Source organism: Diadema antillarum, unplaced genomic scaffold (genome assembly GCF_040938485.1).
Source record: "Diadema antillarum isolate AM-2024a unplaced genomic scaffold, OU_Dant_1.0 scf00000074, whole genome shotgun sequence".
Lineage (NCBI taxonomy): Eukaryota > Metazoa > Echinodermata > Echinoidea > Diadematoida > Diadematidae > Diadema > Diadema antillarum.
The window spans coordinates 2,853,758-2,982,500 of NW_027270963.1; the positions used below are offsets into that span (position 1 = coordinate 2,853,758).

General features: G+C 38.8%; 1 protein-coding gene across 1 annotated transcript; it reads left to right on the forward strand.

Moving 5' to 3' along the window:
• The first annotated feature begins 289 nt into the window (after positions 1-289).
• LOC139717313 (dynein axonemal heavy chain 12-like) lies at positions 290-64,062 on the forward strand. The gene is made up of 67 exons (XM_071628806.1): positions 290-374; positions 3,634-3,988; positions 4,517-4,543; positions 5,941-6,130; positions 7,201-7,276; positions 7,950-8,180; positions 8,683-8,806; positions 9,349-9,694; positions 10,229-10,320; positions 10,619-10,797; positions 11,583-11,844; positions 12,551-12,757; positions 13,586-13,707; positions 14,211-14,481; positions 15,088-15,273; positions 15,845-16,045; positions 16,606-16,800; positions 17,363-17,484; positions 18,169-18,331; positions 18,748-18,867; positions 19,300-19,576; positions 20,130-20,259; positions 20,673-21,108; positions 21,576-21,821; positions 22,538-22,767; positions 23,417-23,600; positions 24,106-24,330; positions 24,927-25,109; positions 25,414-25,530; positions 26,271-26,459; positions 27,023-27,171; positions 27,760-27,898; positions 28,668-28,834; positions 29,708-29,900; positions 30,624-30,904; positions 31,661-31,921; positions 32,645-32,837; positions 33,749-33,910; positions 34,720-34,914; positions 35,368-35,501; positions 35,830-36,073; positions 37,333-37,509; positions 38,402-38,623; positions 39,506-39,719; positions 40,491-40,659; positions 41,601-41,748; positions 42,132-42,277; positions 43,222-43,436; positions 44,285-44,477; positions 45,392-45,551; positions 47,360-47,565; positions 48,196-48,336; positions 49,354-49,368; positions 51,232-51,390; positions 52,211-52,355; positions 52,838-53,062; positions 53,693-53,872; positions 54,700-54,840; positions 55,485-55,622; positions 56,843-57,076; positions 57,679-57,867; positions 58,949-59,052; positions 60,719-60,830; positions 61,373-61,603; positions 62,263-62,354; positions 62,944-63,011; positions 63,733-64,062. The coding sequence occupies exons 2-67, from the start codon at positions 3,638-3,640 to the stop codon at positions 63,921-63,923; spliced, it is 12,015 nt and encodes a 4,004-aa protein (XP_071484907.1). The 5' UTR covers positions 290-374; positions 3,634-3,637; the 3' UTR covers positions 63,924-64,062.
• Positions 64,063-128,743: the final 64,681 nt, after the last annotated feature.

Sequence of the window (128,743 nt, forward strand, 5' to 3'; positions counted from 1 at the left end):
AAATAAATAATTTTATTTAATTGATTATATTATAAAATGTAAATAAATAGAATGAATTTAATTGATTAATAAAAATTATATTATTATTAAGGCAAAATATTGCCTAAATATTTTTATAAATTTTTCTATATAGTAAGTTTAATCAATCGAAGTTTTCTAACTCTTCGGTGTATACTCGGGTCTTTCCGGAAATTCACCCTAACAACCGACGCGAATCTAATGGAATCTTTCGTAAAAATTGTATGTGAGACGTAGTTGCCCGGCGAATATCTTACTCTCTGAAAATGATGTCTTCGATGACATTTGGTATTTCATAGCCTGAAAAGTATATGGAAATATTTCAGGTGTACACCGAATACGAAATATCTCACCAGGTAAGTTTTCAGAGGTTTTAGCCGATTTGGACATGTTGCGTAGTTGTGTTGACGTTCCAGCTCCCATGCAAAAACTACCTTGCCCTGCTGGCTGGCGCGACGGCCAGCGCAGCGAAGTGTTCGTGTGCCGCTGGTACTGGTGTCAGCTATACAAATTGTGCGTGGACCTGCAGCTACAATGTAGGAACCTAGGACGTAGGATACTGCCACTGGTTTACACCAACTCCACATTTAGCGAACGAATGGAAATGAAGATGCAACCGCACTGTTCTTGCTGATATTTCTGTATTTATGGAATGGCCTGATTACTAAATTACAAATGCAGAAAGTATTAACGCTAGATCTAGAATGAAGAAAAGTATCTGCCAGAGGCTTCGTGCCAGAGTAATGTACATGTACTGGTACGTCGTTAGACAGATGCCCGATGGCAGAATTCCAGCTGTCTAGCGTTAGGTTTAACTTAGTTTCTTTAACACGTTTAATAACTCTGCGAATCTAACCAACATACGGTCAATCATGGAGTTGGAATGTATCAAATCCCCAAGACCTTTCTTTAGGAAGTAATATTAAGATCTTCGAGAGAAAACTTGCAGTTTAAACAGACGAACGTTTGTGACAAGGGTCAAAGTCCAAAGACCGAACGAAAGAACATGAGGAGAAAAGACAATGGGAGCTGATTTAGGCCCTCATTTGGGGGAAATTACAGAATACCGGTTTTGCGTCATATAAATTAGCATATTGGTGCGTATAAGAGCCGCCGGAGGCGGGGCCGAAGGCCCCGCCTCCGGCGGCTCTCCCTTAGAGATGAATTTCAGCCCGAAGGGCTGAAATTCGTCTTTCCCGTCGTCTGGGGCCCCCAAAAAGCCCGGGAACGGAACGGCCGTCAAAAAGTAGCATGACCACACAATTTTTATGAAAATTGAGTGGTTTCGGAGGAAAACTGCTCTAAATCAAGATATCTCGAGTAAATCGTCGATAAAGAAAATTGAGCCGATTTTGACGGAACTATTTTAAACGTGATGACGTCATCACAGCTGACATCCTCCTTCCTTCATCTCTTTTCGACACAAGTCATTCACGATCAATCACACTACACACTAGTTTGGCAAGGCAGCGCGTATACGCGTATTGTCAAGAGACATGTGCGCACTCAACTGCTATACGTATTGTACACTGTGCTAGTAAACATGCGCGCGTTCTGCAGACTCAATACGCGCTACCACTGCACACGTACGCATCATAAGCTGTTGTGTGTAGGTACTGTTGTACGACTGCATAGAGTCAACATGGTGGGCTGTCAAGAGCACCCACACAGTGCGTAAGCTCTACTGTAAGCTAGCACCAGCAATTAGATAAGTGATTGTTTTCTAGTCTCACCTAAATTGCTATCGATTTCTAGGATACGGACTATCCTCAACTCCTAAAAACGTCAGGGGTGTATCCAGGATTTTTTCTGGGGGGGTCGTAATCACAATTTTTGGACCTTTTGCGAGGGAGCGAAGCGACCGAGCCCGAGGGAGCGGACCGACCGAGGGGGGGGGGGGGGTGTGGGAGGGGGGTGTCCCCCCTCCCACGGTAGGGAGTTTTTGAATTTTATATCTTAAAATGGGGCCATTTGGTGCATACAAAAGTGACTTTTTCGGCATACTTAGAAAAGAACCCATTTATGTTAAAACTGGTGATAAAACCTGAGTTGGTCCAGGGATGTAGCCAAGATTTTTTCTTGGGGGTCGTAATCACAATTTTTGAACCTTTACCTTTGCGAGGGAGCGGAGCGACCAAGCAGGGGAGGGTGTGGGAGGGGGGTGTCCCCCCTCCCACGGTGGGGAGTTTTGAATTTTATATCTTAAAATGGGGCCATTTGGTGCATACAAAAGTGACTTTTTCGGCATACTTAGAAAAACTCATTTATGTTAAAACTGGTGATAAAACCTGAGTTGGTCACTTACAAGTTTGTCAATCAGTAAGTTGAAAACTGCATTTAAAAAAAGTTGCTGACTAGCTACACCTTCCTATTAAATCCTAGAGTATATAGTAAAAAGTTTTGCGGACCTTTAATACAAGTATTCCAGAGTTGACAATACTCCCAGAGCTAGTCAATCCTGCCTAACTTTGCCTCCAAACGTAGTAAGGAAGTAGAATATGCACTTCAATCTCAATCCAAAAGGACAGGAGTTGAAAACATGAGTACAAAATGAATTATAACATTCTCCTTACAGGACAATATAGGTTAGGCCATAATTCAAACGGCCGCGGTTGTCATAGGGTAAGGCGCGAGTAATAGGGCCGGCTGTAAGTGTGTAGTCTAGGCAACTATAGTTCGATGAGTTGCTGATGGGAGACAGGAAAATAATAAACATGGCAGGGCGGCTTAAGCCTAAGAAATAAGTTATGGCAGATTAAAACTTAGTTACGAAATTTACGACGTTTTTGACAATTTGCTAGAACACCACCTGGTCACTTTTTTCCCCTGTTGTATACAGGGTAAAAAGCCCTCGAAAAACATAAATGTCTGTCACAAAAAGTGGACCTTTTGGAAATTTGGGGGGGTCGTACGACCCTCCCGACCCCCCCTTGCATACACCCATGAACGTGAGTATTCATCTTAAATTCGGGTAAATTTTAACGGCTAATCTAGACTAGCACCGTCAGGATCTAGAACTACATTATTCGGGGGACACCCCCAAAACCCCCGAGAACAACGTAAGATACCACACTTCTCATCGCACAGAGCAAAGAAAACACACGTAAACAAATGCAATCGTCGACAGCCGAATCACGGACCGTATCGCAGATCGGATTAATATTTCAGATGGTTGCTATCGGCAAGCGTAATTACGCTCTTTTCAGAGCGATTTGCGCTCTCCGTGATTGGCTGCCGGTATTCTGTAATTTACCCCTCATTTGAAAGCATTTTAAGAAAATATTGTACGTTAGTTATTGAAATGTAAGAAAAAATACGGGTTATTTTCATTGTAGTAAATTCACACAGTAGTCACTTGCGTGTGGCTGTATCAATCCAGCGACCTGTACCATGGCTATCTATAGAATGTACAACCATGTGTGTGGCTGTCTACACTGCCATCAACACAGTGCCTCACATTTCAGTTGGCCGTTTGAACTTGAAGCTTGCATTGATTGATAGCTGCCATGTAAAATATGCCTGTCACATTATTGCAGTATAGACTATGTGTACCATTGGTGTTACATAAATTACAAGTATCATTCTTTCTGTTTGCGCCCTGTTTTTATGGTGCAGAAAAATGTCCCGGGTCAACGGTCATAGTCCTGTGCACAATGGAACAGCAAATGGTGGGCCCACCCATGGGTCCAAGAGCCCAACCCATGGAGGGACCAAGACACAGAATGGAGGGTCACATCTGGTCAATGGTAAGCCACGTCTGCCGCCGATCAACACACCTGCCAGCGTGCTGTCCAGTCGAAACTCTCGAGACTACTCAAAGAGCAAGTTGATGAGACATCGGAGAGCCCATGAGACCCAGCAGCTACTGACGGAGAAAATCTATCAGAAGGCAGAAAAGATTAGGGAAGATGTGGAAGAGAAGAATAGGAAAAGACCACTCCTGTCAGAGGACCCAGACTATCCCATCACAGTAAGTTGGCTGCCACTGAAATTACAAAAAGATATATGTGATACTCTAAATGCCAATTACGATGAGCATACTCTACTTAGGTAATTAAGTTGTTGTGTGGTGACAACTCATTTTTCATAATTACCTAAATGAACATGGCTGTTTTAAAAACAGTTACGACTATTTTGACCAGTATAGTGCCAGACTCTGTATTATTATCATTGTCACTGTTGTATTAAAGAAGAGAAATGATTGTGCATGTGTGTGTTAAGAGCGTGTACAAATTGTATGTAATTATTATTATTTTCTTTTTTAGATTAAAAACTTCTGTCATACAGAGTCATGCAATTACATAAATACATATCAAATTATGCTTCATATAATATGTACTTATCTTCTAGGTTAAACATGTACAAAGGAATGTGTTAGCATACATTGTACCTTCTTGACAAAGAGATATTGAATATTGAGTGTAAAACTTGGATATCTTATATGGTACACGTACCTCTGTTAAAATACATATTTGACATTTTTGGAATGCCCCTCCAGATGATGAGTAAGGATCGGATGACAAGGGTGAGTTAGTGTGCTTGCTGTCAACACAATATGTAATCATTCCCAAAGCTATCGTGGCACAAATACTTGTATTGTGTTGACCTCCTGATATGTATAATATCCTATCTGTGTGTGTATGTCATCTGAATACTAATTTGTCACTTTCTCAATTCATTCACCACCCCACCACCCATTTGCTTCCAAAAACAATAACAAAGTAAACTTACATGTGAAATGTTGTTGTAGTTGTTTGTCTCACAGTCTCATATTGTGTACCGGTATTGAATGTCTCACAGTCTCATATTGTGTATTGAATGTCCCACAGTCTCATATTGTGTATTTAATGTCTCACAGGGTTGTAAACATCCACTTTCAATGAAATATGTCGATACTTTCTCTTTCTTGGTATGTGCATGATACATCACATTTCAACTCACGTTTTTTTTTTTAATGACTTGCAATTCTTTCTTTCTTTTTTCAAAGAGTGTAAATCTCCTTGAGCAATTATGTGTACATTTAAAAGTCCCAAACCATCCTCCTGCAATACTGTCACTTTCTCAGTGTTTCCTTTTTAATAGAAATACTGTCATACAATGTATATGCTTTCCAATGTGTGTGATAAATTGTGTGAATGCACCTTTTTTTCTCCAAACCACTGACTACTGTATTAACTTGTGTTTCATAGATTACTATTAACATCAGTGACATGATTGTAAGAGTTGGGGTTTTTTTTTAACACCAAATGCCACAGACTTGTAAAGACTTGTTCACTTCATAGGAAAACTCAAGTGAACAAGAATAAAGAAAGCACTAAATGGCAGCTGATTTCCTGTGGAGATTAAAACCCTAATGTGTTTAAAACTGCCCTTGATAATTTGCAATTTCTCTTTGATTTCATTTTGATTGATAAGGCTTCATACAGGACCTTTGTGAAATCTTAGTTCATTTAAACATCATGTTAAAGTAATGAATTAGTAATTAGATAACTACAGTAAATTACAAAAGAAACTTTTCCTCATAAAAGACCATGTGTTGTTCCATATACCAACATACACACTTGTAAGCTGCTTTTTGGGTTTGTGGCCTTCAGCAAATTTTTGTGGGTTTGTGTGTTGTGTACATGTGTGTAGTCTGTGAAAAAAAAAAGGTCCATGCAATATGGGTTTTGTAAAAGTTTGCATTATCTGGGGTATAGGATTTTTCAAATGATATCATTATTATTTAGAACTCATTTTTACTGTGTCCTTTCAGCAAATTTGTACTTTTTGTCAGATATTTCAAATTTTCTCTTTGTATTTTTTCTTTTTGCGGGAAGGGGATATGATACAGTAAAGGGAATAAAAGGGGGTTGGAATGTTTGGTGTAAGCCTGCCAAAAACTCACTTTTTCGTGCACATTTTGCTCTTGAAACCCACCAGCAAAACTACCAGTACATGAAGCAGTGCGTGGAAAGCGGACCCATCCCCGACATGGAGCAGGAGCGCTTCGACAAAATCTTGAAGCTGATCCCCAGCCACCTCCAGCAATCTGCCTCCATGCTGGAGACTATCCAAGAGCTCTTCGGCGAGGTCCAGGTGGACTTCCACGGCAGCATGAAGAAATCCATGAGTAAGTACGCCCTTTTGAGCTCTCGTAGTGCACCATTTTTTTTTTCGGCTGGAAGACAATTTTGATTTCAATATTCTGCTGCAGTTCCATGTTTTTTAACAACCTATATACCTCAGTTCGGGAAACCCACTCACAAGGGGGGCCCCTCCTTATAAGTAACCCGTCCCCCTTATAAGTAACCCCGTCCCCCTTATAAGTAACCCCCGGGGCACCCCTTATAAGGAGTCTCCACTCTTTTTTGCAATGCAACGCAAAAATGAAAGGACTGCGGCAATTCGCTTGATTATGTCCATAAAGCTTCACAAGTTTCCTAGTTACTCACGAAATTTGAGCAAAATCGGTTTGAGGCATCATATCTAAAATCATGGATTTAAATGCGATGTCAAACGACCCATGCGAATGCTGAAATGCGAGCGATTACTGGCGTGAGTGTCGCCAGGCGCGGCGGCGCGGCAATGCTTGAGTGCAGACGTGGCGACTGAGTACGGAGACTTTCGTACTCAGTACTCAGTACTCAGTACTCAGTACTCAGTCCAGGACGTCTTATTCGACGTCCTGGTACATGTGTATATCATTTGCATCAGGACAGAAGTGTTTTACATATAACTTTCATCCTGTTTCGGATATTCTGTTGAAAATAGTGCTGATATCATTTGGGGGAAAATGAGTATATGCAGAATATACAAGTTTACGTATTTGTACTGGTACTTTTTTGAAAAAGGCAAGAAAGGCAATGTTGAAGGAAGCAGTGTTCAGTGTCCAGTGAGAAAAATATTGGTTTTAATTTGTTAAATTTGTCCATATGTCATACCTGCCAACTGTTCCTGTTTTGTACTGATTATTTTCTGATGTGACCATCAGATAATAGAGTGAAGTATGGAAGATTGCCAAAAGTCACCATTTTTGCAAATTGTACTCCAACTTGTTCTTGCTTGTTGAGCTATAGGGTTAGCAGGTATGTTATGTGGACATGCTTATATTTGAGTGGATGTTGTTGTGTTTTAATGATTTGATGCATATGTTCATTAAGTGTTTAGTCCATGACAACTTCTACCTTTTGTCTCTCACAGCGCAACATGTCTTGGTCAAGCCAGATGTCAGAGGGTTGGACAATGATACCACTGGTGAACCTCCACAGGAACCAGTGTGAGTATTCAGTTACCCATTGATTCCATGTATTGTATTGGGAATATGTAAAGTGTGTAGGAGTGAAAGATTGTTTGAGGCATCAGGTTAACAATTCTGGTATATCATAAGATGGGTTGATGAATGACCAGGGAGGAGAGGTCAGAAAGGGAAAAACATTGGCTGAGATGCTACCGATATTTCTTTATTGCTCATTGCATACGTCAGAAATGTACCCTTGGTGTTGTTGGTTAAGTTCATATAGTTTTCTTTGTTAGAATATTTTGTGCATATGTACGTGCTGAAAGTTTGATTCATACGCTCGAGTCACCTTGTTTTGATGCTGTCACTGAATATGTATTAATGCTGGAAAGCTGTGAAGAAGCAGATTATTGCCATGTGGGATGGGTCTTTGAAATAGGAAATTTGTACCTAGCAGATACGATGTTTGTTGTGCAATATCTTGAATTGCTGATTGAAAGTTGGATTTTAAATTTTTCAAAATACACTTGTCATTCTTATTTTATGTGTATGTGCTGTAGTAGTATGGCTAATGCTTTTGAGGTGATATTGTGTCTTCAATCTGCGCTTAAATCTGTCAATACCATTATCCATACAATGTCAAATGCATTTCAAGATGGTGGTCCCTGTAGGATTTAATCAAAGCCCCTTCTCTTATCATTCCTATCCCCAGTGGCCTGGACTACTCCAGCCCATGGCACGAAGACTTCTTGAACACAGTGGAGGAGATGCGCATCAACTTGCACATCACGCACCCGAGCATGCAGATGGTGCTGGGCATGTGCCAGTCCAACCTGGGCAAACTCCTGCTGGTGGACCTCAGGGGTCAGAGGGCGCAGGGGCCCGTGGAGTGCGAGCACCTCAAGAACAACGTCATACTGGAGTGCGAGAAGATGGAGGAGAGGTGAGAAGAATGACCCATGGGGGGGGGGGGGGAGGTTCCCTCCCAAACAGAAAATTGTTTGGTACATATGTGAGCATTGAAGTAAAGGTGCAAAGTGTTAGTGTGAATTCAAGTCAAGCAGTCATGAAGAAGTTTTTTGTATTAAAAAACTAGATTAACGACAATTCACAGATAAGGAGTACCAAGTAATGATATTCGTAATCACATACCAGCTAACCAAAACTGCTATTTTATGGTGTCCATAGGAGGTTGTGGTAGGTGAAGAGATTAAAAATCAAGACACATGCAAGTTTTAGATCTCACAGCCAAGACCTTGAAAGTGCAGTTATATCATGTCAGACAGCCTCATTTGTTTGTAACGCTTTCACGTTGTTTCACATATCTGCTAGCAACAGTCACTTGATGCTGCTACAAGATGATATGTCTGTTTTCACCTTTTGGTGAAGTGTTTTATTTCAGTGAGTCAAGACGTGTAATGTTCTTCTTGCTTTTCCAATCACAGACTAATGCACAGTTGGTGGCCCGAGGTGCTCAACGTCTTTGTGGATCGCAAGAGGCTGTCAGATGTCCGGCAGGATAAACTAGAGAATTTCTATTGCAGCGTTTCCACCCTTATATCAAACCAGGTAGGGGAAGGAACCCACTGCTGGGATTATCTGAACAATGCAACAAACACTTTCTTGTGTCACCACAGTATATCATATCATTGAACTTTCCATCGTGGGTTTTTGTATACATTTTTATTCCTTGATCTCAGAAAATGTCTCTTCTCAATTTTGTGTTTGTTGACAAAAAGTTTAATGGTTTTAATTCAATAACTAAAATTATCATTGTATTTTTTTTCTTTAGATGTAGACAAGTAGGCTGTTGCACAAATTGAATATATGACTGAGTGCATGACTAAGAAGCCTATTCTCTGAAATAAGATACAAAATTGTTTTGTATTCCTATCAGAATATCTTTGTGGCAGACCTTTCAAACGTCAAACAAATTAAAAAAGAAAGGAAATCTTATGAATTTGTGAGAGATCTCTTGTGAATTTACATTTTTTTTTTCAAAAATGAAAATGCTTTTTAATATAGGAAAATGAAGGTATGATCAGTGTATTACAGCATGTTTTCTCCACCATGTTTACAAACTTGTGTGTCCTTCTCTTTGAAACCATCAGCTGAAGGACCTCATTGTCCGCTCCATCGAGGCCTGGGTGGAGCTGTTCGACCCGGAGGACACCCAGCAGCTGCCCATCTTCAAGATGGAGCTGACGTACGACAACGACAAGATGGAGTTCTACCCCTACTACTCAGACCTGGAGGAATGCCTGCTCTTCGTGGTGGTGCAGCTGACCCGCACCATGCAGAGCGTGCCCACTGTCCAGTCCTGGCTGTCCGGTACCAACGAGCTCAGCAGCATCGACGTCATGGTGGCCGAGCATGTGGTGTCGCTGGCGCGGCAGAAGCTCAAGGAGGCCTGCAAGCGCAACTTTGAGGGCCCCCAGGCACATCTGGACTCCTACCGTAAGTGAACAATATTTCAGAGGAGGGAAAATTTAGTTTGGAGGGGCATTGCTTGGCTACCATCAGCAATGCACTTGAAAACTTTTTCATCTCTCAAAAGTTGTTTAAAGGGAACATCAGTGGAAATATTTTTGTCAGTCTGTCTATATATGATGTCAGATAGCAAAACTAGTTAGATTTTTAAAAACAGTTGTCAGAATTTGTAGCTCGAACACTTTCACTATCGTACATCTCTACATAGTGATGTTATTAGTTAAAGCAACAACCTGTTTAGTCACTTTACAAGAATTGAAGTGTACAAAGTCTTTCATTTTCATTCCCACATTGTGTGATATCAAAGACTGTGCAAATCAGCTTTTCTAGATCGAATACTGTCATATGTTCAAAAAATATAATGTTCATATTAGATTTCAGTTCATACAATCATTGTTCTTTCATGAATATGGTACTGTACTAATAATCATACATTTTTTAGAACCACTTCATGTTGTGAGAAATTGAAAACACATTCTTATATTTCTTTTTACATTTCAGTTGAAAAGTATGAACATCTTTGCAATGGAGAAGCTTTGTCCAAAGTCAACAAATTCCTGGAGGATGAACACACATTTGAAGAGTACTGCAAGGTAAGGAATTGTCAACCATTCCATTGCCCAGCACAGAGTGTGCATTGAAAATGTGTTTCAAATTATTTTGCATGCAAACATTGTAAGATTAATATTTGTTATTCAGATGTACCAAGTATGTTTTCCTGGCAAAATTTAATTCATGTTTATGATATTTTGCATATTTCTCAAATAGATAGCTTGCTTAAAATTATCATATGTAATTTCTGGTATCTGCTGTAGGGGAGTAGTAGTGTACTTATACCGAGCCAGAATGAGACATTTGTATCTTCATGTCTGCAATGATTTTATATCTCAGTACATTCAAGAATTCCGCTCCCTGGCCAAGGAAATCATGGGCTTGGACAGCATCGTCCACTTCGACATGATCCGTCTCGACTGCGAGGACCTCAAGAGGGGCCTGGCAGAGAAATCTCGCAGCTACGCCAACATGCTCCTGGAGCGAGTCGCGTCCGACCACAGGACAGAGAACGAAAAGTGAGGAGTGCATCTTTACGATACCATTCTTGAGTCAATTGGCATTGTTACAGAGGGGTGTACAATTTTACATGTAAGCTGATGCTGCTCCTCTTTGATAAAAATCTTCGGGTCTGCAACAAATACTCCCATTTTTGTGGCATTTTACACTTCAGCTGTATGATTTCTGTAGTTTCACAGGACTTTATGGTTATAAGGGGAGTGGAGTTGTTTTCTGCATATTTGCTGTTTCTGTATATGTATATTTTTGAAAACGACCCACAATACTGAAGTAGGTATGTGATAGCATCAACACAGAAGTCGCATCTATTTTTTAAAAAAATCTTTGATTTGGTTTTTTATTTTCCAAATATTAAAAAAGAAAAAGCAGATGCAAGTCATATCGGGAAAAATGCACTACTTGACACAATCCAGGTAGTTGGTGTTCTCTGTTTCTCAACTGATATCTACATCTCTAAATAAGAAGCATAAACTTCTCATCCTCCACATCATAGTATTCAACATGAAACCAAATCAATGTCCATACTCTATCAAATAATTTCTTATAAAAGTGTTCTGTCCTCTATTTTTTTTTAACATCCAGTCTGTTGCTACTTTAGTTCAGCGATTTCAGGCAACATCAATGCTAAACTTTAATGAAATTGTGAAAGATAAGTTGGTTGATGACACTTCCACCTAATGCCGAAACATTGAAACCATACCTGATGTTAAGCTGTAGCATTAACCTCCCAGCCATCCCTTGAAGCACCATTGTCATCTTACTACATTTCTCTGTCTGTCTCTAGCATCTGCAAAGAGTTTGAGACGATACAGGAGCGGGCGCTGAAGCTGCCCGACAGCTCCGAGGAGATGATGGAGATGATCGCCTACATCGAGAACGCCCGCGTCGCTGGCATCAAGAGCCTGAAGGAGCGCATCGGGGAGAGCACGCGGAGGATGAGCTTCCTGCTCGACATCTACTTCTTCCAGCCAGAGCACATCGAGCTCAACAAGACGGTGCTTATGTGGCCCAGCAACATCCAGCCAGTCTTCGATGAGAACGACGAGGTAATTGGTTCAATCTCAATTCTATGGTGTCAGTGTTTTCACCAAAGAGCAAAACCAAGCATGCAACCAGATTCAAATTACCAACTGGAGCAGTTTCCCGATGTACTGCCTCAAGTGCTCACTGAAATACACACCTACACAGACTGATAGATAATAAATTATCCTTTTTTTCTTTCATTTAACGTTCACTTTTTCCTATCTTGTCCATGTTGGGGCTTCTATCAGAGTCAACCCCATCCTATGATGGTAGTTGTCTTTTATCTCTCCTATAAAGATAATATGTACAATGCGTTTCTTTGGCAGATGCTATTATGTGTATGAGATTTCCTGCTACATTGTGAAATTGACTCTTCCAATATAGATATGTGTATATTTTTTGATAGCATGTTTCCATATATTGCATTTCATCTTGTAATGCAATTGGAGAAAGATGCAGTTATAAGTCAAGTCAAAACAAACCAAACCAAACAAAACCAAACCAAACAAAACCAAACCAAACCAAACCAAACCAAACCAAACCACACCAAACCAAATCTAACCAAACCAAACCAAACCAAACCAAACCAAACCACACCAAACCAAACCAAACCAAACCAATCAAACCAAACCAAACCAAACCAAACCAAACCAAACCAAACCAAAGCAAAGCAAACCAAACCAAACCAAATCTAACGAACTCTCCATTGATTCCCCATCCTGCCCCTAGCTGGTGGAGTCCTCCAAGCGCAAGGGTGAGAGTGAGCTGCTGGAGAAACGGGAGAAGGTCATGCTGGAGCTGGAGAAGATCCGCAAGCGGGTGGCCGAGTTCACCGAGTACGGCGAGCTGGACATGATGGTGCAGTACGTCAACGACGTGCGCGCCGTGCAGAAGCGGCTGGCTGACGCACAGGAGAGCATCAATTTCATCAACAAGGTGAGCCGCAAATGCTTGGGCCACTGTTTCGGTCATAAGGTCAGATTTTGTTTGTAGTCTTCATTTGGCATGACCAAGCTGCCCTCTTTTTAGTTTTTTCTCTTTTTATTTAGGGGGAGGGGGGTCACTATTGTTGTTCTGTAGCTCACCTTTTATAGCCAAAGGCTCAAGTGAGCCATTGGTGTATGACATGAAGGTGTTTGAAAAAGAAAATGCTATAAAACACTACTAAAAAGATACATTGCTCAAACCTTAAAGGCACACAAATGGTTACAGTCATTTATGCAATGATTTGTATTTGTTTCCCTAAGTGAGAGATTTCTTGTATGCTTTTTCAAAGCAAGAAGTAGCTGAGCTTAAAATATAATCCTGCACAGTTTTATAGCAGAGGATGTAGCGACGCACACAACAAAAACAATTCTTCAAATTTATGACATTCTTCCGTCGAGATGTTTTCATTGCAACTGATTGACAAATTGCCCTTGCCCTATTTACATTGATGTACGGCAATTTGTTAATCAGTTGCAAAAAAAACAATTTTGTTACTTGAATCCTTGAATTCATAGCATCTTTGTAGGCAGAAGAGGCTGAAATTTTGATGTTATTATTTTTGACTGTCTCTGTACTGACATGACTGTGTGTAAATTCAGACAGAGAAATATTGACTTTATATCCCAGATCATAGTACACTTACACAACAAAGAACATACATACTTTACCATCTAGGCTACTGGACCATTGTGGTATCATCTGTCATCAAGCATTGTGATTGACAATTCAAAATGACTAACATGATCTTGCTTTGCTTCGTAAATGTTTGTTTGATAGGAGGAGAAGCTGTTCAAGTGGGATGGGACAGACTATCCAGAAATTGAGCAGATTACTGCGGCGATAGAACCCTACCAAAGACTCTTCAGCCTGGTCGTCAAGTGGCAGAGGGCAGAGAAGAAGTGAGTCTGCCTTTAAGACTAGTCATTGATATTATTGCATAGACAGTCGTGGCTTCATGATCGAATTTAATTCCTGTTGGTGTTTCATAAAAATTTGTAAGTGGGCTTGAAATGGAAGATTTTAAAACAATAACACATATGTAATCCAAGTATCCCCTAGAGGCATACTTGATTAATTTTCTCTGCTGATGAAACTGTTTGTTCTCAGAAAATAAAGTTGCACCCATAAGTCATCATTCAATATTGAGCACTCATGTTTTGCCCTGTGGTCCTCTATCATCACATCACATTTGTCATGCAAAGTGAAATATCTGTGTAGTTAAAGAGTTTAAGATGGTGTTTGTGTCATATGCATATACACTGTATTCATAAGCTTCTTTGGTAGAAGAGACCACAATGAAATAAAGCATTTTTACGTTAGAAATTATTTTTGAAGACAAAGTCAAGTTGTACTGCATAAGCATTGATGAAATTAATCTGTGATGTTGTTTTTTGAATTTCAGATGGATGGACGGCGCCTTCCTCGAGCTGAACTCGGAATCGATAGAGGGCGAGGCGGACGAGTACTGGAGGGACATCTACAAGATCACCAAGGGCTTCGTCTCCGCCAAGAAGAAAGAGGAGGCGGAGAAGGAGCGCAACGCCCCGCCCAAGAGGAAGAAGCGCATGGAGGATGCGGCGGAGGAGGAGGAGACCAAACCCGCAGAGGAGGAGACGGGATGGGCGGCCATCAAGGTGTGCAACACTGTGCAGGAGCAGATCAAGGAATTCAAGGTAAAGTGATTGACTGTTGACATTTATAGTGTCTAACCAATTTGTGTGTGTGTGTGTGTGTGTGTGTGTGTGTGTGTGTGGATGTTTGTTTGTTTGTCTGATTTGGCCTTCTATTGAATAGAAATAGAAATACACATATTTGATGAAGGATGGTAATCTGTAGCTAGTGTCACCTGCAAGATGCCATGCTGTGAAAAACAGAAAACAGAAAAAAAAGGTTAAAAGGAATCACTTGAGGTAACCATTTCATGAAACGGTTTACAGTTCATGTAAAAGAGGGTCAAAGTTCTGGTTAGATAATTGCTCTGTTGATTCTAAAAACAATATTCATGTCTTCTGCCATATCTGCTTTGTACCACCTTATACTGATTCTGAACTTCACAGCTGATGGTTTAGTTTGAGAAAGCATGTTCGCTGCATTTTTGCGGCGTACTGGCTGTTGATTAATGTATTGCAAAGTGTTTCTCAAACATGCTCTGGGCAGATAGGAGTCACATGCAGAGCAGATTCTAGTCCTTATTCTGTACTGTACCCTGAAAATATCTTTTGCATAGCAAGCCTTCGATTCATGTTTTTACATACATATGTTTGTCCCTTATTCAACAGGAGTACATCCCTACCATAGCCATCCTGTGCAACCCCGGCATCAGGCCCCGCCACTGGAGCAAGATGTCGGACATCGCCGGCTTCGACCTGACACCGGACTCGGGGAGCACTCTGCGCAAGGTGCTCAAGCTGAACCTTGGCACTTACATGGAAAAGTTTGAGTCCATCAGCGCTGCAGCTACAAAGGTCAGTTTCTTTGAGACATTCGTTATCAAAGAAAGCAATGTAATATCCTTCTCGGCTAAATTCTGTGCCGTCAGATGTTGTTGGTGGAATTATCATAGCATTGTTTAGAGCACATTCACTTGATGTAATGGAAAATTTCCTACAGTGTATCTGTGCTATATCATCTGCAAGCAGATATTCTCATCAGCATGCTTTACAAGGAAGCATATGGCCAACAATTTTTTAGACACTTCTCCTTCCTAACTGCTTATTTGATTATGATTTCTTGTTTTTCAGCTAGTATGGGTCATTTGAATACGTAGATGTTGTAAACAATATTGTGAATGCATTGTTTTATTGTAGCTGTTATACATTGACACATACTAAATCGAAAATTCCCCTTGTCTCTTGATTTATATGAAAATCTGTTACATTTATATTGTATTTAGATATCGTACATTAAAATTGTAGTGCAGTCATGTGTATGTAGCTTCTATGTAGACTGTATGTTTTTTGTTCTTTTAATACTTGTTTTGATTTTGAACTAGTAGCAATAAGAAAATTTAATTGTTTCATTCTTTAACTTGAACAGGAGTACTCCCTGGAGAAGGCTATGGCAAGGATGTTGGACGACTGGGAAACTGTCCAGTTCGGTCTGACCGCCTACCGCGACACTGGGGTCAAGATCTTGGCCTCGGTCGACGAGATCCAGACCATGCTCGATGACCAGATCGTGAAGACCCAGACGATGAGGGGATCCCCATTCATCAAGCCGTTTGAGAAAGAGATCAAGGTAAAGTAGGAGTGAGATGGTTTAGTGAGGACCCGTCATACTACAATAGCAGGTTTTCCTGAGTGACATACAACCCTAGAGAATTGTGTTGCTGGTTTACTCATTGCTACTTATACCAAGTTTGTTGTTTCTGCAGAATAATGATATGGCGTGAAAAAGAGACATACAGTCAAACATGCCTGAGCGGCCACCTGTCTATAGTGGCCACCTGCCGTGTACGGTCACTAAAAATTCCCCCGAGAGAGAAGCCATGTTAATGACCCTGTCTATAGCGGCCACCTGTCTATAATGACCCTGTCTATAGCGGCCACCTGTCTATAACAACCCTGTCTATAGCAGCCACCTGTCTATAATGACCACTTTTTTTCATCTCCCTTTGGTGGCCGCTATAGACAGATCTGACGATGTAAAGTATTTGCATTTTGAAAGTTCTGCGTTGCTTTGACATTGAAAATTAAGCACTTACTGGTTCAAATTCAGTGGTACTCAGACTAACCCTTTACCAAATTTGCATCGAATACTATTCAAACATAATGTCCTTGGCCATGGATAAATTCCAGGAATGGGAGGAGAGACTGCTGCACATTCAAGAGACGATTGACGAGTGGCTGAAGGTCCAGGCCCAGTGGCTGTACCTGGAACCCATCTTCAGCTCCGAGGACATCATGCAGCAGATGCCGGAGGAGGGGCGGCTCTTCCAGACGGTGGACCGCCACTGGAAGGACGTCATGAAGCACACCTCCAAGGACTCAAAGGTAACAGTCTAAAACCTCATACAAAGGTCAGATATTGGCACTAGTTGGCCATGCTGTAAAGAATCTGCTTAGGGTTTGATAGTTTCGTTTTGTTGTTGTTGTTTTTTTCAGAAGGTTTAGAGTCAAGAAAGTTTGATTGCAATGTACAATGTATGATAAAGTACTTTGCCAGTGTGGAGAGTCATGTTATGTATCAGACATGCATGAAAAGTAGAGTTCATTATTTAGCTGGTTCAATCATTGTGTGTAGAGCTTAAACAAAAGACAGAAAAGTTAAACCTCTTAAGGGGGATCATAGAGGTGATATGTACATAGCTGTTTTCCTCATACAACAATACTATCCAGCATTTCATGGAAAAATTATGTAGCTATGGCATACTTTTTTATACATATTTGATGAAGGATAAATTCCAGGTATGAAAGAGATTTGCCAAAATAGATTGAGGATATTCCAAGAAGCAGGAGTGCAGAAAATGAGAGTATATCAATATTTTTCTGGCCAGCATGTTCAGTTGTGAAAATCAATTGTGATTGTATTTTGCAATTTCCCCCTTGACTGCAGGTTTTAGCTGCCACCTCCCTGACCGGTATCCTGGAGAAGCTGCAGGATAGCAACAACCTCCTGGACCGCATCCTCAAGGGTCTCAATGCGTACCTGGAGAAGAAGAGGTTGTTCTTCCCTCGGTGAGTGACGCATTTCCAAACGCTCCAGTATCTTGTGTAGATGTGGTGGTGAGAATGCTTTGCAATGTACAGTGATACGGTCTAAATGCTGCATTTTAAGCCAGCATAATTCATTTATCAATTCCATGAGTGCAAACTTTCTTTATTGTATGTCGTCGGGTGCCCGTGCATTGGCCGCTAACGCAATACAAATTGTATTGAGTTAGCGGCCAATGCACGGGCACCCGACGATGTGGAACCTGAAGACAAAAGGGATGTTAGTGGATTCCATTCATTTCTGTGACTCCTCATTTCAAACCTTTTGGCATTGAAACAAGTAGAAAATAAAAACTATTCAGGGAGCCTTGCTTACAGTGTCCATGTTCTATCTATCAATCAGTGAAAAAGAAAAGGAGATAAGTTTTCACACCACTTGCTACCTGAACATAAGACTCGTCTCAGGTCTTCAGGCCTTCATCCCTTTTTGATTTTTGGGAATGGCATGGTTGTACTCTGTGAATCTTCAAGCCGCAATGACACCACGCCATCAAATTACTAATATATTGGCATTTTCACTTGATTTGATCGTAGGCAGTGCTTGAGAGGCAGAAAGGTGTAAATGATGTTCAGTGTCTATTGTATCAATGCCTTTCTTGGTTCTGAACTAATAACGATATGATGCTCTGCCTCTGTCAACCCCAACAGATTCTTCTTCCTGTCCAATGACGAGATGCTGGAGATTCTGTCGGAGACCAAGGACCCCTTGCGTGTCCAGCCCCACCTCAAGAAGTGCTTTGAGGGCATCTCCAAGCTTGACTTTGATGCAGCACTGGACATCCACGCCATGTTCAGCAGTGAAGGGGAGAAGGTAAGTTTTCTCGAAATCTTTGAAGGCTTCTATGGCGGTAGAATGTTGGGTGTTTAGAAGGCTTATCGGTGCACCATATATCTTTTCTTGGGTATGTACGGGCCTACCCACTGCCGACGTTTCGGCAAGCATGTTCTTCAATGTAAGTAAGTCTTCTCATCATTAGTTTTCTGTGACTTTTGTGTTTATACATATATTCATTTTCTCTGGATGGTTAAGATCATCTTTTGTCACCTTAGGGTTAGATTGTTGGTTTCTCCTGTAATTAGTATATTCTTCTTAGGTTTAACGAATGAAACACATACAATGTAACTAGGCAGTTTAAGGTGCTTTACAGCTTTGAGTACAGCTCATGAATTCCAGCTGGATGCTGATGCTGATGTATGAGAATGTGTATTTTGCTGATGATCTTCCAGGTTGCCCTTAGCGATGTGATCTCCACCTCCGAGGCCCGTGGGGCGGTGGAGAAGTGGCTGCTGCAGGTACAGGATGTCATGCTGAGGAGTGTCAGGGATGTGGTGGAGGCTGCCCATGGGGTAAGATAGTCACAAAACTTTTCACACTCACTCTTTCTCTCTCATTCTCTCTCTCTCTCTCTCTCTCTTTCTCTTTCTCCCTCTTTTTTTCTTGCTCTCTTTCTTTCTCTGTCTAGCTCTCTCAATACTTTTTAGTTTAGTCTTATTTCCTGTGATGTATCTGGATTAGTTCTACTTGTCTTTACAACCAGATTCTTTACTTGTATCTATCCTTCCATCCAATTGTCCCTTTTCATCCTTCTAGTAGTCATATATTCTGTATTATCGTTGTGTCAGTCATTCAAATTAGATTCACTCGGCAATTAGCAAAGATGATCAGACTTTTATGTTTTGTTTATAACTCGCAATGAGATGATTTTGCAAGTTGTGGCTTAATGCTGTTGTTCACTGGATCTCATTCTTTCATTTCCCATCCCTCCCTCCCATAATCAGGCATACGCAGTGGAGCCCAGGGCCAACTGGGTCCAGGAGTGGCCCGGCCAGGTTGTCATCTGTGTCTCCCAGATCTACTGGACGGAGGAGGTCCACGAGGCCATCCGCAGCGGCCCTGGGGGCCTGAGGGAGTACCACAGCAAGCTGGAGTCCCAGCTGCAAGACATCGTGGCCCTGGTGCGTGGCAAGCTGTCCAAGCAGACTCGTACCACCCTGGGAGCCCTGGTGACCATCGATGTACACGCTAGAGATGTCGTCATGGAGATGGCTGAGCAAGGTACTATTTGTTGCTAGGCAACAGACAAGTGAATAGCCATGCATCACTGGCGTACGCAAACTGCAGGCACAGTGAGGAATGATAGTTTGGAGAGAAATGGGTGCATCATGTATTCATAACTTTTTATTGACTTGAGATAAAAGTTTTTTTTTTCTATAGATTCTGAGCAGTGCAAAATAACAAGCAAACAAAACAAATGAAAATACAAATACTACAATGTCAAGACAGGTCACTTCCAGCTTGTCACTGATACTGTAAAAGTGGACATCTTTGGGACGTGGAAAGCTTTTTGCATTCTGCGTGACATGAACTAGCATGAAAATAAAAGTGAAAGATATTTTGCTTGTTGTACGTAACACTGTCATATATTTTGATCCCATGGAATTAAGAACAGGCAAAATTCATCTTACCCAGCCTAGCATGAAAAAATACTTGCGCGAAAAATTTCTACTTTTACTATAATCATGCATGAGAAGAATGAAAGGGACTGTCTGTAGACCATTCAAAACTTCGAGATGTGACCTCGGCAAATTGTTTTGTTCGTTCCTGTTAGGTGTCAGTGCTGAGAGTGACTTTAACTGGCTTGCCCAGCTGCGCTACTACTGGGAGGACAGCAACACTCTCGTCCGTATCACCAACGCCACTGTCAAATACGCCAACGAGTATCTTGGAAACTCGGGAAGGTAATGTACACCTGTTTTTGTAAACATCTGGAGGGCATCAAAACATAGCCCCCTTTTTTTAGCCTTCCCATGAAATCAAGGCTAATTCTTTTTTCACTTTTTTGCACTGTCATTGCGGCTAATTCATCCTTATTGTCTTCTTCTGGATGTTTGAAGGGTAAGGGTTTGTGAGGTCACTTTGATTAATACTGTGATTTAAAGATAAAACATTTATGATTCCTTTTTATCATTTTCATATTCGGTATCATTAAGTTGGAAATGGGGTTTGAAAGCATAACACCACACTAAGATCAAAAAAATTATTGACTTGTTAAACTTCGATTCCAACATAAAATTTGGCTTGTTTTCACTTCTTAATTTGGCTGCAATATGAGGGAAGATAATTGTTAATATTTTGTTATTATGTTTTGTAGGTTGGTGATCACACCTCTCACTGATCGATGCTACCGCACCTTGGTTGGGGCCTTCCACCTCAACCTCGGCGGTGCCCCTGAGGGCCCGGCAGGCACAGGAAAGACCGAGACCACCAAGGATCTGGCCAAGGCACTGGCCGTCCAGTGCGTGGTCTTCAACTGCTCCGACGGCCTCGACTACCTGGCCATGAGCAAGTTCTTCAAGGGGCTGGCCAGCTCCGGGGCCTGGGCGTGCTTTGACGAGTTCAACCGCATTGAGCTGGAGGTGCTGTCTGTGGTGGCCCAGCAGATCCTGTGTATCCAGCGGGCCGTGCAGGCCCACGTGGAGACCTTCCTCTTTGAGGGCACCGAGCTGGTGCTGCGCCCGTCCTGCTTCGTGGCCATCACCATGAACCCTGGCTATGCGGGTCGCTCAGAGCTGCCAGATAACTTGAAGGTAGAAATATGGCTGTGGATTGTATAGTGTTTATAGGACAAGCTCATTTATTGAGTGATTTTGATGTCTGGCTATACAATTGTAGGCCCACTGTGTAAGCACTGTGCTTGCTTGCTCTGTTTCATAAACTGAATTGACAAATGAAGTTATAGATGTGTATGTGTTTGCGTGTGTGTGTGTGTCTGTCTGTCTGTCTGTCGGAATAGAAAATAAAAAGGAAGGTGTATATGAACAAAGGAAGGCTAAAATCTCCTGTAGAACATGTAGAATCTACAGTTTAGTTGCATAAGGCAATAAAAATGTATTGAATGAAGTTATCATTTGATAAAAGTTATCTCTGGATAAAACCTGCATTCCCTGTATTATCTCATCCTATGTTTTTTGTGGTCAAATAATCTGCCGTATCGCAATGACATAACTATTACCGGTAATTAAGTAACATCACACATATATCCTCATACTTTCAGGTACTCTTCAGAACAGTGGCCATGATGGTTCCTGATTATGCCATGATTGGAGAGATCATGCTCTACTCCTATGGTTTCGTCGACGCCAGGAACCTGTCCGTCAAGATCGTGACCACGTACCGACTGTGCTCGGAGCAGCTGTCCTCCCAGTTCCACTACGACTACGGCATGCGGGCCGTGAAGGCTGTGCTCGCTGCTGCTGGCAACCTGAAGCTGAAGTTTCCCGAAGAGAATGAGGATATTCTGGTAAGTCTGGGAGAGATCTCTACCAAGTTTTCTTTTTCTTCATGGTAAAAGCATTAGCAAGAAATTAAGAGATAAAATCAGAGAGAAGATGCTGGGCCATTGTTCAGTGATGTGGGGAATGAGTTGAATGGAGTTGAAAAGAGGAAACTTTGGTGAGAAGGGAATTCAGATCTAGCTAATGAATGTCTCTGATTTACATTTCTTGCATCTCTCACTGCCTTTTTTTTCTTTAGATTGTGTTACAGGTCAAGTATAAGTGGGTCAAATATGATTGGTCCATTGATAGACCAAGGTGATACCATTTACCCTGTGCAGTCAATTTACAAGCATATCCTTGAATGGGGATTTTTAGAACATCTCATTACAGTGGACTCCCTTTATAACGAAGTCCTCAGGACCGGCAGTTTTCTTTCGTTATATCAAAATTTTGTTATAATCGAACAAGTAAACAATAGAAGTATAGAGAGTAGATAATGCTGCGGCCTAGATTTTTACCTCATTGTAATCAAGACTTTCGTCATAACCCTGTTTGTTATAACGGGAGTGCACTGTAACATCATGTGTCTTGGCCTCCTACACTGGTGATAATTGAAGACATGATTATGTTGCAATGTGCTACAGCGCTGTATTCTGTCCTGGATGATCTGGAATTTGCGGCAATGTATATCCTTAGCAGAGTAAATCATCCCTTTGTCTTGCTTCCCTCCGACTAACAGCTGCTCCGATCCATCATCGACGTCAACCTGCCGAAGTTTCTGTCCCACGACATCCCGCTCTTTGAGGGCATCATCTCCGACCTGTTTCCGGGCATCACCCTGCCCAAGGCGGACTACCAGGTCTTCATGGAGGCAGTGCTGGAGATCTGCGAGAAGAGGAACCTCCAGCCGGTGGACAGCTTCAAGGAGAAGCTGATCCAGACTTATGAGATGATGATCGTGCGACACGGGTGAGGTCATAGGTCATAGCGACATGTGTCCTGATGTAGGCGATACGTACAGAGTCCTGAATGTGCGATGGTACACTTTGAGAAATCATGCATGGGATTTTATCATGTACTGTTATGTTTATCGTGAGATAGTTTATAAAACTATTTTGATAGTAAGGAGCTTTGATCAGGTGTTGTCGCAAAACTTTCTTCCATTGTGTTCACTCTTTTTTTAAATCAGTACTTGCTGCAGTTTCACAAGCACAAGAAGCATAAAATTATAGTGAATGCATATTGAATGTGATGACAGAACTTCTGTTTGGCGTATCTGTGTGTGTCTAAATTTGTTTCCACAACATAACTTACAAACAGGAAATGCTGTTTTTGGGAAAGAAGTGAAGAGCAGATGACACGCCATGCTTGATATTGATTGAACTGTACAGCTGCTTTACATGTAAAAGCCTATAAAGCAGTTAATGGAATACCAGTGGGGCATACATGTAGTTCTATGAAAGGACAAATTTGAGGTAAAAGTCCATAAATTCTACAATCAGGGCTCAAGAAATTGTACCCAAAGAGCACAACTTTTGGCACAGCTGAACTGAATCTGACCCACCTAAATGAACTCTTTCCATACTCTCTCTCTGCCCCCCTCCCAATCTTTTGCCAGTTTCATGTTGGTTGGCGAGCCCTTTGCCGGTAAAACCCAGGTTCTCCACGTGCTGGCGGACGCACTGACCCTCCTCAATGAGAAGGGTCTGAACGAGGAAGAGAAGGTCATCCACCGGACGGTTAACCCCAAGGCTGTCACCATGGGTCAGCTGTTTGGCCAGTTTGACCCAGTGTCCCACGAGGTATGATCATTCAGTGTTTATCAGGCAATTTGCTTGCGTGATGACCCATGATGTCTATATGCCATCATAACTCTTGCATACTGTAAAACATGATATATTCGTGACATGATTTTTTTTTTTGCGAATTCAGTGCATGTAGTGTAGAAAAGAACTTTCATGTGCATTTTGATTTCGTGAATCTTGGCGATCGCGAAATTCGCAAAATTAAAATGCACGCAAACATTCCTTGTTTTACAGTATAAGCATAATAAAAGACTGATGATTTCATTTATTCTGTGTACATATTAAGCAGACTCGATTCATTCCTTTTCCTGCCCAGTGTAATGTTGCAACATATATTGATGCTAAAAACCTTTGCATTTTGGTCTGCAGTATTTCACTTGGGGGATGCCAGATTTCAGTTCAGAGAGTGAAAATGCGTAATTCAGTATCACCTTTATTTTGTAGTTATCATGATTTGAATGGAGCAAATATTCTAAATGTCATTTTCTTTTAATCCTTTCAGTGGACGGATGGAATTGTGGCCAACACCTTTCGCGAGTTTGCCTCCACGGACACGCCCGACCGCAAGTGGGTGCTGTTTGACGGTCCCATTGACACACTTTGGATTGAGAGTATGAACACCGTGTTGGACGACAACAAGAAGCTGTGTCTGATGAGCGGTGAGATCATCCAGATGTCACCTCCGATGAGTCTCATCTTTGAGACTATGGATCTCTCACAGGCCTCGGTAAGTGTCCTTTAATAGGAAGTAAGGACTCTAACCAATCAAAGTTAGGACTTAACCAATCCCTGTTTTGTTTTGGGTTTTTATTTTTTCAGAGTGTGTGCCTTTGTTTTTTTAAGGCTGCAGTTCAACTTTGAACTTTGTTGTTCGAGAAATATTGCCTTGTCGGTCTTTTTTCCCCCTCTTCACTTATAACTCCATCAACAGTATCATTCTTCATGAGAAACTTGTCATATTTTTCAGTTTCAAGTCCTTCAATTTTTTCATTCCTCACATGCTTCCTTTCCTTCTATGTTTATTAGGTATAGAGTAGCAAAGTGTGATGTCTTAGCCACTCATTGCCATAGAAACTGGTTTTAAACGACCTCACCAGGCCTGTGTGTTTGTGCATGCACCTGGGTTTCAACCTACACTATGACTAAACCTATGACATCATCACTTCGATACTCTATCAGGTTGTATTAGGTATCAAAACCAGGGTGTACTACAGTCAAGCCAGAAGTTACATCATATTATAGTCAGTAATAAGAACAGATAATAATTCAACATTATTTCTCTCCTCCACCCCCCCCCCCCCCCAAAAAAAAAAAAAAAATTAGCCTGCTACTGTGAGTCGTTGTGGCATGATTTACCTGGAGCCGTCTAGTCTCGGCTGGCGCCCAGTCTTCAAGTCCTGGTGCAATGAGCTGCCAGAGGAGCTACAGAAGGAGCTGCCGCTCATCAAGGCTCTCTTTGATTGGCTCGTTGAACCTTGCATCGACTACGTCCGCAGGAACTGCAAGGTTGGTTTGAAGACATTCCATGTATGCTTCTTAAGCTACTGTGACAGCTGCGACTGTGTCAGGTCATACTCGCCACTTGATAGATTCAGAGCCAAAGAATGATGACAGATTAGTGTCAAGTATAAGAAGTTAATTCTTGAATGGAATAGTAGTCATAGCAGCCAAAGTTAATTCTTGAGTAGATGTAAAGCTTACATGTGTCTTTAGATATTTTCATTTGTATCATTATAATAGTTCATATCTTTTATTAACTGTGACAATATATAAATGCAATTAACAAATTCACGGATGTGTTCTCTTCCAGGAATATGTGGCAACAAGCATAAACAACATGGCGCGCTCATTGATGTACTTCGTGAGGATGTTCATGGATGACAACTTGGCCAACTGTGACCCCAAAAACATGAAGCCGTGGCTCGTTGTAAGTATGGCATGGATTCATGAGACAAGTCCTATGCGGTGAGATGTACTGTTCAAAAGACGTAATTCAACCCAAAGCCGTTCTAGACATTTGAAGTTCAATGGTCCATATATGCCCTTACAAACAAGAATGACCCTCTAGAACGAACTTTAAATGTTCCGTCAGATGTCTGCGTGTTGTTGGTGAATTTGCCTATTTTTCCTTGCATCAATTGTTCATTGAGAATTATTTTAGACCAGTGCATGTGTGGATGGCCATGTTTCATCATCTTACATTGCATAGGTTTGTAGCTTTACCAAGTTTTTATTGGCTGGTTGAATTGAAACACTGGGGAGACCTCCATTCAATAAAAACTTGGTCAAAGACTTAACTTCTTTCATGAAATAGACTGATTGCTTGCCTCTGGCTCAGAATTCAAATACAGCCTGAAAATCAGCCAATGTCATCGTAAAAGATTGGGGATCAGAGATATTCAATATCAAACCATTCAGCTGTAGCTTTACCTGTATAGATTGTTCCAAAGTATTCTCGTGTTTAGATTTTGAGTGTGTGCGTACTGGTTCTCTTCTGCATCACTTTAGTTCCTGTAAAAAGTGAAAACACACATGAGATAACACAGTCAGAATTTATGCAATAATACTTGATATGAGTTTGTGTTGCTGAATTTTTTTCTCCCAGTACTGCATGTTTTGGGAAAGAATGTCATATAAGTTCTCAAATCCTCCTCATTGCAATCCCAGAACACCTTCCTCTTCTCCATCATCTGGTCGGTGGGCTGCACAACGGACAACGACGGCCGCAGCAAGTTCGACCTGTACATGCGAGACATGATCACGGGCAAGGCTGAGGAGCACCCCATCCCACCGGAGGTTGGCAAGCTGGATGTACCCCTCCCCCCGGAGGGGATGGTCTACGATTACCTCTTTGAGGTGAGTTTCTCTTCCTCGGCCCTTGCCCTCTCGAGTAGACCAGTTGCCAACCGGCCGTTTATTCGAAATTCAGTGATCCAAAATCATTGATGCATTGGAATGTGATGTGCAATCTATTTATTACCTTGACTTTAAAACCAACTGCAGCATCATCCATTACTGCAATAAGTCAGAGTGGTTGTTGCTTTATGCGATCAGATCATAGATGCAGCTGGACAAAATTGGTGATTTCAAAGGAATGACATATTAGCTCCTATTAGTTACAAGGGGTTGGCGAGATGATATCATCATTTTGAGGGATATGGAAGATTCTGAGTTTAGATATTGAGTTAAAATATTTTGGTTGGTGTTGAATTGTATGTGTAGTTATTGAACTTATGTGAGTAAGAAGACTCAATGGGCCATTGAGGATATCTTTTTCTTGTTCATCATGATTGTTATTGGATTTTTGAGAGAACAGAGGAATATATGAAAGAATAATGTAACAGACGCAATTCCACATGCAATGCATATGTTAATGTATCGCTTTGATACCCTCGTATACTTTTGATGGACTGAATCAGTACAAGGCCAGGGGCAAGTGGACACACTGGAATGACACAATCCGGAACATGGACATTGGTCAAGGCCGCAAAGTGCAGGAGATCATCGTGCCGACCATGGACACAGCTCGCTACACATACCTCATGGACATTGCCATTAGACGAGAAAGGTAAAACACAATAAAATTACTACTTACCCCACACATTTTCCCATCTCATCTCTACTGATGGTGGTTCATATGCAGTGAATATCAAAATCTGACCCAGTTTTATGGTATGATTCCAGTGATCAATAACAGATATGATCAATATGAAGCACATTTCTTTAGTTCCAGTCTGTTTGAATCTTTAGCTCGTGAAGTTATTCCACAATTTAAATAGTTTGTAAAGTGATAACTGATCTAATTGTGCTATTCTTGCTGCATTTAAGTAATGATTGTCTGCATTGCATCCTGATAATGTGGCTAAGCAAGAGGTCCACTTTTACTACTTTTCTTTTCAGAGCAAGATAATGATAGTGGATGAACTGTTTCTATCTATCTGCTTACTGGAACAAAATGTTGAAAATTGTATAACCATTTTCTTCAAGTACATTTCATTTCTTTGATCTGGTATCTTATGTATTTCTTATGAAATCATAAATGAGTTATAGTTCCGTTGTAATAATCATTAGAGTGTGATATTGTCCAATTGTCTTCAATCGTTATTGCTTTTTGGGTTGCGTCTCAATAACAATCGCCCTCATTCTCTACCACCAGGGCTATCCTGTTTGTTGGCCCCACCGGTACGGGCAAGAGTGTGTACGTCAAGGACAAGCTGATGAACAACCTGTCCAAGGATGACTACCTGCCTCTCTTCATTAACTTCTCAGCTCAGACCAGCGCCAACCAGACACAGGTTCGTAGATACCAGAACTTTATCAATCTACAGCGGCCATCCTTCACTAACCCCTGATACAGAGACCTGTACAATGTCACGTTCAGAAGAAACATATATGTATATTCAAGTTTCAAGTTGCTTTATCTCACCAAAGCAAGGAAAATATTAAAAAACAAACACTAACATCAACATTAGGATACAATAACAGTTAACATATCGGTTGAATATTGAAAAAAAATGGCAAAATAGAATGACAGTTATACAAACATAGACTTACAGGCATGCTATGTTTGATTTCGAGGAGGGAGTATCTTAACCCTACCCAAGCCAGAGACTAGACTACCAAATGTAGTTTGCAGCTGAATTTTGAAGGCACAGTCCTCAGAAAGTTAATCAAGACATAATGTGAAGATTTAATTTTTGTAGTGTCAATCCGGAGCCATTACAGTAGTTCTCATGTGACCACTTTGATGAAAATATGCTGTAAACCTACACTATGCAATGATTTTTCGGTTTGTCAAGAACACTGTTGGAGTTCTGTGTGTGTGTGTGTGTGTGTGTGCTTTATTCAAGTTTAGTTTATTTTTATGCAAATGTGATGAAGTTTGTTTGGCACATTCTACATAGAATCAGGGCAGTAAAATGAGGCATTAAGTACCAGGGAGTAAGTGGTGTTGTTAGCTAAAGTTCATTCTTATGGGTCATAATCTATCTTCTTCAACATTGATTTCCTGAGTTGTCCGAGTTTCACTATACTGAGGTGTCTAAATATGCTGTAAATCCGCAGGACATCATCATGTCCAAGCTGGACAAGAGACGGAAGGGCGTGTTTGGTCCACCCATGGGCAAGCGGTCAGTCATCTTTGTGGACGATCTCAACATGCCTGCCAGGGAGGTGTATGGAGCCCAGCCGCCCATCGAGCTCCTGCGACAGTACTTTGACCACAAGAACTGGTCAGTTTGTTTGCCGTCCATTCGACTCACCTTCACTTCAACTGTAGGCCCCAAAGTTGGAGACTTTCAGACACTGCGTTGATATTGTAGTTTCTGTTATGAGATTATGATGTGTGCATTATATTTTGAATGTGTAATGCTTCTTAGAGTGGTGGTTGAAAGTTGTAGGAAAAAATAGAATCAGAGTAGAAATGGATTACCAAAAAATAGCCTTCTGCAAGACAGGAAGTTGTTTTTATATGTTGCATCCCTTGTAGGCTGGCTTATGTTTATGTCTACAACTTCTTGAAAATTTAGGGATATTACAAGAGCATTAAGACAAGCTTGTATTTAATGCATTCACCACAATTTTTAGTGAAGACTAATTCTAAGATCATGCTGATTTGAAAAATTGTCGTTTCTAAGGGGGATTTTGTCTTACTCATAAGAGGGGAAAAATGCATTTTAATTCTTGGCAAAGGAGAAGTGTGTACACATACACCAAATAGTCTTCTTAGTCTGATGCTTCTTTTTCATATCTATTGAATTTGGTTTGAATCATCCATTTTATAAGTGGGAAGTATTGTATTCAGAGTTGATAGCACATGCCATCACTTCCATCAAATTTTGAAATAATACTGATTATTTTTTGAATAGATAAGTGATTTGAATATTGTATTTGATGCAATGATCTGATTTCATCAGACAATGAACACTTGTCTGAGATATCAAAATGGAGAGGTTGATGGAAATGAATTTAGTTTTGTTGAAATTGAATGAATGAAGTCTTAGAAGAAAATTATGAAAAGAAATTACAAAGAATTGTAATGGAATAAATTATATTTAATCACCCGTATAAATCATGATTCATGATTGTGTGTTTGCCTGACCCAGGTATGACAAGAAGGACACCAGTAAGATCAGTCTGATCGACATCCAGTACCTGTGTGCCATGGGCCCACCGGGAGGTGGCCGCAACCCCATCACGCCCCGGTTCCTGCGTCACTTCAACGTCATCGGCATCGTGCCCTTCAACGACGAGACCATGCAACGGATCTTCACCACCATCGTTAGCTATTACCTCAGGGTGAGTCGCTGTACGCTCCTCTTCTGTTCATTTTAGAATAACAATGACTGGAATCACAGAGGGAATACAAATCTAGACCGTAGATTTATGCAAATTTTTGTTGCATAAATGCATGTCTAAACACATTGGGTACCACAACAGACATCCAGAGGTTACACACAAATATGCAAGGTATGTTTGCTTTGCTTTTGTTGCAGTCTATGGACAAAATTCAAACAATGATTTTAAATTGCTTTTGTGAATTCCGGCCATATTCTGTTTTCAGCCATCTCTGTCAAAGGAATAAAGTGATGTTTTTATTTTCAATTTCCTCAATGAAGTTAGTGGTTCCGTGCAGTAGATCAAGATGTGAATATTAAGCTGTCTTGAATCTAGCTAACAATGCAGTAATAGAATTAAACAAATCAGTAAAATTGCTTGCATTATATGAATAGTAATCAAATGGAAGTGCTGGAAGTTTGAATAACTGTTTATCAGTTTATATTAAATCTCAAAATACTCGTCTTGTACGTCATGATGTTACTCATACTTGCTAGGTCTATTTTGGAAGAAATAGCTCCAAATGTGAGGATCTGTTACATAATTGAAGTTGTCAATCCTGATGATATTTATAGATTTTGGAAATCTAAAGTTTGCATTTGAAGTCTTTAGAAGTAAAGTGAAACAGTATTTCCATCAAGAGCTGAAATGTCTTACTCTGATCTTTGTCTTGTGAACCATCAGGCCAACGAGTTCCCTCCAGAAATCTTCACCTGCGGCAACATGGTGGTGACTGGCACCATGGAGGTGTACAAGCAGGCCATGGCCAACCTCCTGCCCACGCCGGCCAAATCCCACTACACCTTCAACCTGCGCGACTTTGCCCGCGTCGTCAACGGCGTGCTGCTCGTCAAGAAGCAGGCGGTGGAGAACAAGCGCACCTTCACGCGGCTCTGGGTGCACGAGGTCTTCCGCGTCTTCTACGACCGCCTCATCGACGACGCAGACAGGGAGTGGCTGTTCAAGTGAGTCTTGGCTTATTTGTCATCGTCATTTTGCTGCCCTCGTTATCACAAACACACACACCCTCAATACATTGCTCGCTTGTGTGATATTTTCACTGATGGTCCTTAAACAGTACTCAGTATAAGGTCATGGAATGGTTCTACCATCTTCTTGAAGTACACAACTGTTTGTAAGTAATCCCTCTGAGAGAGGAAAGGGGTCGTCACTATCTCAGTATAACTGGAGATAGTTCAACGTTTTGTTGGGACATTTGTTTTCTTTTTCATTTTGATTGGTCCAATTCTAATTTGTGTAGTATAAAGTGCCTTGTTGGCTACAGAATGAAAGTCAGTCTTGATTTATCCCATGTTAGCTTCACTAAGTCCATGGGACAGGTAACCAGCTAAAATCAGCTTGTAAGTAGGAAACAACCAAGGGGAAATATCACATCGTTTCGAGTACACATGTATTTTGAAAGCATCTATCTTCCTCTCTTTAGGATGTAGCATACCAGTTATATTAAATGTTTTGTTGTCTTTTTTTTTTGCAAAAAAATCTGTAACCCTTCAAATTAGGTAACCCGCAATGGCAATGCACAGGAAGGTGATATTATCTTGGTTGTAAGACGTCAAGACCTAACAGTTCTCATGATTTATGCTGACAGCCATCAATCTTCATGTGATCCCATTGAAGTAGCAGGATGCCTTGTTCTTGATTTTAAGTAATGCTCACCTTCTTTACCTTTGACCTCCGACCTCCCCCCCCCAATCTCATAGGCTGTGTCAGACCCTGGTGAAGGACGTCTTCAAGGACAGCTTCGAGGCAGTCTTCGAGCACCTGGACCCGGACAAGCGGGGTATCAAGCAGGACAACATGCGCTCGCTGATGTTCGGCGACTACATGAACCCCGAGGCGGAGAATGAGGACAAGGTGTACGAGGAGGTGCAGTCGGTAGAGGAGTTCAACAAGGTGGTGGAGTACCAGCTGGATGAGTACAACCAGATGCACAAGACAGGGATGAACCTTGTCATCTTCCGGTAAGCTTTTGTTTTGTGTCGCAGAGCCTGACTCCAAATTGTGTTCCTCCGTCAGCTATAAATCTCATATTATGGTTCCCCCACCCCCGGAAACTCCTCCGCCATGAACACTCCCAATATTTTAGGTACCCAGGTTGAAGGCAGTGTGGTAGTCGACCTTTGTTCCTCCATGGAGTCAGTTAATGTTTTGTCTGTTTGTTTGTTTGTTTGTTTGTTTGTTTGTTTGTTTGTTTGTTTGTTTGTTTTTTTGTTTGTTTGTTTGTTTGTTTGTTTGTTTGGGGGAAGGTAGTTCTTATAGATTAAAGTAATGAATTCAGATGTACAGTGCACCTCAGTGAAAATGTACTTTATTGATATTCTTCTGATACTGATGGTAGGATGATGGTTGTGATAGCACAAGAACAAGTTAAATATGAGCTGCTGATGGAATCATGCTGAAAATTAGGACCTCAGTGGTTTTGGAAGCAAAGCATGGCTTATGCTGACAATAAGCTGTTGTCACTTACCCCTTGGGGAAAATCTCCACTACTTTTATTTTTTTTTTTGGGGGGGGGGTGGGGTTTCATGTTAAAGGGCACCTCAACAAGTACAAGTATTACAAAGCAATCAAGTAAGGTTATGTGTCCATTCTTATTGTATGAGACAGAGAAACATCTGTGGTGGTATCGGTTTAAGCAAACAGTTATTAACTATTCATGTCTCCGTTGAAACATGATATTACAGATATGTTCTGGAGCACCTGTCCCGCATCAGTCGAGTGCTGAAGCAGCCAGGAGGAAACGCCATGTTGGTGGGTGTAGGAGGCAGCGGACGACAGTCCCTCACGCGACTGGCTGCCCACATGGCCGGCTTCAGCCTCTTCCAGCCGGAGATCTCCAAGAGCTACGGCAAGAACGAGTGGCGGGAGGACCTCAAGGTGAGTTGTTGAAGATGACACTGTCATTTTTCATCAACTGTAGTGGTATTTATTCATAGCCTCCATGCCTTACAGACTTTTATGATTTTATTGCACCTGAAATTATTGTAGAGCATTGTTTCAAAACTTCCCAAAAGAAATTTTGAATTGCCATAAACTGATGCTCGCCTTGTATATGTGTGTAGTATTAGGCATTGCATACTTGATTTCACCTTCTTGATAATGGAATAATGACAAATGTGATCTCACCTGATATTGATTATAGATGTATGTACACATTGAAATAGAATTTGAAACTGTCAAAGAGATAAAATGTGAACTGAGGAAAATTTGTGTCATCCCGATGTTAAAGGCATTATTTACCATTTGCAGATGAAACAAAAATCCAGCTTTGGTGCTTCAAAATAGTTCTAGAATGTGAGTTAGGGATAGAAACAACAAATGTAAATCAGTATAATCAATGTTAGGTATTGTTAAATATACAAAATGTGAACAATAGTTATAATAAAATTGTTTCCAGAATAAACCATCTACAGTTATGGTTTATTGAAAAAATTGTGATATCTCCTTATATTTTAGACTTTATTGCTAATTTATGTTTATATGGTAAGATGTTTTGTGATACAACTGACCTACACATATGCATCAAATGTGATAACTCAGACATTTTTTGAATCACTGTCCCCAATGGTATACAGCACCTTTAAGTTGCACTTCCTGGCGAAGAGCGCTTTCACATTCCTTCATCACAGCCTGCCTTCTATACCAAAGCTAAGCTATAGCAGCTTCTGTGAGATGCATGCAATACAGTGGTAATTAACATACACAATATAAATCTAAGGAAAGTGATAACCATCTACCTTGACTGCGGAACTAAACTTGTGCACCCTGCTCTCGCCTCCTATTGATAGTCCCTGCTGAAAAATGCCGGTGCCTTGGGTAAGCCCACAGCCTTCCTCATCACAGACACACAGATCAAGGAGGAGTCCTTCCTTGAGGACATTGACAACCTCCTCAATACAGGCGAGGTGCCAAACCTCTACGCCGTGGACGAGAAGCAAGAGCTTCTTGAGGTGAGCAGGCTTCATTCACATTGGTGATACCATGGCAACAGCTTAGCAATAGCCAATCAGACCTGTGCATAATAAGTTGTTGCTGTGGTGTCTCCAGTTTATATTATGTTGGATTACAAGAATTTCAAGAATTACTCAAGGCCTTACAAATGGGGCTCCTTTTTGCCTTTTTCCTGGTTCTTTGTTTTGCTTTCTAGTTAATTTCGTTTCATCTATCATCTTAACAGAGAGAAGGCAGTCATCTTTTTCAACATTATGTAACCTGTTACCATGGTACTGTTGTTGTTTTTTTATGCACTTCTTTAAAGTAAACTGTTTCTCAAGTAAATGAATTCTTCAACTTTTACAACATAACATCAGAATGAGTTCACATAAAGTTTATTAATATCTTTCTTTGATCAAATTGTGCTTTCCTTCCTGTTTAGGAACTCTGTACCTCCATGAAGAAAAATTTTACTATGAAGATAAAATAAAAAATTATGAAATATATACAAACATGCATGACAACATCTGTCACGTGTACATCTTATGGATCATTAAGTGAAAAGGACGAATGATTTAGCCAAAGTACATGCATTGAAGTCCGTATTGAAAATTTTCATCCTGCTTAACATTTTGTACAGTCTGTGGCATATATACTGCAACACTGTATAAACTTCTTTTTTTTAATTTATTGATAGTGGGGATATATTGCAATTGAGTGATCTCATTAAATGACTTCACTGAATGAGCTTTTCAATACATCTTCTGCTGGTATGTAATCACTGTCTTCCCCCCCCCCCCCCCCCCCCACTTCCGTCAAATCACAGGCTGTCAGGCCAGTTGCCCAGGCAGGTGACAAGAACGCTGACTTCAGTCCCCTCGCCCTCTTTGCCTTCTTCGTCAACCGCTGCAAGGAGAACCTTCACATCATCATCGCCTTCTCGCCGATCGGCAACACCTTCAGGAACCGCCTCCGCCAGTTCCCCTCCCTCATCAACTGCTGCACCATTGATTGGTTTCAGGTTGGTCCAAACTTAAGTCTGCAGGGAGATTCAATGAGTCAGATACAGTAGTCCTCATTAAGTTAAACTAGCTGTAAACTAATGTAGTTTCTTGTGGACTCAGTAGTTATTGAGGTTTTTTTTTTTAGTTACCCTTTCTTTTTGTCATTCTTGGTTTTGTGAGATGTATGAATTTGTTGAACGAGATTTTTTCCTTCAAGAGTTCCTAAACTGGGGTTTGGAAAGTTTTAACTCATGTGCAACATTGAGAAGTGTTACAACATCTGTGAAGAAACTTCAGTACAGTCTACATGCATATTGGTGTAAAAAGAACCAGGTTATCAAATTCAGTAAGCATGTACGATGCTGTCCATCAGTTGTGTATCATTTGTCATAAGCAATCCAAACTGCACAAGCTGCTCCCACATACTTATCTGCATTAATTTTGTTGCTGTCATTGTCCTCCGTTGCTAGGCGTGGCCTGAAGATGCCTTGGAGAGGGTGGCCAACAAGTTCCTGGAGACTGTGGAGATGGAGGAGGAGGAGCGTGGAAGCGTGGTCCACATCTGTAAAAGCTTCCACACGAGTGCCAGGAACCTGTCTGAAAAGTGAGTGGATCTTCCTTGGGAAATCACGTATCATGGACTGTCAACATTCTGCACCATGTTTGAAAAAGGATACCGGTCTACTCTATTTAAAGATAGGCTGCTTTGTTATTTCAAAAGTAATCACTGACCCTATAGACTGCAGTTATCCATGTGTTGTACCAACACAAACTGAAAGAAGATGTTCAGTGTGTCTGATAGATTATATACCAAAATAAAAAAGCTGAATCTATGAAGTAATACGAAAGGGGGTTGCATGATAAATAATCTGGAGACAAAGTTTAAGCCAGTATGGTCATATTTTGCCCTATTCCCTCTTCCTGTCTCTCAGGTTCTTTGAGGAGCTCGGCAGACACAACTACGTGACCCCGACCTCGTACCTGGAGCTGATCTCGGCCTTCAAGACGCTGCTGGGCAAGAAGCGGGACGAGATCGCCAAGGCCAAGCGCCGCTACGTGGTAGGTCTGGAGAAGCTGAAGTTTGCCGAGAACCAGGTGGGCGAGATGCAGGTGGAGCTGAAGGAACTCCAGCCCAAGCTGGTGGTCGCCGCCGAGGAGAACGAGAAGATGATGAAGGTGAGCTGAAAATGGAGGTTCCATGTTCGGGAGAGCAGGAGACGGAGCCAGTAGCCACGGCCTCACTGACAAAACATAGCGAAGTTTAACTTCGAGAAATCTTTGCAAAGTTTGCTCGTCCATCCACACTGGCGGCCAAACTTCTTGAAGTTTTCTTTCTCGGAGCTTGGGTCACTGGTGCGCATATGCAACATCAAAGAAAGTGTGCACATCTGACAGCTAATGATTATGATATGACAATGCACACACATACATCACAATGAAAGTGTGCTTTGGAGGCACCAGAATGGATTGATCTTGTGACAAACTTCATAAAGTTCAGTTGCATGTGTCCAAACTGCACAAACTTCGAAAAAAATTTGTTGGGGGGGGGGGGAATTTCCGTAGTTTAAGTGGGAAGTTTTGCAAGAAGTTTGTGTAATCACACTGGCAAATTTTGAGAACTTAAACTTCGCAAACTTAAACTTTATGATGTTTTGCCAGTGTGACCACAGCTAGAGAGTCCTAAAATGTGTGTAGGAGTTCCTACTTCACTTCTCCACAGAGAGCAGGATGCAAACTTGTAAAGTGAATCATTCCAGATTCACTCTTTTGAAAAATGGGTGAGTGATAGCAGCCCCTGGCAGTTTGACGCAGGTGGCCAGAAATAGTCAGCAAGTGGTATCAGGGAGGTGGACTGTACCATACAAAAAGTGAAGATGAAGGCAAGGATCAAACATGGTTAACATCAGCTGTTAATTACATGACAGCATAGCCTTGTGTCAACAGGGATGGTTTTTCATTACATTTATATCTAATATATAACCATGAAGTAATTCATTTGTTAGAATGATATGGAGCTTCAGCATGTTGATTATGTTTATGGTGTCTACAATTTGGAGTTTGGGATGGTCATATTTGCTTGGTAAAACATGTCATCTTGTGAAACATTTCCTGCAATTTATTTATTTTTTGTGGCTTTGAGGAACTTAATTTGACAAAACTACTTTCAACCGAGTAACAGCCAAGTAACTTTCATCATTATCTTTTTTATGGTGCCTCCAGTTTCTACTTTTCATACATTACATTGTTCATATAAGTTTACAGTCATGGAATTACACCTTACATACTTGTGCTTCTCTTCTTCTAGTGCATGACTATTGCAATTTTTGTCTGTGCTATATATCACGGGTACACCATCAATGAATAACTCTATCTCACATGTCTCTCATGAACTTCATCACAAGTCAGAGAATGCCTTGTTTCTTCTCCCTGTGTAGGTGATTACCAAGGAGTCAATAGAAGTCCAGGCCACAAGTGAGATTGTCAAGAGAGACGAGGCGTCAGCCAATGAGCAAGCAGCCTCAGCCCAGGCCCTCAAGGATGAATGCGAGAGTGATCTGGCTGAGGCCATCCCAGCGCTTGAGGCTGCCCTGGCTGCTCTCAACACCCTGAAGGTATCTTCATCCTTTTTTTTCTTGACATGGGATCCATAAAAGGGATGGCTCCTAGCTTTACATGATTACTTGCATAGTTTGACAAACAGTAACTGGGACATAGGTATTATGCTATAATGATTTCTGTACGGATAAAACTCCTGTGTATTGCAATGGATGTTAGATGACCAAAGTGTTGATAGAAAGTAGAGGTAAATTGAATTATTATCTAACTTTACCGTTCATGACTTTAGAAGTATCCGTAGTCCAAACTAGTAACATGCTAGCTTAATATTCAAGAAATGCCACGTTGTGGGGGCCTGAGAATAGAAATTTGGCTGGATATAAGAAAAAAAAATTGCATCCATTTGGGATATTTGTGGAAGATATTGGCCTTAGCAGTTGAATCCTACAGCGTTGGAGGTGTCTAGTGAAAAATGATTGTAGATAGCTTGCTGCTGCTGAGCTTTGTCAGGTGCAGGATAGAATTGTCATGCGACCTATCAATGGTTGCCAGTAGTATTCATGAGACAAATGATTATTTTCACCCCAAATATTGTAGGATTTGGGATATTGTTCTAAATGGGATGACCAAGGCTTATCTATCTCACACACCCTCTGGTCAGGTCTGGGGTCTTTTGTAACTTACTGTAAAAGTGGTTTCTTTCGCAGTGGTTTTATTTTTGCGCTTTTCGCGCTTTGAGGTTGAACCGCGAATTTAACATCACGCGAAAATGTTTTGAACTCGTCGCTTGTACAATGCTATCATTACCGACTGCGAATTTAAACACGCGCGAAAAAGTCCGCACCGATGGAAACCACGAAAGTTTCTGTACGCGAAAGAAACCACTTTTACAGTATTTTCTCTACGAACCTTTTCTTTAACCCATCATGCCCTGTTGGTACTTTGCAGCCTGCTGACATTGCTGTGGTGAAGACGATGAAGAACCCACCGTCTGGCGTGAAGCTGGTCATGTCGGCTGTCTGCGTCATGAAGGACATCAAGCCGGAGAAGATCAACGACCCCGCGGGCACTGGAGGAAAGATCCTGGACTACTGGGGGCCCTCCAAGAAATTGGTCGGAGACATGAACTTCCTCAACATGCTGAAGACCTATGATAAAGACAATATTCCGGTAAAGAGTCATTTTTATTTTGTTACATTTAAAATAAAATGACCCCCCCAAAAAAAATAAATAAAAAAAAAAATCCATAATGAATGCATCCAGGAATATTATGACATGTTTTTGTGGTATGTCATTTATTTGAAATACTTGTAAATGTCATGTTTCAGTGAGCCTGCTTTTTATAGAAGTGAAATATGGTATGGTTTTTCTCATCAATTTTGCCTTAAATGTTGAGTAATTTAGCTGTGCAATACCACTGGATGCATACCCCAATATTGGATTTTTAAAAAAGTCAATCAATTTCCTAAAATCTATCTTTCTTCTCTCAAATGTCCCAATTAAAATGATAGATGTTATTTGAATGTCAGTTCTCATATGCAAGAAGAGCTACTTACCAGTATCTAAAGGTAGGCCTATTTAAAACTTCTAATTGTCCTGCAGAAGAGAAAAATGTCATGTTTCATGTGCTTCTTGTCATTTCTAAGCAATAATTCTAAACATCTTTTGTTTGTTCAAATTGGATTTGAAATCAGCATATGTAATTATTTCAATTCTTTTCAATTTTGTCAACCAAGAGGTACTATGAGTTCAGGCTGTACCATGTTGCAGCTACCACTCACTGCTGTACATTCAGTCTATCAATGAAAACTGCAACCAATACATGGTAGCGCAACTTGAAATTAACACAAATAAATGCTTTAATGGATGCTATAATTATCTGATGTTCTGGTTCACAGATTTGAAAAGAAATGTTACTATTAACTCATAAACATAAAATGCAAGAATCAAAGTATGCATCTTCTCCTAGATAAAGAAACTGCACTTTAGGTCATGCAAAATAAATAGATGTCTACACTCATACACATTTTTTGGGGTGGTTATTCCAAATAGGTTCCTACCATGAAGAAGATTCGCACAGAGTTCATCACCAATCCCGAGTTTGACCCTGCCAAGGTGGTCAAAGCCTCCTCAGCTGCCGAGGGCCTGTGTAAGTGGGTGATGGCCATGGAGGTGTACGACCGCGTGGCCAAGGTGGTGGCCCCCAAGAAGGAGAAACTGAAGGAGGCCGAGGAGTCCCTGGCTACCACCATGTCAATCCTCAATGGTAAGAGAGAGAAACCATGCCCTGTCCACATAATAATGATAATGATTATAATATGGATTTATATAGCACCAAATCCACTCTGTTAGAGTGCTCAAAGCACATACATCTTATCATTACTGCATACTGCAAAACAGAAACATTCGCGGCATGGAACTTTTGCAAATTGGAGCTGATGGCCTTTTTTGCAGCATGAAACTTTCACAAATTGCGGACCAAGAAAAGATTATGAGTATAGTTGGCATACTGGATTGTGTAGACAAAGACTTTTGTATGCATTTTACTTTCATGAATTGTGGCACCTCACAAAATTTGCAAAAGTTTCATGCATGCGAAAATGTCTGGTTTTACAGTAGCATTACACACATCCATAAAGCCAGCAGTATCACATGTATTGTCTCTAAGGCTGTGTTCATTTTGAGCCACAGTGAACGGTTGAGAAGGGGAAAGAAAGTTAGATTTTGATTATTTTTCACCCACTGAGATATATGCCAAACATCCAATTTAATGTTTGATTTTATTGTATCATTGTCAAACTGAATAAGTGCAGAAATTTGCTAAATACACATTACATGCTCGAATGTATAACAGACATACTTCATTAATGTGGTACTTATCATTTAAATGCACATATTACTCCAAACACTCAGCAGCAACATGTTTGACAATGACATATGTTGCTGTATGGGACACAGCAACAATGACAGTTTAAAGCAATAACAGTATGTCTATTCAGCACATTGTGTCAAATGACTCTTCTTCAAACCCCAACAGCCAAGCGGGCGGAGCTGAAGGCAGTGGAGGACCGGCTGCAGAACCTGAAGGACCAGTTCCAGGAGATGACCGACAAGAAAGACCAGCTGGAGAAGCAGGTGGACCTCTGTGCCAAGAAGCTGGAGAGGGCGGAGAAGCTCATTGGTGGTCTCGGGGGCGAGAAAGAGAGGTAAGGGGGTGGGGGGAACCCTTCAAGGGGCTATTTTCTTCATAGGAAACATATATTGTAAATTGTGTGTTCATTCTGAATGACAACAAAACTGTCCTGTATTACAATGCCTTTCCAATATGATTGTGATAATCACTTTAGTTCTGATACATTTATGTTCAAGGATGCACTCCAAGGAAACCTCCATTGTGATTAGCTACATTGTACACATTCCCTACTGCATCACAGTGCTGAATAATACTCTGCATTATCCAGAGTTTTTCAGTGTATTATATCCAGATCCACATTACCGAAAGCCCCATTTGCATCTGATTCTATCATAGCTGGTGTCTGAAGTAATAGTGTCTTAGTTGCATAAAATTATATTTGTCACCCATAAATTTGACGACATTGCTTTTAAGTCAAAGAAAAAAAAAAAATGTTTCCAACCATGCTATGGGAAGCATGGCTCATGCAGATATACCTATATCTCACGAGTCATTAGTCCTACTCATTCCCTTTGCTGTGAGCAAGTTTGAGCAATCTTTTATCACTCAATCAATTTCAATGTCATGATGATAGAGTGTCCATAGTGGAGACGAAGTCGTGGAGACTGATCAGGGCTTGATGTTATAATTGTATTAAGACATGTGTGTACTAAGTAATGCTAAATTGATCTCATTTATGGCACTTCAGCAATTGATGTCTTCAGAGATTTAAGTTGAAAATAAACCTACTTTGATGTATATGATCAATTGTTTCAACAGTGTGACAAGGCAGTTGGTGTTATTGTGCAGTTAGCGTAATTGTGTAATGTAGCTTTGATAACGGCTCACAAAGCAAGGAATATTGAATGGTAAGGATGAGAAATAGAAGTGCTGAATAGAGGAATAAGATGTTTTAGGTCTTTGTTTGAAAATAGACAATTTTAAGCGATTTTGCATATCTACCTTTCTGTTCAGATGGACCATTGCTGCCGCCAACCTGCAAGACATCTACGACAACCTCATCGGTGACGTCCTGATCTCCTCAGGCGTCATCGCCTACCTGGGGGCGTTCACCTCTTCCTTCCGGTCAACCTGCACTAATGGCTGGAGCGCAGTGTGCAAGGTCAGTGGTTCAAGCCTCCTACTGTAGGCATTTCAGACGACGATAGTGACAGTTCGACTACTGCCAAACCACATCAACCTCAATCTTTTTTTATTATGATCTTTGCATACCATGGAACATGGAATATCTGATTTATTTTCTCTTGTGACCATTCAGATTGAAAGAAAAAAAGGCTCATGTATTTTTTTGTAATTGCATCATTTAAGTTCAATGAAACGAAAAGACATTTTATGGAAAAAAAACAAATTTTGGTGTGTATGTGTGTATGTAGAGGAGTTTTGGATGTTAGGATCACAAACCAAGTAGGGCCTAAAGCCCCATAAAAAAAAAATAGTGTGATAGCAAGAATGTCTTTCAATGACTTTACTCTATTGTCCATGCAGGAGAAAGAAATTCCTTGCTCCAGTTCGTTCTCCCTGAGTAACACCCTCGGCGAGCCGATCAAAATCCGCGCCTGGAACATTGCTGGCCTCCCCACAGATAACTTCTCCATTGACAACGGTGTCATCGTCGACAACGCAAGGAGATGGTGAGCTATCCAGTCTAGCTATGTGTTGTGTGGTACAGCAGCTCTCATTTGGTGTACAGTTGAACCTCTCGTATCCGGACAAGTCTGGACCGGGGCTCATCGGGATAAGGGATTTGGCCAGATACGGGAGACTCAATGCTTTATACATGTGCATATACATACACATGTACTGATGTAGCCCATTGTAGTACCACATGTATTAATGTGTATACTGCAACCTTTTCATTGTTACATGTGAGAGGACTCAAGCGCATAATCTGTCCATGTTCTTGCGATGATTTGGGGATGTTTGGGGATGTTAAAATGTCTGAAGGTAAGTAATTTGGAAGGAAATTTGATGTAATGTGTGTTAATCATGTTGGAAGTAATATGTAATTCATGTGTGTTTGTGTAGGAGTTCTCAAGGACTTGGGAATCCCCCTTTCCTCCCGTAATTATTAAAAAAAAAAAAAAATCATGGCGAGAATGCATCCGTATAATAGAGAGATCCGGATAAAGGGAGGCCGGATAAGAGAGGTTCAACTGTACTTGTTTTTTACTTCATCTCTTACTCCCATTCACTGCTTTTTCTTCTCTTGTCAAATTCTTCCTAAGTTTCCTAAGTTTGCATATTTTTTTTTCGGGGGGGGGGGGGGGGGATGTGATTTCAAGATATGAATGTTTCCATATTTAGTGTTGGAGTTCAGCAGCGTGGAAGAGCTATCAGTTTGGATATGTCGTGCAAACTTTGGTGTATACCATGCAGAAAGTTGATTTTGCTAATCCATTACAGATAATCCATTTCATTTTTCTTATGTGGCCACATGAGTTAATGTGGTTGATCTTCTCATTGTGTAAGGAGGCCATTGGCTACCATGTTGCTCTAAACTACGGAAGGACCCACCTCAGTTAAGTCGGTCACTAATGTCGTCGACCTCACTGACCATTCCCTCCTCATTCCTCAGGCCACTGATGATTGACCCGCAAGGCCAGGCCAACAAGTGGGTGAAGAACTCGGAGAAGGACAACAAGCTGTCGGTCATCAAGCTGACCGACAGTGACTACATGCGCATCCTGGAGAACTGCATCCAGTTTGGCACCCCGCTGCTCCTGGAGAACGTTGGGGAGGAGCTTGATCCATCTCTGGAACCCCTGCTCCTCAAACAGACCTTCAAGCAAGGTGGGTTTTGAAAGAATGTCTTGAAGTCACACAGATGTCATGTTATATGTCTTTGTATATTAGCACCCATCTGCCATGTATTGCGGTGCCTGGCAAATAGTGTAATGAGAAACAAAAAGGGCTCTAATGCCACCTTGAGTTTTAATACCTGTCTTATGCTCAGCCAACTGTAGGAATGCAGAGTAACTGATAATGGATTTAAAGAGAAAGGTCAGCATTATTTGCTTTCAGTTCATTTTATGCTGGTAGAACTTTTCATGTCTCGAGCTCATTATTTGCAATATTGCAGAGGAACATGTATGGTCATGGGAAAAATTACAGACAGTATCCTGGTATCGTTTAACTTGAAATCATATCCAATTAATTGAATGATTGACGTAAGATTTAAGAGGTCAAGCAATCCACCATGATAGCTAGCCCTCCTTCTGTGAGTACCCTCCTAGATGGAAGCTGGGTTACTAGGTTTGATTTTCTTCAGTGTCATTTCAAGAGTGTGAGAGGGAGTAGTTGCATGTTCAGAGTGACACAAAAAACAAAATCATAGGTTTGCATACACAGTGTTTTCAGTGATGTCAGACAGCCCAAGTCAGTCCAGTGACGTGGAATGTTTGATGGAATGATCTGGTAATTGGTGTCATTTTAGTGTGATGCAAGATCATCTTCTATCATCTACTATAGGCAGACCATACTCTGATTAAGTAAGTTGGTTTTCTTTAAAAGGACAGAATAATCGGCATCAACAATTCAAAATGAGGACTTGCACAATAAAGGATTACGCACAAGAGTTTACGTCTAAGAGAAAAATTCCCTGAACATATCCCCCCTCCAATTTTTGCCCTCTGTACCAGGTGGTATTGACTGCATCAAGCTAGGGGAGAGCGTGATAGAGTACTCCCAGGACTTCCGCTTCTACATCACCACCAAGCTGCGCAACCCCCACTACCTGCCCGAGCTCTCCGTCAAGGTCTCCCTCCTCAACTTCATGATCACGCCCGACGGTCTGGAGGACCAGCTGCTGGGGATCGTGGTCGCTAAGGAGAGGTCAGTCCCTGGGGGGTCACAGGTCACAGGTCATGGGTGTGGCACGGAAGGGAAGTCTTATTGCCATATTTAATAAGATAAAATATCAGGTGTGAGTTTCTTCAATTTGTCTCCCTCTACAATTGAAATCTGTTGAGATCGCGACTGCTGATCTGTAATTTAATGATTTGTAGAGGGAGACAAATTGAAGAAACTCACACCTGAACCTTCACCCCTCTGAATAATATCTTTCTTTCATTATTTCATTTCATGTTCTGATTTTGATCAGAATATGGTTTTGATTTGATTCGGAGGATTTGGCAGAGGGGGACAACTGACAATAGTGTGGAAATTTGAAACTTGTGCCTGTAAGTTCTGGTGTTTTTCATCACCTTGCAGATAATTCCACAGTTCAGAAACTTGTCTTTTGCTATACTTCTTCAGTTTTAGTTCAAAGGACATCACTGTGTTTCAATGGATGCGCCAAAAATTGTTTTTCAATCTGTTATTAAGTATGGATGGATGCAATTAGATATTGGTCTCCAGTAGCGTATGATATCCCAATACACAGAAACATAATTCAGATTGCTGACATGTACTACTTTGTATGAGCCGACTTCATCTGGATTTGCTTGTGATGTCTATCAGGTACCTGGAACAGTTCAAAAATGTAACAGAAATGTGTTGCAATCATAAGAATTTAACTTGCACGGCAGATGACAATGCAGAATAATTTCCAGCAATTTGTTAACAGATACCCATTAGCTGTACGTCTGAACATTGTGTAATATCCTAGTCATAGGTTTGGCAGGGCTTTTTAAATGTTCTCTCAGGTTTTAGCTCGTAAGAGAATAATATTTCAAGAATAAGTATTGCAACCTGTTCAAGGGAGAGACATCGATTTGACCATGTCTGCTTTTCCCTACCTCTCCCAGGCCGGAGTTGGAGGAGGAACGGCAAGCCCTCATCCTGCAGAGTGCTGCCAACAAGAAGCAGCTGAAGGAGATTGAGGATAAGATCCTGGAGACGCTCTCCTCTTCCGAAGGCAACATCCTAGAGGATGAGAGCGCCATCTTGGTCCTGGACTCGTCCAAGGTCCGTCCCCGTTGAACCCTACACGTGCTGACTTAATTAATTTTCAAATAAAAGTTGTTTTGAATTGAAAAGAGTTGAATATTACAGACTTGCACAAAGAAGGCTAATTTAGGTGACTGCTCAAGCAACCTGGCAGACATAGATGGTGGATATTATTCACATAAGACAGAAATGCATTTACAAACAGTGATGCAGATGGTTTTATTGATTGGCAGTCCGTTATACAAGTATAATTATTGTACCTTTCTAGCCTCTATGCAGTCCAAGGAGTATTGCAGTTTGACATGAGCTTTTAAGAAAAATAGTACTGAATTATCCCCATTCATTATCAGTACCCCGTATTATTATTATTGTTATTATTGTTGTTGTTGTTATTATTATTATTATTATTATTATTATTATTATTATTATTATTGTTATTATTTTATTATTATTATTATTATTATTATCAATATTATTGTCCCCGCCGAACGAGTTCGAGCAGGGGACTATGAAACGGGCTCCGTACGTGTGTGTGTCCGTGTGTCCGTCCGTGTGTCCGTCCGTCCGTCCGTCCGTGTGTCCGTGTGTGCGTCCGTGTGTGATCAAAATCTTCAATTTGCTACTTCTCTGTCATTTATGAGCCAATTTTGATTCTGTTTGCTTTATATGATAGCACTACATGGGAGCTTTGAAACTTCTACACAGAATTTCAGTCGTGACCTTTGACCTTGACCTTTGACCTATATTGTACATTTTGCTACAAAATGCTACTCCTTCGCCATTTCTAACCCGATTTCGATTCCGTTTGCTTTATGTGATGGCACTAGGTGAGGGCTTCAAAACTTCTACACAGAATTTTGACCTTTGACTTCTTTGACCTTTGACCTTGATTTTTTGACCTATATTGTACATTTTGCTACAAAATGCTACTCCTTCGCCATTTCTAACCCGATTTCGATTCCGTTTGCTTTATGTGATGGCACTAGGTGAGGGCTTCAAAACTTCTACACAGAATTTTGACCTTTGACTTCTTTGACCTTTGACCTTGATTTTTGACCTATATTGTACATTTTGCTACGAAATGCTACTCCTTCGCCATTTTTAACCCGATTTCGATTCCGTTTGCTTTATATGATGGCACTAGTTGAGGGCTTCAAAACTTCTACACAGAATTTTGACCTTTGACTTCTTTGACCTTTGACCTTGATTTTTGACCTATATTGTGCATTTTGCTACAGAATGCTACTCCTGCGCCATTTCTAACCCGATTTCGATTCCGTTTGCTTTATGTGATAGCACTAGGTGAGGGCTTCAAAACTTCTACACAGAATTTTGACCTTTGTCTTCTTTGACCTTTGACCTTGATTTTTGACCTATATTGTACATTGGCTACAAAATGCTACTCCTTCGCCATTTCTAACCCAATTTCGATTCCATTTGCTTTATGTGATGGCACTAGGTGAGGGCTTCAAAACTTCTACACAGAATTTTGACCTTTGACTTCTTTGACCTTTGACCTTGATTTTTTACCTATATTGCACATTTTGTTACAAAATGCTACTTCCGGCGGGGACATATGTTACGCACCGCGTAATTTCTACTTTTCCTTGTTATTATTGTTGTTGTTGTTGTTGTTGTTGTTGTTATTGTTATCATTATTATTCACACTTGACAAGTGAATTGAAGTTATCCTTGTCAAAGCGTACCATCAATTATGCTGTTGTGAACTCGTAGATGTTCCCATCCACATTTAACACTCAATGTGTGCTGATGCAACTGCTGAGTTTATGCGTTTTTCTTTTCTTTTTCTGTCAAATGTGCTCTAGGTCCTTTCGGACGAGATCTCCAAGAAGCAGAAGATTGCCGAGGAAACAGAGAAGAAGCTGAACGAATCCCGCGCCGGCTACCGCCCCATCGCCAAGCACTCCAGCGTGCTCTTCTTCTCCATCGCCGATCTTCCCAACATCGATCCCATGTACCAGTACTCCCTGACCTGGTTTGTCAACCTCTACATCAACTCCATCTCGGACAGGTGAGTGGAGATACCTCGGAAGTGATAAGCGAGCATCCCTTGTTGCTTTCCAAGAAAAATCGTTTTCTCTGGGAGGAAGTTATCTGTTGTCACTTATGAAACATAGTGCAAGTTAATATATCCTTAGCCTTTTTATCATTCATATGACAAAAAAGACAAAAGAGTCTTCTCCTTGAGAGCAAGTTTATTAAGGGAACCACATATGTTCTTCTTTCATATGTAATTCGTACTCTTTCTTTTTCATATATAATAATTTTACCAATATCTTGACTATGTTCTTCTGTATTTTCTCTTTAGTCCTCGTCTTCTCCTGTAACCAATTTTCATAGTTGCAGCTTCCCACCTTGATTTCATATGGGTGTAGCTGAAGTATAAGGAAGTGCCTTTTTTCAGAGGGAGACATTAAACTTGCTCATACATGCTGATAATAAAAGGCGAGATGCATCGCCTCAGTATCTTAGAGCATAGACACCATCACATGCCAGAATTCCTTTGAACCCAGTTTTCTCAATGATGCAATATTTTGGTTAGACTAGTGGTGCACATATCTCGTACTCATTAATGGTTGACAGTTTGATTGACTGTGCATAATATCTGTGTGTTTAATTGTTTTTTTCCTCTCTCCATCAGCAACAAGTCCAAGATCCTAGAGAGGCGTCTCCGATATCTGTCCGACCACTTCACGTACAACCTGTACTGCAACGTCTGCCGCTCCCTGTTTGAAAAGGACAAACTCCTCTTTTCCTATCTCCTCTGCATCAACATCCTCTTGTAAGTGTTGCTGAAAGCAGTCTTTAAAGAAATGAATGATAGATCGTTCATAATAGTTCTATCTCTATCTCCATGTCATATGCGCTCTCTCCATACCTGCGAATCTTCGTCAGTGTGCCATTTCTTTTGGATTAGATACTTTTGATATCTTTGTTGTGATATGATGCATCAAGATTTTTTAGTAGTTCCATCTTCATGTCATGTACATACTATCCATGCCTATGAATCTTCATAATTTTGCTGTATCTTTTGGATTTGAGACTGTATCTTTGTTGTGACATGATGCATGAAGATTTCCCCCTGCCGTTTCTTTTACTGCTGACCTACCTGCAAACTCTAGGCCTATATGTCGCTCATTGCTTTGGCAGCAGCATGAGAATGATGGGTGTCTGTCAATTTTTCTTGATGATGGAGCGATAATATCTTTGCCATATTTTTTTCCGTAGCTGTGTGATGCTTTCTTTGCAGCATTGTAATGTCTTTTAGCTGAATCACTCTGGCATGTATCTCGTATACTGTCATCTCGATTTTAATACAATGAACTGAAGACTTCACACTTTCTTCATCAGAAAATAGTCTACATTTGTACGTCTACATCACCTGTCCTATCAATCAACCACATCGGTTTCCACATCATTACTACTGTTTATGAGACTTGTACACAAGGTCATTTTCACAGTGGATTCGATCGCGTACATGTACATCTAACAGATTGAAATAATTACCAGAAGTACGAAAGGTACACGCCTTGGATTATAGACTGAGAACAGTGGTAGCCATAGTGCCGTGCATAGAGTGTAACTTGAATGACATACTTCATCTACACGTGTATGCAACATCTCAATTACCACTGGATGACCAAGTTCATATTTTTCATTTATTGAACTGACATCTGCCACTTCATACTAGTTTTGTTTGCATCATGCTTTATTTTCTGTGTCAACATCCGTGCACGACTTCATGTTTCATGCCATTATTCTTCCCTCCATCGAAATACATCCACCTCTCTTTTTACAGGGCTGCCACTGATACGTAAGTCTGAATTTAACAGGATTTATTTACACTAACACCAGAGTTCTTTTCCAGTAACGCTGCACTAATGTGGATTGTTTTGGTTTGTGCATAGTTTGGTGCATTTTTCTGTATGTTTTTTAATGGGTTTTCTGGTTGTATTTGTGGAGTTTTGCTCAACTTCTTGACTGATCACACTGGGGCAAAGGAGATTCTTTCTAATTTCTTTCCTTCCTCTGTGTGTGTGAGTGTGAAAAAGGGTATCTAGAAGCAAGGGAAATGTTATGGTTCTGTGCTAGATTAGTAGTATTCATCTAACTCTGCCTGCAACTGTTTGATGTTAACTTTGTGAGAATTAGATTTGTATTTTGATGAGTCTTGCTATAATTCTGCGCTAGGGATTGCTAACATTGTGGAAGTTTGGCAAGTTATTGGGCTTAGCTTTAAGACATACTTTTCAGCTGAGCTTATTCAGGAGAAATTGGACAAATGTAACAGGAAAGAAAGATTAAGTGTAGATTTGCTTTTTCAGTTTATGAGACTCGTAAAGCCTGTAATAGACTTCTCATTTAGTGACCTCCTATAGTCATGTTAAGGTTTTGTTATTTTAAGGCTTTATAGAATTATCTAAACTTCAAACTGTCGGATTGCAATAGATGTGAAATATTTTGCAACATGGAAACTTTCGAGAATTTTATGCTCCACTGAACACAGGCAAATATAAGAACTTGCTGATATTTTCTAACTTTTTGAGTTTTGTGCAAAAATACTATAATTTCAAACTGACACACAAGTATGGTGTACTGCTTTTGGTCCAGCACAAGAAACGAAGGGTATTAAAGTTTCCGCTTTTTGCAGTCTATCTCTGCACGATGACAATAAATTGTATTCTGTAAACTTTTGTCAGCTTGCAACGCCTGATTCCATCGACTAGCATTCGTCAAATTCTTTCCCTCGTCCTTACATCCGTGGATGCCTCCCGTAGTTCACTCTTTACTCGTTAAAGAAGTTTAATTGAGAAATCAAATAGACTTTGAGTCTCTTCAGAGGATTTGTGTAATCTTGTAAGGAATAGAGAGGTGCACTTGTTCACTTTTCTCTGAGTGGTGTTTGAACAGTAATTAATTCGTTCTTTTTTTAAATGTTGTGTTTAGTGAAAAATCTCGGTAGTTCGTTTGTGTTTGGTGGTTGATACTGGGTCATTTCCAGAATAAAAACCTTGTTTGTTCCCATTTTCACCAGTGGCGTGAGCCCTGGTTTTAATTTGCTGGTGGCCTTAGGGAGATATGTTTGTCCAATAAAGTGAATCATTTCTTGGTTTGGCACCTTGACAAATTCCACTGAGGTAACTAGTGAAAAGTGGGCAATTTTCATTCATTTTCACGGTCAGCAACTGTAATCCCCTACAGCTAAGTATTGTCTGTGATACAAAGTCACATCGTAATAAATAGCCTTTTCTGGAAAGTTAAACAAAACAAAACAAAAATAAGCGTGTGCCAAGCCTGTAGCAGTTTACAAGCTGAACAAATTCTACTACATATCAGCAATTATGACACTGAAGATCATGATCTACGGACTACTATCCAAAATGTGAATTGATGAACCAGGTAAGAGTTGCTATCTAGTGAGAATTTTTTTTCTTTTTTTATCAACTTCAAATCTATTTATTGGTGTCTTGCCATTTTCTTCTGCTTTAAGTGAAGGAACAAAAACAAAAACAAAAAGAAGAAGATAAATAACTTGAAACTCGAGTATGTGCAATAACATAAAGCTAAAGAGCATTACATAATGGGGATACAACTAGACGTAGATGAATAAGAGAGGATGTACAAGAAGAAAGCAGAAATGATTGATATGTGGTTGGTTTGTCTGTGGCCCTTGCAGAGACAAGAAGGAGATGGACCAGGGGGAGTCCATGTTCTTCCTCACCGGAGGCGTGGGCCTAGAGAACAAGCTGGAGAACCCCGACCCCTCCTGGCTCTCCGACAAGAGCTGGGACGAGCTGTGCAGGATGTGCGACATGGCGGCCTACAAAGGTTTCAGGTGAGACGGACTCTGGGGCTGTTTGTAAGAATGTTGAGAGCTCTCTACGTAATTCCATTCAAAGACCTGCCTATATCTGTTGGTTACTAGTTGGGCAGGCAACATGATGCTATATGAATAGCTGTGTCTGAGGCATTATGCTCTGTTTGATTTGAACTGGGACAGATGAGTGGTGATGGCCGTTGCTTGGGCAACTTGAGACAATTGATGGCGCAGATTTATAGATTTTGGATGAACAGTTATCACTGCTGCCATGGCAACAAGTAGGCAGCTACGAATCAGCCCTGAGCATGAGGAAGAAGATGCCAGTATTGCAGTCCAAGCTGTGTCTGACTGAATCTCAGTTTGACAGACAATCCTTTTGACTACACAGCAGGTTGAAAACTGTGGCTGATTAGAATAGGGTTTTCTTAGGAGAGGGGAGTCCTCAGACCATTCTCAACCAAATAAAAAGATAGCAATGATTTTTAGAGGGGGTTTTGATGCTCTCTACATGTAGGTGTAGAACACTTTAAGTTTGTGTGTCAGTGTCTTTGTTTTATGTTATTTCATTTGCTCCTCTCCCATCAGTCTTGTAGGTTAAAGACCTTTGATTTCAGAGTGATAGATTCTGCTGCCTATACAGCTTTTCCTGTAAATTTCATCCAAATCCATTCACAACTTTTGGAGTTATTTTGCAAACAGACAGAGAGACAAACAGACAGACAGACACCCGAACCAATGCTGGCAAAACAGAGCCTTGTTGGCAGAGGTAATGAAAATTATAAGATCCCAGATGTACATCATCTTCATCTCACTATTTTCATCCGGATATGAACAGGGATAGTTTCCAGGACCACCTTGGAGAATGGAAGGCGTTCTACGAGAGCAAGGAGCCACACAGGGAAGCCCTCCCAGCTCCCTGGCAGGAGAAACTCACCGACTTCCAGAGGGCCATCGTGGTGAGGTGTCTGCGGCCAGACAAGGTACGGGGAGTCTGCTAGAAATCTAACGACCCTGTCCATCATGAATGACCGACAGTTCTTGAATGTTTCTCATCAGAATTGCGCCAACTTCCAGAATAGTTCAGCTTTATACTTATCTAGGTTTTGTTCCGGTTTGTGTTCCGGAGAAGAGTGTGAGGATAATGGGAGACAGAATTTGTGGAGTGAAGTATGTTTCTTTACATTCTTAAATAGTTACAGTTAGTGGTGCAAATACATATTATGCTCACATTAACTCTTGCTGGTCTCCTGCCAGAGTTCATCAAGTTTGACTGGAAGTTATTCCCAGCAAGTTGTTCTAGTCAAAGCATTTTCATGGGTCAAGGATTAGAACAAAGTTTTGCGGTGAACTATATTGATGGCTTTTCTGCAGGAATTTATCTGTAATTGTTTCATCTATAACTTTTTGGAATGAATTCACCTTTTGATTGTTGTACATTCTCTTGTTTTTGCCTTTGTTTCAGGTCTTGCCACTGGTCACTGACTTTGTGGTCAGCAAGCTTGGCCAGAAGTTTGTGCAACCGCCGCCCTTTGACCTGGCCAAGAGTTTCACCGACTCCCACGCCTGCGCCCCGCTGATCTTCGTGCTTTCCCCTGGGGCCGACCCCATGGCAGCGCTACTCAAGTTTGCCGACGACAAGGGTTTCAGTGGGGACAAATTCAATGCGATATCACTTGGACAAGGACAGGTTTGTAATGCATTCCTCTAAGGCATTCCTCCTCATGATATTACACAATGGTTATAGAGGTGATGGTGTCCATGGTAGGTGATCATGATACACCCTAGAGAGGAATTTGAAATCTGAAGAAGTACCTCGTCTTTGTTTTTGTTTTATTTATGCATTATTTGTGTCATTGAAGTGAAGAGCATAAATGAATAGTAGACTTGAAAGCGATGTTTTCAGTTGAAGAAATATTTTCAGAGAAATGGTGTCTCTGAACTTTTTAATACGAATGGATATTTTTGCCATTGAATAATTTAGAATTGCTCATTTTCAGCATTCGACATCAGTACATATGAAAACATCTCAAGTATTTGCATTTGTATTGTTGCCGAGAATTCATTTGAGAATCATACAAAGTCAAATATGTACATAAAGGCAGAGAACTTCAGGAAAAAAAATCTGAATATGTTTAATGGCAATGTACAAGGGCCAGCATGGCTTGCAGGGTGTAATCCATCTATGCAGCTTTGTGATTGTGAAATGGAAAGATAGAACAAGATAAAAGGATGGGGTGAGGGAGACACAGTGATAAGATGGCAATCAGGGTTCCTTTCAATGACGGAGTTTTGGTTTGACCCCCCACCTGACCCGCAGGGACCTGTGGCCGCGGCGCTTATCACGTCGGCCGTCAAGGAGGGCACCTGGGTGGTGCTTCAGAACTGCCATCTGGCCGTCTCCTGGATGTCTGCCCTGGAAAAGATCTGTGAGGAGTTCAGCCCCGAGACCGTCAACCCAGAGTTCAGGCTCTGGCTCACCAGCTACCCCTCAAACAAGGTATGTGGAGCCTAAAGATACCTCTAAAACAAGATTCCCCCTGTTGGAAAACCCTTCCTACGCTTGAAATGTTTTGTTTGTAGATGTGCAATGTTTGTCTCTCGATGGCAATGTTAACATCTAACTTTTTCATTAGGGGAAAAAAAAATGTGATACATGTTCCTTGGAGTTCTTTCATTCATACTTTTTAGCTGAAATTATCTCCCAGTCATTAACCCATTGAGGGCGAGTCCCGAGTATACTCGGGCAGGGGTCTACGGGAAATGCGTGTTGTAGCAAAATCAGTTCGTCCTCAACAAGTTGAAGTCCATGTAGCGTGGGGATACATGGATCATGGAGTGGGAAGGGTGGCCCAATTCGGATATATTCAAGAATCCTTGTAACGAATTGCGTACTGATCTCTATGTGAGTCACACACAGCCACAGAATGTTGACTGGAGTCGACTGTTTTCAGTGAGTGTACCCCCTCAATGCACATATCGAGTGGAACACTTAAACTTCTAATGATAGGTTCAAGCCTTAGCAGATGAATGTGTGGTATGTAGCTCAGTCACTATTTTATGCTAAAGTTGGCATATTTTTTTTCAACCCTCCCCCCCCCCCCCCCCCCCCGACCACCTTTCCAATTATGCTTGCTAACGTCAAAAAGCTGTGGTTGTTACTTGCACATCGTCCTGAAGGGCAGGCTGTGGAATGGCAAGTGAAAATGTTTAAATCGTAAATCTCACATCATTTTTTTTTTCATTCCCACATACATCGGTCATTCCAACCAAGCCCTGACCCCCCCCCCCTTTTTTTTCTTGTTCTCTCCTTCTCTTTTGTCTCAGTTTCCGGTGACCGTCCTCCAGAACGGGGTCAAGATGACCAATGAGCCTCCCACTGGCCTTCGCATGAACCTCCTACAGTCCTACATTAGTGATCCCATCAGTGACCCCGAATTCTTTGCCTCATGTCCGGAGAAAGAACTGGTAAGGACAGGAAGGATTTGGGATTTTTCCGTTCAGTGTATGTGCTGGTAGAACTCAAGTGTATCAACATGTGTTGTTTGTTTCTTCGTTTGTACATAGAGCTCTGTTATGTGGATGGAAATTGAGAGTGTTAATAAGTTCCATTTTGGGGTGTCTTTTATTTGTAGCTTTTACCATACTTAGTGAAGAAGGGATTTTGATTGATTTCAGGTCTAAAAGCTGATATTATAGAGTTACTGGGAAGGTGAAGAATACATCTTTAGTGTCAAAAGTGTTTTTCCTTAAGTTGTGTAATACCCATGCAAAATCTGTTCGTCGCTTAGTGTTTGATATGTATACTTTCACCATTCAGTCTCTTTCAGTCTCGTGACATAACTAATCAGAATAACATCTTTTACCATAATGATTATTGCGTAGACCAAAGGCTATTATTAGAAGAGATTAAGTGTCCTAATGTGAAGCATGAGTGTCATTGATTTGTAGACCAACAAAAGCTCTTTAAAGAAATGTTCAAATGAAGTCGTAAATATCCTTTGAAGAAATGTAATACGAGGGATTATGTGTCGGCAAGCAGCGAGCCTGTTTACATTTTAACTCTGAGACACTCGTTGAGATGTGGTATTCTGTTAAATTTTCTCTATCAGGTGTGGGAGAAGCTGCTCTTTGGGCTGTGTTTCTTCCACGCCCTGGTCCAGGAGAGGCGCAAATTTGGCCCCCTGGGTTGGAACATCCCCTACGGCTTCAACGAGTCCGACCTGCGCATCAGCATCAGGCAACTCCAAGTAAGCTGAGATATCCACCCTTGTCTCTTTGAGTATATCTGTTCATAATCACCAAGCAACTACTGTATATACCGTATATTTAGCGAGTCTAAATTTTCACAAATCGAGACTTCCCAATGGGAATGATTTCGCGCGTGGTTAAATTTGCAATCGTGGAGTACAGTACTGAAAGGAGAATGTACATGTGCACATCACATTCATATCGGGGATCAGTATTTTCGCTTGTCTTTAAATTCGCAAATAGCATCTGACTGGCAAAATTCAGGAAAATAAAGACCTCACGAAATGTTTGGTGAATACAGTACCTGGTATTGTGGGATGTGTGATGAGGATGCAAGAAGGATTTACTTATAAGCAGGGCTGTGATTTCATTATGGGGGAAATGTATCTTAGACTTTTTAAAGAAACATCAGAATAAACATGATGCACTTGAATCAGCTAATTTGTTGTCCATCTGTTTATCTTATCCTATCACAAGGACTTTCATCTCTGCTCTAAATGCATTCATATGATAGGATTTAATTTAAAAGGATTACTTTGGATGCCAGAGAGAAGGTTCTTCCTTATTTTTGAGAAATAGGCTGTGTACTTTCAGCCAAGCACATGACATATCTTACTCCTGCATTGTGACTGCCATTAACTTGTTTTTATAAGGATTTATCTGTCTATAACTTGAGTCTGTATGAGTGTAGGCCAACCAGTGAAAAATGTTCTAGGTGAAAAACTGCGGCCGTGTTAAAGACATAATTTACCATTTGCAGATGAAACAAAACCCAGCATTAGTGTTCTAAAATAGTTCTAAAATGTGAGTTAGGGATGAAAACAACCACTGTAAAAATTTCATCTGGTAAAATCAATATTAGTGTTGTTGAATATACATAATGTGAACAATAGATATAACAAAAATATTTCCAGAGTAAACCGTCTAAAGTTACGGTTTATTAAGAAAAATACATATATCTCCCTGTATTTTAGGCTTTATCGCAAAAATTGTATATGATCGGATGTTTTGTGGTAACAGACCTACACATATGCATTAAATGTCATATCCTGAAAATTGTTCAAATCACTGTTCCCAAAGGTTAACAGGACCTTTAAGAAGTAAAGAATGTGCATATATTTGCATATTACCATGACCATATGCGTGTTTGTGGTACATTTGCCATGGTATACATGTACATGCACTGTGTCATGCCTCACCATGCGCCCTTGGTTTGCAGATGTTCGTGAACGACTACAATGAGGTGCAATATGCGGCCATCTCGTACCTGACGGGAGAGTGCAACTACGGTGGCCGTGTTACCCAGGAGTGGGACAGGCGCTGTCTCCTCACTATCCTGGCGGACTTCTACACCCCGGACATCATCACTGACCCCAAGTACAAGTTCTCGGCGAGTGGCAACTACTTTGCCCCGCCCAAGGGGTCGTACGAGAGCTACCTGGAGTTCATAAAGGTATTGGCACGAAACGAAGAGAGAGGGGGGATGTGAATTAGAGATGGGACAAAATTGGAAAGTGTCTCTGTATGGGGATCGCTCTGGGGATTAATTACCTTTTAAAAAATAGTTAACCTCTGTGGCAAAGTCTCCTATTATCTTTTTTTATTTGTCTGGGGACTCTGTTTTGTATCAGATTGGAGTGATTTAGATTTTGGATCAAGAAAGTGACTTATTGCTTGACAGTGACATTTTAGAAGGTTGCCTTTATGTTTTGAAATCTTTAGGGGGAGAAGATCTGTCTTTCAGTGCTTGATAGGTTTTGCAGTCTCCTTCAAACAAACTAATCTCTAACAATAATGTCAAAGGTTTAATGTAACCATAAATAAAGCATTATCAGCTTGTACATAGCTGTATTATACAATCAACATATCCCATTTAAGAACCCATTGATTTGCTCCTGTCTCCTTTCCCTTCAGTAGTAATACCTTTCAAATGAGACCTTATATATGTTTTAGTAAAGGTAACACACTTTTGAGGCAAACTGCAACTTGAAACAAATGACAAAAATGTGTGACGTTGTTGTTCATTCTCCTACCCCTCCCCTTTCTGTCGTTCAGAACCTACCCACCTCCCAGGACCCAGAAGTGTTTGGCATGCACAGCAACGTGGACATCTCCAAGTCTCTACAGGAGACCAGGCAGCTCTTTGACAACATCCTCCTCACCATGGGAGGCAAAGGGATGGGGGGCAGCAGTGGCTCCACCGACAGCGTCCTCTCTGACATCGCCAAGGACATCGTCCAGAAGGTAAGAAAAAATTGAGTACAAAACCCTGATCTGTGAAAGCGTCTTTACTTTACACATTAAATCTTCTCTTACAGAAGGTTTCCGTCCATCAAAGCACGATTTTAATGTCTGTTCGTACTTGGTGCATTATCCTCTCAGATATCGCCAACAACATTGTCCAGAAAGTGGGGAAAGTTTGGGCAAAAAGCCCCATGAAGGTTGTGAAAAATTGTTCACTAACATGTTAAATCATCCCTAATACATGTTATCGTCAACCTGGTGTATGTGGCATTGGATGAGAGTTTCATCAGTGATGATGGCTGCCAGCTGATAAACAGATTTCATGCTTGCCCATTGAAAACTTGTCCGGAGTATACTCTACTCTTGTAAACATCTGTGGGAAGTATGTGTTATAGCAAAAACAGCTCATCCTCGGACAGCTTCAATTAAAAAATGTCCTGTCGGCCCTACTCATGCCACAAGAGCATGGGTTATGCTTCAAAACTCCCAAGGTCCAGATTTACTGCAGAGGCTTTATTCGCAGATAAGTAATAATAGCATTATTTACAATTGCGGTATGGTCCATGCCTTACAATTGTACATCTCAGTGCTGAAAAACTTCACCTCAAATAAATTAGCATTATTATAGTTAAGACCAGTTTCCTTTCCATCATAGTATGTTTTTAATGTCTGTTTATATTATAAATTGTAGTGAGGTTTCTTTGATCTTTTAATCAACCGCGAAAGTCTGACACAACAAAAGGAAACATGTTGCATTTGAAGTCACAACACTTTAAGGTCACATGAAATATGGGGGAGTATGTTGCTCATTTTGTCAAGCATGATTCTGTGCACCTTGTATCCCTACATATGGTTTTCATTTGTCATATGACTTATGATAATGACAAACCCCCCCAAAAAAAAGAGTTTATGAAGGTTTGGTAGCCAAGTAACAAGAAGGCCACGCTGTTGATGTTTTTGCAAAGTGTGATTCCTGGAGCTGTGCTCCAGTTAGTCCGGCAGCAGCGATTTGGATGAATCTATAATGGGTATCATGACCAAGACGTGCCCTTGTTGTTGTCCGTTCCGCATCCACGTGCAGCTACCAAAGGACTTTGACCTGGAGGCCGGTCTAGCCAAGTACCCTGTGACCTACAATGAGAGCATGAATACTGTGCTGGTGCAGGAAATGGAGAGATTTAATAAGTAAGCCACTTTTGATGTTTGTCATCTCACCATATATATATATTATGAATCCCTTTTGGTCTTAGCACAACTAGCTCTGAGGTATAAATATATTTTTACAGCAAATATCCTTGTACTCTTTTCAAACAAGCCCTTAGAGGATGTTGAAATCATATTTTTAGGCTGGAAGTTTAGAAAGGTTCCTAAAAATAATAGTTACATTAATCCAGAGAGTTACGTGTACACTGTACATGTAAATGCACTTTTATAATATAGTTTCTATTTGTTCTTGGGGGGGGGGGGGGGGGAGGGGTGCATTTTCTGTATTGAGGCTGTCATCCAAGTCAAAATTAGCTTATGGCAATGGCCATCACTTCTTCTTTTTTTGTGTGTGGATATGATATAACATTCACTTTGTTTTGCTTTTGCTGTTCTATTTTTATGAGGAGAAAACGGGTATTTCAAATTTGCTTTGTCTACATTATTTCTGTCATGTACTCGTTTGGATTTATTGCGATACACTTATTTTCAGGAAAAGATGCAAAAATCAAATAAACTCAAATACAGGTATGGACTGATCAAATTTGTGCCAAAATGGTAGGTGGAGCTTGTAAAACTCTGCCTGTAGTGCAATAAAGCAATCAAAGCAATTGATATGTAAATGAATAAAGAAATACATCACACAATCTGGTATTTGAGCTCATTTCTTTTCACTCTATCACCCAAGCCAACCCATTTCTTAGTTGGTCTATGTTTAGATATGACTATGTGCTTTTTATGTGGGTTCCGCATATGAGCACCAGCATGAATTGATCAAGTAAATTCACTTCCAATATTGTGATCACTTTCTGTTTTGTTGATCATTTGACTCAATTCAATTCAATTCAATTCAATTCAGGTCACTTATTTTCTTCAATATCGCCTTAGCCATTTCAAATAAAATAATTAAAAGAAGTCACCCTAATACAATATACATGAGCATTCAGTAAAACGTTGAGGGGGGGGGGGGGGGGGAGCAAGTGTATTATCTTTCTCAAACTATTTAAATAAAATAATTGTTTTTGGACCAGAGAGGTCCGTGCCAAACATGCTAAAGACAATCTTGTGCAGATGTGCGTCACTCAATTGATTGGAAGTGCAAACCCAAAAGGTATGGTAATGGGAGCCTACAGAAACGCACACACACACAATTACAGGGGCATTCCAGATGATTAACATAATTTCACAACATGTAGTACATAAACTGACTGCTCCATGTATAGATATGTGGAATTTATTGTGGTCATTGAGCAGGAAACAATACTCTGAAAAATCTTAAACAAATTACACTGAACAGTGTTGATGACATAGGAGCCGCACATATTTCAGAAATGTAGCAGTGTAATTCCATTACAATACCACTTGCTTAACAAGTTCACCTGTGTAGAATGTATGCATGCCCTCTTCTTTTGTTCTGCTTCCTTAAGCCCCAGCTCATGCATTCTTATGGTGAGGCGGCCATGTCATCATCCTTGTTCATTGCAATTGGTTGTAAATTTTGAAAACATTATTCCTCATCCCAAGCACAATGCATTCTGAAACTCTGTACTCGGTATAACTAATTTATGGTTGTTCAAATATAAAAATTTGAAAATCATTGGGAGGTCTCCTTTATTAATTCCTGAATGACTCTTCTACTCTGCCCCAGATTACTGGTGACCATCCGCAGCAGTCTGCTCAACCTGCAGAAAGCCATCAAGGGCTTGGTTGTCATGTCCTCTGATCTGGAAGGAGTGGCCCACAGTCTGCTCATTGGCAAGGTGAGTTGACCTCAAGCAAGGACGGATCGAGGCCAGTCGGGAATCGTTATCTCTTACGGCGTAACTATTGAGTGTTGTCCCTTAAAATGCTGCAACAAATATCGCTGGAAGAGATACCCCTGATGGATTCTTCCTTTCTCTCAAGATTTCGAAGTCCTGTGGATGGTGCTTCTTATTTTCATCCTCCTCTCTTATATCAAGACATCATGAATGTGTGAATTTCACTCCATAGATTTTCACCTTAATTATTCCTTGAAGTGTCAGAATTGAGGGAATGAATAAATGAGTGATTTTAGCCCCAAGTAGATTTACCAATAAGCAAACAAAAAAAATTCATCGTCTTCCTATCATATCAATGTAATTTTGTTTACTTTTGTATGAGAATGATGGTTAGATAAGGTGGCCATAATTTGTCTCCCAGAGATTTAGCAGATTAATCTTAGATTAAACTTCGACTTAAAGATGTTTCAACAGCATGTGATGGTAGATGAATGTTGTAATGTACTAGCATTTAATTGTGATTTTTCCAAATACCTGTTCAGCTGCCCGAGATGTGGGCCAAGCGGTCCTACCCCAGCCTGAAGCCACTGGGCAGCTACGTCAACGACTTCCTGGCCCGGCTCAAGTTCCTGCAGGACTGGTATGACGAGGGCAAACCCACCGTCTTCTGGCTCTCTGGGTTCTTCTTCACTCAGGCTTTCCTGACGGGGGCCATGCAGAACTATGCCCGCAAATACACCATCCCCATCGACAAGTGTGGCTTTCAGTTTGAGGTCAGTGTGTTAGAGGGGTACGCAGCAAAAGTTGGGTTTTTTACGGGTAGGGGGTTGGGGGTGGAAGAGAGATGGTGGACTTGTTAATAAAAGCAGCAGGCAAATATGGTTCATATCAATGTCGCGAAATTCTCATGTATCATCAGCAGCAAAGTTTTATACTGTAAAACGAGGAATGTTCGCGTGCATTTTAATTTCGCAAATTTCGCGAGCGCCAAGATTCGCGAAATTAAAATGCACGTGAAAGTTCTTGTCTACACTATATGCATTAAATGCCAGTGGCAGTTCGCAAAAATTTCATGCCACTAAAAAGGCCGTCGGCTCCAATTCGAGAACAATTCATGCCGGGAATATATCATGTTTTACAGTATATAAGTTGTAAATGCAAGAGAATGTCATTTAATGTTTGTGAAGAGTCTCTGTATATCTAAACCACTCTGATAGTGCATACGCATATGCGCTCACTCACTTACGTGTATAAACAACCTTGCACATCACCCCATTTCACATGTCAATAAAGATGTTCAAACCCATTTTACATACATTGTACCTTAAGGTACTAATACAAATGCTCATCTCACAATCTGACATTATGACAAATTCTGATGTTGACGATAATCACGATAACACATCTACCACTACCTATATCCCTGATACAGGTCTTGCCCTCAGAGACAGCTGACCAGCCTCCTGAGGATGGTGTCTATGTAAATGGACTCTTCCTTGATGGCGCCAAATGGGACCGGAAAGCGTAAGTCATCTTAGTTTGTTGTTCAAATTACATGGTGAAAGTCCCAACCTTTCTCATTCCATGAGCATAGAAAAACCATGATTTTTTAAAATAAATTTTTGAGGGGCCAAGATTGGCAAAAGTAAACTGTTCCAGAAAGTGCTTGTCTACACAATGCAATGAATGCCAGTGGCGATTTACAGAACTTTTATTCTGCAGAAAGGGCCATCAGTTTCAGCTCAGGAATGTTTCTGGTTTTACAGTACATTTAGTTTTAAGACCATGCTTGAAAGATTCTTCTTCACGTTACTTCTTTCATGTACTTATCTGTGTAATACAGACTGTTTTAATTGTTGGTTGTATTCAAAATTAATGACAATGGAATACTTATCTTCTACCTCTTTTACATGACTTTTTAGAGCCAAATGGTTCAAATACCTCTCTTTAAAAAGTAAAAAAGGGGAAAAACCTTATAGCTGAAATTTTTTACTATTACTCTTAAACATTCTGGATAATCTTGTATTGGTGTTCTTGGTGTGATTTTGAAATTGATGATATTACTCTCTGTTTCTTTTCTTTCTTTCTTTTTTTCTCCCTCTCTTTTGGCCAGTGGAATGCTGGGAGAATCACTGCCAAAGGTTCTCTTTGATGCCGTCCCAATCATTTGGATAAAGCCTGGTAAGTTATCAAGTTCTCTGTCACTTTTCTGTGTTTAAGAATCGTTGCCAACAGTGATGATATCGAATTCTGGAGAAAAAAAAGGGAAAGTGGTGCTTTGTGAATTTGTTTGTGTAAATGTTGACACTGTCGTAAGATGACCTAGAATATTCATCAGGTTGTCAGGTCATTCTTTTCAACTGACCTTGACAAAAATGGCTCATCAGTTGACATTGGTAATGAATAAATTGCAAAGACATACACCATCCCAACCTTCTGTATGCTGTTAAATGGAGTTGGTCATCAGATATTATGGTTCTTCAACTAAGTTGATCTTCGTTCACTGCCCGCTGTGGTACGTTAAAAAACCACAACAAGCACAGGCCTGCTTAAATCGGATTACCTGTCAGTAAAATATGTGTACTGAAGCATACAATGGACAGTAACAGGCAACTCTAGTCAGGGGTGATTCTTTGGCTGTGTATGTTCTGTCTTACGGGGATTATGAGCCTAGCACAATTGTGTACAATTGAGATGAACTTGACAATGCTCAGGATCCAGTAGAGCAAACTTTGCACCAGATTCAGGCAGTCAGAAAGTGAGCAGTAAATTATTTATTGTTCACTACGAGCCTTGCACAGATACAAACCTCTGTGTCCTATACTAAGTGTGAATAAGTGAACATTAACAATCGTATATATCATCACAAGCTGACAACACTTAACTCTTTCTCTTTCTGCAGGAGTGAAAGCTGACTTTAAGTCCAAGGGTGACTACATCAGCCCCCTGTACAAGACTAGTGAGCGTAGGGGCACCCTGTCCACCACGGGCCACTCCACCAACTTTGTGCTTGCCATCCACCTGCCCACAGACCGCCCAGTGCAGCACTGGATCAAGAGGGGTGTGGCGTTGCTCTGCCAGCTGGATGATTGAAGGGCGTGGCACGTTTGGACGGTGGTTTGTATTCATTCAGACCCACCTGTTGCTGGCTGTTGTTTTTTTTTTTCATGGTACATTCTATGGTTACATCCCGCAGTAAAGACGATATCATTAACGCGGGTAGATGTGTGGTATTGGCAGGGTTTGATAGACACTGTATTCTCTGATTCCAAATATCCATGTTTCCTAATTCTTTCTGATTCCTCCCCCCCCCCCTTCTCAACATCATTTGTCATTCCACTTTGCTGCTATGCCACTCCAAAGTAAGTTGCAGTATTAAAGATTACATCCGTTGAAATCTTCATAGTTGAAGAAGAATTAAGAATTACTTTGTGATGACATCAGTGAAAGAAATTGCCTGTAAGATGTTTGTGTTTTGATTTCAATGCAGTGCCACATGGGGTAATATTGTATAGATGCTGTGAAGAACTTGTAATTCTCACAATCTCACTGACAAAATAAAAATTACATTTCATATTGTGGGCTGCTCTATGAGAACACAATGGTGCAGATATCCTCATTTGATGAATGTGGTACAGTATATGTATTTTCATAAATGAATCATATGGCAGTGGATGTTCAAGAGTTATATTAAATAGAAACTGATGGAATGGAATCCTACTGACATGTCAAGAAATGTGTACAAAGTATTGGAATAGTGCCATGTTGCATGGAGCCAAACTCTAGAGATATGCAGTGTAAACAGTTTATTCCTCTGCACAAAGTATTTTAACCTCTGTCATCAAATTGTGTAATATGTCATGCAGATTGGATTGACCAATAATGTAAATATATATCTTTGAACAGAGGAATGCAGTTGCAGGAAAGACTATAGCAATTGACAAGTGCATGCATATGTACGGAAGAATTTCATCGTGAAACCTCTGCAAATATGTTTTGTTTCTTTGTTTCAGTATTGCTGCCAAGTATAACAATTCCTTTTCCTTTTCTCGTTTGCCTGGTCAAGTCAAAGGGATATATATGCTACTGAAACATAGCTGGAGCTCCTAGAAAAACCAAGATTCCCGCTTCTGATGTGATTGAATCTTAGCAAAGATATTTGTGCACTGAATGATGAGCACTTTGTACATACACCGATGAAGTGACAATAATAACTTCACCAGATATTTTACAGTAGGCGGTGTAAAGGACAGTCACAGTATGAAAGGTTATCACACTTTCCACAGACTGAAATAAGAGCTTACAGCTGACATTGAACTCCATCCAGAGATTGTACTTGAACCCTGTGAGTGTGTGAGAAAAATTATGTACAGGAGATATTGTATATAAAACAGCTAGGTAGAATTTGTACAGCTTTTCCTGTTCTTTCGTCTACATACTGCTGTGAATGCAAACTATTATATTTGTAGGTGACTGTCTGTCGAAATCCTTAAAGGTACATTGTAGATATCCAAGGATGAGAAAGAAGAGATAAAGGGGAAGATAGTCAGCACAAAAACAAAGGAAATGTCCGTCCAGTGTATTCATTGACCACCAACACTAACATTACTTGAAACCTACAGAATGTGTCTTACCTTAGTCGTGTCTTCATTGGTGGTTTTATCTTTGAAAATATATTGTATGTTTATATATATTTATATACCAAACAATTTGTGTATATGTTTGCAGAGAGTACATTCAAGATACTCATTCCTTCATGATGTGGTAAGAGTCATAAGCAAAGATACCTTTATATGCTTTTGTACAATAGGTAAGTGATGTTTTTTATTTTGGCTTACACGTCGTGTAAAAAAGGAACACCGTGTACACTCTGTGAATAGGATCCTATTTTGAAATCTGCCTAGTGATTGATGGTTTTACAAATGCATTCATATTTGGTAAAATGTACATTTTGTTGAAATATATGTAAAATGCTCACAGTGTTGTGACTCTGTTTGCTCAACAATAAATTACTTTTAAAAAGCGACCATTAAGTGTAATGTGTGTTTTTGTTATTATTCTGACAGTAGAAACTCTAACTTTCCTGCTATGAGGAAAAAGATTCTAGGGGGAGTTCAAAGTTCATCTAATGAAAATTGGTTTTGAAATGGCTGAGTTTTAAAAAAATAATTAAAAAATAAAACATAGTGGTCCTAATAAAATGTCGGACCCATCTTTTATTGAGACCATTTTGTTTTCCAATATCTCAGCCATTTCAAAAACCGATTTTCATCATATTGGCCTGTAATTCCTTGTAGAATCATAATTATGCTTTTTAATATTTCATATTTAAGTGGTTTCTAGTTGTCTCACAAAAAGTTGTAACCTGAATCTCCATCTCAACCAGAATAATACCAGTCCTTTAAGCAGGCCCTAAATCCTGGCTGCAAGGGATGTGGAGGTTTGACGCATGTTCGTGCAATTAAGAGTATCCAATTTGCCGGGGATCCAGGCAGGAGAATGGAGAATCTTCAGTTTAAGAGATCCTTGGGGTCGAAGTCTGTGTGGCATTTTGAGATGCCTTTGGTATCCGAGTGTATGTTGATGGACTTTTTTATCAACTTGAACTGAGCCATATACAGTGAGCTCCCGTTATAATGAACACAGTTATAACAAAATTCAATCTAAATGAAATGATAATTCTGGTCCCCAAGTTATTAGCTATAGATTATAAAATACTGTATTTGTTTGGCTGTAACAGAATTTTGATACATGTATAAGGAAAGGAAACTGCCTTTCTTGAGGACTTCCCAAGACAGGAGTCACGGTATGTACCCCAGGGTACTTTGAGTGAGTATCATGACGAGGGAGAATCACATTTGTGCATTTTTGTATAGAAAAGAGATGTAATCACCCTTGTTAGTGCGTGTAGTTCCGTAGTTGTAAGAGTTAAACGCAGGGCATCTACACGTAAGGATGGTGTCCTGACAGGTGACCATACAGCCTAACATGCATACAACTGATAGACAGACAGATGGGCAGACATATAAACAGACACTTGCACACACATATAGGCCTTCTCAAGCATACTTGAAATAGAAGTACACACACATGCATATCATTTACTCAAATTTACATTTAAGGATTTTATGCAAACACGGATGTACAATGACATGTGCAATGAGAAAAACACGAATCAGAAACAGCGAGACACTACCAGTAATATTGAGTTCATTTGTGCGTTCATGATATCCTCCACCTTTAGGCTGTTAGTAGCCATGATTTCAAATTAGGCTGGATGCAAGTTTTGCAGCTACCCCTCTTTATTCCCAACCCACAAAGAAATACCTGGATTAGATTTCATCCAAGGACAAACAGCAGGGACAGGCATCAGAACGATTAATTTTTTTTCTGCACTTATCTCTTCTCTGATCAGTAAACCAAATTTCCTGGATCATTTCACTTAGTCAAGGTTCCTGCAGTTGCCATGAGAACGAACTGTCATACATACTGGTCTCAAGAGTTATATTCATTTACTCCGTTGTACTGGGTATTTCATGATTTCGTTGATTTTTAAAGCTGTTCTTTCTCTTTAGTTTACAGGAGTGTCGAGAACATACGATAACATCAACACTACATTGATGTAATTATGTAAAACATCACATGTGACGTTTGATAAACATTATTTTTCCTTCAGTTGTCCCCACCCCCCAAAAAAGTCAGTATGTTCTGCATTTACATGCTCCTTCATCGATATCTAATAAATGTATTGCTTCTGAGGACTATTTTGACACGATTTCTAGCACATTTTGAGAAACGAGATCTCGGATGTCGCTTGACCGAAAGATCGGTTTGTATCTTGTCGGGAATACAGTGGCGGATCCAGGGGGGAGCGCATCGGACGCCCCACCTTTATTTTTTGTGTAAACAAAAGAAATAAAAAGAAAAAATGGGGGTGCGTGCGCCCCTCTTTAATTTTGTAAAGGCTCTCCCTCTTTGCGGAATTCCAGGGGCCCGTTGCATAAAAGTTACAATTATGGTCACTTTGCCATCCAATGGTAACTACCATGGCAACAATACTCAACAACCAATCAAAATCAAGAATTCCATGAAAGTTCCCATCGGATGGCAAAGTTACCATTATTGTAACTTTTATGCAACGGGCCCCTGGATCCGCGGGGACTACGTCTAGCTTCACGGACCCCCTCTCCTGTCTACGGAGGAGAGCCGTATGAATGTCCAAAAAAAAAAAAAAGATTTTGAAAAACTCCTCCGGGCAGATGGATTTTTCTGTCAAGGATATATCGCCATCTCGACCCCTTGAACTCTAAAAGGAGCGTGGAAAGACGAGATCTCATATCTCGCCTTCTCTGGCCGAGAATGTCCGGAAGATGAGACAAATTACAACTCGCTTTCGTCTCACCCCCCTGGTCGGACACGAGACGACATCTCGATCGCAGTTTTCCTCCTCCGTAAATCTCGCTCCCAGAAAAAAAAAAAAAAAATGAGATGGCGATGAATTATCCCGTCTTCTCGTAGATTTATTCCTAAGCTTCCATACGAAGAAGTTGCTGAGAGGGAAAAATTTTCCCACGAAAACACGCACCAAACTTAAAACTGACGTCACTGCTGCACTTTCAGCGAAGGTGACATCCTTTTGTTGCGTCACACGCGGATGTTAAAACTGCGACAACTTTGACAGATAGCGAGGAGGCGGGACAGCCCCACTGTTGCCCATGAATTTTGTTCCTTCCCATTGATCGCGCTGTCGTACAGTTCTCTTCCATGTATTTAGCTTCTTGCTACCGCCAGCAGTGATGCCAGGTTCCACTGTTTGCAGATGACACAAACAAATAAAAGTAACAACAACAATTACAAACGATGCGTGGTTCTTGGATCAAGCAGCGACAGAGGTCGTTCCATAAGAATGCCAGATTTTTGAAATTCATTTTTTCTTTTCTTAAGAAAACGCTGCCAAATAACATTTCCTAATGGAGGCAAACTTAAGCTCAATTCCGGAAAAATTCATGCGTCATTTATGACCGTGGATAACCATTTAAACCTGCGTCCCGTGCACATACACGTGGTATTGTTTGAATAATCTGATGCCTCCTCACATTTGATTCGACTTGAACACGACTTTCTGATACGGGGATCGCTCAAAACTGGTTTGTAATGATCTAAATGTGTTAGAGCTTACGAGAAAACCAATACGTCTTCAATCTATCTCTTTTATAACAGGTAAAGTTGAATAATTAGATTATAAATGTATTTTCTTCAAACTGATTGCGTTTCATGTTCACTATAACAGCAAATGAGAGTTACACTTGCATGGCCATTGATGATTATGGAATAGGGTGTTTATAATCATCAACTATAGCTAGTGACTCTCAGACAGTGCGTATAACATCATTTAACAAGTTAAAAACTTATGCTCAAGTTTGCCCAAGGTTTCTGTTTACATTTTCCAGCTAGTATCGGAAGTAAATCTCTCATGTATTCCCTTTAAGGGTTAAGAGAGAGATACTGTGGACACCGACGATAGAGATGTCTTGAACTCATTCAAATAATTTAATTCCACCTTGCGATCCATGGCTATTATACATTGTTACTTCGCGCACTCATTGACCATGGTTATGTAAAATGATAATGTTATGGTCTTATTTTGGTCTCCTCATCAGTGTTACCACCGATCGCTTGTATGAACGGCCCTGTCATTTTAATTCCCCTCACATTGCCAAAGCTACCGATCGCATTTATATTCATGCTCATGGGTCAAGAGGGGCATTTGGGCCAAAACATGTTGTCAAAGGAAGAATTTCCCGAATCCTAGATCTTCTGTTTACAAATCCCGAGCCTTTAAAACAATATGACGGTGTTCTCAAAGTTATGGCATAAGTATCAATCAAGCAATCATTCAAGCAATGAATGAATGAATCAATGAATGAATCAATCAATCAATCAATCAATCAATCAATCAATCAATTGATATATTGTAGACAGTACCGAATTAAACATGCCACTTTGGTATCCTAAATCTATCAAATCAATCCAAACAAACAAACAAAAAGAATCCGAATAGAACGTAATCAAACAAAATAATTTCAGAGGGAAATTTACATTCTGTACTTCCTGAAGCTATAAATAAATCATTGATCAGGAATGTCAGATAAGGCGTGGCGAAAATGTGATTGGTTGTTTATTTCATAACTGCTATCTTGTTTGTCTGTTTTCGAGCAAACCTTTGGGATTTCCTTCGATAGGAAAGACGGTAATTTTTGTTGTTTTTTGTTGTTTATTAAAGGGGTATGAAATGTGGCAGCTATCGTCAATCTGATTACATCCTCTCCCAATGCAGCGTAGGCGATCTTTCGCCGTTGTTCTCATTAAAGTTTGACGGCGGTTAGCCATCCTGTGGGTCACGAAAAGACAATAATTTTCCATTACTACGTCATTGAGTCATAGGTTGGTTTGCCTATGTAGTCTAACCGCGAAACAATAGTGAACTTTTTTTAATCTTAACTTTCTTATTTTGATCGATATCACTGTGTTGTCGAAAAAACAACAACATTGCGTAACATCATTACTTCATTGCAAATTTTGATGATACAACTGTATATCTGTCATGCCGTTGGCTTGACTTTGCTTCATTTATCAAAGTTAACTTACAATATGAAGTGACTCTCCGCTCTAATCCAGAGGAAAATGCAAAGAGAGTGGGCGTGGCAGGTGGTATAGTCTAAGCAGGGAGTCCACTTCCCTGGTCTATATAAGGTCTACAAGATTAAAGCCTTTCGGACAGCTAGGAGGAGGACGAGAGGGTCCTTCCGATAAAGCTCAATTACGAAGTTATGCCGGATATAAAAATGAGAGAACTATACCGGAAGTAAAGCTATGCTAATGTTGCGCCACCTGTGGTTTTTCAGTGTTGATGTTCGACATGATTGTGAAAGACGCTTAGTTAAGTTGGGCTACTGCCAAAATGACTTCAGCAGCTGCGTGTTACCATACCGACAATGAAAAATTTGAAAGAAATAAGAGTATAGTTCCACTGCTTCTGTTTAGACTGTATGTCCGTTCACTTTCTTAAAAACAAAATAACAAAGGATTACGTTATAAAACAGCTATATGTCATGACGCGAAGAGGTGTGCAGATTGTCTATAGACAAACATACAAACACATACATCGATAGACAGATGGATAGAGAGAAAGAAAGATAGATAGATAGATAGATAGATGGATGGATAAAAATGAAGCATGTAAACAACATGGATCGGTAAACGTGTAGACAGGAAATGGAACCATATTATGTGTTTCATAATGTACATTGCGTGTTTTGAAATAGATACTTTCTTTTACTTATACATTGTACTTGAAAGCATGAACAACATGATTATTGGTGTTCAGTTTTTATATCTGAATAGACACATAAAAATACGGGGAGATAAAGCAAAGATGCACACGTACATACACGGCCAAGTATTGTATATATATATATATATATATATATATATATATATATGTATATATATATCATAATTTCGAACATATGATTAGTAATCTTGCTTTTAAACCGATTAATCTATTTACGTATAGATTAATGCATTAATGCATAACATGACATCAAACTTCAGAAATTGTATTGTACTCAAACAAGTTGCTGACGATTACTCAAGTGAGGGGGTGTATTGATATTGGTGTCAGGTCGAGTACCTATGTAGGTGCTCTACAGTTACATCAGGAACACGTCTTTATAGTGTTGCTGTAGAAGTCAATGTTCTCTGTACCTCTTCAAAGTACTTGTGCAGTGTCGTCATCACAAAACGTTGTTATTCAGAAAACTGTTTGTTTTGTATGTAGAGGTCGAAGGTCGACATGGAGGATTAATCGACTAGACCTTGATCAAGGGGCTTAACTCATGCACGTCAGGTGACTATCCTGGAAGCTAGTTGTTACGTCTGATAGTGAAAACGTATTTGATTGGAGCAGACAGTTCGTGAAAGAACGATTTCGCGGCAAAATCAATCTTTTTTTGGAAGGGCGTAGGAGACAGGAGAGACTAGATATCGCACATAATTATTTACGCGCATAGGCATATCATGTATAAAATGTGCCTTGAAGAATAATTTGACTAATTGTGGTCAGAAAAAAGAAAGAGTTTTCTGTTATGAATGAAAGTCAGAAGACATAAAAGCATCAAATTTCTCAATCATTTCTCTGATTTTGTAGTGGTCAGTGTTTTTCTTTTTCGCTTGGCACAGAAAGAATAAACAAACAACAACAACCACACCATTATCAACAACGACACTAACAGCAACGGTGTTAACCCCTTGATGTCCAGGTCGGATGCTGTTGAAACTGTGCAACACCTCCGCATATCGGATGATGAGTAAAATAATATCATGTACCTCCGAAACAGAGATGTAAATGGGGGGGGGGGGGGGACTGAAATAAAAGTATTTTTGCTTGTCACTCCTCAAAGCGATACCATCTATAAAGTGGAAGATAAACAAAAATTGAGGCTGGCTTCCTCTTCTCCAAGGATAGATGGGGCGAAAAAAAAAACTTTTGTTTCTGCTGTTGTTGTTTTTAAGCACTTACTTGTTATGGTCGCACGACCGTGTAACTCTGGCCTTTAAAAAAATAAAAAATATTGGTTTGGTCAGAATCTCCCTCTTGAGCCAAGGATGAAAATGACGTCATGCTGGGCGCATGTGCAGATCGGCAACACTTTCCTACATGGGGAAAAAACAAACATACAAACATTCGGGCTTTATATAAATTCGGCGCTTGATGCATGCACTTCTATCACAACACGGGTGTTTATAATTTCGCCACGGCATTATACCCACTGATTTATTCATCCGGGGACGAGTTGCATTTTAGCGGTGAGTTAACGTCTCTTGTTCTTAAGATTTGATGCTTTGATCTTCAACATGACTGCATCCTATCGAAAGGATTGAACAGTATTAAAGGTGCTAATTGCCATTTCTCGTTTTTGTTTCTCTCTTTTCTATTTTTTTTTTCTTTTTTTTTTGGGGGGGGGGTGACTCTCCGTTAAACTTCACATGAAATTTGTGTCAATATTTTGCATTTGCATCATGCTTTGAAATTCATTCAATTAAGACGGTTGCCTATTCATTGGCACCATTCCGTGCACGTATTGAGCCAGTAAGAAAGAAATGAATGATTAAATACTTGGTGACACATGAATTTGAACCATGATTATCAACGTCTAACATTTTTTATCTTAGGGTATCCCATATCTTCACCCTTCTGCTTATAATCTCTTGCATTCTTGTTTCATCTTTTTATTATAGATACAATGAACTTTATTTAGTCATTCCAGTGAAACACTGATTTAATGGTCTGTGTTGCTTGTATACCAAAAACTGTAGCACCAAGGTGATACTCGCCTAGTACCTCATTGATCGCACTGAATGCGTGGTATCGCTGTAAGGGATCATTATCGCTTTGAACTATCTTCAAGATCGTCTGTCCAAGGACTATTCTTTAGTATTGTGAGATGAAATAGAAGGGAAGAGGAAAGTAATCATCTTGTTTGACAGGAACGAAATTGATATGCTTGCATGCTGACCAAGAGTTTCGTTCCAAGTTCGTGCTATGTGAATACGCTATGTCATAAACGTGTCATAAAGCCGGACTTTTAACAGTTAATGATTTTTTGCCATCAGCTTAAAGTATACTGTCGATTCATTTGTGCGATGAACTGTCAAGTGCACGTCTATATTACTCTTAGTGCGCTTCCACGATTAGATTATGTTTTAGTCCTTCATGTATACACTGAACTGTATTTAATATTCATTCGATTGACATTGGGATGATTTGTCCAGCAATATCTATAGCTTTTATATCGAGATTCCAGCTTCATATATAGTTATGTTTGGGACAGCACAAAAGTTTTATTTTCTTTAAAACTTGTAACTGTCCGAGTTCCCTCCTGTATTAATGTTTTGATCCATGATGAAACATAATGATGCGAATAACTTATAGATGAAAATAAAACAAATAACTAAAAACAGATATTGCAACGTAACGTTGTGGCCATGACACTTGAAGACCATTTCACGAGGTGTACATAATAGTCACACTGTAATCCAAACGTTCTCCGGTATAGGTGCCCCAGTGAAGTTTGAAATTACTGTGCTCCAAGACCTTCATGGTTCAAAAGACATTACATGTGCCAGAGGAGTGCAGGTATATATTGAAGGTAATTCGAGTCCGTCAGTGAAATCAATCGCTGGTGGAAAATAATAAACAAACGTGAGAAAGCGCAATTGATGTTGCGTCTGATCACGCCAATCGACCAATGGCTCGTGAGCAGAGCCGATAATAATATACACGGAGGTAGGTGATGCTAGTGGTTGAAACTTTGTGGTACGAGGATTTTACCCTTTTCCACTTTTCTTCGCTGTTTTCCTTGAAAAGAAGATCGCTGAAGAACAATGGCTCTCATGGCTCGTATCGTTTCCGTGCTCGTCTTGGCTTTCGTCGTCGTCGACGGTGTCATTGGGTGTGTCATGAAGAATGGCGAAGGCTGGGATCTGACGGCGAGAAAGCAACCTAGTCAACCTGGTCAAGGGGTACGTGTGTATCATAAAGTGACCAATGAAAGATAGTCTGTACACTTAGAACATCCGGGTCAGAACTGACCCGGAAAGGGTCCATTGGGGTCACACCCCGTTCCGGGTCAGAAATGACAAGAAAAGGGGTCAGATATTACCCCCATTCAGAGTCATGAATTGGGTCAGGTGAACCCCATTCCGGGTCTTCATGTTATTATGTCATTGCTCTGATTCGACTGTGTTAAAATTTCACTTGAAGAGAGTCCGTCATTCGTGATCACAGATTTCTTCCCAACGCACTGCGTACACTGCGTATCACCAGGGAGGTGGAAAATATCTCTTTCCACCTTCCTGGTTAGATATAGGTCTCCATGTCTTAGTTTCTTTTGTTTCTCCATTTTGTATGTATATTAGTCAATCAATCATAGAGTTTGTTGTATTACGTGTGGGGGGAATGCACCCTACAAGCACTGCTATTTAGCATTCGTCCCCACTTCCAGCAATTTCGTATACTTACAATATTTTGTAAACTTATCCTTATTTTGTATCATGATGAAATTTAAGTATTCAATATCTATCTGTTTCTACTGGAAATGGAAAAATGAATGGATGAATGAATGAATGAAAACGCATTGAATGTAATTTGTTATATAAAAAAAAGATGCTGGCAGGAGTGAGTAACTGGATCATTTGTAAGGGAGAATATATCTTTCAATTTTTCAAATTCATGAAATTCTTCCGTCGAGATGTTTTTCATTGCAACTGATTGACAAATTGCCCTACATCGACGTAAATAAGCACTGAATTGATCAGTGTTTTAGTAGTAGCCATGATAAAAAAACCACTGATCAATTCAGTGCTTCTTTACGTCGATGTAGGGCAATTTGTCAATCAGTTGCAATGAAAAACATCTCGACGGAAGAATTTCATGAATTTGAATAATCAATTAAGCAGTACCCGCTGCATACTGTAAGGATTAGAACCAACACTTGCTGTCGGGCGAAAGCTCGGTGGTCTAGTGGAGATGACGCCTGTCCGGTGATCAGGAGGGCGTAGGTTCGAATCCTGCTCGAGTATGTACACACTAAGAAATCAGGGTTCAAAATTGAACCTCTAGGCGTGATGCAATAGCAGCACCCCTTTTCCCTCAAAATTTGAACCCCTGTCTAGGGTTCAATTTTGAACCCCATAAAAATGAACCCTCTGAATTCAAAACTGAACCTCAAGGTTTATTTTTTATGGGGTTCAAAATTGAAAAATTGAAAATTGAAAATTGAAAATCATAAAAATGAACCCTCTGAGTTCAAAACTGAACCTCAAGGTTTATTTTTTGCACCCAGGCAGGTTAAAAATTGAACCTCTGAAGGATACATTGTTCAACCTCAAGGTTGTAAAAAGGTTCATTCTTCCACCCAAAAGGGTTAATTCTTGAACTTTTCAGATATCAAAATTGAACCCTTTGCGGTGCATCTACGCTCCCTGGTTTTTATTTTTCCTCCTTAATGGGTTACATATATACTTTATATATATATAATTTATATATATATATATATATATATATATATATATATAAATATATAAAGTATATATGTAACCCATTAAGGAGGAAAAATAAAAACCAGGGAGCGTAGATGCACCACAAAGGGTTCAATTTTGAATACAAGCATGTATTAAATAGACATATATATATATATATATATTATATACAATATTACATACAATATGTATATATGTTATATATATTATATATCCTGCTGAAATAATGGAGATGTTCAAGCTTAAAGTACAGCACAGTGTTCAGAGTTGTTCAATCAAACACATACTCCTTAGCAATGCCAACACATACTCCTTAACAATGCCACCACCAATTCATTGTACATGCTGCTCATACTTCATGTTTGGCACACACTTTGCACAGAGAAATTAAAACATATCTGCATCACAGATGATTACATTTCATGTTTGTTTAATAAAGTCTTGGGATGATAAAAAACGAGGAAAATCAAATAAAGAGAAATTCCCCATTTTCGTACATTATCTAAGTACAGTTCATCATTTGGTACATACAAACTTGTCACTTTAATTTGTCAAGATGGATGCATTTCTGCATTCACACAAAAAAAGAACATGTATTAATTTCATAGGCTAGGTTTTCATCATTCAAAACAAAGAATTAAGTCAAATCAAGTTTTTGCATTATAATGTAATACATGTACAATTAAGAAAGTTAAATACAATACATGTACATAACATATACTCATATAGTAATGGAATACAATGTATATTTAAATTTTGTAAATAAGGGAAAAGAATATTCCATGATGAAAAAAAAAATGTATCAAAGATCTGTCATTATATTATCATTACATCATTTCAATTCCCTATAAGAATTTCTTTATGACAAAATAAACACAAAAATCTCTCCCTGCAGAAAAAAAAAAATGAAACATTTGCAATCCATGTGCGTTGTGCAAAAAGTACACTTTTATCATCTAAAGAAAGCAGAGCTGTTAATTCCAGATGTTGCATTTGCAAGCAGTTACAACACAGTGAATTCAGGTAAAAAAATAAAACAGTTGAATAAAAGGTATACATGTACATTACAAAACCTTCATGGTTAGTTTCCACATGCATAGAAGGAAACAAAATGGCCACAATACTTTCCAGCTACATGTATATGCAAATGAATGAAAATACTTCATAAATTAAAGATTAATATCTAGAGACCTTAAAAAAAGAAGGATCATTAACAAGTAATCAAAGCACAGTACACAAATATTGGTAGGATTTCCGTGAACACATCTTTACATGGCTAATGTTTACATACTATAATTGTAAAGGTTAGTATCCTCACCTGTTACATAACAGAAGGAAAAGAAGGATACCAAGTTTGCTGAAACTGCAATAAAATAAATAATCAACACCACTAATACACACACACATGCAAATTGTGACAAGCAAAAAAGGAAAAAGGACCCCCCCCCCTCCTTCCTCTAACAGCATCCAATTAACCCAAAGTATGGGGATATGTCTATTCCATCGATATAGGGATTGCATTTGTAACTAGAATCACATTGTACGAGATATGATAGAAGAGAGAGGAACACTCAGAGATAATAGTAGGATAGCATAGGCAGGATAGGAGAGGCATAAAACAGGAAGGTACAGGAATTGTCCAGCTTTATACAGAAAGCTTGAATGATACCACTGTACTACAGTGTAATTCTCAGTGCTGGCTCAAGGCTAAAATTCATCTTCCACCCAAAACATCAAAATGCAGCTTATATTCACAAGCAAGAATGACAAGAAAACCAAACTACTCTAGCTGCAAGAATTTCTATAACAACCTCGAGGATGATAGTACTGTACAAAGTGTCAGCATACAAAACAATAAATTTTTTAGTGTTTTAGTCATTTAGGCAGAGGATGATACACAATGCAAAGCAGATACAAGTATTAACTAATCATGATACAAGTAGCCACAGGGTTGTAACTCTACAGTGATTTCTTTAATATCATTCGATGAAGTGTTCTTCACAATACAATATTACCTGCCAGTATACTACACTGATTTTATGAAGACTGTTTCAGACTGTAGTTGATTGCCCTGGACAAAGGTTTCATCATGGATGCATCTGTAGAACTAAGTGAAGTTGTAGCGATTCATTCCACGAAGACAGCTGAAGAAGGTGCCTCAGTCATGCAGAATACCTGGGGGAAAACAACAACAACAACAAAAGTGTTACACTCTCCTCTGTATAGTGATGCAAAAATGTACAATATATCATACATTTATTGAGAAGATTAATTTCTGGGAGGAAGGAAAACACCAAATTGAACATTTCTATGGGTTGCACTTTCCTGACAAATCACAAGTACAACACACTCTACACACCCTCTTAAGCTTAAATTTGATTGTAGGGTAACAATCTCAAAACAATGCTATACTACATGTACAATGTAATTCTAGAATTTTAATAGACCATACACTTTACACTGAAAATTTGAAAATGCTCTGCCATCTGGATGAAATATATGCCAATGAAGAGCAGGTGAAGTCAAAATTACTTGTGAGGGCCATCAACCCTCTCCATGAAAAAGGTCATACTGATCATGTACCGAGTTTTCACATTCAATGCAAAAATGCAGATTAACCTTGAACTGGGAACAACTGTTGATTGAGAGAAGAGAGATGACCAGTCCAGTCGTATACTAGTACTGGGACAAACGTCTTGTCCAGGATCATCCTCCTTTTATGTTGATGCAGTGACTGCATCAGCAATTCGGTACAGCGTATTTGGCCCAGTATACACTGGACTCCTGTTATAATGAGGTCCTCAGGGCCTACAGTTTTCTTTCGTTTTATCAAAGTTTTGTTGCAACCAAACAAGTAAACAACAAAGCAACAAATGTAGAGCCAATAACATTATGGCCTCAATTTCAATTTTGTTGTAACATTATTTATCAGAACAGGAGTGCACTGTGTGTATGTATAAAGACTGATGCATTAAAGAGTTCCATAAATAATACATCTGAACATACAATGCAAAAAAAAAAAAAAAATGAGACACAGCAGTCTCGTGATCAACTCACAGTATTGTTCTTTGGCAGATCCAGTACAGGTCAGTTGCAGGTTAGGTGGCAGCGACATATGGCAGCAGACTTTTCCGGACTTTGCGAAATGTTGGCAAGGTTTCTTTCTTCCTTGGCGTTGTAGTGTTGCGATTCCTGCGTTAAATCTATTAAGCACATGTACAAAAGTAAACCGAATACATGGTATGTCATCTTTGATAATCCAACTAAAAAACAACAGTAATGTAGAGCTGTGCAAGAAAGAATTGGATGCTATATACATGGCCACAGGAACCAGGGGGACTCGGGCCCCTAATTTTTCGGCACAATACAAAGGAAAACATTATAATTGTCCCCACTTCGGGTCCCCATCCCCCCCCCCCCAACTTTCTTTACCCGAAAGTGTGTAAGTGGCACTAGAAAGAAATACATGTAGATAAAAACCTGGAAGTGTGAGCACCATAAGGATCTGTTTTTGCGCTGAATACTTTTTTGTTTTGTTTTTTGTTTTTTTGCTTGTAAGCTGAAACCTGGAAGTGTCACCAGAAGTTGCATTCAAGGCCTTTTTTTTTTTGCTTGTTAGCTCATGAAACTAGGAAGTGCCCCCCCCCCCCACACTTTTGAAAACCTTCCGCCAACAGTGATACAAAGACTCTGCATGGCATACTGCAATTAATCTTACAAGATTAACCATTCGATCTTTGCAACTCTTACAGATAATTAATGCTGCATTTGCAATATTCATAAGAAAACAGTTTTTATATCAAAGGGAGCAAAAGCGCATTTTCCTGGCCTGCAGAGAAAACTCACCTTTGCCTTGGTGTCACAAGTAGAGAAGAAGCTTTGACATCAGGTTTCATACCGAGAATACTCCCAGGGAGTAGGATGCAGTTCAGCGCAGCATAGTCCATAATGAAACAAACAACATCCTTCATTTGCTGTAAGGACAAGGATGCTTCAAACACCTTTGACCTGAAGAAAGAAAGAAAGGGGAAAAAGAAAGAAACTTGCAATGGTAACACAGAAATTTGAATTTATATTGAACTGTTCATGTGCAGTAGGCCCTATAACAAATCTGCAGGTAACAGTGCCGTCACTGCGATACAAAGCATAAGGGTCTGAGTAACGTACATTTGTTGTACCGGTACGGGTACCAATTGTAACCTCAAATTTACCACCACCCACCAGTTTAATATGTAGATGAATGATGTCTGCACAGCGCATGGTGATGTCAATAGGCTATTATATAGATTGCTCACACTTAATACAATGTACTAGTCTGCTACATGACGTACAACGCTGCTGGCAACTTGTATTTTCACTTCGAAATCAGTATAATTATGATCGACTGTTGTTCACCATGTCCATAGATATAAAGTTTATACATGTACTGTAGATCTACTTGAAATATCTCTTCTTTTTTTTCTTCTTTTTTTTGGATAATCAGTACCGGTATCATCAGCTTCACACCCTTGCCACACTGACACAGCTAAACCTTTTAGTCTAGCTAGTCGGCCACTATATACCGTACAATACAAGAAACTTTATTATACCAGTAGAGTCTATAGGATTTTACTGTACTCAGTCTGCACTACTGTGGTACTTGGTACTGACTGCGGCACTGTGCAACCAAACCCAAGTAAGAAGGAATTTCTTTCACACTGATGATTACTAGCTGCTGTACCTCCTCTGCCTTAGTACAGTTTGATGCACATTCTCTCATTCAGTGTTTCAACCACCGGTATCCGTATCATGTGTGTCACCGCCGACCGCGACTCTCACACAGCTTATCATGCAGACTGTATCAGGGGCATGCAGCTATATGACTAGTGACAGTGCGCGATCGAGTCTTAGTCCCATACACAGTTGTACACTGTGGGAGCCCGATCGAACTCGGAGCCCGAACGCTTCGAGTTCGGGCAGGTCGCAGCAGTTAATAGCCTACTGACTCTGTAGACTGTCTCATATAAGCACATGCAATAGAAGACGAAACAGTATCTACTAGTACATTAAACTACCATTAAATTAAACAATGCAAACTGTTTTGCCTTATTTCTTGTCGATAGTCTCACTCAGAATGCGTGAGACTTGGTAACTCTGCTAAATGGCAGTAGCAAGCAGTAAACCGTAAAGAGGCCCGTATTACTTCCCATTTATAGGTCATATGATTTTGCATGTACAGTGTATTAATACACGCGTGAACGTGGTAACAAAGAACGGCACGACAAACGATTGAAATTAGGCCTATTACCGAAGAATTGAAGGATCTAGCCGTACAGAAGCAACCCAATTCAGTCATGACTTACAAAGTGATCATTTACTCACCTTAGTCTTGTATAAATCAGCAAGTCTTGCAACGAAAAAGCCCCGCTTCAATGCAATTGCACGGGAGTTCTAGAACGAAATGGAAGTGAACTGTCGCGACGCTTTGCTTTGTGACACGTACAGTATACACATACTGTACAGTATAGCTAGCTCGCTGTATGCCTCGATCGTCTTCTCTGATGTGAGTGATTGGTTAATTTCCGGGATTGGCGTGTTAGTCTTTGCTCACGTACTGTTTATGAAACTGGCACGAACAAAAAATGCTATTTCATTTTATCAAACACCAACAAACATCTTTATATTGATTGATTTGCAATCTTAAAGATGAACATCATCCACAATTCAAATCACTACTGATACTGCATTACAAATCATAACATATTTGAACGCAACACTATGATCTAGGTTTTTGTAGCAGACTAACTCTTCTATTTGGAGACGTTCAAAAATTAAACTTTCTCAAAGGTGAACCCCATTCGGAGTAAATAGCACCCATAGAAGTTAAATATTCAACCCTAGTCCACGCAAGGGTGCATTGGGTCAAATTCAACCCCAAATTGAACCCTGATTTCTTAGTGTGTACGTCTATGATCTTTCTTTATTTTTATCATGGCTACTACTAAAACACTGATCAATTCAGTGCTTATTTACATCGATGTAGGGCAATTTGTCGATCAGTTGCAATATCTTTCAATTTTGTTTACAAGTCAGTAATTGTCCATTTCAATCTTTCTCTTCACATTTCAGACACTTCCTTCAACGCCAGAGTGAGTATTGATAGAAAACACATGAAAACCATTCATACAATCAATTCTTGCTGAACTTGGTAACTTATCTCATGCACTCACGATTTCTTATTTCTTATTTCTTTAATTTCACAAACAGAATTGACAAAAATCATATATTTCAGCTGCATAAATATAAAGCTTGCCCTAAAACTACTCAAAATAAACAAGGGACAATGTTAACCCTGATATATCTTAGTATGAAAACATGGTTTTATGTGCTTGCATTAGCTAAAAAATTACAATTTTCAAAATTTTATATAAAACGTGATAAGAAAAAATGTGAGGGTATGACATCATCAACTCGCTCATTTGAATATTCGTAAGGGCTGGTTAAAAACGTTTTCCGAAAAATGTGAATGTTCAAAGTTCCATGTCTCCCTTATTTCTTATCCGATTTTTGTCATTTTTGTATCGTTCTGTGGGGAATATCTTTCTCTTTCTCTTGAAGTTCGTATATATTTTGGGTGGATTTTCTCTTTAGATAAAAACGTTGCCGTCTATACTGTAAAGGACCGGATTTTGAACATCAACCCAAAAGGATGGTATAGTAGGCCCTATCGGTTGAGATATGGATTGGGCATTGAACTTTTTGAGAGATACCAAGAAACCACTTACATACCAAGAAATAGTACAAAGCACGCCATTCTAAGAGGACCTCAAAGTTTATTAGATGAAAATCGGTTTTGAAATGTCTTAGACATCAAAACACAAAGTAAAACAAAGCGATCGTTTTAAAAGGTGGGTCAACCTTTTATTGGGATCGCTCTGCGTTGGATTTTCAGCCATTTTAAAACCAATTTTCATCAAAAATGAACGTTGAAATCCTCTTGGAATTATACACTCTTTCCCATTTCATTAGAGATTTCTCATTATCTCACCAAATATGCCAGAAACCTGAAGTTTGGTCTCAACCGAAACTATACGATCCCTTTTAAGTGCTTTTGCACTATAAAACGAACCACCACCTAATACTACAGCTAAAGGATAAGTACTATTGCACTACAAAACGAACCACCACCTAATACTACAGTTAAAGGATAAGTTCACCTTCATGGACATGTGGGTTGAGTAAATGCAGCAATATTAGTAGAGCACATCAGTGAGAGTTTGAGGAAAATTGGACAATTCGTTCAAAAGTTACGAATTTCTTAATATCTGCTCAGTCACGGCTGGATAAGAAGACTACTATAGCGTGTGATGTCATATGTGTACAACGATATAAAGAAAGTATAAAGAAAATTCACAATTTTTTCTTACTTTTCTCGCAGAACAACAGAACACTCGACTTCTCTCTTTCAGAGGGCAATGGGAATAATATTACCCTTAACATACGTCAGTAATAAGTCGAAGAAATGCGCACTTTATTCAAAAAGTAAAGTTTTGTGAAATTCTCTGTTCATTTTCCTTATATTGTTTTAACGCATGTGGGTGCGCAGATTCTTTAGAAAATTCATAAGTTTTAAACGGATTGTCCGATTTTCCCCAAACTTTCACTGAAGTGTTCTATAAATATTGTTGCATTCACTCAATCCAAATGTCTATGAAGGTGAACTTGTCCTTTAAAAGGACTGCGGTCCAAACTTTTATTTGATTGTGCACATCTTCTTTCTTCCAACAGTTTGTCGTCCACGTTCTCTTTGAGTAGCACTTTCAACCTCATCGACAACAACAATGACGGCCTGGTAAGCAGTGAAGAGTGGGAGGCGCTCTTCACTCAGATGGTCGATAACTACGATACAAATGGTAAGGCTCTCCCTCCTTGCTCCCCTTCCCTTTCAGTTTAATCAAAAACAAAAACAAAAACAAAACAAAAACTCTGTCGCGCAGACACAAACATCATATTACATGTAATGGAAAAACGGCACAAATGTTACGTAACAGGGCAATTGTACTGTAAAACACGATATATTCGCGGCATGAAAATTTCGCGAATTGGAGCTGACGGGCTTTCTTGCAGCATAAAATCTTCGCGAATTATCAATATGGCATCCAATGCATTGTGTAGCCAAGAACTTTTGCGTGCATCTTCATTTCGCGAAATCAAAATGTAAGCGAACAGTCCTCGTTTTACAGATAATAATGTTTATTATGCACTACCTGACATAGGATACGACATAGGGCTGCTAACCTAAGATCAAACAGCGTGCATGTATTATCATAACGTCGTATTTAGCCGTCAGTCCGTTGTACACATTATTAATCAGTTATGGAATAGTTAAAGAGAATTGACGTGATCGATTATTATAACCTCAATATATGAGTTCCGCAACAAACTTCTTGTAACTGCCCCTTCGTTTATCTAACCATTATTCTGTCGTTATTTTATCTTCTTGCAGGTGACGATATGCTCTCCCTGGCCGAACTCAGACCTTCTACGGGAGTACCCGCAGGGCCTGCGTCTATCCCAGATTTAACTATCCGCGACAGACCTATCCCAGATAGATCTATGCCCGGCCCACGGGGCCTACCTTACGAACGACTTCGGCATCCAAACTAGAAATATATATTCTGAATAGTCCAAGTAGTCTATCCTGCTAAAGGGTTATTATCATACCCAGTATATCCACCTGATACGATTGTTATTCATAAACGGGGAAGTGGGAAAGATATAGTTTCCATCTTCGTGGCTCATTCCCCACGCACACGTATTAATACACACAAGCAAACAGGAACACGGAACACACAGGGATGACAACTAGGTTTCAGTACTGCATCATTTTTGTTGTCAGTTTGCTTCAGTGAACACCAAAAACAACAAAAGAGGTCGAGACAGTGACAAAGCAAAAAGATAAAACGCTTGCTGATGTGATGATTATGTGTAGTTGTGCTGCTGATGATAAAATAATAACAATAATGCTGCTGCCGTGGGAATTGATTGCGACTTAATTATAATATTGGAGATTCTTTTCGTTTCATTTAACCTAACATGTTTCTTTTCGTTTCAAATAAGTTAAATGATTCTTCTGCTTCAAAAAAAAATATCGTCACTGACGTAGAAATGACAATCAAAAGACATCAAATCAATGGATTTTGTACTGTGCTGTTTATCAATTCTCATATTCGTGATATAGTTGAGTGTACGAGTTTGAAAGGAAGACGATGAGGTTATTGTAAACAGGTGGATATGAACAGTTGCTATATTGTACATGGTTTAGATTTTTTAGCTGTGACGTATCTTTGACAGATTCTTCACCGTATTTTATATTGTTATTTATACACATTTGATACAAGGCTTATGTAGCAATGTATATGAACGTGTTGATTATCTGAGAAATAAAAATCAAATAACTTTAAGACTGCAACGTACCTCCTTCCTTTTAAGATGTAATTAATATATATATATATATATATATATATATAATTATATACATAATATTATAAAGTTATATATGTGTATACTAGTATATTATTACAAAAAGAAAAATATAAGATTAAAAATTATTTTGTTAATCTCTTGGAGTGATTTTCTTTTCTATCTAACAAAAAACGGCTCTCTCTATGATAGCAAATACCCACATGAGAACCTACAGGAAATGCGGTACAGTGTATCGAAGGAAACTACATACATGATTACATGCACACATACAAGTGTATGATATTCATGTATATATATACATTTATATATATATACATTATTTTTTATATTGAGAACCACGTGGTGTACACTATTCAATAGCGAAGTGTTGCTCTTACCAAACCGAAGACAAAATTCTGCTACAAGTTTGCTATGATATCTCGTGCCTCGTTTTTTAGATTTTTTTAATCAAAATTATATCATTGAAAAGGAAAAAAAAAACAGAAAAATATAAAAAAAAACAGAAAATAGAACAATTTAACTTCTGGCCTTCTTTCTGCATTGTTTCCTGTGTCTGGAAGAAGGGAAAAAAATAATGATAACAGTGACATTCTTATTAAAAAAAAAAGGAATACATATATAGATATATCAGAAACATGTACTCACACACACATACACACACACACACACACACACACACACACATATATATATATATATATATATATATATATGTGTGTGTGTGTGTGTGTAGATGCGTGCGTGTGTGTGTGTGTGTGTGTGTGTGTACATACATGTATAGATTTATAGATATATGTGCATAGTATATCTATATATGTATAGGATAAATATACGAAGAGGTTCAATGTATATAACATAATGTTATGGCCTAAGCAGGGAGTCCACCTCGCTCTGCTGGTCTTAAGGTCTAGAGGAAGAGAGCCTGGGAGATGATGAGATGCCGGATATGCCGGATATAAAAATGAGAGAACTACCGGAAGTGAAGCTATAATGTTGCGCCACCTGTGGTTTTTCAGTGTTGATGTCGACATGATTGTGAAAGACGCTTAGTTAACTGCCAAAAATGGCTTCAACAGCTGCCTGTTACCATACCGACATTGAAAACATTTGAAGGAAAAAAATGATAGTATAGTTCCACTGCTTCTGTTTAGACTGTATGTCCGTTCACATTTTTAAAAGCAAAATTACAAACTTAGGGAGTAAAACGTAAGTCATGGCGCGAAGAGGTCTGCAGATTATCTAGAGCCAAACATACAAACACATACATCGATAGACAGGTGGATAGAGAGAAGGAAAGAAAGAAAGATAGATAGATAGATAGATAGATAGATTGATTGATTGATAGATAGATAGATGGATAAAAATGAAGCACGTAAACAACATGGATCGGTAAACGTGTAGACAGGAAATGGAAGCATTTATGTGTTTCATAATGTACATTGCATGTTTTGAAATAAATACTTTCTTTTACTTATACTTGAAAGCATGAACAACATATCAATATTCAGATTTATATCTAAATAGACATACAAAAACACGCGGAGATAAAGCATAGATGCACACGTACATACACGATCAAGTATTGTATCATAATTTCGAACATACGAATAGTAATCTTGCTTTTAAATCGATTAATCTATTTGCGCATAAATCAATGCATTAAATTAATGACATCAAACTTCAAAAAATCGTATTGTATACTCAAGAAGTTGTCGACGATTACTCAAGTGAGGCGGTGTATAATCCTTATTATACCCCCGCCAAACGAAGTTTGAAGGGGGTACTGGTATATAGGAATCAGCGGACGGTCGGGCGGTCGGTCGGGCGGTCGGTCGGGCGGTCGGGCGGTCGGTCCGTTGCAAATCTTGCGTCGCGAACTACTTCCTCAGTTTTCAACCGATTCCCATAAAACTTGGCACAGATGTGTGCCTTGGGTTGTAGATGTGCAAGACGTATTTTTTGACAGTACCCAAAAGTACGTTGCCATGGTAACGGCATATTATGGGCAAAAATGGGTACAAATCTTGCGTCGCGAACTCCTCCCACAGTTTTTGATCAATTTTTATGAAATTAGGTACAGATGTTCATCTGAATATGTTAATGTGCAAGACACATATTTCCGCAGTGGCAAAAAGTGCGTTGCCATGGTAACGGCATGTTATTGGTAAAATATAGGGCAAAATGCTTCATGGCAAAACTGCTTCATCAGTGTTCTTCCAATTCTCATGGAATTCATATTGAATGTTTGTCTTAGGATATAGGTCAGCATGACACATTTCTTGACAGTGACAAAAGGTATGTTGCCATGGTAACAGCTCACATATTATGAGCCAAAATGATGGAAAATTTTGTGTTGCAAACTACTTCCTCAGTTTTTGCCCAATTTCCATGAAACTTGGTACAGATGTGTGCCTTTGGTTGTAGATGTGCAAGACGCATTTTTTGACAGTACTCGAAAGTACGTTGCCATGGTAACGGCATATTAATGGCAGAAGACCAAGGAAAGGTCTTGCGGATTTAACTACTTCCTCAGTTTTTTGACCAAAGCTTATGAAATGTGGCACACACCTTGATCTTGGTGGGAAGATGTGGAAGACATATTTTTCGGACGTGTCGGAAGCTGCGTTGCCATGGTAATGGCATATAAATGGCAGAAGATCAAGGAAAGATCTTGCGGATTGAACTGCTTCCTCTGTATTCGACTGAAGCTCATGAAATGTGGCACACACATTGGTCTTGGTGGGAAGATGTGCAAGACATATTTTTTGGACGTGTCGGAAGCTGCGTTGCCATGGTAACGGCATATTAATGGTGGAAGATCAAGGAAAGATCTTGTGGATTGAACTACTTCCTCAGTTAAGCTTATGAAATGTGGCACACACAATAGTCTTGGTGGGAAGATGTGCAAGACATATTTTTCGGACGTGTCGGAAGCTGCGTTGCCATGGTAACGGCATTTAAATGGCAGAAGATCAAGGAAAGATCATTCCTTGGGTAAGACTGTCGTCACGGGGCGGGGGTATTAATCACCTTCAGTGATATTTCTAGTTGATTTCGCTGCAGGTCGAATACCTGTAAAGGTACTAGTCTATAGTTGCATCAGGAACATTTGGTGTTGCAGCAGAAGTCATATTGTTCTCTGTATCTCTTTAAAGTACATGGCCGGCGGAACCGTGGGGGCCGCGGGGGCTCGGGCCCCCACACTTTTTGTGTACCATACAAAGGAATACATAAGGTGTCATCACTTTGGGCCCGCACACTTTTTTTAACCCGGAAGTACGTAAGTGCCATTAAATAGAAATAGATAGAGATCTTGAAGTGTGAGTGCGGTAAGGGTAGGCCTATGTTTTTCCACTGAGGACCCTTTGTTGTGCAGAAAACTGTTTGTTTTGTGTGTACAGAAAACTGTTTGTTTTGTATGTAGAGGAAACTGTTTGTTTTGTATGTAGAGGTCGAAGGTCGACAGGGAGGGTTAATCGACTAGACCTTGATCAAGGGGCTTAACTCATGCACGTCAGGTGACTATCCCGGAAGCTAGTTGACACGTCTGATAGTGAAAACGTATTTGATTGGAGCAGACAGTTCGTGAAAGAACGATTTCGCGGCAAAATAAATCTTTTGGGAGGGCGTAGGAAACAGGAGAACGTTATTCTGTTTTAACTCTCCCCCTGTATTTCCCTCCCCTCTCTAATCTAGATAACACACATAATTATCTAAGCGCATAATAGGCCTATTGTCTTGAAGAATGATTTGACTGGTTGTGGTCAAATCAAAGAAGGTGTTTACTGTTATGAATGAAAGCCAAGAGTCATGAAGCATCAAATTTCTCAATCATTTCTCTGATTTTGTAGTGCTCAGTGTATCTGTCCGCTTGGCATATAGAAGGAATAAACAACAACAACAACAACAACAACAACAACAAACCAACAACAATAATAACAACAACAACAAACACATTCAATAACAATTTTAACCTTCTGAGGCCTGGGACATACATGTAGATGCTATTGAAACTGTGTGCAACCAGTTTGCCGACAGTGATGATTAGCTTTTGGTCCTGATTAATGTTGCAGCACCACCACATATCGGATGATGAGTGAAAGTACTATCACGCACCTTTATACTAGATTATAGGTGAAAATTTTGGGGACTGACATAAAAGTCTATTCGCTCTCGCCCCTCAAAAGGATACCTTTCTTTAGGTGAAAGTTTAAATAAGTAAGGCTGACTTCCTCTTTTCCAAGGATAGATGGGGTGACAAACTTTTATTTCTGTCGTTGCAGGTTTTTTTTTTTTTTCTTATTTATTCTTTACACATATTTACTCTGTCATGAATTCGGTGACGTAGTTGCTGGTAGGCGGAGGACGTCCCCCTAATTGTTATGGTAGCACGACCGTGAACTCCGGTCGTTAAGAAAAATAAAATCAGTGTCCACATCGCTTGATCTGGTCAGGGTTTCCCTCTTGAGTCCAGGATGCTGATGATGTCATGCTGCGCGCATGCGCAGATCGGCAACATTTTCCTACATGAGAAGAAAAAAAAACATATGATATTATTCGGGCTTGATATAAAGTCGGCACTGGATGCATGCGCTTCCATCACAACACGGGTGTTTACAATTTCGCCACGGCCTTATACCCACTGGTGAACATCTGATTTATTCATCCGCGCACGAGTTGCATCTTAGCGGTGAGTTAATGTCTCGTTTTCGTAGGGTTTGGCTCTTTGATTTGAGTTGGAGATGAACTTGAAAAGTAATCGTCTTGTTAAACAGGAACAAAATCGATATGCTTGCACGCTGACCAAGAGTTTCATTTCATGTCCGTGCCTTGTGAATATACTCTGTCAAAAATATGCCACAAAACCTGACTTACAGTAAATGGATTTTAATCTTACACGAGGAACTGCCAGTTGCATGCCTATACTACTCTCAGTACGCTGCCACGATTAGATGATGTTCTCGTCCTTTATGTATACACTGAATTGTATTCCATATTGATTTGAGTGGCATTGTGATGCTGTGTGATGCTTTGATGACAAATCTATAGCCTTTATGTCGAAATTCCAGCTACATGGTTGTGGTATGGGCATCGCAAAAGTTTCTCTTTCTTCAAAACGTGCAACTTTCCGCGTTCCCTCCGGCATTGATTGAAATACATTGATCAAAAATAATAAGATATACTATATGAAATATATGATATACCATATATGATGCGAATAGCTTATAGGTGAAAAAAAAAAAAACATATTGCAACGCAACGTGGTGGCCATAGAGGTGGACAGAACAGTCACACTGTATAAAACAAACGTTCTCCAGTACATGCAGGTGCCTGAGTGAAGTTTGAAATTACTGCACTCCAAATCCTTTATACATGGTTCAAGAAGACAATGTGCCAAAGAAGTGCAGGTATATTGGAGGTAATTCAAGCCCATCGGTAAAATCAATTGCTTGTTGGAAATGATTAACAAAATAGGAAAATCACAAACGTGAGAAAGCGCAATCGACGTTTAGCGTCCGATCACGCCAATCGACCAATGGCTCGTGAGCAGAGCCTATAATACACGGAGGTAGGTGATGCAAATGGTTGAAAACTTTGCGGCACAAGGATTTTTACCATTTCCTCCTTCTTCTTTGCTGTTTAAGATCGCTGAAGAACAATGGCTCTCATGGCCCGTATCGTCCCCGTGCTCGTTTTCGCTTTCGTCGTCAATGGTGTCGCTGGGTGTGCCTCTAGTAGTGGCCAAGGCTGGGATCAGACGGGGGGAAGACCCGACCAACCTGGTCCACCTATCAATCCATGGGGAAAGCCCGGTCCACCTGGTCCAGGGGTACGTGTGTATCATAAAAAGTAACCAATGAAAGAGCCAGTTTGATAGTCTGTATACGTGATGCACACACACACACACACACACACACACACACACAAATAAATAAAAAGAGAAAGAAACGTCTCTAAAGCACAGTAAAGCAATATGCGACTTGAGAAAACCTGCAATAAAGCATAATTGAAAGAAAAAACAACAGAATGGTATTGTTTTGTTATGGACAGTAGCTAGTATCATAATGAGAGAAATTAATAATTTCTAAAGTGTTAAAAGTGTTGTATATTATAATACATGGGTTTAATAAATGTGTGTCGGAAAACGTGTGAAGAGTCCATTGAGTATGACGTGTTGATAAAATGTTGTATGTATTCAGTAATAGCTTAGTTTCTTCCAAAGTCCTCTTCGTTGTTATTATCCACTGCTCTTTCCACTCGGCATGCCATTTCGGATATGCCTGTTGCTGGTAACCACATCACAAGTAAATATTCACATCTGCTTTTCATTTAATTTCATCTAATTTCATTTAATTTCATTTATTTCCAAATTCTCATTAAAGCACATGTGACAAAGAACATCTTGCATACTCTAGGCACCTATATAATGCAATTTGACATTTCGATGTAAAACCTATAGATGGAGAACCTAGCTGACAAAGGTGCTTCTGTTATCGGGAGGGTTACCTCCAAGAGTGTGATGTTTCTTTGCTTTTATCTTTAGCAATATCTGTCATCTCTGCTACTTTTTTTCGCTTTCTTCTTCTGTCTTACACTGCTTTTTACCAATGCCTGTAAGGTGGTCGACGTAATGTTGACTTTTGCCAGTAGTTTTTTTTTTTTTTTTTGCCAGTAGGAGAGTTCTTTTTCTTCTCTTCTCTTTTCTCGTAATTTTCCTTCTTCTTTTACCGGCAATTCACATTATAATAGACACTAATATTGCTGAATAGTTTAGACAGTTTTGAAGTAAACATAGATATTATTTTTTGGAGTATCCTTTGTTTCGAATAAATCAAGATATTCCATATATTTCTGTTATGTATCAGGGGCATACGGGAAAAGGGATAAGGAAGGGTATAAAATTGGACGTTTGATTGTGTGTGTGCTGAATTTCTTTCTGCTTTTTTTACACTAGGATTCCTTGTCAACGGGTGAATTATTTTTTTCCGTACAATACAAGGTTATCCTTGTTGGATTTTGATACACAGATATATTTTTCAAATACTTTGATATGAGTCAACAAGGGCGTGTCAGACAAAGGGATCCGAAAGTGTATGAGTATATTAAATTTTGTCCTAGTGCATATATATAAGATACGAAATCTAATGGAATTATTTTTAAGGGGTGAAAAACGGATAACAAAAAAAATAGTACATTTGTGTTTCCTAAGTGGCATGTATTGTAACTTTTCTGTTGAAAAGTTGGCTTCGGAGAGTATCTTGGCCAATCTATGTACAAACTCAATAATAATTTGTTGCCGTCTGTTTTCACCAGAATGTTTGCGAGAAACCGTTCCTTCCATATATATCCGACTCGTCACTCTGATGAATTCCATTTACCTTTAACTAGGACTGTTTAACACAATGTTTATTTGGTTGGCGTCCACAAGTTTAAGTTATTTTAAGAATAATTTGAAGAAAAAAAAATCTTGAACAGCTATAAGAATTTATCTAAATATCATCATGAAAATTGATATTTTGTGTATTAACTTTATGAAATCGTGATATTTTGTTGATCCTTTAATGGTTGCAAAGAATTGGAAAATCCAACTTTATATATATATATATATATATATATATATATATATTTTAGATCACGGCTGAGCGGCTCCATCCATCCACTACCTCTGTTATGGTCTTCTTTCTTTATTGTCATTTATCTTCACTCCACATAATAAGTTTCTTCCTCTCTCACACACACTCAAACACATACACTCACACACACACACACACACACACTCTCTCTCTCTCTCTCTCTCTCTTTCTTTCCTTTCACTTCCGGCATGACAGCGACTAAGGGTATAGGAATTTGTTCAGGGTGTTTGTTTTGGGTTACTTAGGTTAGTTACAGGTGTCCGTGTCTTTGTTTCTTTTGTTTTTCCACTTTATGAATATCAGTCAATCAATCGTATCATTTGTTGTATTACGTGTGGGGGATGCACCCTATAAGCACTGCTTTTTAGCATTCCTCCCTCATTTCCAGCATATCCGTATACTTACAATACTTTGTAAACTTATCCTTTATTTTGTATAATGATGAAATTCATGTATTCAATTTCTGTAGAATACTCATATGTTTCTGTTGGAAATGGATAAATGAAAGGAATGAATAAATGAATGAATGAATGAATGAATGAATGAATGAATGAATGAATGAATTCTGCTAGCAGGAGTTAGCTATACTGGGTCATTTGTAAGGGAAAATAATATGTCTTTCAATTCTGTTTGCAAGTCAGTAATTGTCCATTTCAATCTTTCTCTTCACATTTCAGATACTTCCTTCAACGCCAGAGTGAGTATTGATAGAAAACACCTGAGAATCATTCATACAATCAATTCTTACTGAACTTGGTAACTTATCTCATGCACTCACGATTTCTTATTTCTTTAATTTCACAAACAGAATTGACAAAAATCTTATATTTCAGCTGCATGAATATAAAGCTTGCCTTAAGACTACTCAAAAAAAAACAACAATGTTAACTATGATATATCTTGGTATGAAAACATGGTTTCATGTGCTTGTATTAGCTAAAAAAATACAATTTCCCGAATTTTATACACAACATAATTATAAGAAAAATTATGAGGATATGACATCATCAACTCTCTCATTTGAATATTCGTAAGGACTGGTTAAATTTTTTTTTTCTAAAAATGTGAATATTCAAAGTTGCCTGTGTCCTTTATTTCTTATCCAATTTTTGTCATTTTTGTATCGTTCTGTGGGGGATATTTTTCTCTTTCTCTTGAAGTTCATATATTTTTTGGTTGATTTTCTCTTTAGATAAAAACGCAATTGCCGTCTATGGGGCAGGATTTTGAACATCAACGTAAAAGGGTGGTATACTAGGCCCTATCGGTTGAGATGAGGATTTGGCATTTAACTTTTTGAGAGATACCAAGAAACCACGTATGAAATAGTGCGGAACACACCATTCTAAAAGGAATTCAAAGTTTATTTGATGAAAATCGGTTTATAAAATGGCTTAGACATTAAAAAAGTAAAGTAAAACAAAGCGATCCACCTTTTATTGGGATCGCTCTGCGTTGGATTTTTCAGCCATTTCAAAACCAATTTTCATCAAAAATGAACGTTGAAATCCTCTTGGAATTACATACTCTTTCACATTTCATTAGAGATTTCTCATTATCTCACCAAAAATGCCAGAAACCTGAAGTTTGGTCTCAACCGAAACTACATGTATACGAGCCCTTTAAAGTGTCATTGTACTACACTGTATTATAATAACGAACCATCACCTGATACTACAGTTAAAGGACAAGTTCACCTTCATGGACATGTAGGTTGAGTAAATGCAGCAATATCAGTAGAACACATCAGTGAGAGTTTGAGGAAAATTGGACTATTCGTTAAAAAATTATGAATTTCTGAAGTTTCTGCTCAGTCACGGCTGGATGAGAAGACTACTATAGCGTGTGATGTCACATGTGTACAACGATATAAAGAAAGTATAAAGAAAATTCAACATTTTTTTCACTTTTCTCGCAGAACAATAGAACACTCGACTTCTCTCTTTCAGAAGGAAAAGGGAAAAATGTTACCCTAAACATATACGTCAGTGATAAGTCGAAGAAAAAATGTGCTAAAGTTTTGTGAAATTCTCTTTTTATTTTCCTTATATTGTTCTTCGCATGTAACATCATACGCTGTAGTAGTCTTCTCATCAAGCCGTATAGGGGTGCGCAGATTCTTTAGAAAATTCATAAGTTTTAAACGGATTGTCCGATTTTCCCCAAACTTTCACTGATGTGTTCTTTAAATATTGTCGCATTCACTCAATCCATATGTCTAGGAAGGTGAACTTGTCTCTTTTTTTTTTTTGAAAGAACTGCGGTCCAAACTTGTACTAGTATTTGATTGTGCGCAATGTCATCTTCTTTCTTCCCACAGCTTGTCGTCCACATTCTCTTTGAGTAGTACTTTCAACCTCATCGACAACAACGATGACGGCCTGGTTAGCAGCGCAGAGTGGGATGCGCTTTTCACCCAGATGGTCGCTAACTACGATACAAATGGTAAAGCTGTCCCTTCTTCACTCCCCTTCCTCTTCAGCTTAAACAAAAACAAAAACAAAAACAAAACAAAAAACTCTGTCGCGCAGACACAAACATTATAATACATGTAATGGAAAAACGGCAAAAAAGTTACTTAATAGGGCAACTGTATATGCACTACTTGGCATAGGATACGAGACAGGGCTGCTTACTTGTCAAGCATGCATTATCATACACACAGAGAAATTACGGTTCTAATTTGCACCCTAGAGGGTGCATATCGTTGTAACACCAGCGGCTCCATTTAGGGTTCTATTTTTGGGGGTGCTTATTTAGCACCCTATATTTAACACCATATATGGCGCATATTTGCACCCCTCCATTGGGTTCCCTTTCTGCACCCAATAGGGTTCATATCGTTGTAACACCAGCGGCTCCATTTAGGGTTCTATTTTTGGGGGTGCATATTTGCACCCCTCCATTGGGTTCCCTTTCTGCACCCCATAGGGTGAACAAAAATTCAGGTGCAAATTTGCACCCTTTCTGGTTCATATCGTTGTAACACCAGCGGCTCCATTTAGGGTTCTATTTTGGGGGGTTCTTATTTAGCACCCTATATTCAACACCCAAAAAGGTGCAAATATAGACCTCTATACAGGGTTCCTCTTCTGCACCTCATACCTGCACCCATTATGGTTCATATTGTTATTGTTGTAATTTTGCACCCTATGGGGTGATAAAGTCACCGCAATATAGGATGCAATACAATTTGCACACGTCTCTATATAGGGTTACCTTTCTGCACCCCATATGGTGAAAATTATAACCTTTTTGTTAAAACCAAAATAATTATATACTGGATGCCTTCACTAACTTCACAAACAATTACCTAAGGTCTACTGGATGCCTTAACTGACTTCACAATTAACTAAGGTAACACTCCAGACATGAAGCAAAATAGCATGCATACAGTAGATTTACACACAGTTTCTCAGTCAATTAAATCCACAATCTTTCGAAAACTGAAGTCAGAGACTTCAATTCAACAACAAATAGAACATAAACATGATGAATACAGTGCACACTTACATATAGATTATTAACATTTTAATATATGTCTCATGGAAGAGGGACAAGTTAACAGCGATTTTCTTTTTCATGGTTTACTTTAAATTGAACATGAAATATACATTGTATTTCTACAAATTCTAATACGAGATGCATATTTTGTCATAAAAAGGGCAATGTAAATCAAAAATGTATGAAATTTGGTCAGTGCATTGAATAAGAAAAATAATATTCGTTCTTTCCATCACATGATTACCTTTTCTTCTTTTAAAGGAAGTTACCACATTGACAAAAAGCACTAATTCTTTTTATTCAAAAAATCCCTGAAGCTTGCGCAGAGTAATAGTAAACTATGTGACAAATATCTTTCACATTGTCCTTCTACTTCTAGAATGGATCATAGATATGCACCTTGAATTTACCGGTACATCTTACGGTAATCAAAAGCACCTTTATGACGCTCTTAGACATTAACAGCGATATGTCAACTCTGATTTCTGGTACACAAGTTATTGCCAAAACAATGAAGGGTATGGCAAAGTTCTGTCATATATATTTGAAACTCACTACTTGTACTGACATATTCCATCCAATTCCAAGCTTGAGAGCTTGCAAATGTGCCCCATTATACAATTAGTATACTTCACATTTTGTTTTTAATATATAATTACACCAATGATAAGAAAGGTGAAAAAAGAATAAAAAAATGAAGAATGCACATCTAAATTTGGTTACTTTTTTATGCACACAGCTAAAGATATGTCCCAGCTATAAATCTTGGGCAGAATAGCACATCTGAAAACACTTTTCATTGCATCAAATTAACATTAACAATTCCAAAGAAAATGTTAACTCAGAAAGGGAAAATAAGGTTAACCAATCAGTGGTATTACAAACTGGACATAAAGAGGAAGGAATATGTCTTGTGAGACAAGTTTAAAAACAAATTTTTTGATACATTGTGGGTTTTTTTTTTTCAAGCGATGGAAACAAGAAGCACATTGTACTCAGTAGACCATAAATATAATTACACAATGTATGCAGTTTAGCCCCAACATTCAAAATATTGTAAAGAGCAGTCGATTTTTCACATTCATAAAGCAGGTATTGGTATTGGCACCATCACAAGCATAATGATCAGGAGCAAAATATATTATTATTACTATTATTATCATTATCATCATTATTATCATTATTACTATTACCATTAATATTTTACAGATTTATGATCATGCATGAGAAATACCTCAAGTGTTGATGTATACAGTCTCACAACTCTTCCAATCATTTTAACACTTAATTTTCACCAAACCTTACACAAATATATTAGCACTTTATACAACCTACTTAAAGAAAGCTTAAAATTATAATCAGAGTTAGAGGGCAAGTCCACCTTCATATAGACCTACATGTGGATTGAGTGAATGCGCTGCAATAAGCCAGTCCGGAGATAGCTCATGTGCACAAAGGTACAAATGACCTTTCATTTTTCTCAGTTGGTTAGGCACTTCACTCAACTCAAAGTGACATAATGCAGCAGCTTGCCCACCATAGCCATTTATGGAACTCATATTCAAAGAAAGAATGAACCTAACCAGTGTAGATGAAGTGACCAGTATGGTTCGTCAGTCAACACTTAGGGAATCATCTATTTTATCAAGTGCTGTTTTGAATATGTCACAAACTTTTTTTGTGTGTTAACATTGCCAAATACCAGGCTTGCTGTCAAGTGGATGTACTGGCAGGCACCATTTATAAGGATTCCATGAATAATCCTAGCATTACAGATGCTTATCTCAGTGAAATTAAAAAAACCTGTCTCTCGGTACAAATAACCTTTTTTTCGCACATGCTCAAACTGGTACCCCGAACTGGCTTATACGATTAGAACACATCAGTAAAAAAATTGAAAAGCGGACATTCAATTCAAAAGTTAATAATCTTTAAATCATTTGTGCAGTCGCATGCGTAGAACAATTCAAGGAAAACCTAAAGAGAATTTCACATTTCTTTTCTCTTAGGAAAAACATGCACATTTCCTCGACAAGTCACTGACGTAAGGGCAATGATAATAGTTTCTGCCTTCTTAAAGAGTGAAGTCCAGTGTTTTTTTATATGCAAAAAAAGTAGATATGATATGTTGAGTTTTCTCAGGTTTTGAACAAACTCTATTTTTCAATCCTTATATTATACATAAAGGGTTTGTGAGAAAATCATGCTTTTGTCAAGTGTCACAAAGCTACTCCACTTATGACATTGCATTGCCAGAGATTGCCCAAAATTGACATACATTGTGTGGCTGTCTACTACAAAAAACATCAGGCGACTTATTTTTTGTTTGTTCTCTACTTAAACAATCAATTCAAAGTGTGCAGGTGTTGTTGAAGCACTGAGGCTATCGATGGTGAAGAAATATCTAAAATATGAACAATACAAACTAACCCCATGTAGTATGAAATATAATGGAAAGCATACTTTGAGTATTTTATATCCATTAGCAGATTCATATTTTCATCCATAATCCACCCTCCCCCCCCCAAAAAAAAAAGAAGATAAAAGTGAATAGAAGTCAAGTTCTCTTAAGTTCGTTCTCTTGTATTTTTCTATTATATATTTCTTTAGAGTATTCTTGTAAATATTCAAGGCCACTGCATTCTAAGAAAGGGAATAACCTGACAACAGTTTAAAAGACAGAATAAATAGTTATCATTATCTATGAAATTAAACATTTTCACATACATTTTGCAAAAGAAAAAATGCTAATCTTCATTTCATGGAGTGGCTTCATGCTCACCCTCGGCTAAAAACAGGGAGTCGATTACTTTCTGGATTAAAATGGAAAGATGTTTCTAGAGCCGTGGTGTTTAGCAATTCTAATGGGGGGGGGGGGGGGAGGGGGGAGATTCAATGTGACCCGTCTCAAATTTTATATGGTTTAAACATACATGACATATTATAGGAGTCTCATTATTATGCCTCCGCCCTGAATGGTGCCGGAGGCATATGTTTTCTGGTTGCCTGTCTGTCTCCCGGTCTGTACGGATGTATCTACGGAAAAATTGATGGGCTTTCATCAAACCTGGTTCAGGGATACTACATGATGCTGATGATCTTATTGGCTTTTGGACTATATCTGCTAAAAGTCAAAAAAAATTTGAAAATAACTTTTTTGCTACTTCTCTAGTCAGGGAAATCGGTGTACTCGTGTGTACTGGTTGGTTGGCGCATTCAGTTGGATACAGCAAGGTTTCATCCTCTGCTTTCACAGGAAAGCCGACTCCCAACTTCTTGTTCTCGTAGTCAAGGTATATCTGCTCCTCTGCTTCAGCAACCTGCAGCTTGGTCTCATAGCTAATCTCATCTTACGCTGCATAAGTCGAAACTCCTCGAGCTCTAGTTTTTGATGCGTTTCTATAGCAGCTGCTTCAGCTGCCAAATAGTATGCACTTCAGGCCATCACTCTCAGAAGATCTGTCATGGCTTCCACACTGACTCAACGAGGAACCAGGATTGACATCCTGAACATCTTCCATCTCCAGCTCTGGCATCCTATATGGCTCACCAGTCTCTCGAGGTTGACCTGCATCACTCATCCTGAAGACCATTATTGAACTTGATGCATAGTGAACTCGATGATAAATAATCAATCAAACACAGGTCCCTTTGGCCCAGTATGAGATCAAGCTAACACCATGCATCAGCATGGATCAGCAAGGTTCAACCTGTAATTGAATAAAACAAAGTTCAACATACAATCAATATTGGAATAGGCCTACATGTATCTACCTGCTAAAGTATGGGATCAAGTGGTTGTACTTCTGAAGTGATTTACCGTTTACATTACATACCTTGTTTGTGTGACTTATTTTATGTCATGTCTAGCACATGCAACTGCTCCAGTGGATATTATCTAAATTCACATATCGTGTATCATTGCTTATGCTCTGTGACTATGGCACTGCTAATTTATAACACACATTCTAGTTTCATTGATAGACAACAAGGAGTTAAGGCCAACCTAAATTTTCTGACTTCAATCTTCATACAAGTCTTAAATTCTCCTAAATGAACCAGGAACACTATTTTTCTTCATTAGGCACACCATACATGCATACATCGTTCTTTCTGTCAACTTCACAGAAACCAATATCCAACTGAGCCTCAACTCGGCTCAAACGTAATAATTCCCATTAACGAAAATGATGCGACTATATCCGGTCACCTATTTACGTACATACCTTGGTAACTGCGTCCAGCAGCCCCATGCGCATAGCGTAATTACGCTATGCGTTTGGGGCTGTTGGTCGTAGTTAGTACCTTGGTTGAGGCTTTCCGTATTACCGTGCACTTTCATTGACTTATTCGCTATGCTTTACTGTAGGTATGATCGCACTTCTGACATGTTAGTACACATGTACCTCGATACAACTCTTTCGCATCAGTTTTCACCACTCAGCATTCTATGAGCATAATTCACACATATCATCATCGATTACTGTGAAATAGTTTCAACGGAATTACAGTACAATTATCTACTCACAACGTTTGGCTCATCAAAAAGATTAATTCATCACCCCAACCTCACGGTCGTCTGTCCGTTCCAAACGAGGCACTTCAGTAGTATGCACGTACGTATACCGCGCGACCTACGGCGTGGCGTGCGCATGCAATTTTAGCTTTGCCATTGACCAAGTGCTCAACGGTCCACGCGTGCACGCATAATACGTGTACTTGTACTCGTTTGCTTTCTCTCTATGATAACGTCATTGAAATGATATTCTTGATCCCGGTTCGAGAAGAAAAAACAAATGTTTAATTCAAGTAGTAATTTTTTTAGTACAGTATTACTGATGACACTGTTAATCTTTAACAACGTGTAGTTATATTTTCAAATAAAAATATACGATAATATCCAAAAATAGTGTGGCATTTTAAGCAAACACCATTCAACACCCACATGTCAGCTTTCGGGAAAGACTATGGAATGGTTCCAAATTCGAACCCTTAAGACTTGGCTCCCTTTAGGGTTCGGATTTGCACCCCTACATCCATCCCGAACCCTATAAGGTGCCACGTAGTTAGATTTGCTCGTAGGGTGAAAATAAGAACCCTAATAGAACCCTAATTTCTCTGTGTGTACCATCATGACCAACGACGTTGTATTTAGTCCTGTATACGTTGTACAACTTACTGTATTGATCAGTTACGGAATAGTTAAAAAGAATTGATATGACCGATTATATAACCTCAATGTGAGTTCCGCAACAAATTTCTTGTATCTGCCCCTTCGTTTATCTAACCATTATTTTGTCGTTATTTCAACTTCTTGCAGGCGACGGTATGCTCTCCCTGGCCGAGCTCAGACCTTCTACGGGAGTACCCGCAGGGCCTGCGCCTATCCCCGATTTAACTATCCCCGATAGACCTATCCCAGATAGATCTATCCCAGATAGATCTATCCCCGGCCCACGGGGCCTACCTTACGAACGACTTCGGCGTCCATTGTAATGAAAGTATATTCTGAATAGTCCAAGTGGTCTATATCCTGCTAAAGGATTATTATTGTACCCATACAGTATATCCACCTGATACAATAATTGTTATTCATCAATCCATAAACAGGGAAGTGGGAAAGAGATATTTCCCATCTTCGTGGCTCATTCCTCACGCACACGTATTAATACACACAAGCACACAGGAACACGGAACACACAGGGATGACAACTAGGTTTCAGTACAGTATCATTTTTTGTTGTCAGTTTGCTTCAGTGAACACCAAAAACAACAACAAAAAGGGTCAGAGACAGCGAGAAAGGAAGGAGATATAAAACGCTTGCTGAGATGATGATTATATGTAGTTGTATTGATGACGATAAAAATATTATAACAATAATGCTGCTGCCATGGGAATTGATTACGACTTAGTTATGATATTAGAGATTCTTTTCGTTTCATTTAACCTAAAATGCTTCTTTTCGTTTCATATAAGTTAAAATGATTCTCCCTCTAAAGAATATTTTCATTGAAGTAGAAATGACAATCTTGAGACATCAAATCAGTGAATTTTGTACTCTGCTGTTTATCAATTCTCATATTCGTGATGTAGTTGAGTGTACGAGTTTGAAAGGAAGATGATGAGGTTATTGTAACCACGTGGATCAGTCGAGCACAGTTGCTATCTGTGACGTATCTTTGAAACATTCTTCACCGTATTGTTATTTATACCCATTTGATACAAGGCTTATGTAGCAATGTATGAACGTGTGATTATCTGAGAAATAAAAATAAAACAATTTGAAGACTTCAACGTACTTTCTTCCTGTTAAAATGTAATTGATTCGTTTAAATATATATATATATACATATGTTACGTGATATATATTCATATATATGTATATATTGTTACAAAAAGGAAAACATTAGTTTAAAAATTATTTTGTTAATCTCTTAGAGTGATTTCAATCAATCTAATAAAAGACGGTTCTCTCTATGAGAGTAAATACCCACATGAGAACCTACAGGAAATGCGGTACACTGTACAGTGTATTGAAGAAAACTACATACATGATTACATTCAAACATACATGTGTATATATATACACTCAGCGAAAAAAAAAGAAGACAGTAAACACTTTTTCAAGTTTGTATTTCTCATAGAATATTAGGCTAAAAGTTGATGTATTGTAAACCATGTGAAAGGTAATTTAATTGGCTATCAATCTGGTAGGTCAATAAAAAGGAAAACTTTAGGTATACGCATGAGTGAACACCTTCGTTTTTCTCTCCCAAGTCACAAAAGTAAAAATTGCGAAAATGAATAAGTTGTCATTCATCAGTGTTCATGCGTAAGTGCTCTTTCTTTGTGTAACGTTAAGAACAAAAGACAGATTTAACACAATAAAAACGAATTAAGTTGCAAAAATAAATCTATGATCTCTATAATATCTTTGAAGCCCCAAAAGACCAATAAAAGCTAAGAATGATGGAGGAAAATGAAATGAGAGAAGAAGCGATATCAAAAAAAATGGTAGGAATTTGAATTTATTTCTCAAATTAGGAAAATTGTAAATGATATTTGGTTCTCGAATTTATCTCATGATGACACCTTTCCACCTTTCCACCTTTAGTATCCCACTTTGATTTTGTTTGAGGTTATAAAGAGATAAAGAGAATGAAAACTTGTTTTTTGCTATTTCATTCATATCTCTAATTGTGTTAAATTGGTATTTTGTAATGATTGTTATCTTAAAGGGCATTTGTAAATGAAAGATAAAATGTCAATTTTTGCAATTTTTTCTTTTGTGCCTTGGAGGACAAAAACAAATGTGTTCACTCATGCATAAAATTTCCTCCACTATTGACTTACTAGGTTGATAGCCAATTAAATTACCTTTAATATGCTATATAACACATGGATATTCATCAAAATCTTCTATGAAAAATAAAAACTCGAAAAAGTGTTTACTTTCTGTTTTTGCTGAATGTACATATATATAATATATATACATTATTTTGTATATTGAGAACCACGTGGTGTGCACTATTCAATAGCGAAATGCTGCTCTTACCAAACCGAAGAAAAAATTCTGCTACGAGTTTGGTATGATATCCCGCGCCTCGCTTTATAGTTTTTTTAAAATCATAATCATATCACTGAAATGAAAAAAAAAACAAACATAGAAAATATAAAAATAGAACAATTTACTTCTGGCCTTCTTTCTGCATTGTTTCCTTTGTCTGGAAAAAGGGGAGAAAATAATAATAACACTGATATTCTTGTTAAAATAGGAATATATGTATAATATGTGTGTGTGCGTGTGTGTGTGTGTGTGTGTATGTGTGCAGAAAATGTATAGGGACATAGATGTATGTGCATATATATAAATATATATATTAGGATCACAATATATGAAGACTTGAAGAGGTTTCATTTATTATAATTATTATGGTCAGGGAGTCCACCTCGCTAGTCTTAAGGTCTAGAGGAAGAAAGCCTGGGAGAGGACGAGATAGTTCTCTCGATAAAGTCAACTCAATGGCGAAGTTATGCCGGATATAAAAATGAGAGAATAACCGGAAGTAAAGCTGTACTATAATGTTGGGCCACCTGTGGGTTTTTTTTTTTTTTCAGTGTTGCTGTTCGACTTGATTGTGAAAGACGTTTTGGGCTACTGCCAAAATAACTGCAACAGCTGCCTGTATACCATACCGACATTGAAAACATTGAATGAGAACAGCCCCACTGTTGCCGTGTAGACCTGATGTCCGTTCACTTTCATAAGAACAAAATCACAAACACAATGGCAGTAAAAGCGTAATACATAAAGGAATACGCTATGAAATAACTTACCAAGAAAAAAATAAAATAAGCTGTGATGAGTAAATGTCTGCAGATTATCGAGAGACAAACACACAGACAAACCAATGGACAAATGGACAGAGAGAAAGATAGAAGAAAAGATAGATAGATGGATAGATAGATAAATTGATAGATAGATGGATAGATAGATAGATAGACAGATAGATGATAGATAGATAGATAAATAGATAGATAGATAGATAGATAAAAATGAAGCATATAATTAACATGGATCTGTATAGACGTGTAGATAACAGATGGAAGCACATACGTGTTTTATAACGCACATTGCATGTTTTAGATATAAATACTTTCTTTCATCATGAACAACATACCAAAATTCAGCAATTCTTTATATCTAACACAGACAAACGTAAATACATAGAGATAAAGCATAGGTGACCACGTACATACACGACAAAGTATATTATGATTCCGAGCATATGAATATAATCTTGTTTTTAAATAAATTGATCTATTTACGCACAAGTTAATGCATTGAATAACATGACATCAAACTTCAGAAATCGCATTGTACTCAAACCAGTTGCCGACGATTACTCAAGTGAGAGGGTGTGTATTGATATCGCGTAAGGTCGAGTACCTACGTAGGATTCATAGTTTCATCAGGAACATGTCTTTAGTGTTACAGTAGAAGTCAATATTCTCTGCATCTCTCCAAAGTACTTGTGCAGTACCATCATCACAAAACGTTGTTGTGCAGAAAACTGCTTGTTTTGTACACTCAGCAAAAAAAGAAAGTAAACACTTTTTCGAAGTCATATTTTTCATAGAAGATTATTAGGAAAGTCAATGTGTTACATACCATATTAAAGGTAATTAAATTGGCTATTAAGCTAATGGGTTAATTAAAAAGAAAATTTAACGCATGAGTGAGCACATTCGTTTTCGTCCTCCAAAGTACAAAATCAAAAATTGCAAAAATTGACATGTTCTCTTTCATTTGCAAATGCCCTTCACGATAACATTGAAGACAAAAGACCAGTTTTACAAAATGAGAGACATGAATGAAATAGGAAAAATACGATTTTGTTCTCTTTATCTCTGTATAACCTCTAAGAAAAACAAAGTGGGAAAATAAAGGGGAAAAATAAGAATTTTCTGTCAAGTCAAACTTCAAATGACACAGGGAATGATAAGCATAAAGATGATTTTAAAAAGCTGAATTCTTTATTTCTTTCTTTTATTCTACAGTGATTTAAGAGTCCATGTGACAATTTCAAGAACCAAACATTATTTTCAATTTCTTAATTTGAAAAAAAGCTCAAATTTCTACCATTTTTGTTAATTTTACTTCTCTTATTTCATTTAAATTCAGATTTAACGCAAGATGCTTTATTTTCCTCCATTATTTTTAGCCTTCATTGATCTTTTGGGCTTTAGAAATATCACAGGGATCAAAGGTTTATTTTTGCAACTTAAATCATGTTTCTTTTTGTGTGAAATTTGTTGTTTGTTCTTATTGTTCCATGGAAGAGCACATAGGCATGAATGACGATTTGTTCAGTTTTGCAATTTTTACTTTTGTGCCTTGGAAGAGAAAAACAATGGTATTCACTCAAACGTAAAGTTCCCATTTTGTTGACCTACCAGGTTGATAGCCAATTAAATTACCTTCAATATGCTATATAATACATTAGCTTTCAGCCATATATTCTATGAGAAATCTAAACTTGAAAAAGCGTTTACTTTCTTTTTTGCTGAGTGAATATAGAGGTCGACTAGTCCTTCAGCAAGGGACTTAATTCTCACGTCCGTGAACTATCCCGGAAACTAGAGCTCCCACGTTCTGACGGAGAAACATAATTGATTGAACAGATACAGTGATCTCCCGTCATAACGAAGTCCTCGGGACCAACAGTATTCTTTTGTTTTATCGAAATTTCGTTAGTAACCGGACAAATGAACAGTAAAAAAAAAATAGAACGGAAAATATTGCGGCCTGAATTTTCACTTCATTGTAACAGGAATTTCGTTATAACCATGTTCGTTATAACGGTTAACGCCTAACGATCCATCCCACCATTAATGTCACTCTATCATTATGCTAAATGGTAATCAGCAGTAGTAGTAGTGGTTATGATAATGATTATCATAATGGACACAATAATGATTTTATTCCAAATAAAACTATTATAGGATTCAGAGATGTTGTTATAACTGGTCTTGCCTTAACCCACTAGCAGACACTAAGCTGTATATATAGACTTCGATAAGTCGCAAAAAAATGTTAGTATTTAGCAACAACAACAACAACAACAACTACAACAACAACAATAACAACAACAACAACAACAACAACAACAACAACAACGATGTTAACCCCTTGATGTCCAGGACATATATCTCCTGATTAATGTTGCAGCACCACCACATATTGGATGATGAGTCAAGATATCATCGGATATCTACGAGACAGAGGTGTAAATTTTGGAGACTGAAATGAAAGTATTTTCACCTATCACCCCTCAAAGCGATACCTTCCATAAAGTGAAAGTTAAACAGTAAGGCTGACTTCCTCTTTTCCGAGGATACATGGGGCAACAAACTTTTATTTCTGTTGTTGTTGTTTTTTACACACTTACTCTGTCGTGAATTCGACGACGTAGCTGCTGGTACGTGGATTACGGCCCACTTGTTATGGTAGCACGACCGTGAACTCCGGCCTTAAAAATCAGTGACCACATGGCTCGATTTGGTCAGGATTTCCCTCTTGAGTCCAGGATGTTAGTGACGTCATATTGCGCGCATGTGCAGATTGCCAACACTTTCTTACATGGGAGAAGAAAAAAAAATATCCGGACTTGATATAAATTCGGCGCTGGATCCATGCGCTTCTATCACAACACGGGTGTCTACAATTTCGCGAAGGCATATCTTACCCACTGTAAACATCTTATTTATTCATCTGCGGACGATCGAGTTGCATTAAGCGGTGAGTTAACATCTCTTGTTCTTAAAGGGACATTCCAGACGATTTTCATAACTTCACATCATGCAGTACGTAAATCAACAACTCCATGTATAGATTTGTGGAATTTACTGTGCTTCTTGAGCTGAGAAACAATAATTTGGAAGACCTTAAACAAATTACACTGAACAAGGATGATGACATAGGAGGTTCACATATTTCAGAAATGTAGCAGTGTGATTCCATTACAGTACCGCTTGCTTGCGAGTTCACCTGTGTATAATCTATGCATGCCTTCTTCTTTTGTTCTGGTTCCTTGAGCCCCAACTCATGCATTCTTATGGTGACTCTGCCATGTGATCATCCTTGTTCATTGCAATTTGTTAATTTTTCAAAACATTCTCATTCCTCATCCCAGTCACTATAAATTCTTAACTCTATACTCAGTTTAACTAATTTATAGTTGTTCAAATGTACAAATCTGAAAATCATCCGGAGGTCTCATTTAAGGTTTGGTGCTTTGATTTGCAACATGACGGCAGCCTAGAACCGAGTGAACAGTAAGGGCGCTAACTGTCATTCCTCGTATTTGTTTCTCTCTTCTTCTTCTTTTTTTTTCTTTTTTTTTGTGGGGGGGGGGATGAGTCTCCGTTCAGCTCTGTATGAATGTGCCAATGTTTTGCATTTACGTCACGTTTTCAAATTCATTTGATTAAGACTGTTGCATATCTATTGGCACCATTCTGTGTACGTAATATTTGAGCCAGTAAAAAAATGAATGAATAAATACTTGATGACACATGACATGAATTGTAACCAACATGTTTTATCTTGGGGTATCCCATATCTTCACCCCTCTGCTAAATAATCTCTCGCATTCTTGTTTTATCGTTTTGTTATCGATACACTGCACTGTATTAAGTGATTGAAGTGAAATACTGGTCTGGGTTGCTTTTATACCAAAAAAAAAAAATGTTGCATTAAAGAGGTAGGACTACTCGCCCAGTACCTCCTTGGTCGCCGTGTTACAGGATCATACAGTTAGTTATGAACTACCTTCAAGAACATCTGTCTAAGGACTGGGTATCATAAGAATATTATTCTTTAGTAAAATAGAACGAAAGTGAAAAGTAATCATCTTGTTTGACAGGAACAAAATTGATATGCTTGAATACCGACCAAGAGTTTCGTTCCAAGTTCGTCCCATGATAATATACACTCTGTCAAAAACATGCCATGAAACCGGATTTACAGTTGATTTTTTTTTCCATCAGCTTATGGACATGACATACTGTCGATTCATTTGTACTAGGAACTGTCAAATGCACGACTATACTACTCTCAGTACGCTGCCAAAATTGGATTATGTTCTCGTCCTTCACGTATACAATTATATTCATTATTCATTCAAGTGGCATTGCGATGCTTTGTATTGTAATATCTATAGCCTTTATATCGAGATTCCAGCTTCATAATTATATTTTGGACATCACAAAAGTTTTGTTTTTCAAAACTTGTAACTTTCCGAGTTCCCTCCTGTATTAATTGATATGTTTTGATCCATGATTATTATATCATAACGATGCGAATAACAGATATTGCAATGTAACGTCGTGACCACAACACATGAAGATCTTTTCACTAGGTGCACGGATTAGTCACACTGTAAACCAAACGTTCTCCGGTGTAGGCGCTCCAGTGAAGTTTGAAATTACTGTGCTCCAAGCCCTTCATGGTTCAAGAGACATGTGCTAAAGAAGTGCAGGTACATAGTCCATATTGATGGTAATTCAAGCCCGTTAGTGAAATTGCTGGTGGAAAATAATTAATAGATGGGAGAAAGCGCAATCGATGTGGATGTGAAAAGCCAGAAAGATGTGACGGCCTATGCCATGGTATAATTTTGTTAAGGCGTATTCAGCATCTGAAGAAGCCAACTCGAATCTATACCAATGGTTCGTAAGCAGAGCCTGTGATATACACGGAGGTATGTGTTAACAATGAGGACTAAGTGCTAGTGATTGAAAACTTTGCGGAACAAGGATTTCTACCCTTTTTTTCTGTTTTCCTTGAAAAGGAGATCGCTGAAGAACAATGGCTCTCATGGCCCGTATCGTTCCCGTGCTCGTCCTCGCTTTCGTCATCGACAGTGTCGTTGGGTGTGTCTCTAACAATGGCCAAGGCTGGGATCAGACGACGGGTATGAAACCTGTTGGTCCAAGACCTGCTCCACCTCGTCCAGGGGTACGTATACCTCCCAGCGTGTGTGGGGGTCATCCTACTAGACCGACATCCACGAGTCATACAGCCCACGAGTTCGACATTGAAAACAGGTCCATGAGTCATACAGCTCACGAGTCATATAGCCCATGAGTTCGACACTAGGCAAATAAAGCCCATGAGTTCGACACTAGGTAAAAACAGCCCACGAGTTCGACAGATACAACACGGCACGCAGTGTGTCGGTCTCGTGGGCCTTGTTGGCTTAGTGTCGAACTCATGGGCTGTATGACTTGTGAGCTGTATGACTCGTGGGCTGTATGACTTATTAGCTGTATGACTTGTGGGCTGTATGACTCGTGGGTGTCGGTCTCGTGACGTGCACCCGCGTGTGTGTCGGAAAGTGACCAATGAAAGTGAGCCAGTTTGACAGTCAGTCTGCACGTGAGCAGGAGACTAAAAAGAATAAGAAGAAGAAAAGGAAGAAAAAGAAATATAGTTATAGTACAGTTAAGCCTGATGCGGCCAGTTCAGAAAAAAAAAAGAGTTTGATAGTTAATAGATGGTAAATTTTGACAACCACCAAATCTTGTCCTTTTTTCATCATGTCATTTCTCTGATTCGGCCTTGTGAAGTTTTCACTTTGAAGAGAACACGTATCGTAATATACCTCATGATCGCAGATTTCTCCACAATACACTGGCTTCCACAACAAATCACTAGCCATTTTAATAGGATGAATAAGCCTTTGATAATCAAGAAAATGATTTTTAAAAAGTTCGATCCTTTAAAAACATTTACAAAAGAAATTATGAATTCTGGTATGCTTAACGTAGAATTGAGAGGAGTCTGTACGTTGCATTTTCTCAAGAGTATCGTTTGGATAGATCGAACCTTTACGGCAAAACCTTCACACTTGAGACTTTAGAATTTAGATTGGTCCCTGGCTCAGATACAAGAAGACCTGCATATTAGAACATTTATACTGTGTAATCATACTTTTCTTGGTTTTTCTATAGAAGTATAGCTATATATATATATATATATATTATAAAGATATTAAAGTTCTTCTTAGAAACATTTTGGGAGAATTACAATGTCTGCAAAAAAAAAGGTACAAAATCTGACATTCAGAGTTAATTGATAGCACCAAAAGGATAGAACCCAGTTTGCTTAAATCTCACCATCTACTACGGGAGCTAAGTTTTGCTATATCAATACTATAAATCATAACTGAAATGGTATCGTTTGACTCTGGACTGGTGTTAGTATCTTAATGAGAAAAAAAAATGCATTGCATGTAACTTCTTATAAAGAATCCTGCTTGTGGCTTAAGAATTCTGCCAGCAGGAGTGAGTAACTGGGTCATTAATCTATTAAAGTAAAAATATGTCTTTCAATTCTGTTTGCAAGTCAGTAACTGTCCATTTCAATCTTTCTCTTCACATTCCAGATACTTCCTTCAACGCCAGAGTGAGTATTACTATAGGACAAAACATAAGTACCTCAAAACAAACAAAAAATCGCCAGACATGAATTTTTAGTTAAGACCATATTCTGAAAGAGCAGACTTTAAGCTTTAAAATGATGTATAACTAAAATCAAATGGACTCTCCTAACCTATCTAAATATTGGAAAGAAAGCACAAACTCAGGAAAAGTGTAAACTGAGAAAAGAGGCTCTGAAGTACAGTGTCTATTCAAGCGCTTAATCTTTACCAAACCGTGCTGGCTGTGCGATGAATGGGACAAAAAACAGGAAGTAAACCACCAGAGTGACAACAATGAAGGGATTATCAGATTAAACTGAAATTAAGCATGCCTCATTAACACATTCTGTCCATAATTAATGCCAACTTTCAAAGCAGTAGCATTATCTCTTCAAAGGTTATTAGAGTTGAAAGTGAAGAGTGTGGACAAGGTTTTTCAGAAATGAAAAAGGGATTCTAAAGACACACCTAATCACACTATTCTACCAAAAATGTTCGAGATAAACTGCTAAAAAACACACTTTCCTGCCCGTTTTATGATACCAAATTTTAGCATAATGTAAAAGAAAACCCGCTCTTTTAGAAAATATGAAAAGGTCAAGTTCGGCTAGGTTGACCCATTTCACTTATTTTCAGTCCTCATGCAAAATCAGTGTGTGCGACTTTATGTTCGTTTTGAGGTGCACGGTCACTTATAATCAATTCTTACAGAATGTGGTAACTTTACTCATCAGGCTGTGGACAGAGATGAAATGTCTTCAAATGAACGGAAAGCATATTTTCTCCAAATAGATGCCATGATTATATCATTTAATAGTAATGCACACACTCAGTGGAATTTTGGTCTTGGTTTGAACTTTATAGCCCATCTAAAGACACTACCTGTGACACGATGTAATGTCATCTTTCAGTATCTCTTCGTATGATTTTATTTTTGTCCGAAATGAAACTTTAAGATTGATGTTAAACGTCCCCAAAGAGCTAATCGACCGAGAGCAGTACTGTAAGACACTAGATTTTGAACCAAGCGTGGATTCTGGGATACGCAGAAATCTCTGAAAATTTGATTCGTAAAACGAGCAATTTCATTACAAGGGTAAATTAACTTAGCTTAGTCAAGGGAAATCAAACAATCTAATCATAATGGGAACAATGGGAGGAATTTAATCGAAATCGGACCTAGAAGAAGAAAATCACGGAATCTCAGAGAGTTTTATATTTTTAAAAAACATTGAGATTAGTATAATTGTAGTGCATTATGGCAATCAGTGGATAGTATCAACATCTGTGAACTCTTCGATTGATTTCTATACACAGAGATAAAAATAAAAGATAATGTTGTTGGTCAGTGATTTATCAGCTGTTTTATATCTCCATAACCATTTCAAGTCATTATTGGTAGCTAGTCAATATGCAACAATTTATTGCCAATCAATGTTTTGATATCTTTCAATGAATCAAAAAGATTTCACTACGCCTTTCGTGAAAACATGCATTCTTTCTTTTTTTCGGGGGGGGGGGGGGACGGGTTGGGGGTTGGGGCTGATTTATCACTTACCACTTTCCTAAGGTTCCGTCCTTAGATTCTTTTCGTCAAAAGAAGCAGGATAGGATACCACTGACTCTTGACCCCCCCCCCCCCCCAAAAAAAAAAAGAAAAAAAAAAGGGGGGGACACTTTCCGCGGCACCTGCCAAACTTTACCGCATTATGTCTAATTCTAGTAAAACGTCTACCATTTCGTTTTGTTGGTTGTACTGTATTTATTGAAATCAACTTTTAAAGTGTCATGACATTATATACCAAACCATTATCTTGTTGAAAGGACTCTGGTCTAAAACGTCCATTTAATTGTGCAAAATCGCCTTTCTTCCCACAGCTTGTCGTCCACGTTCTCATTGAGTGAGACTTTCAACCTCATCGACAACAACAATGATGGCCTGGTAAGCAGCGCAGAGTGGGAGGCGCTTTTCACCCAGTTGGTCCGTAACTACGATACAAACGGTAAGATTGTTTCTCCTCCACTCCCCTTCCTCTTCAACTTAAAACAAAACAAAAAAAAACCGACTAACAAATATCAAACATTATGATAATGGAAATATACCACAACACAATACACTTCTCAAGGCAACTTTAATGACACTATACATCTTAGAGAATATACAATATGGAGGGCTGCTCACTTAAAGGCAGATGAAAAAAAAAAACAGTTTTAGTGTTTAAAATACATGTATGTAGTGATACAGTGATACATGTATGTAGTGATACAAAAACCAATGTCAAAATGTCAGTCAGTGTTGAATATACAAGATGTGAACAATAATTGTGATAAAATTGCTTCTACCAGCAACAGTTATGGCTTAGTGAGGAAGATAGCGATATCTCCTTATATTTTTGGCTTTATAAACAGCGAAATTTATATGGTAGGATGTTTTGTGGTACAACTGACCTACAAAATATTCATCAACTGTGATAACTTGAAGGTTTATAAATCACTGTTCTCAATGGTAAACAATAGCTTTAAACTGCGTGCATGTATTATCGGGGTCATCCCACTAGACCGACACCCACGAGTCACACAGCCCACGAATTCGACATTGAAAACACACTGTTTAAACATCGGTGTGAGATTTAACACCACGGGTGTTAAATCTAACACCGATCAAACTTCAATAGAGAACCACACCCACAGGTGTTAAAAATGCACTGTGATGGTGTTGAAAAGTGTTCACCTGACACTTGGTGGTGTTAATTTGACACTGTACCTGGTGTTATTTTGACACTGTACTGGTGTTAATTCAAATATGACACCACATTTGTTGGTGTTAATATCAATGGTTTAACACCCGTCCAGCTTCAATAAGAGACCACACCAGCTGGTGTTACTTTGGTGTAAATTTATTTTCACATTTTTTCAAAAATCTAGTATTTTAATGTAAAATTCTTGATCGTCTTGTTTAAATTAAAAATCAACAAGAAGTGCAGTTACTAAGAAACTCTTCAAAAAACAGTTTAAAATTTGGAAATGACACCCGGAGGTGTTAATTTAACACCATAAATGAGCACCGAAAATTTAACACCAGCTCGGTGTTCACTATTTAACACCGGACTTTTTGCAGTGTTATATTGCAGGTCCATGAGTCTTACAGCTCACGAGTCATAAAGCCCATGAGTTCGACACTAGGCAAATAAAGCCCATGAGTTCGACAGTAGGTAAAAAACAGCCCACGAGTTCGACAGATACAACACGACGCGTAATGTGTCGGTCTCGTGGGCCTTGCTGGCTTAGTGTCGAACTCATGGGCTGTATGACTTGTGAGCTGTATGACTTGTGGGCTGTATGACTCGTGGGTGTCGGTCTCGTGATGTGCACCCGTATTATCACCATACCATCATCTCCAACGACATTGCATTCTGTCCTACTTCCTTATACAAAATTATCAATCACTTACGGAAAAGTGCAAGAGAAGTGATGCGACTCAATGTGACTTCCGCAATAAACATATTGTATCTGCATTTCATCTTATCAATGCATCTGTCATATTATCTTCTTTCAGGTGACAGTATGCTTTCACTGGCCGAGCTCAGACCTTCTACTGCGCCTACCACCGATAGACCTATCCCCAATCGACCTACCTCCGCAATACGTTTCCCCGACATATATTTCCCCCGCAAACCTATCCCCGGAGGACGGGGCCTCCCTTACGAACGACTTCGGCATCCATACTAGAAATAATATTCTGAATAATCCAAGTAGTCTATCCTGCTAAAAGGTTATTATCATACCCAGTATATCCAACTGATACAATTGTAATTGATCAATCCATAAACGGGAAGTGGGAAAGATATATTTTAGTTGAGTGAACAAGTTTGAAAGGAAGACAATGAGCTTATTCTGTAGACAGGTGGCTTAGTCAAGAAAAGTTGCGATTGTACATAATTTAGAGTTTCCATCTGTTACGCATTTTTAAGAGATTCTTCACCGTATTGTTATTTATACCCTTTTGATACGAGGCTTACAGCAATGTATGAACGTGTGATTATCTGAGAAATAAAAAATCAAACAACTTTAAGACTGCAACGTACTTTCTTACTGTAAATATGTAAATTAATATATATATATATATATATATATATATATATATATGTGTGTGTGTGTGTGTGTGTGTGTATGTGTATTATCACAAGAAAAAAGTTTGAGTTATTTTATTAATTTCTTGCCGTGAGTTTATTAATCTATTTTTTTTTTCATTTCATTTCATTTCATTTATTTCATTCCTTCTTTCTTTTTCGTCAAACATAACACGAAATGAATCAGAAGATATAACATAGGCATGTATTCGACTTTACATGGTAGATAATGTTTAACAAATACGAAATTATACATGCATATCGGCAAAATACAAAGTTATGTTTGGAGGGAAAAAAAGAAAGAAAGAACTGAGAGGTTCACTGAAAAGCATGCTTGTAAATTGTGAACCACTCAAAGGATTCTTATGAATACATTGAACTTTTTTTTTACAAAGACAGGAGAGAACAAGACAGGACAGAACAAGACAGTAGAAACACCTCTCTCTCTCTCTGTGAAAGTAAATGCCCATGAGAACCTGCAGGAAATGCGGCATCAAAGAAAACTGCATATCATACACACACACTCACATTTCTGTATATGAATATATACATGTTTGTATAAATTAATAAATAAGTAAATGAATCTATATATATATATATATATATATATATATACATATATATTTAAATATATATACATTTAAATATATATATGATGGTATATATATATAGGAAGAGTATACATTCATTCAACGTCTGGATGAACAATCTGAGTAACAATGACCACACACACACACACACACACACACACACACAAGTGATATCTTCTCCGGTCATGAATTTAAGACAGAAGACATCTGTGATATCTACATGATTTCCTGATTTTGGCATGCTCACTGCATCCGTCGTGTCGTGTCGAATGCAACAGATGACTTAAAGAAATGAGGTACTAAATGCCATTAAAACTGCATGCAATATTGGGCTATCAACAGGAATTTCCCCCCGGCAAATAATGTTGCGGCACAACCACATAATGGCTGATGAGGCGCCACACACATAGTAACGTTTTAGCTATATGAAATTAAAGAGTTTGTGCCTAATTCCCCTCAAGACTGGTATACATTGATAATGATAATAATGATGATAATGATAATAATTATTTTAATAATAATAATAACAATAATTATCATTATTATTATTATAACAATAATAGTGATAATAATGATAATAATGATAATGATGATAATAGAAATAACAAAAACAACAATAATAATGATAATGAAGATGATGATAATAATGATAATAGAAATAATAATATGATGATGATGATTTGACGTATAAGGCGCCAAATTCATCTAAATAACTGAATGCTCTAGGCGCAACCATGCATGTGCATGAATTACATTTAGAAAAAGATACATGAGAGAAAGAAAACGCAAAGGTAAAACAGTCCAGGACAAAATTATGAGACAATATATGTAATCAATTATTGTAAGCTAAATTTGACCAATATTTTTTTTTTACATTATTCTCAAATACTTCAACGGATTGACTATTCTTAACGAATCGAGGGAGTGAGTTTAATAGAGGAGACTTGGTGAACTCTTAAAAAAAGAAGAGGGAAAATGTTCACTCTCGAAGGAGAGATTAACAGGAAAGAGTGAGTTTCGAGTGAATTGGAATGAAATTTGGGTGAAAATAGTTTTTTTTTTCACTCGTTTTGGAGTGACCTCCAGGATCACTTGAAAATCTTGGAGTGATAACTGAGGTCACTCCAAAATTAGTGAAAATGAAGATTTTCACTCCAAATTCACTCCAATATTACTCGAAACCCACTCTTTCTGTCATTTTCGAGAGTGAACATTTTCACTCTTCCTTTTTAGAGGTAAACAAGTTCGTCCCCCCACATACTTTGTAATCCCTGCATGTACTACAAAGAAGCTAGAATTCTTAACGTAAATAGAGGGAATCCGATGTTTTACTGCAAATGAAAATCAGATAGTAGCATCAACTTCCTCAATCCCAAGGTTCGACACAGAGTGAAGCATGGCTTTCGGCCAGCTATTCTGTCATCCATATATGAAGAAGTAATTGCTGGTAAGCTGGTGGACGTCCCACTCGCTGTGGGTAGTGCACTCCTGTTTTAACGAACACAGTTATAACGAAATTCCGGTTACAACGAAGTAAAAATTCAGGCCGCAACATCACTATGTCTTTTTTTAAATTTTGTATTATAATAACGAAGAAAAATGCCGGTCCCGAGGACTTCATTATAACGGGAGTCCAGTTTATATCATGAACCTTGACTCCGTTCTCTGGACCAATGACTACAACGCTTGCTCGGATCTCCTTCTACATCCGGAATATTAATGACGGCATGCTATATGAGCATGTGCAGTTCAACAACACCTTTCTCTTCAGCAAAATGATGATATCACTGATAATAAACATGAGAATAAAACGAAACAAACAAGAAGTCGGCCTCACTATAAACTCAGGCACAGAATGCGCTTGCCACCACATTAGAAGGGCGACAAGAACTTCGCGACTCTGCGCTGACTACTGGTGAATGTCTGAATCTGATTCATTTCGAATTTATCGGTAAGCCATCTGTTGTTTGTAAGTCATTACTATTTGGGTGTCTTGTAGCTATAACTCAACATCTACAACATAAACGTTTTCTAGACCAAGACAAAAAGACAATAGTGCCGCCGACTGACATTCCTTTTGTTTTTATCCCATTTTAGTTCCTTGATATTTCAGCTACATGTATATTTGCATGTGCGTAACCTTGTTTTCACATTCAGCATAGACAAATCGCTTAAGTGGTTGCTTGTTTGCTATTATGAACGTCATTTCCCGTGATTATTAATAAATAACCAGCAAGAAAGACATTGGTCATACGTAATATATATATTAAAAAAAATCAGTGATGTCCATGGCCACCGTTGTTGCTAACTTGGTAACTCCCATAGAGGCTAACCCATTATCCATTTTCTATCTTCATATTTAAGACATGGTTTGTAGCTGCGAGTTATGTGTTGAATATGAACAGAGAAATTGGACTGCGCGGGTTGGCCATGGGAGTGACCAAGATATTAGAAAGGTAAACATTTTTAAGGTTATGGACCACAAAATGTTAGAAGAAATCCTTAACACTGGTAAACGCCGTGAACAGTTAGTTAATGTCATTGTATGAGCTGTAATTAACTGATGAGTAAAATGAGGAGTTGCTCGATCTGGAGAAGGTACTGTAGGACAGAGAATGACTACATGGCTGAATGTAGTCATTTACTTCTTCCTTATCTTTATTCACCTTCAAACGCAAATTAAAACAGTTATTACTTAGTGGATACACACTACCAAGCCTTTAGCAACCTTTTTATGCTCCCAGTCTTTTGTCCTTGTCCGCAGCACCAAGTTACTTAAGTGATTTCATGGTACCGATACATCTTTTAATAATACAGCATTTTTGTTATTCAAACACTGCGAGATTTGTATGCAGTCTGGTTTGTGCGATATCTATGTGGTTCATTAGTTTATTACTCATCTATTTTTTTGTACTGGTGTAATTTTAGTTGGTCAAGACAAACATATCCGTTCTCCGTGTAAAATTATATGCCTATGAACTCGGGAACCTACAGTTTTACAAGCTTTAAGCTTTTATGTAGGCCCCATCATATTTCTTATACCTACTAGTGATATTTTCATACGATGTGACCATGTACATTTGTGTCAAGTATATTTTCTTTTTCTTTTTCTTCTACAATCAAAAGGCATGATTGTATATATTTTGTACTCTTGTTTTGTTGTCAATAATTTTGTAATGTCATCATTGAGAAAATGGAAATATGAAATAAATTTGAACTGAATTTGAACTGAACTGAATGTAGGCCTATATGGTTACACTGCATAGATTCACAATAATAAACGTACCAGGGATTGTTACCTTATTCCTTTATTTTCTGCGGTATATTTCATTTTGGGTTGTCAGTACTTGATTACTGACGGGGCCGCCCTGTAGAAATAAAACGAAATGATAATAATAATAAAAAACATCATAATCAAGAAGAATGAGTAAGTGTACGTGATAACACACCGTGAGAGTATAGTCACATTGGAAAAAAAAAATCGAAGAGCTCTCCGGAGGTGAATTTTGCGTTAGATATACGTAAAGGCCTGTATTGAGCACCCATTGTTGCTTCATGATTCAAGAGACATTCATTTTGTGATAGACGGGTGTATGGGTGCGTTATCGTTTTTGTGGAAACTGATACAGTTTTCCGCAAACACAGATGATATGTGTTCGAAAGCGATTTTAAAGTCGCTCACAGTTCTGGTTGAGGCGAGGATTTACCTTGTAACGTTTTGCGAGATTATTCAGAAACCACTCTATGAGATGTCAAAGAACATTCAATTCTAAGGGGTATCAAACGTTTATTTGATGAAAATCGGTTTTGAAATGGCTGAGATATCCAAAAACAAGGTGAAACAAAGAGAACCTAATAAAGTTGAGGCCTGTCGCCTTTTATTATTATCACTTTTTTGGATATCTCAGCCATTTGAAAACCAATTTTCGTCAAATAAACGTTGAATCATTCTTAAAATTACATGCTCTTTCATATTTCATAAGAGGTTTCTCATTATCTCACTCAGGAATGTTCAAAACATGAATCCCCACCTCAACCACTACTGTACAGCCCCTTTAAGGCCTACGTTGCGCTATGGCCTGTTACCGTTTCATCATGGGTATTTTGGAGATAACTTTCCAGCCTATCTAGTCTATAAATATGCACCAATGTGACTATTGATTCTAAATCGATTTGAAGCTTTAATGATTAAACTCGAAGATTCCACACATGCCATTGAACCGTCCAATGCAGGGGCCGCGGAATGTTCGGGGGGGGGGGGGGGGAGGGGAGCTGCCAAGGTCAAGCGTCAATGGCAGCCTCAAACATCCCCTCCCCCACACTCACGTGTGTGTGTGTGGGGGGGGGGGGGGGGGCTTCCGCAGCCCCGTATTGTATATTTGTATATATAGTTGCGCAAATGGAGGAAAATAATGTCTTTTTTATGTTATTTCTTTCCTTGAAAAGGTGGTCGCTGAAGAACAATGTCTGTCATGTCCCATATCGTCCACGTGCTCATCTTCTCTGTCGTCATGGTTGGTGTCGCTGGGTGTGGTTCTCAAAATGGTCAGGCCTGGGAAGTCACTGGTAAAACTGCCAAGAAGCTTACACCTACCAAGATCGTGCCGGTGGTATGTATACATTATAAAGAATTTATTGCGCCCTATAAACTCGGTGTGTGCGCGTGAATGGGTCACGGAGCGAATGAGTTTGTTTGTTATATGATATAGGTTTTCCCGGTCAATTTCGTAAAAATGTCATGTACTTTCATTTGATATATACATTCAAATGCCTATGTTTGAAGCGATGCAGTGACTTTGATCAAACGATTTCACGTTTAATACTTTCACAGTCGTTTTTGGCACCCAAATAAGCGGTCACAAGTTCAAATTTGGATGTGAGCATTCAATTTCACGTTTGGGCATAGATTCCACAAATGCATTCAAATTAGCGCGATGGACTCGATAAGTACTTAAAAGCACTTTTACTTTTAATTTCAATTTTTACGATTGAACATTCAATTTCGTAATGCACATATACTTGTCAGTAGAGTGCTCTCATGGCTCTCTTTATCTCTAACTTAGACCTTCATATCTTTATTTATATTAAGATCGTCATAATCATCGTGTTTACAATCTTCATTTGATATCTTTATCTTGATTATCATCATCATATAGCTTTTTGATCTTCATCTTATCTACTTATTTGCATCGTTATGTATGATCCACATGTATAGACGTGTTTTTGAACATTCAATTTAAAACCTAATACTAATGGACATTGAACAGGTTTAATTTAAATGTTCTTTTTTATGAACTTGTTTGCCCAAATCCGAAGTTGAATCACCTGGAAGACTTGGCGACAAGACACGGTGGACACGAAGTTGAATAACCATTGCCGAAAATGACGTATGCGCATCCAATGAATTAGAATGCGCATATTATGCGAAATCGCTTGCCAAATTAGTCAATCTGAACGAAGAAAAACAATTTTGAATGACCGTATTTTGATGCCTGAGCAAATCTGACGAACATGAATGCTTCTAATATGAAATTGAATGACAAATCAATGAAATTGACCGGGAAAACCTATAATAGTGTGCACATAATATGCTAAAGAGATCACTGGTAATAAATACAGGTTTTACAGAAAGAGTCAGAATTATTTATAATTACATACAGACTTGCCGCCGTGGAAATTGCAGTTGTAGTTAACTGTCGAAGCGAAAGGACCTTAAGGGGGAACTCCAGTCCAAATATAAGTTAGTCTTATAAAAAAGTAAAATTTTACGAGTTCAATGATTAAAAAAAAATTGACGGAAATCGGATGAAAAATAAGGAAGTTATGAAATTTTGAAGTTTTGCTAATTTCTGCAAAACAGTTGCATAGTGGATATGAATATGCAAATGAGTGAGCTCACATGCCGTAACCTCAAAATTTTCCATTGATCGTGTACAAAAAAAAAGATAATGAAAATTCACTGTTTCTGTCATTGAAGTCTGAAACATGATGTTATTCCTGATTGAATAACTTCAGAATAGTGATCAGATAGATATATCAAGATTTGAGCCTCAGGCATGATTGCGTTTGAATGAAAAGCGGGAAAATTCAAAATTTCATGTACAAACTATATGGCAAGTTGTGAGGGAATGACAAATGGTCACTTTGCCATTTGCATATTCATATCGACCGTTCAAGGACTGTTCCCTGAAAAAAAAAATAGCGAAACTTCAAAATGTCACAACTTCCTTATTTTTCATCCGATTTCAATCAAAATTATACCGTTGAACTCGTAATATTTTACTCCTTGTTATCAGACTAATTTATACTTGGACTGGATTTCCCCTTTAACTTCATAGTGAGCTTTAACTGGGAGGAAACTCCGAACCAAATCGGATGAAAACAATAAGAACAACAACAACAGCAACAAAATAGACAAATAAACAAAAAAGTGAAACAATACACATGTAGTCCCTGCATGTTATTGTACATTGTGTTTGTTAATTATCATTCTGTATAATGACTTACTAAATTGATAACCGATATTTTGAATGATTATTATTTTCATTTTGTCTGTGGGATTTCGGGCTCGAAAGGTCAATGTCATTCCACACTATAACTGTAATCCTGAGTCACATTCTACGTAGATTTCGCTTTTTCTTACGAGAAGTGTAAAATAAACTTGGAACTTGAGCCTTGATCAAGACGAGACAAAAATAGACCTACCAAAAGCCAATCTCAAAATGACAGTCTTGACGCACTTCCACGGTGTAATACGAAAATCGTAATTGGAAAATCGTTATTAGATTTAATTCCATGCAGTTATGGTATAACCGCTGTAGATTATTTGAGTATACGTGATCCTTTCTCTATACAAAGACACAGAAGCTGTTCATAAAGAGTTTGTCAGGCCCTCTGAGAAATTTTGAATAAATGCAATTACTGTTACTCGCCTTTGATTTAAAAAAGAAAAAAAGATGATTGGACAATTATATAGAGTTTATTACGCCGAATGTTATGAGCCCAATTGAATGACAGCATACGACCCTGTCGTGTATATCTTTAATACAGTATGTCATTATCCACTGTCAATTATTATGTTGAACAGCTTTTTGGAAACACGCTTTGGCATGGCAGTGTGTTTTTCAGCGAGATCAAATTCTCATCAATCATGTCAATTCGAATTGATCGCAGACTGAGTAATTTTCAAAGAAGGCAGGATCTGTCTTTCACTTCTGAAGGCAGTTCAGAAATTATCCATTTCCATTGTTTTCTTTCTCCTTGCAGGGACGCAAACTTCTTTCAAAGCCAAAGTTAGTACGAAATCAATATTTTTTCCACATAAAATCTAAGGCATTTCTTGTTTAATGGCCACTTTGTCATCAAGCTATGAGCAGGGATACAATGTCTCAATCTAAATGACAAGTATTGTCAATTATTTTAATCATGACTCTTTGTTAATTCTTTCACAGTTTTTGCACGGCGTTAACGTGATATTATCATCGGAATTCTTTGCATGTTTGATATGAAAATTTTGAATGCGAAAAACAAGCTTGAATGAAAATTAGACCATGTCATCCACATCTCTCCCATTGTTTTGTACACACACAATTAAAAAAAAAAATGCAGAGTCTCTCTTTTTTCCATAACTTATTAACAAATTTTCCATCCCTTTACCCTCTCGAGTCATCATTGCTAAGTTAATACGATGCGGGAGCAATTCTATGCTAATTTTGATCAAGGGCCCGAATTTTCATTTATCATCAAACAAAACAAAAATAGAAACACAGGAAATCAATGAAGACAGGTCATCACACAGTAATGTTGGGAGACTTCAGGAGTTTCCATAGCTTCAATAGCATTGTTAACGATATTACTCATTCGTTTTTATGTTTCTTTTTGTCTTTCTTCTCTTTGATTCTTTTTTTTTCATGCAATTTGCCTAGTTTCTTTTAAATCAGCAATTACATACTGTTTCAGGAAAGATTGACAAGCCCCCCCCCCCTTTTTTTTTTTTTTTTTTTTTGGTGTTCCCTCCGATTTCAGGGATTTCATCTCGGCATTTGTCATTAAAAAAAAACATCTATCGTATACTTCAGTCCACTTTTCCTTTATTTCAATGTTGCATTGATTTTGTGTAATTTCTTAGTATACGTGTTCATATTTCTTATTGCATGTGCATTTCTTGGTTTGAAATCATGAAATAAATAACATGAAAATGAGCGGAAATGAAAAATATGTAAAACCTATAGGCCTATCTGATTTTAATGTAGCAGCGTCTACCTAACCGTTTTGTTTGATTGTAGGCTACATGTATAGGGTCATAACTGGTTATACTTCATTTATTGAAATCAACTTGAATACGTTGCGACCTCGCACTTTAATGTAACTGAACATCCTCCTTGGAAATATCAGCGGCTTTGGGATTGTGAGGCTTATAACTTGATTTCACCCTTCAGACTGGCGTCGTGGTATTCTTTGAGTGCGACTTTTCAGCGCATCGACGTCAACGATGACGAGCTTGTGACCAGAGAAGAGTTGACGGTATTTTTCGACAAGTTTGTCAATATCTACGATGAGAATGGTATGCTTTTCCTCTAGAGCTCCTCCCGCTTCCTACCCCCCCCCCCTCCCCTTCCCTCCTCTTGAAACAAAGAGCACTTCGACCCAGCGTAAACACAAAACGCTATAATAGGTCTACATCACACGCACAGGGCCGTGTTTCGAAATATTGTATTTTCTTCCGGCAGATCATATTGCTGTTTCTGAGTACTAAAGTGTTTTGTTTTATGCATGATACCTTCATTAAATGATTTGAAACATCACACGTGGACGCACACATGCAAATCAACTTGAAAATGCAAGTAAAATGATAATCACTGACACATAACTCCAACAATGGTTTTAGATTTACCACTGCATACCACCAGCAAAATTAATGTATTAAATGATGTTTACGTTATGTCCATAAATCAGTCGTTATCTCACCATTAAAACAAAAAACATACAAGAAACGACAAATGTTGCTACCCAACTCTTGCTCTCAAATTATCAGATCATGACGTTGCAATGGTTTTAGTATACTATGATAAGAGATGCCGCATCATTACGAATATACAAGCATAATGAGAATGTATTGTTGTTGTTGTTGTTGTTGTTGCTGCTGCTAAATACTAACAATTTTTTGCGACTTATCGAAGTCTATACAGCTTAGTGTCTGCAAGTGGGTTAAGGCAAGACCAGATATCGTTATAGCAACATCTCTGAATCCTATTATAGTTCTATTTGGAATAAAATCATTATTGTGTCCATTACGATAATTATCATTATAACCACTACTACTATTGTTGATTATCATTTTGCATAATGATTAAGAGTGACATTAAAGGAGACCTCCTGATGATTTTCAGATTTTTACATGTGAACAACTATAAATTAGTAATACTGAGGACAGAGTTTCAGAATTTGTGATAATTGGGATGAACAATAAGAATATTTTCAAAATTTAGAACAAATTGCAATGAACAAGGATGATGACATGGCAGAGTCACCATAAGAATGCATGACTTGGGGCTCAAGGAAGCAGAACAAAAGAAGAAGGCATGCATAGATTAATACACAGGTGAACTCGCAAGCAAACAGTATTGTAATGGACTTACACTGCTGCATTTCATCATCCTTGTTCAGTGTAATTTGTTTAAGGTTTTTCAAAGTATTGTTTCTCTGCTCAAGAACCACAATAAATGCCACAAATCTATACACGGAGTTGTCGATTTATGTACTATATGATCAGTGGCGTATATAGGGGGAGGGGGGCAAGGGGGGCACGTGCCCCGGGCGCCACTGAAACAAGAACATGAAGAAGAAAAAGACAAAAAAGAAGAAGAAGAAGAAGAAAGAAAACTCGCCCGGACCGGAAAAGGGGGGGGGGGGGGGGGAGGGGGGAAGAGAAAACCAAATCGAACAAGATAAACACAAAAAATGAAAATGTTTATTGTGTTCACACAAGAATTCCATGTTTTGTTAGCTGAAATTTCGGCTCGCTCTCTGCGCTCGCTCGCTAAAATTTATATACATAAAAAAGAAGACAAGAAGAAAACGTGATGATGACGCGGACAAAATGACAATGTATATTGTGTTCACACATGCCATCGTTAGAAGGCAAAATGTTATACGGAGCAGCGGCTGCAATTTTATTTCTTTCATTCTGAAGCGATCGCTCATTGGATCAAACGAGGGCGCCAATTAGATTGGTGTCGAACATACAGTGGGGGGGGGGGGGAACAAATCAAACAAGATAAGAACAAAACGTGATGATGACGCGGAAATATACAAATTTTGGATCACTCCCGCGTACTAATCTAGAGTATTTTTTTCAAGTCCTCAGTTTGTTGGTATAAATCGTTATCTATAAGGCCGTCACTATATCTTGATTAGAATTGTAAGATTTAATAAGGAAAAAAATGACAAGAATTCCATGTTTTGTAAGCTGAAATACAAAAATTTTCGGCTCGCTCACCAAAATTTATATAAGAAAAAAATAAGACAAAACGTGATGATGACGCAGAAATATACAAAAATTTTCGGCTCGCTCGCCAAAATTTATCAAATTTATTACACTAAAATCACCCTCAAAAGACCCCTTTTTTAAGTGCTTGAAAAAGCATATCATGTGGACTTTTTTTAAAGTCCCTGCCGGGATGGGGTTGGGATTGAACACTTTTTCAGAAATTAGGGGCGCAATTTTCGCGTTTGCCCCGGGCGCCGTTTTCCCTAGATACGCCACTGTATAATTTTGATGTGAAATTAGGAAAATCGTCTGGAATGTCCCTTTAATGATGGGATCGAGCTGCGGAAAATGAAAATGGGTTACAATTCGTTATTCGGAAGGATCGTTATTCCGGAGCTCCGTTTAATCCGAAAATAGAATAAGGTTCTTTATTCCGAAGGAACGACAATGAACAGCAGTAACATAATCAAGGTATGAACTGTCGCTGCGAGATATGTGTTGAATATAATTATTACATGAACAGAAAAAAATGGACCGTGTGGGTTAGCCTTTGTGTTTATGGGAGAGACCAGTTATTGGACGAGTGGCCATGTTAACGGTTGTGGACCATAAAAGGTTAGAGGAAATCTTAAATACAAACCTACTGTCGTGCAGGCTGGCTTGTGTATTTTAACACCTTCATTGACAGAGCTCATCCATTTCAGTGAGACATTCAGTAATGTTCCTTTATGATCGCAGTCAAACTTGGAAAAAGTGCAATTTGTATTTTGTCATTGTTTTCTTTAAGCTTCATGTGCTCAGTCATGCATGACATTTGTCAACACAATAACAATTGATGGAAAGAGTTCTCCTTTCTCACAATAAGTGCGATGGGGCACATATCTTACTTAACAGAGGTGTAGAACATGCAATTCTGTACGAAACCCTGCTTATACATTTTAAGGCCGTTGCACAAACCCTGTGTAGCTTTTATGAATTACAAAATAACAAGAGAAATGATTTTGACCAATTACAACCTTGTGAATGGCCAAGCCGTAATCATTGTTGCATCTGCCCCTTCGTAATTTGGATGATGTTGATTATTCCGAAGGTTCCTCATTCGAAAATTAAATAAAGTTCGTCATTCCGAAACACACAAATTCTCTATAAGGCCTTTACCTATTATACTCATATTGGTTAATCCGAACATTGTGGCATTATTCCGAAGGTTCGTTATGCCCAAGGTTTGTTAGTCCGAAAATGAAATAAGATTCGTCATTCCGAAGGTTCGTTAACCCGAAAATGAAGTTTCATGATCCGAAAATGAAACAAGGTTCATTCATCCGAAACCAAAAAGAAGGTGCGTAAAAACGAATACTTTAAACGAACCTTCGGAATTACGAACTTTTGTTTTCGGATGAACAAACCTTCGGGATAACGTAAAGCCCTTTTTTTCTCTCTCTCTCATTTTCATTTTCGGATCAACGCATCTTCATAATAACAAACCTTCGGAAATAACGAACTGTAACCCGTAAATCTGCCATCTTGCAGGTGACGGAAGGCTCTCCATGACTGAGCTCAGACCTTAATGTGCTAGAACCGACGCCTGTGCCCCTGAGCTAAATGGGCAAGTAATCCAGTACCTGGACCTCCAGCGGGGCTAAACCCCCGCTGCTCCCCGGAACAGCGATTTCGACATCTACAACTGAAAGCTCGCACTGATACATGTTCCACCTCTGGAAGAGTCATCACTTTCGTATTACTCAACGTAACAGTCTGAAACATGGCTCAGTATACTACTATACAGTCAAAACTGTCTTAGAGACCACTTGTCTATAGCGCCAACTGTCTTATGATTATAGTATAGATTTACATCATAACAACTGATGACAGCTGAGAAAAACGATAATAGTACATAATTAAAAAAAATGAATTATATTGATTTTTGGGGGTGGTAAATAGTTTGTGATTTGAAATATTTTTTTTTTCTTTTGTAAAGATGTTGTTTCTCACTTTACAGATAATGGAAAAG

Coding starts and splice junctions, on each gene's coding strand:
- LOC139717313 (XM_071628806.1), top strand. CDS start 3,638: ATGTCCCGGGTCAACGGTCATAGTCCTGTGCACAATGGAACAGCAAAT. Junction 17,485..18,168: donor AAGAGGTTGTTCTTCCCTCG/GTGAGTGACGCA, acceptor CAACCCCAACAG/ATTCTTCTTCCTGTCCAATG. Junction 33,911..34,719: donor AGAAGCAAGAGCTTCTTGAG/GTGAGCAGGCTT, acceptor GTCAAATCACAG/GCTGTCAGGCCAGTTGCCCA.